The sequence below is a fragment of the Tauraco erythrolophus genome, chromosome 12 (genome assembly GCF_009769465.1).
Source record: "Tauraco erythrolophus isolate bTauEry1 chromosome 12, bTauEry1.pri, whole genome shotgun sequence".
NCBI lineage: Eukaryota > Metazoa > Chordata > Aves > Musophagiformes > Musophagidae > Tauraco > Tauraco erythrolophus.
In genome coordinates, this window is record NC_141476.1 from 21,850,794 (window position 1) to 21,972,689 (window position 121,896).

The 121,896-nt window shown below is 41.1% G+C and overlaps 3 protein-coding genes across 4 annotated transcripts; 1 reads left to right on the forward strand and 2 right to left on the reverse strand.

Moving 5' to 3' along the window:
* Window positions 1-3,730: 3,730 nt before the first annotated feature.
* GP9 (glycoprotein IX platelet) lies at window positions 3,731-7,264 on the reverse strand. Its single transcript, XM_009982833.2, has 2 exons — window positions 7,188-7,264; window positions 3,731-5,114 (listed from the first exon to the last, which is right to left on the reverse strand). The coding sequence occupies exon 2, from the start codon at window positions 5,105-5,107 to the stop codon at window positions 4,481-4,483; it is 627 nt and encodes a 208-aa protein (XP_009981135.2). The 5' UTR covers window positions 5,108-5,114; window positions 7,188-7,264; the 3' UTR covers window positions 3,731-4,480.
* A 25,536-nt stretch (window positions 7,265-32,800) lies between these two features.
* Window positions 32,801-86,232, reverse strand: EFCC1 (EF-hand and coiled-coil domain containing 1). 2 transcript variants are annotated; one of them, XM_086619165.1, is made up of 8 exons: window positions 85,474-86,232; window positions 83,695-84,101; window positions 47,182-47,327; window positions 43,899-44,031; window positions 43,450-43,615; window positions 36,864-37,022; window positions 34,528-34,597; window positions 32,801-32,934 (listed from the first exon to the last, which is right to left on the reverse strand). In XM_086619165.1, the coding sequence occupies exons 1-8, from the start codon at window positions 86,185-86,187 to the stop codon at window positions 32,801-32,803; spliced, it is 1,929 nt and encodes a 642-aa protein (XP_086475291.1). In that variant the 5' UTR covers window positions 86,188-86,232. The 2 variants fall into 2 exon arrangements, with proteins under 2 accessions (XP_086475291.1, XP_086475290.1); XM_086619164.1 differs by having other exon boundaries at window positions 43,899-44,034; window positions 47,182-47,294; window positions 85,474-86,187.
* A 4,836-nt stretch (window positions 86,233-91,068) lies between these two features.
* On the forward strand, window positions 91,069-121,583 carry CFAP92 (cilia and flagella associated protein 92 (putative)). The gene is made up of 16 exons (XM_086619289.1): window positions 91,069-91,177; window positions 93,682-93,981; window positions 94,791-94,987; window positions 96,108-96,315; window positions 97,290-97,421; window positions 100,239-100,323; window positions 105,916-106,061; window positions 108,182-108,280; window positions 109,143-109,327; window positions 110,902-111,791; window positions 112,720-112,914; window positions 116,027-116,324; window positions 117,928-118,092; window positions 118,840-119,052; window positions 120,923-121,061; window positions 121,294-121,583. Exons 1-16 carry the CDS (start codon window positions 91,069-91,071, stop codon window positions 121,581-121,583), a joined length of 3,651 nt encoding a protein of 1,216 aa, XP_086475415.1.
* The last annotated feature ends 313 nt before the right edge of the window (window positions 121,584-121,896 follow it).

The following is a 121,896-nucleotide window of genomic DNA, read 5'->3' on the forward strand; positions in this document are numbered from 1 at the left end:
GAACTGACTGCCAAAGGTGAAACACGACCCAGTGACAATGCTCGTTATGGAGGCAGGAAGCTGAAACTTGGAAGTCGGATGTGGTAAAACCTGTTGAAATAAAATGTCTGCATGTTTCAGCTGTGAATGGGCATTAGATGTTCCAAACCAGGAAGAGTCAACCACTGCCTTCGGTTCTGTTTGAAGTAGTTTGGTGTGGGGTGCAATTGTAAGGTCGGAACCAAGTGCCAAGTTTCTGAGCCTCCCTTTATTCACATAAGCATTGGTAGCTATTTTCTAAACAATGCTGGACATTTATTACAGTCAAATGGGGAAAAAACAAAACAGAAAAAAAAAACCCAAAACAGCAGCAAACCTCTCTGATGCATGAACTCGAACAATGGATCTGGAATAAACTCTTAGATCCCAGACAGAAAGAAAGCATTAAGCTAAATAGTTGTTCAGATGGAGCAACGCTTTTTGCTTCAATGTTAAGAAAATCTTGAGTGTTTCAAGAAAAAAGGTGATTCACCTGCCATTCTATTGGGTAAATGAAGCCCGGAAGTATTTTCCACATTAATTGAATTGCAGTTTACACAGAATTGCAGTTTACACAAATCTATTCCATGTAGTACAGTGAACTGTTTAAAAATAACTGTTTGCTCTTGCTCGGTAATTTGGAGTGTGATTACTTGTCTTGCTGGATATTGAACCAAAACTTGTAACTTATTAGTTGCAATTAATCCCAGCAGTTATACCTGTGTTACCAAAGAACAGATATATCTGCTAGTTTAACCTCTTGCAGGCATGATGTAGTAGCAGTTTCTGGGATCTTTATGAACTCCTTTGGGAACACTGTCTGCGTGTTTTATTTAGATAGCTGACGTGTTTTCCTGTCTTCGCATGTTGTTGGCAACTGCGGCAATTTGATGGGGTGTGCGGCTTAAGCCAGATAAACAGTTGAGCCTTCAGTTAGCAGTTCCAGCTTTCCCCTTTGTCAGAGTTTTTTTTTGCAGATGAAAGCCAAATGGATTAGAAATGATGAATACGGTGCCATTTTAGTGGAATGTGCAATACTGCCATGGAAGAGATTCCCTCTTCTGTCCTCTTATGAGGTCAGAAAACATATTCTCTCAAAAACTTTTTATTTTTTCTTTGCATTCTGTGCATCTTATTTATGTGTTGGTTGGTATAAGCAGAAATGTTTGCTAATTGCTTGTTTTCTTAATGTTCGTACAATCAAAGCTATACAGTAAAGCAGTTCACTATTTTATTGACATTAGCAAACTTTCAAGATGACTTTGTTCAACACAGCTACAACTTCATCCACTTCACCTGCATATTGGGTGTTGTTTTGCTATAGCTCATGGGTTATATCTATTCAAATTCATTGGGTTTCACAGCCTGTTTTTTTATGGCAGGATTGGAAATGCATTCCTAGCTTTATAGGCATGAAAGAGAGTGATAAGCTTTTAGTGTTAAGGATTTATTTTATTTTGGAGAAACAAGAAATATCATTTAGGAAACTCTCCATGAGAGACTGCAGAGTACATTTCTTCTGTAATATTCTGCATTAATTCAAAAATGGTAGTTGCCTTTTAAAAAATTGAAAAGCTCAGCGCAGAGAAAATATTCTAAAATGATTTAGGTGCGTACACCACTATGTTCTTATATGTTTTTTGAAATTCTCTCCTTCAGAGTTTATTTAGGTACAATAACATTTAATAAAGCCAGAGAAATTCTGACTGTTTGTGCTCACCTGATGGAAGCGTACACGTAAATCTGAAGACACAATTTTACTCCGGTCTGCACCAGAGCATAATAGAGCCTTACTAAGCCGTGCTGTTTCTAGCTTATATGGTTCACTTCCCGCAGCAGGGATGCAACACTGTGGAAAAAGCAAATTCTGTGCTGCACTTGGAGTACTCACGGTGAAGAGTGTGATGTGCAGTTAGAGAAGGCAGAGTGGAATATTGCTGCTGCTGTGCAGCGTGGGAGGGTGGCTCAGCACGGACTGAGATCCTGGGGGGTGTTGCCAGTGCTCGCTAAGGATGCCCCTGTGCCGCGCTGCCAGTGTGGTCTCTTTTCATGGCCTGTCCCACCATAAATTTTGCAGGTGACCCAAGCAATAAGAACAGCTGTAATGTTCTATATGTCGCATACGATTCTGTTAAAATAGTTCTCATTTCAGGTAGCATCTACCAGTTTGAAAAAACGCCTGATGTTGGTTAAGCTACAGCATTCACCATGACATTTGATGAGCTGTTTCAGCGTTTAGTTATTTTCACTGTTAGAATTTGAGACCTGTTTCGATGTTCTAATTTCTGCTCCCAGCCCTTTGTTAACAAATTTCTCTTCATGTGGATTCATACAAGCTGTGATCATCATTCCTTAAATTCCTGTTTGTTACATGAAATTGATTAAGCTCTTTTTAAGATATATTTTCTCGTCCTTTATTTGCGTTACGGTTGTTTTTCTGATTCTTCTGCAGCTGATTCTTCTTGATTTTTAGATATTGATACTGATATATTGTAGCTTATCCAAACATGGAAGTAAATAAATATTTCTATCCCTAAATTATATTCCCTATTTTAACACAAAAAGATCACATTAGCCCTTTGCTGCAATGTCATACACAGGAGATCATGATTACCAGACTATTTGCCTTCTCCGAGTTGAGCTCTCAACTCATCTTTTGTTTCTAGATGTGTGATCTTGCTTTCGATTGCTTGGCACTCTAGGTAATCCAGCACTCTTTGCAGTTATGATTTTCCTCTTCTTGTTCCTCATGTGTATCATTTGTAGACTTTAACATTGCAATGGGCATGTTGTGTCCCAGATCATTTATTATTTTACAGGGAAAACATCTGGCTCTATTCCTTTCCTCCTCTCAAATTAAAGCCCAGTGCTACACTTTGCTGCTAAATTGCATAACCCTCTACCCACAGCATGTGTCCTTTCCCCAAATCTATCTGCGCTTCAGAGGTTCTTGCAGCAGTTCCACCGGACTCAGTGGCTGTTGACAGGTGGTGATGTCTCAGGCTGGCCTTTCCCCGCTAGTGCAGGCGAGAGGACCAACAGTGAAGATGTGTTACAGACAGTGGTGTATCTCTTCTAAAACTGTCTGAGAACGTTGCCAGCTGTCAGCGTTGACAGTGTGACTCCGTATTGCCGAAATGCTTCGGAAGGGGCACAAAGGAGCTGGAAATAGCCCTGTGAGCTTCTACTGACTTTGATTTGGGTGTTTGTGGCTAATTCTCACAGAATTGACGGCACATGATAACTGCAAAGCCACCTATCAGAAGAAAGCTAACCACCAGTTTTGCGAGGGCTACTATGTGCTTTAACAAGGAACCCCGCTCACATGCCAAGGTGCAAGGTAAAGGGCCAAGCAGTTCTTAGCATCTTCAGCAGGTAACCTCTGAGACCTAGCTAAGGTTTGGGGCTAGGAGGAGCATTTGCAAAATGTGCCTTAAATTGAGCTGCTAACAGTGGTGTTAAGACCTTCAGAGACCACCCATCTAACCAGCCTGACTTCACCAGACCTGATGGGGTCACAGCATGAATTGCACTTCTTGGAGTCTTGTGAATAATCAGGTTAGAGAGAAAACAATCTGCTTGAGTCACCACGACGATTTTTCTATGAGGACGGGGGGCACAAGAAGCAAAGGGAAGAGAGTACATCCTCCTCAAAGCTGTTGCATAAAATCCAGTGTATCAAATGTTGGTAGTAAAACTGGAAGACAAGCTCTGGAAATTTCTTGGGATTTTAATCAGAAATGTGTAGAATTGTGAAAGAGATCAAACTTGGGTGAGTATGAATGTTCAATAAGCATCCATTATTTCAATTTCACATAGAATGCTTTTTTATTTTTCACTCTCTAGGAAATTAAACAATATTTAAGATTATTTTTACTGATTATATTCTCATTATCAGTCCATCTTTAAACTTATTCAATAAGGGATACATTCAGTGGCTGGCCGATATAATCACAGTGGTTTTCCTGGCAGGAAACTCCTGAACCTGAGGAAGAGGTGGTTGGTTTTGTTTGCACACAGAACGGTCCTACCAAGCCCATTGGGACACTGTGAGGAGGTAACAGGTTGCAAACTCACACAGCTTCCGAGTGAAAAAAGAATTGCTAAAATAGTACAATCAGTGTTCATTTCCATATATTAAAAAGTGTAGGATTTGAGGATGTAAATCTTCTTGCTGTAAAAGCTGAGAATTCAGAAATGCCAAGTTAAATGATTTTTAAAAAAATTAGAAACTGCTTTTCATATCAGTAGAAGGCAGCAGAATGAAGCTTGCCCATCAATACATCACCAAGCTTATTTTTGAAAGGAAATTAAGTCAAATTTGCCTATCTGAGGACCCAGACTTTGAGTCCTGGGATCTATTTGTAGCGTATTCACCATTAAAACCAGTGTGGCCAGTGCACGTGCTTTTTTGCGGTAGAATAGTTTGATGTTTCTGTTTAAGCTCGTGGTAGCAAACAGCTCATTGTATCTTGTGGTTGTTGGAGCTGCGCCTCCCCAACAGACAGCCCCTGGAGTCCTGTTGGCTTAGGCTAATTTGGCAGACCAGATTTTTTGAGCATTTCAGAGCCCATGCTACTAAAAGAAGTGTAATTATTACTCCAACAATTAAAACAAGGTCTCGCCAAAAGAACTCAAGACACTTGATTGGGAGAAGCCTCTTACAAATCCCCAGCTCATTCCCAGTCAGCTGCCTCAAGGGCTTCATCCTCACGGGAGCTGGGGTTGCGCATCTGATGTTTTCCAGAGAGGGTGCAGAGACGTCTTCTAACCAGAGTTTTAGGTACAGAATACGACAGTCACAGTTCCAAGGATTGTCAAATATTTTCACTTCCTCCAGGCTGCGCAAGCTGTCCAGAGCACCGGGGGGAACTGAGGTCAGGCTGTTGTTCTGTAGATAAAGCCTCTTGGTGCTAACGGGCAAGGCAGGCACTTCCACCAGCTTCCTTGAGCTGCAGTCTACACGCAAACCCTTCATTTCTCCCAGTGACTTACAACTGCAGGAGGGAGGACACACTTCGGTTTGGGTCACGTGGAACAGCAACGATACGGCGAATCCCACAGCAGTGATGAGTTCGGTCTTGTTCATGCTTCAACTACCCAGAGAATAAGAATAATAATTGGATAAGTATGATTCATTGGCACGTTTCTAAATGCAGAACTACGATAAAGCTATTCCTTTCTCAGGAGTACTCGTGAGGTTTAGGGTTTTGGAAGAAAATCTTTAGCTTTCTGTATTGCCTGCAGAGCCATTCTTCCTGACATTAAGCAGCATAAATGCAACCGGGATAGAGCACAATGCTTCCCTTTTGTCTGTAGTTCATTGCTTTTCCTTTGTAATTGTATAAGATGTATTGTTTTTCAGTTCCGGGACAGAATATAACCAGGAGATGATGGTAAAAACTGGGTTAGTTTTAGGCAAAGATTTTGATTCTGTTTCTACGTCTTCATAGATCTAGTGTTAAAACGATGTATTGAAGTCAGGTTTCAAAATTGATCTTAAGAGATTGAATAACTGTAAATGTCTAAAAATCTTTCTGAAAGTACAAAAACTGTAATGAGGAGGTACATGTTTTTATGTAGCAAAAAGTTCTTTTTTGCTGCCTTCATACGTCTCTGAGAACATACAGTTTAAGATATGGATGAACAGAGAATTGGAAATGTTACATATCTGGTACTACTTGTCTTTTAGGGATTAAATAACCATGCTTTGGGCTAGTGGGTAATTATCCCTTTTGCTATGTCATTCCCACTTCTGTAGAGGGGCTCCCACTAGACTTCCATCTCAGTCTCTTCTGTTTGGCAGTTTAAAACCTCTGAATCTATTCCCTTCCTGTATTTCCTTCTACTTGGCATTTAAAAATACATAGCTAGCCTTAGGATCGGATTGGAATTTGAAATACAAACTCCCTTGCACAGGTTGGGGAATTTCCAGTCTTGAAACGATCTTTATTTGATTTTAATACATCCAAGAATTAAAATGTATTTTCTCCTTTTTTTTTCCCCCTACCGATTCATTTGCAATAAGTAAATACTGAAGCAATATCTGACTGTATATTGCACTGGATACTAACTGGAGAATGGCAGATACTGTAAAAAGTATTGGGTTTTTATACAGTATACACTTAAAGAAAATTCCTTTTTAACTGAAGAAGGTGAAAACAGTGATATAACTTTGTTTGCAGGCAAGCATTAGGAGCACATGGAATACGATTTGAAAATTGGACTGGACAAAGCCTGAGAAATTTAAAAGACAAATAGACATGGCACTTAGGGACATGGTTTAGTGGTGGACTTGGCAGTGTTAGGTTTACTGTTGAACTTGATGGTCTTAAAGGTCTTTGCCAACCTAAATTATTCTAGGGTTCTGTGAAATAGCAAGCTGTAGAACAGGCCTATTAATGACAAAATATACAGAGGAAGAGAGGTTTATACGTACTAAGTTGTTCAGGAGCTAAATTATGCTAGTGTAGAATGGAATTTGGAAAAAAAATTCTTCAATATATTATTTTCAAGTGTAGAGATATTTTAGAACTCTAAAATATTCTAATTTCTTTAGAAATTTCTAATTTCTAATGTCTTTAGAAATTTTTTAGAAAAATTTTCCTGTTAAAAACTTAAAATAAGCTGAGACTATTTTTTTTTCTTTTCACTCTAGGAAGTTTCATTTAATAAAGACTAAAATCATAGGGAAAAGGGATTGATTTTTTTTTAAATGGGTTTGCTACAATTTACTTGCAAGGATTCTGTTATTAGCTTTTCAAAATAAAGTTAGACAGCTTTAGATTCCTGATCTAAATACTACATTCGTATATTTTAAATTGGATTAATGCTACATAAAATTATAAATGCTATCACAGAGAAGCTGAAATATTGATCTTAACAATCTCCTATGTCATTGTTAGCAAGTAGTCTGAATATCTTTAGTCTGAGTCTAGATACTCATCCGTTATTTTTCAAGAAATCTACTAGAGCTGTTTTTTTCAAAGACATCTTAAAAAGACGGAGTATTATAATCTGATTAAAAAAAAGTTAAGCAATATCTAGGAAAAGGATGATCTCTTCTGATTTAATATATACACAGTAAGAAATTCCAAATCAAATAGAAATAAGACCCGTGTCAAAAATGCGGAAGGGAATAGTTGGTGAGATGCCTGACTGACACTTACCTTAATTTATTGCCTCTTGATTCCTTTCCCTCTGCTTGGTAAAGTGTTGGAGTACGTACAGCAACTGGAGCTGACTTTCTGAAGAGTCAGTGAGGAAATGTGTTACAGAAGATGAGCCTTTTGCTGTGCAAAATAGGAAACCATTCCAATTGGAAGATGCTATATATGGTTGTCATCTGTCATGGCTTACAGTGCTTGGGGCATTTTTGTGTTTTCCACAGACAAGAGGAAATGCTTTTGAACTATTTTTTTTTTCTAATATTTTTTTTCCCATTACATCTGACAGTGTCTTGAATACCTAAAATGACTCGCCTGAAATCTAGTCTTTTTTTTCCTCAGCTGTAATAATCTGTAGGTATAAAGTTACCTTGAGCTTCAGCTACTGACACGTGCAAACCCAAGCAAGATAGAAGGGAGCTAAAGTTAGCCCATGGAATAGGGTTCTTCTGTTTTAGTTGAAGCCCGGTGTGTTTGATATCTGCCTTTCCACTGATCCAGTAAAATTTGTGAAAACACACTGTAGCATCAAAATCACTTTGAGATCAACTCATATTAGTCAGATGAGATCATTAAGGAACAGAGAAATATTAATGCCATTATGTTGGAATAGTGGTGAAAAGTCACCCGAAATACAGTATGGAATTCTGGTCATCCACGTTCAAACAAGATTAAGCCAACAAGTGAAAGGCAGGTTTCTGTGATGACCAGGGATTTGGAGAATTTAATCTTACGTGAAGAGGCTGAGAGTGAACCTGTCCCTGGAATGTGGAGCAATGCAGAAATACTGGAGCCAGAACGACTTGGGCAGGTAGGACACTGCCTCGGGTGTGGAGAGGGCTACGTATGGATCAATGGTTCGATTCCCATGTTGATGCTTGTGATACTTTGTGGAATATAATTTCTTTGTAATGTCCTAGCTTGGTTTGGAGTTTAGAAATGAATTCCAGAATAGTGGGGGAAGGCGCACTGGGAAAGGCTCACGGCCACGGTTAGCATGGCTCCCTTCAGCCAGCACAGCCTGCAGGACAGGGGCGGCCTGGGGCACACACACAGCCTTTCTTCCCACTCGCCAGGGCTGTGTGCCGCTCAAAAAGGCCTGTGATCCTGAAAATTTCTTCACGCTCAAGATGCTGAAGAATATCAACTGCTGAATAATAGCAATGTGACATCTTGGGGCATAACATGCTCTGTGTATGTTGGGCTGGAAAGCCAGTAATTCAGGATGATACACGTTTATAATATACATGTAAGTAAAGAATGCCATGTTTGTGTAAAAGAAAAACAAAAATTGGAGTTTGTTTTCACAGATTTTTTTTTTCATTTTTATTTTTTACATGAAATTTTGGAATAGAATTTAAGTAAGTTTTCCTTTGCCTTAGCTACCAGACATGAAGGTTCTAGAATTAAGATAGCAGCTGACATGTGGAAAGCCAGGGTGTTGTGGATCTGATGTTTAAGCCAGGCCAGTTCTTGTTTAGTGTGTTGTTCTGGGGGCAGGCTTTGAGCTGTGTTCTACTTTTGGAAGTGAAACCCAGGTGAGTTTCAGATGTTGCAGATGTGCAGTACAGCCCTGCTTCTGAGCTGTTGTTTCTTTATAACATGCTGTTGTTGGGGGCAAGGGAAATTTCTGACATTTAAAATTATTATGATAGCAATTCTTATTGTTTAATTCTTACTTAAAGTGCTTTTCCTCATGAAGTCTGATCGATGACCAGTAGCCTGAAGTTTGTTAGAAACTTCCTTAAGAAAATGACTTAATGTGTATCTCTGCTCTTTAGTATTTTAAAAGGTGATTTAGACAGTGGTGGAGTGAGAAGACAAAAATACTTCAAACCCCGTTTGAATTTCAGTCTTTTCTATAAGATGGCAGGGGGGTTGGAACTAGATGATCTTTGAGGTCCCTTCCAACTCTAACCATTCTATGATTCTATGTGGAAAGTGATTCCTCCCTTGTTGGAACGAATAGTCCATCTGCCTCTCAGACATTTGACAGCTGGACCTGTGAGTGGACTGCTCATAATGGGAAGATCCTTCTATATTAGGGATCATTTCCCTTTTTTTTGAAAGTACGTCACTAGACCATAGATTTCATAAATACCTGTCTTCCCTCATGCCTGTTTCCTGTATCGCACGATCTATGCCATGTATCTTAAGGCATGCTGCCACACAGAATAAAACTTTTCCTGTCGTATGGCGAACTCAAACGTTGCATCTTTCTGCGTTGAAACAGGTGCAAAGTATTTGGAATCCATACTCAAATTCTGTGCTATGGATACAAAAGTAGTCCTACGTTCCTCCGGCTGGTCACGCCGAGGCCCTGAATCTGTTAGTTGTGATGAGGACGTGGGCTCGTTCCTGCAGCTCCGTGTGGAGGTGGAGGTAATGCAGGGAGTAGCTGGCGGAAGCAACGCTTAAAGTACGAGGCATTTGCATTGATGATTTTAGGGCTATAGCTTTCTGTAGGCCAAATGAGGATTCTTCGTTTAAGAGGATTTATTAAGAGCCAATTTGGAAAAAAAACTTATAATCTGCTCTAATCTTGTTATAGTCTGAAAGTATATTTTCCACAGAGTGAATCCCTTTGAACGTCTCGTCAATGAGAGAGGCTCTGTCTGGCTCTTCAGCGGAGAGATATTTCTGAACGCCCTTGTTTCCCAAACAAAACCTCTCGCGATCTTACTTCCTGAAAGCACGCTCCTCTGGAGTAGTTTTCCTTTGAGGCCTTGGCTTTTCCAGTCAGCTAGGTGGGTGCTGCTTCTGATGGCTTATGTAGGGAGAAAAAAGAGGTGAAGGGGGGATTACTAGTTTCCTGCAGTTAAGAATAAAAGCTGCAAGTTAAACATATATGTGCAGATCAAAGACATGACCTGCTAAAAGCAAATTCAGGCAGAATATGCCATTATTTTTTATAGATAGCTTTTAGAAGTTATAGTCATTTATTGCTGTCAGTGACCTATTCTTGACCTAGAAAGACAGCAGTCTTTCTGAAACACCATTTCCATTTCCAATGCTGAAAAAACTTGCTGCATCACATTGTCAACAGAAGGCAAAAGTGCTTCTCATTGAAGTTCTATCATCTTGATTAAATCTGTTCTTTCCTATTTTTGAATAGGTTGGTGAGAACAGACTAACCAAAGTATTTCCTTATAATTGGATGTGAGTCACTGGTAATTCATGAATTATACAAATAAGCAAATCAGCAAAAAGAAGGGGGGGAAAAAAAAGATTCATCATGAAATTCATTCATACATCGAGGAATATTGCCTGCAGAAATGAATTAAAGAAAATCTGTGGTTTCTCTCATATCAGGAGTTATTGTTGCCCCACAGCCAAAATATTCCTATTATCTACTGCACCCTCGAGAACTAGCCTGATAAAGCATTTTTAGTATTTATACAGAGGAGGACTCTGAATTTCATCCTGTCCATATTCTGCTTGTCTTATTGTTTCCCGCTGCACGTTTATTGTGGTTTTACCTGATTTAATTTTGCCTCTGTCAAATCAAACATTCCATTTCCTCAGATTATTTCACAGGCAAATAAACTCTTGTCGTTTAGGAAATTCTTCTCCTAAATTGTACTCCACCCATTTTATTAAATAATTCTTTCTCCTCCCACCCGTTCTCATAAATAATCTCCCTCCTTGCTGTTTTCACAGTTCAAAACAATACGTAGTTGCTGCACAATCATCAGCTATTGCTTATCTTTCCACTAGGTGTCATTCGAGTTATTTTTTTGTTAAATGTTGAGCCTATACTGTCCGAATCAACCTTTAGCTGTAATTTATCAACTCAAAATAATTGTCTGAAAGACTGAAATATTATGTTCTTTTATGATATTACCATTTCCATAGCCTCCAAGGTAAACATGTAGCAGATGTACAAAATATGTGTATTATGTGATCTGTCTAAATCGGATAGCTAATCAAGAGTTTGTGTTTTACGGAACTCTTGGTGTCTTGAGCCTGTTAATGAAAATAAATATCCGCAGGCAATTTGGATTCCGACTGCCCTCAGGAAAACAGTAGTGCCCTTCATGCTAAGTTGTAACAATGATATAGAGTGCGCATGGGGAAGCTTCTAGAGAGAGAATCTTAAGAGCATTGTTAAAAGACCACCATCAAGGCAGCATTTCCCTCCCCAAGATAGGGCATAGGCGATTCCCTGCACTTCTGGTTCAGTCAGCTCCGAATGTGCACCAGGGAACCCCCACGTCCTGGCTGCTGTCTGTGCAGTCCGTGTTTCCATCTTGTGTTCCATGAGCTGCGTGCGATGCTGGCACCTTGATGGGAAGTGCTGGGCTTGGTAAAATGGAGTCAGCTATACCCACCTCTGCCCTGCCTGCTTTGCTGAATTAACTACCTTGCTCTAATGAAAAGTAATTAGTTTTCTAGCTCTTTACGCACAGTCACAGTTGTTCAAAACACAATACTGTCATCCTTGTTTAAGGAGTTAGGTGATAAACAAAATCAGTCTTCAGCCCCATCAGCTAAAGTCCAGCTATTTTCTGCTTGAAGAGTTGGAAATGTTGAAGGCAGGGCATTGAACTTTATGGTCCCACTAAACAGCTGTTCTTGGAAAGATTAATTAGAAATTAATTAGTGAGTGATGTAAAAGACTATATTGGAAAAGCCAAAGTGATGAGTTTACCATGGTAATTCATTGTAGAATTTAACTCACTGTTCATAATTGATGAGATGGTTAGTTTTTATATTGCCCTTTATAAAACTATGACTTCATAGTTTTTTGAAATGAAACAGTCAACTCTGGATGTGTTTTCAATGATGAATTCATTTTTCCAGATGCAAGCCGGTACAGTCACATTACTCCTTCAATACTAATGCTGTATTTACACACCGTTTGTGTTGCTAAAACTTGCCCATGTGCCCAGTTATGTTCTTTGTGCCACAGTGAACTGCAGCAGATTGCCCAGACTTCTGATTGCACAGGGAGAGCCACAGAAAGTCACTGCAGACAGATCTAATCCGGTTCTGCGGAATTTCTACTGCAAAGCAGATGGATTGTCAGGAACGCACACCCCAGCCAACCCCTTCAACCCAGTCAGAAGATGATGGCAAAACTGCAGAGTTTTCACGTGGTTGGGAGGATAGTCAGGAAGAAGGCTCTAAAAACTGTTACCACATAGTAATTGCTTTAGTGCGTGAGATAATATTATTGCAAATCACTATTTTCCATTTCTTGCATTGCATCCCCAGAGCCATGATGTTTGCATTTTAAAGTGATATATATTGATTAAAAAAAAAAAAACAAACCACAACTTTTTTTAGTGGGCTTAGTGTTTTGGTCATTAAAGTTCACATTTTCCAAGTTTTCCTCATAGTCTTTAAGGAAAACTGAGATTCACCTCTAATCATGTGCCTCCAAGCATTAAGTTCTGAAGGAAATCTTTTATATAGCGTGGCCAGTGATAAAATCACAAAAGCTGAAAATGCTGCTGTGCTAATCCTATTACATCCTATCGCTGAATCCTAATGTACCAACAGTTTGGAGAGTCAGTTTTATCAAGCTGGCAGATGAATTAATCACATGGTCACATATATCAGGAAATAAATAAGTAATGTTCCTCCGAGGAGGATTGTAAATTCATTTAAAGATGCTGCAAGTCTCTTCCCGCATAATCTAATTCTTTCTTTGCCCTCATTTGCTCCCTCTAGCTTGAAGAGAGTGTTGATGCCTGTACATTTAATGGAGCTCGTTGGAGGTTATTTATAATTTATTTCCACATCAGTTTTGATGAATCTTGGTGGTTTGATGTTGTCCTGCAATGACACTTGTGGTGTCATTCCCTCCACGCTGGCAGGCACAGGACACCCGCAGTACCTCAGCCTCCCAGAGGAAAGGCCGGAGCCTGGAATGAGAAGAAAGCTCTCCTTCTTTACTCAGTGCGCATCTGAATTCAGCCGGCATTTGCCTCAAAGCTTGGCTGACTGCTTTCTGCAGGTCTCGCTGCAGCACCTTGATTTACACAAGCTAAAGAGCATTGTTCAGGTTCTATGACTACAGAAAATCTGTCACTTTACTTTTTTTTTTTTTTTTTTAAATGAGGAATCTTCACGTGAAGTATTCTAAAATATTAGGTTCTTTCAGATAAAAGGACGAAGACAGAAAAATCCATGGGATTCCCTTTCCCATTTAGTCTTTGTCACTGGCTCCCTTCAGAAGTATTTTATACTTCTCACTGTTTTAAGGGAGACTTTTATTCTGATATAAGTGTGTTAGTGAGATCACAGTGCTTCGCCTGAGATTTCACTTCTCTGCTTTGCTTTTTTGCCTTTACTCATTGCCTACATTCTTTTGGATGTTTCAATTTGTTTCCTAGTGAACCCCATTATTTTTCCTTTTCTTCTTCTTCAAACCCTGTGGCGTTTCTGATAAATCTCTATGTCTAGACACAATTTATAGTAGTGAGGACCCCTTTTCAGAATATATTGCAAGTTAAACGTCTGTGTACTACCTCCAGTTTAATCACTATTGCTGAACAGAGCTTTATTACAAATCTTAGCTTTTACTCAGTTTGCACGTCTGGCATTTGGGAAAAACGTGTCAAAGTTCTATTAATTCTTTCTTAATCTTGCTCTGAAAGTCAATAGGATGAAAGAGAGTGTTTCACTTCTGTGAATAAAGCTATGCCTGAAGGGCTTAACCAGGTAGATACAGCAGAGACAGATCCTCACCTGTGGGTCTTGCAGGTGCTATTTGAGATTAGTTATATAGCCACGTGAAAGAGAAGGTGGGGAGGAGGTTATCCCTCCCCTCTACAGCTGGGAGTATGATTTAAGAAAAAAAAAAAGGAAGGAAGAAGAAACAATAAAAAGAGCTACTAAAGCTAGTGAACTCAGACCCCAAGGTTTGGTTGTAGGAAGCAGTGCTCATGAGAACCCTGTAACCTAAGCACTTGAGCTTAATGTCACGTGCCAACCTCTAGCTGAAAGAGGGATTTCTGGAAAGGAAAAATGAACTAACTGCTGGGGCTTGGACCTGGGCTTGATTGGCCAGGACTTTGCTGAATCACCTCCAGATTTATAGTCAGTAAACAGGCATATTATTTTTAGGGAATGGGTGAAAAAATGGTACGTTTCCTGTGGGTTGAGAAAAATGTGAATCCATTAATTTTCAGGGTTCCAAAATTACTTCTTTTTTTCCTGATGTTTCAAGCAGGGCCATCAAACCCTTGTGTTTGAAAATACTTTTTCAAGAAGCTTCTTATTTTGACTGTGATTAATAGTGGAATAAAAGAATATACAGAGCAGTCAGCAATTTTACTCAGGGCAAAGTTCCTAGTGGATATAAATTGAACATCTGAGGAAAGAAGCACAGACTAATTCTCAATTCAGTGAAGACTGAGACTTTCTCGGCCTTCAGGATATTGGGTGCAACTAATAAATAGTGCAGATGTCACCTTATTTTTAAGCGTTTATTGTTTCTAAGGAAGTCTGTAAACTGAAATTCAGTACCTGTCTTTTTTGTTCAGAGTCAGCACATAAAGTAGTGTCTTGAAGAGGGTGAAGACATCTGTGACTCTGAACAAATGTTCTTGAGATTCATCTTTGAAAGATTTTAAAGATCTTACTGGGGTGCTGGTATGATGTGAATTTTCGTGAGCACAGAGTTGCTAACAGCATTTTTCATTTACATGAAAAAGCCCCAAGGGCAGAATGCTTAAAATGCAATGAAAAGTCTGGGCACCACTTCATACAGTATAAAAATAACAGCAATGTCATTGCACAACCACTGCAGAAAATCAGCTGAGTGTGTAAAACAGCTGGCATGATCTGACCCCAGCTTTGGCAGTGTGGACCCACGCATAGCTAACACCACATTCCTCACAACTTTGACAGGCAGTTAGCCATGATGTTCATCACGTGCCAAAAGCCAAAGAATCACTCAAACTCCATTTAGAGCCTGAAGTGTGTGGCAGATATATTGATAGTAAACATAATTTCTTTTTCTGTAGCAAACTTGAGTGGACACGTAATACACAGGTCTTGTTTGCACTTGAACCTGCTGAGAAGCAGCTAGTCCTGACAAATTCCATATGTGGACACATGCTGCCATGAGTGTCTGTTTCCTTGACGTTAGGCCTAAAACATTCAGCAAAGCTGAACAAGAAAAAGGCACCTTATACCAAAAATAACAGCCACGTGCAGGAGTAGGTACACCATAGGAATCAGAGCAAGTTATCCTTGCTTAATAGAGGAGAAAGGGAAAGTTGGACAGCTTATGGCTCTAAAGTGTTTTTCTCCAGGTCTTCCTTTCAGCACTTTGCTGCTCCTAGAGATAGATGTATGCTCTTCGCCACTTGGTTTTTCTCTTTCATCCTGCCATCTGTTCCACCTATTACAACTCCCTTATTTCCAATGCAGACATAGGCAATATGCAAATGTATGCTGCAGGCGTTGTCCTGTTGGGGGGAGGAAGTGTCGTTTGTATTCATTAATAACTTGGTTTGGGCTTTATGTAGTTCCATTCCTTTAAGTGTTCATTTTGTGAGAGCGTGTGTATAAAAGTTGTCCAGAAAACTCAGCCATGGTTTGGAGCCCTGCTAAAGCCCGTTTCCAGGGCGATATTCTAAAGCACATCTAACTCAGAGTCAACAAAGATGCATTCTACCTATTGTTATGTGTGAACCCAAATATATCATATCACAGCTTGAGATTTGGTATTTCGTATGCGGTAGTTTTCCTCCAAAACTTCTACTCGGCCAGAGCATAAGCCAAAAAAGCCATCTGCTGTTACTGTCACGTTGTGGTTAAAAGAAACATGCCATTGAATGTAACTTCAACAGTACCAGCTATATTTGCATTTGCAAACTTTTTGAATAGAAGCTAAAGATTGACTCCTATCTTTGAAGTCTTCCGATTTTTGCCCAATTCAGCTAACCTAAACTGAGGCAGTTCACCTTGCAAAGTAAGGGAAAGGGACCAAAAGATAGCTGCGTGGGTGGCGAGTCTGCATCTGCTGCAATCTGTACTCTAAGTGTATTCAGCAAAAGTTGGCACTTGCTGGAAAATTGCTCAGTGAAGCAACTTTGGAGAGGACGTGGGAGCTAGTCTGTGGATTAGCTAATCACGATAGTAGTGACGGTAGCGATTCCAAAGCTTACAATTTACTTTAAGGAAAAAAGGCAGAAATGAAGGACCTTCTCTGTGGTGTTTCAAAGCCCACGTGCAGTTTCTCTCCTCGTGTGGACAGGGCTGATTGGCTTAGCCAGCACTGCAACCTGAATGCCACGGAAGCTGCGATGCCATGAAGGACTGATGAAATTTAATAGAGTATGTCCTAAGTGCTTCGTAGAGAAAAATAAAATCAGATAATAAAGGATTTTTGAGATAGTCTGTTAAGTGATGTTACTGGCACTAACTACTGAGTCCAGGTAGCACAGCGCGCTGAGTGGGCGTATGTTTTGAACTACAGTTCTGAAACAAGTATAAATCTTTTGGCTGTTGATATTTTGCCCGTCAGACTGTCTCAGATTGCTGAAATAAGTGCATGGAATACGAGCAGGAATAATATCACCTGTCTGAAAAGCAAACAAAATAAATTTCTCCCCACACCTTGTCTTTGGTAATACCTCTGACAAAAACCAACAGGAGTATATTACTCATCTCTTCAGGCAAAAAGTCTGACAAGGGCTCAATCCCTTTTACAGTTCTAAACCATTGATGCCAATGTTGCAAGTCTCAAGCAAGTTCCTTTCAACTCTTTAAATTCTTGATATACTATTGTTTTCAGGCTAGAGATGATTTTTTCTTTATGCATAAGGAGCCAGGTAAAAAGGACATAAGGACAAGAATAGTTTACAGATACCGGAGTAAAACTGGAGAAAGTTAAAAGAGAAGTTCTTTGTTGTTCCCACTGGAAGAGGATAATATCAAACTCAGTAACACAGTAACATAGTAGAATAGACCATATGTAAAAAGGAAATACTATGTTTGATCTGTTCAATCAGGAGCTGGCAGGTACAATGTAAGTATGTACCTACTACTGCAGTATAAAAGCTCTCAGGGATCTTTTTACTAATCTTTAGTTCTACATTATGTTTCTCATTCAAAAACACATTTTGTGAGTGAAGAAATACAAGCTCTTCCCCCTACACTTCTGTGTTTTGTTTTTGTTTTTTTTTTTATTTTCCATCAGCTGCATTAGTGATCAAAATTTTTTACTGTCTTAACTGTTTCTTGAAGCTTTACGTACTCTGTCTGGCTGAGTTTATTCACTTTTGAATTTTACTTTTAATTTACTGTATTTAAGAACTACATTCCCTAACAGCACCTTCTGAAACATTGCTACTTTCAAAGCTATTTTCAGTAAAGTAGCAAAGGAAAGGGGAGTGTTGACTCTCTTCTGACACTGTTTAGGTTAGTGAAATGCTTCAACATGGGCACGTTTGTATTGACAGTAATAGACTGATGTCCTCCTCAAAAAATAATTCAGAACGCTTTTTTTCGAAAGGAAATACTTTCATATCACGTTTTTCATATCTGAAATGAGAAATTACTGACAGCCCTAATTGTCAGGAACTGGTGACTGACCACTCTTTGAAATCAAGGCCACCTTAAGCTCTCTCTGGATAAGCAGATAATACAAACTGCAATAGAATTCTGATTGTGTTTCCTTTGGTTAGAAAGACAAACTGAAGATCTCAGCTCTTTTATTAAGCCCATGAAAAATTTCTTAGGTTGATTTTAAATTACAGCTTATCTGCTACTTTTTTTTTCTTTTTTTAATATAGTAGCACATAAGAAAACGTACAGCTTTCTTGGATCTTAAGTATTGAAGTTTTACATTTGTTAAATGTGATGATGGTAAACTTTCTTATAGGGAGACTGCATTTAAATTACAGTGATTTGCAAAAGGAGAACATTAAAAACAGAAGCCTTTTTTAAAAAATCATTTATTGTATTTCTACATGTAGTTGGTCCTTGAAGAGAAGGAAAATACTATCTAAGTAAATCACATTTCTATATGGCTAGCTATTTTTGTTAGTTTATTGTGGCTTAGCCCTGAAGCATACTGTGTAAGCCATAGGGAAGAGGAAATGTAAACCAGCCTGGCACTGAGTGAGTGGCAGGTAAAAGTATTTAAAATACAACAGAATGGAAATTTAAATATCTGAAACAAGAATCACCAGAAGAATTGAAAAATATGTGTGAGAGGAAAATGTATCTTTCTACAGAAAATATGCTTGAAAGTCTACGATAGTTTTTAGAGATTTAAAGAGCCATTCTATAGTCTTCAAAATCATAGAATCATTGAACAGTTTGGGTTGGAAGAGACCTCAAAGATCATCTAGTTCCAACCCCCTGCCATGGGCAGGGACACCCTCCACTACAGCAGGTTGCCCAAAGCCTCATCCAACCTGGCCTTGAAGTGCTGGACACTCTTGCACAATGTGGTTTTGGTAGATAGAAAGCTTTCCCTTACTTGAGTTATTTCTTTTCAGTATGTTATTAAAACACTTATTACAAATAAAACATCCTTCAGAACTCAGGAATGCCAGTAAATATAATTCCCAGTGTTGTATGGGTCAAACATGCTCAATTTTTTTCTGACCTAGCATGGCTGGATTTTCTAAAAGTGAGCGTGATGTTGATGAAGGAGCTGCGTACACAAAGCAGATAAAGTACAGGCCTCTGCAAAGCAGCTTTTCCCATTCTTCCTCTTCAGCTTTCCCAGCCCTGCCCTGAGAGAGCCCCAGGCTGTGGGATGAAAGGGTAACAGTCTTCCTCACCCTGCGACACCCAGCCTGCCCCGTACAACGGGCACTGGGACACAACAGTGACTAGCCGTGGGGCTTGTGATGGGGAGCAACTCATTTCAGACGAGGATTTTTCTGTGCTAGCAGTTTGCATTGTTCTTGTTCAAAGTCTTCTCTTAGACTGCTGTAATTAAACTGATGCGAAAGGCTGTGGGAATAGTGTTTCTTGTTCTGGGAAGAAGGGAAGACCGACTGTAAATCACTTATTTCAGATTTGTTTGTTTGATCTGATTTAGATAATTCTTCTATCTTATTCAAAAAGCAGATTTAAACTGGTTTAACCCAAGAAGTGCATGTAAAGTTGGAGTGGATACCCCATTGGTCAGGGCTTTCATCTAAGATATGGGAGAACTGGGTTTAATTCCTTGCTCTGCTAATGTGCAATTATTCAGGCAAAGTGGAGCAGCTCCAACAGGAAAGATTAAGGGAGAACCCAGCAGGTCAGTAGTGCAATGGTTAGAGAATTTGTGATGATATAGGAGACCAAAGTTCAGTCCCTACTCAATTCTATTCAATCTTCCACCTCCTGGCTGAGTACCATGTCCCTGGTTGGTTATACTGCAGAGCTCTTGATGCGATTTATATCAACAAAATAAGATTCAATTTAATGAAGTGCACTTTTTCTGACCAAAGTATTTCACTGGAAAATTCCTGGTCTGTTCTGCTTGCGAAGTCTGTCCTTCTTCCAACTGTGTGAAGGGGATGATATATCATCTTCCCTCTGCCACCCTGAGAACTTCCACCTGCTGGGTTCTCGCCACTCTATGGAAGAAAGAGCCATTAATGTAGATGTTCTGACCAAAGTCATCCATTTTATCTTAATATGTCGTGTGGTTTCCGTGGTGTATGGTAGTCTCTTCTTTCAAATTATTAGGTAGCATTACTGCTAAATAGCTGCCCACTTTACCTTAAATGTGAGTAAATAATCCTTACTATTATTCCTCTCCTCCCACGGAACCAGTGCCAGGCTGGATTGTTGGGGAACTCCCCAGCACTGCTGCCGCTGGCCAAGGGGCTCCAGCGTGGCCAAGTTCTCCTGCACTTGGCTTGTCCCCTTGAGCTTCTCTTCCCCTTGCTTACAGTCCATCAAGTCATTTAAAGGTCGCTCTGCTGGAATCCTTCTTTGCCACAGATTACCGGGCATTGATTTTCCACATTTCTAAGGCTCCCTGGGCCTGCTGCGAGCTCTCAATTTCCATAGCGATGTGCTTAGCAATGGTTGCCATGTGCGGGACTGATCTCACGTTCTAGGTAGGGCACGCTCACTTGCCAGGCTGGATTTTTTTATTGTGTCAGGTCTTATTTTCACTTCCATTGTCTGGTAACTTTGCTTTTTTTCCTCTCTCTGTTTTGTTGGAACTTTCTGAACAGAAATAGATCTTTCCTTTCCCTATTATTCAACACGGATTTTTTTTAAAACTGCAAGCAAATGATATCCTTTTCACTCAAGCTGAGACAACCCTTAGGGTGTCCTGACTTCCTGCTGCCCCCAAAGCGGGATGCCCCCGAAGCCCCTGCCCCAGGTACTCACGTGTACACTCACAACTCACTGCTTTTTGAGGTACCTGGGACTAACCCCTGTGCACCGAGGATGCCAGTTAGATCAGATGGGAACTGGTGATCCTGCAGTTCTTTCCCATTTCCCCCTGAGATATTTAGAGGAATAAACAAGCTCTGCAGCGCCTCAGCCAAAACAAGTCATGGAGGATTACTGTGGCCTAAAAAACTCCCTGCAGGAGCCCCCTCCAGGGATTTCTGATTAGTGCTGTAAACACCTGTGACACTAATAAGACTTTTCAGTGTGTCCAGCAGTGCTCTGGATAGGCCAAACCAGAAGTTTCAATCTGTGCACAGTAAAAACGTGCTCTGGATGAGTAGCGTGAAGAGTAGTTCTTCATTTCAGCATGTGTTCTGAGGCTACGAACAGCACCAGTTCACTTGGTACCTCTCACCAGTATCCTTAAAACTCCACTTGGCGTAGTGTGACTGACCTGATAACAGAGTTCACTGCATTTGAGTGTACGTATTAGTGCCACCGGTTTGCCAAGAAAGCATGTGCTTGCTGTTTTTGTCTTGCATTGACTTTTCAAATGCAAGTATCTTTGCTGTTACACTTTTCAAATGATGTTTCTGCACATGGTATGAGAATAAATGTTCTCTTGTTCTTGCATATCCAACATTTACTTTGTTCAGAATATGGACTGGTAAAACACAATTAGACATGGAGATTTTACTCGTGAGGAGCCAATTTCCCATGTAACTTATTGTGAAATGGTGGGAGTTTTATGAGTTGGTTCATAATAAATACCAGGTGCACTTTAGAGCACAAAGATAAGTGAGAGTTATGAGAAGAACGAAGGAGGGAATGGAAAGCAATGACAGGTAGGTGCCCTTGATCAGGCAGTGTAAAAGTTTTTTATTGGGAAACATGCCTTATCTGCCTTCTGCCAAGCAGAGAACCGTTTATTCTTCCAACGCAAAAGCTAAGGTCAAAGGAAATAGTGAATACTGCAGGACGTGGAACTGAGGAAGGGTAGAGTCCAGTGAATGACTAAGTGCTCTAGGTGTAGCTGAATAGGAATTTATGATTACATTGGCATAGATGGTTAAATAGAACAAATATGAACAGGCAAGGCTCAAATTTTTTGAGTAGAAAAATTACCTTGTGTTTAATTATGGGGGGGTGTGTGTGAACACAACATACTAATTGCTAAGGATGAATTCAGAAACGTTCTTATCCATTCATTACTATGAAAAATTAAACTTCAATCTGAATGACTTGTCTATTCTGATTCATTTTTCTTCTCATAATTGTGTAAAATGCTTCCAAAGACCTTTTTGAGGGTCAGTTTAGCACTCTTGCACTGTAACATGATTGTAGTAGGGCTGTGAAGTGACTTGTCAGCATTGCTATACCCATAATTGCTGTAACTTGTATGGCAATTTTTATGTGGCATTGGCTGGACAGGGAGGAAAGAAAGGAAAATGTGAATTACATTTACTATTTGCTTGTGTGACAATTCTTGAGCCAGTCAAAGGCTAAACTACAATTCCACTATCCTTCAAGGATCTCCAACTGTTTATTTTCAGCATAAGTTATGACCAGGTCTCCATAATGTTATCATTTAACAGCAGATGCAGCTGTTTAAAACTATTTACACGTTTTATTCATCTGTGCAGGAATGAATTAAATCTGGAGCCTGTAACAAGAAATTTCCAAAGGTTTCATACAAATTGCTGGAGTTCTTCCCATTTTTAGTAGCAATAGTATATGCTGATTTTTCTTATTAAAATGTCTCTGCTTATAAAGGGATGTCAAAGGACTTGTAAGATTTGAAATGGTTTTGAAAAGCCTTACTACTTTTTAGTTCTAAGCTCCCTTTTACTTAAAAATATAAACAAAGTAGTAAGCTTGGAGTTGCTGTTTTCTTGTATGAGCAAAGGAACAAAGAAAACCAAGGTTTTTGTATTGCCAAATCTTCTAGTTTATAAGGCCTCTAAATTCTAAAACTTAATGTCATGATCTAAAACTTAAGATCAAAACTAATCATGACATTGTGGTTTTCTCTATCACAAAATAAGATTCAACTGAAATGGAACAGTTCAAGTGAACACACACAGGTGCTTTGTCAAGGGTGGACTTTCTGGTAAGTGAGGGACACAGATTTCCCGTGTTGGTACAGTCAGTGGCAATTCTGCTGTCACCTTGTTTTCTTGCTGTGTATTTTGTGTAGTACTCTGTGTGTTCTTAATGTTACTGATAAACCACACAAACTGCAGGGACCTTCATCTGTATAGGTAAGAGACTCTGAGAGTCGCAGAATAGTTGATGCTGGAGCAGACCTGTGGAGATCACCTAGTCCAACTGCCATGCTCAAAGCAGAGTCAGCTGGAGCAGGTTGCTCCCATGTCCAGTTGTGCTTTGAGTATGTCCAAGGCTGGAGACTCCACAACCTCTCTGGGCAACCTGTTGCGATGTTTGACTACCCTCACAGTGAAAAAAAATAATCTGATGTTTAAATGGAATTTCTTGTATTTCAATTTGTGCCTATTGACTCTTGCCAGTGGGCATCTGAGAAAAGTCTGGCTCCATCTTCGTTAGTCCCCCCATCATGTATTAATGCATATTGATGAGATTCCCCCTAAGCCCTCTCTTCTCTGGGCTGAGAAGCTTTGGCTCTCTCAGCCGGTCATTGTATGTCAGATCCCCCAGTCTCTTAAACATCTTTGTGGCCCCATGCTGGACTCATTTCAGCAGTTCTGAGAGGATTCTCTTGTACTGGGAGCCCAGCACTGGACCCAGCGCTCCTGATGCCTCCCCAGCGCTGAGCGGGGAGGAAGGATCACTCCCCCAGCCCGCCAGCGATGCTCTGCCTTGCACAGCCCAGGATGCCGTTGGCTTTCATCTAGGTCGCATGAGATCTCGATTGCAGCCCCTCTTGATTCAAAGCACAAATGTGAATTTCAGCTCCACCTTTCCCAGATGAGTACCCTGACTACTGGGTTGTTCAGGCCGACTGTGTGAAGGTGGGTCTCTTCTCATTACAGTGCTGCAGTTTGAGTGCAAACCCCTGTGTCTTTGTGTTCCTCCGTGCTCCTCTCCGACGATGAGTCAGTCTCTCGTTGGCCTATTGTACACTCAGTTATTTATAATTAAATGGATTGTTCAAATACTTGATCTCGTAACCCTGGATGGTTTTAGAGCACAAAAAAGCATGCTCTTTAGATATTCCTCGTACAATTTATCCTCATACAATTTATCAGTAATCTATATTTAAATTTATATTTAATTATACTGCTGTATATTCTCCTTAACGAATTTTCACAGCCTTTTTCCAATACTAATCCAAGTTCTAGTGAAGTACCTTCAGAAACATTCCTCAGAAAAGGAGCAAGCAGATTTTTATCCTAACCTGTTATGAAATCCTTCACATTCTAGACTTTTAAAATAATAGAGATAATAATACAGTGCTGCATTTGCGTGCAGTATTGAAGTAGCTTGGACTTCTCAGTTGTTTGAAAAATTGTTCTTCAGCCTTTGTCAGTTCCACCTTGTTGACATGGTCTCAGTTCCGTGTTTGCTGACATCCTTGTCCATACAGGAGATAAAATAAAACCAAAGAAATTTTACCCTCTCCTACACATTCTAGACAGCTTTTTCTTGTACAATTCTTGTCAGCAGAATCTCCTTTTCCATAGTCTCAGCATTGTCAAGTATATTTTATTTCAGAGTCTTAGCCATATTTTTTTTTCCTCTCTTCCTGTACTTTTTAATCGCTTGGGATCTCTGTCATGCTCTAACTCTCAAGAGTTTTACAAAATGGTGGTTGCTAGATATGCTATTCTGCTTCTCCATTAGGGGAAAAAAAACACCAACAAACCCAACAGTTGCAAAAAAAGGAAACAAATGATAGCTATGAATATTAATGTCTTTCTTGAGGATTTGCGGCTGTTGGAATGGGTGCCCTGCACATAAGCTAGAAGTCCTACAGTGTAAGTTCAAATGTAAGTTCTTGAGAGCAACTCGTTATTGTTAAAATTACCACTATAGAAGTAAAATTTCCAGATTTGTCAATGAAAACTTTATCTTTTTTCTTAAGTTCCCTTCCCAAATGCTGTCTTGCTAAAGACACTTCCTTCACAGATCTGAACATCCTGATTCTGTACTTAACATAATTAGGTTAGAGTCTTCTCTAACAGTTGCTGTAAAAATTCAGTTTCTTCCTCCTGCATTGGTAACTCTTTGGTGTTCCCTGAGCAGAAAAGAATATGCTATGTAATTATTTCTTACTTTTTATGTCTTGTAATATTTCTGTATTTCAGAATGTAAAATGCTCCCCTTCTCTTTTCTGTCTCTACTCAATATTTTGTTGTTCAGTTCAATGGCTCCTTAAATCTGATTTTGTGACTCGAATTATTGGTTCTGTCAGTTTTATTTATAGGTGGCTCCAGCCAGATATGTAAAAGCAGCTCCAGCTGTGTTTTCCCTCTTGGTAGGTTCTCTCCAGTGTTAATGATGTTCTCTGCAGAATTAGTTCAACCCACACTGTTACACAGCTTGAGTTACGAAATGGACACACAGAATCAGACAATCATTTTGCTTCCCTCATTAAAAGACTGGAGATAAAACAGCAGAGTGAGCCAAGACCTCCTGTGTGGTATGGATGTTCCTATCTTTATACTGGAGAGAGTATATCTTTTTATTTGTGGTACATTATGTGTAATTACAGTAAATGTTAAGCTGGCTACTGCAATCTTCATGGAAAAGGAGTGTGCTTTAATGGTGGAGTTTGTGATAAGATGTTTTCTCTGCGCTGTTACGTAAAGGTGACCTAGAAATGGTTTCCATGGCAGTAGGATGTGCTACATGCTGTTGATGGCAGGGCTCAGAGGACGCCCCAGAAGGCTATTAGGTTTAAAATGTGAGCACATTCCAGAGCGACTTTCAAATGACTCTCAAAACCTGGTGACATTTTTGGGTGACTATCAATCCTTTGGTAGATGAGTCAGTGGTGTGTCTCAGCCCTGGGCATGACAGATGTTTGTTCATAAGCAATTAGCAGCCGTACTGACTTCTCCTGTCGTCCCCAGAGCTGATCTCTGCTGGTGAGAGCTGCAGTGCTTGACAAGAAAGAAAGCAGTACCGCTGCAGGTGCTGGACTAGCACTGTGAACGTGTAATGAATTGTATTTCCAAGATTAGTTTAAAAACAAAAAAAGAATCTCCCATGGGTATTGTATATTCTTTATTTATAAGTAACATTTTTTATCTAAATGGTGTGCTTAGGTCAAGTCATCTCACCCTCCACGTATTTTCTTTTTTTTTTTTCTATTTTTTGGCAACTTTCAGAAGTAGAAAATCCCTCACAAAATAGTGGACCTTGCCTTTATTAGAGAACATTTTTTCCACTTGACATTGTGAAAAAGATCAATGAGAAATAATCAGCAAAACCAAAACTATCAAACAATAAAACCTTCTTCAAGTAAAGAAATTATCCTTAAGTGTAATAAAACGAACACTCAGCAATTATGACCTCTTTGCTTTGCAGTGAGGGCGTGGGTTAAACCACTTGAATACTGATAATTTTTCAATGTCATCCTACAGTCCTTGTTTACTCCTTGACGGAGATAAGTTATCTCGTAGTTCTTTAAGGCAGAATCCTAAACCAGTCATTTCTAAAGTCCTATTCCTACAAAACACCGCAGTGGGGTTTTGGACCCTACAGACTCTCAGCTAAGTAAGGCTGCCTGGCACGCAGAGACGGTGCTGCTGATCACCCGAGTAAGTGTGGTGAGATACACCCTCCGTAGGGACAGTGCTCGTAGGCCTTATCTCATTAGTCTGTAAACGTGTGTTACTACATGGTGTGTTAAATTTTTATAAGCCTGACGTATGCGGAGGTCACTGACTAAGGTGTGAGTTCTGAAAAAATATGGTAGCCAGCTTTAGGTTACTTGGCACAGACTGTTTTTTGGAAGGACAAGCCCTGTACTGCTTTCAGCCTAGTTACATCCCCTGGGCTGCTTACCTTCTGCTGTTTCCTCAGAAACGTCCCTATTTCTGGGATCCACACGGAGCAGGACTTGTATGCCTCCCCTCCACCAGCACAGACAGGAGAACTGGCACCTGCCTCTTCCAGCAGGCACGGCGTTGTGGTGTGGGCTTGTGTTTGAGACAGGTCCTGTCATTCAGCTGGATTTTCCAAGCTGTAGTGGATGGAAAGAATGGACTTGGAGGATTGTGGATTTCCATTTCATGGCATCCACAGCACTCAGTCCATATAACACAGAAAAGCTAACACAAGAGCAGGCAACCTCCAGGGTACCTGTGCGTCGCTGCTGGGGGACCCTGTGGACGCTGGAGTGCATCTATGCTGTCTCTATGTTGGTGGCCTGATGAGAACCAAGGGTTTGTTTTGACCGAGTCAGACGTGCCACCCAGCTGCTGCAGCAGGCCCTCGCCAGCTCACAAACAGCTGATGTGTGGAAGCAGTTGAACTTTCATTAACAAAATTTTTCTAGTGAAGTCCGAACTAAGTAAGGGCTGTTTGCTGCACAGATTCGAATGGCAAAGATACAAGGTCTGTGTTCTCTGGGGCATGCATTAGTATCGTGCTGAGTCATTCTTTTCTATTTCCTAGAGTATTATTTGACTTAAAGATACATAGCTATGTGTATTCTGTGCTCCAAGTTTTGGCAAACATTGGGAAGTTTAAGCAGACCTTTGTCTACTTATGCCAACACTCTACTATCCTGTTGAGTTTCATTGGACAAAAATGTAATTGTACTGGTGGGAGAAAAACTGGTCGTGCATTGAATTTGATGTCTAACTAGCGACTTGTTCTGAAACACCAGCTGGGATTTCCAGAATTTCCTCTGAGCCGTTTCATTCTTTTCCTTTGTTCTGCTGTTAAATACAGTCTGGAAATGGATAAGGATTAAGTCTAGAAGCAGACAGTTCTTCAGACAGAGAGTCTGAAGTGGTTACAGTTCAGAAAAATATAAGCATTTTAGGAGATGATGTAATTTGAGGAGTGAATCTCAATTCAGGGAGGTTGCTGTAATACAGACACCCCTCCGAAGTGAAGGAGCATGATTTGGCCTTGTTAGGGGAGCTGTTGAGCAGACTGGCCTAGAGCAGTGAGTGACTGCCCGTGGGCAGCCCCCGGACGCTCCGCTGAGGATATATACACGTAGAGCTGAAACGGGCAGTGCTCGGGTGGCTTGAGGTAAAGATGGGGCATGCTGGTTCTGTCTCTCTGCTTTTCAGTGGGGAAGCTGGGCTCAGGAAGGTCTGGTGGCATCCCCGAAGAAATGAATATTCCGTCTGACCTGTTGCCTCCAACAGCCACAATTTAGGGCCACCAAACTATGGTAACAGACAGTCCCGTGGGAAATGGGTAAGGGTGTTTCTGCTGGTACATTACAGAAGAGCCAGAAAAGTGGGATAGAAACCAAATGGAACTCCAAAAATCCTGGCCTCTTGAAAGTAAAGTGTAATTCAGGAAATAAGGATGATTTTCAACTGAATTTCACACTAAGAAACACATTCTACAGCTTTCGTATTACGCAGAATTATACATAAAAATATTAAGCAAATAAGATAATGTAAATATTAAAGGATTCCGTGTCTTAAACTCCATGAAATTATAAATCTAAGAGAAACCTTTTGGCTAGCAATGCGATGTGTCTCACACATGCTGTGAATGTTTATTGTCATTCCCTCATACCAAGCAGTTCTGGTTTATGCAGCACTGCTGGAAAGTGTTCCCTTCTTCTTAACAGCGAGATGGAAACCAAGAACGAAAGCTAAACAGCCTTCATCATTGAAACGTACCATATAGTAGATTAATGGACAGTATCATGAAAGGGAGGAGATTTAATTCCAGCAAACTTGAACATACTGGTGCCGAGGATTTTTTTCTTCCAAAAGCGCGTACAAATGCCATCAGTCTCTTGGAGTAGCTCTGGCTGGAGACAGCCGCACTGATTTGGTGTGAAAGTTTTGTGAATCGGTGTAACATCTGTGATGAGTGGTCACTGCCAGATACTTCAGAGAGAGCTTCAATGAGAATAAACTGGGCAGTTACTGAATAACTTACATATAATCAAGTGGACTCTAATTTACTCATACCTCAGATAAAGTAAAAAATCATGGGAGGAGGAAACTCTTCTCGAAAAATATGACGTGTTAGAAGTGTGCAGACCCTCAGGTTATCTCAGTGAGAAATACACCAAACAAAAAGGGAGGAGGGCATGGGAAGGAGAAAGAAGTTTGAGAATGAAGTCAAATCAGAAAGTTTTTTTGTGGAAACACAGTGGAGGTCAGTGTTGGAAATGTCCTAGCTACCTTGTCGGGGCCAATTTGCAGTTTTAAATACAAAATTAATAAATTAAGATGGTGACTGCTAAGAAAAAGAGTTTGATCACAATGTGTGGAGATCGAATGTTGAACTGCTAAGGTTAAATTAATGCAAACACACTAGACCACCAGGTTTAGGGGACATGTGAGCAGGAGAAAGGGCACATTCCTTGAGTCTTCTGGGAGTGAGGGTTAGGAGTGCTTGGAACACCCCAGGCAGCTCATTTGAGGAAAGCCTGGACACCTGTCTTAGAGCACAAAATCTGGGAACCTGAGGGATTTATTGCTCTGCGATTAGCAATGAAAGAGGAAAGGACACATAGAAGAGGTGATGAATAACTTTTTTGCTGGGGTGAGTTACATTAGGAAGTCCCCAGCAGATACAACTGGGATGAAACAAACTGTCCTTTCTGCAAGAATGGAATTATTCTCGAGAGAAAAAAAAAAAATCCACTAGAATGATGAATGAGCATGCTGGAGAGGGGATAAAATCTCAAGGATGGTATAAAGCCGAGTTCAACCAGAGTGCCTCAAAGCCAGCATAATTAGGTTGCTTCAGGTGTTCTATAGATGCCCACTGGTTTTCTAACTGAAAATTGAAGTCATACAATCTGTCCCTTCTACAGATGAGACCTAAGTAACCCTTACCAGTTGGAAAGTACAGCAGGGCGCTGCTCTCACCCAGTAACATGTCAGGTGTGCTCCTCCAAACTGGCCTTCCTACTGAACACAGGAATGTGGGGAAGGAACACTCTATGGCCTTTGTCTGCTGCTGCAAAATTTAAGATGGGCAATTGCACTTAAGGTTTATAATGCTTATACATGCACTCCATGATTTTTTTTTCTTTATTGAGAAGTCAACATGCAAGGAAACAGCCATTTATTTCCATTTGGTAAATGTACAACAAAATAAAGTTTTTGCAGAGATTTGACATCTGGATTTGTGGTTGTACCTTTTAAATACAAGGCTTTTGAGCGTGCTTTCTTATCTTTTCAGGTTTTGTCACATAGGGGACTTTTTTTTTTACAAAGTCAGTTTAAACTTGGTATATGTTCTCTGTAGAAAAAAGGTAGCTGAAATCTGCAGTAACCATTTGAGCTAAGTTTTTAAGAAAACCTCGAGATTTGGGTTTGCTCCCCAGGATTACTGTGCAGACTGTTGTGAACATGTTCCATGTAGTAAATCAAACTGTGGAAGCCTCCTGGCTTTTCAGGCAGAGCTAGAAATGTCTCGATTACATTGATTTAAAATCACGTATTTCTACAGGTTTGTATGAAATATTTATCAGCTTCAGCAACACTACTGACACACTCAGTATAAAACATTAAGGCAGAAGTATTTAAGAAAAAAATCGATTTTAAGGTCACCAAAGAAGTTCTTTCAGAGTACAGTGCTTTGCTTTGCCTCTGATTTCCAGCAAGAATTTGACTGAGGACTGTTTCTTGATCCATCCTGAAGAACAGATTCTTCTTATGGAAATACTGCAAGTCTGACTTGCTCCATATTGATTGCTTTTGGGAGTTAAATAGCCAGCTTTTATTATTAAAAGGTTAATCAGCATATGCTGATGTACCAAAAATGATTCTAATATAGGCACTTCTTAAAGAAATAAAAATGTTTTTGCTGCTACGGTTTTGCTGCTTCTTATATCAGTTAAATGCTGTTTATTCACAAAGGCTTCCTTTAATCTCAACTATTTGCATCTTCCTTAACACCAGTTTAGGTTTCCAGTGACATTTTCTACTTCCTAATTACAGTTCAACCGTCGCTTGGATAAGCTGTGCAGTACTCACTCAGATTTTATTGCTCTTCCCCCATTTTGACATCAGTTTACTTAACAGTCTACATTTCTAGAAATATATTAGAAAGTGAAGTAGAAATGCAGTGGTGAAAAAGATACTAAATGTATACAATTAGCATAGCAATCTTAAGGTGTACATAAGTGTATATGTAACACAAATACAGATATATATGTATATATAGAGTGGATACACTAAGGAGTATTAATGTGAATGATAAAAGAATCCTGGAGTGCACAAGGGTATCCATAATGAGGCATGTGCTTGTGTTCTTATCGTATTCCTGAAGGCTCTCTTCTGCTAACTGTACATACAGATTATGCTTATTTAATGTTTTGCTGGCGTTTTGTCTCTTTTTACATATACAGTATTCGGGAAGTCTAAGAGAGCTGCACAAAACATAAGCTGATACTTGTTCTTGTGTTTGTTTGTTTTTTAAGAAAATGAACCTAAGCAGGAAACTAAATTATCTTAATTTTTATCTGTTGCACATTTAGCGTATAGTTTTTGTAGTATATAGTATTAGTATATTGTTTAGTATATACTAAGTAATAGTATATTATGCTTAGTTTTATGTTAGTATTATATTTAGTATTAGTATAGTTTCCTTTCTTACAGGGTGAATATTGCACTATATATATACATGCCCTGTCTCATTTATCTTTATGAAAAATCTACATTAAAAATATATATCTATTTTTATACACTTCCTCTGTTAAACCAGAAAAATATCCCAAGAAAACAGGTAAAAAACCACTGAACAGAGTTTGTTCTGTTGTTTGCAAAACACCTTTTTTTTCCTCCTCCAAAATGCAGTGAAAATACCTATTGCAAATTTTTGTTACCAACATGGCTCTAAAGGCTAAGTAATGTGTGGCAGTTTTAGATGGAAGCCTGTGTAACTTATAGAGTGTTTTAGGAATAGAAAGGAATAGAAATCCTCTTACTTCCCAGATGCATTGTGCTACAAACCTTTTTCCTGTATGAAAACCATTTTCATGGGAAAAATTAACATATGCACAGTTCTGAATGAAATGGTCTCATCTCATTTCATTGCTGGCATTATCTAAGGGAAATAATTTCACATTCTTAAAAGATCTACAGAACGTCTTTTTAATAACATAAATTCAGCTGGATCATTTAAGAACTTTGCTGCTTTAGTTTCTGTGTTTGATGGTTGAATGAAGCAGCAAAAGCATCTTGGAAGCAACCTATTTTTTTTGCTTTTGCCCCCAGGAATGATTTTATCGCTGGTTAAAATGTTATGTGGCACCACGCAAGTGGGGCCGAGCTTTGTGCCTCTGCAGTTGCATTGGGGGAAATCAAATGAGAGAACCAAGTCGTGTGCTGCACACGTCCTTCGCTAATGCCACAACGGCAGCTGTTGCAAAGTGAATTTTCTACTCCTTCCTTTCCCTGAGAGCCTGGGAACAAGATTGCCTTGCACCTTTTTCAGGCAGTTAAATGTAATTTTTAATATAAAACTATTTGCTGACTATCATCGGCAAAGACTGCTGCAGATTTCTAAGGCATCTCTGAAATTGCAAATATAAAATTCAGCAGAGCAATAACCGATGTAACTTCAGAGTTAAATAAGGTGAAACATTGAATCACAAATACACCCACAAACACATTTAATACATGAGCCCTTAAAATTTGCACTACTGGCACACACTCATGTCTGTGTTTATAACGTGTCATTTTGTCACGTGTATGTTAAGGAAGCGCTTGGCTTGCCAAGGATACCACAGGCTGCCTTTTGCTTTCGAATCCAGCTATCACAAAAGCTGGAAACTGTGCCCGGCCAGCGCGCAGCTGGGGCTGTAAATCTAAATAGATCAGATCAGTGTATTTGGAACAGTTTTTATTTGGTTAACCAGTACAGTTACAGGGCCATCGCATGAGGATGGTCAGCCTTCCATCGCAGGCAGACGTTGCTATGTAATCCTCACGTCACCTGAATGCTCATTCCCGTACGGGAGGGCTTTGACGTTAGCTGAGGACCTGGCGCTTTTCCCAGCAGCACCATACCTTTGATTTCCTGGCTGAATTATTGTGTCGCTCGTCTGTTACTGAGCTCTGTCGAATCGGACAAATCCTACTCATTCATCACGCGTTTGAGCGAACGGGGACTGTGGTTTGGCTGGTTGTGCGGGTGGTAGTTGGCACTGCTGCTCAGCACGAGATGACCAGTGGGTTAGACAAGGACTGGCGACTCTGCACCTTCTCCAGAGGCTGGCTTTGCAAGAGTTCACAGGCTGTCAGCTCGTGGTACAGAGTATCTAGGACTTCAAATAGGTGAGCTTTTCCTTTTAAAAGAAAATCGGAAACGTTATAATTTGAACAGAGACAGAAAGTTGCAGTTTAACAATCGTAACACAAGCTCTCTTCTTCATAGCTGCCATTTCAAGTAATTACCATAAAATGTCTAAATTTTGAGACTAAATAATGAATTCTTGCCCCTACAAAAATGAGAGTGGAATTGAGTTCAAGGACTGTTTTCTCTACTGATTCTCTTGCTTCATTCACTGCCTCTTCACTGAGTTCTTGCATACTTGTGTGAACAAAGAATTTCATATCACAATAAATAGTTGCTAATCCAACCATCCACTTAGTCTTGTCAAAGAGGAAGAAGATGTTTGATTACACAGACTTAGGACAGCTGCTTGAGTCTCATCAAGAGCACAGCCAGAAAATGGAAAGCAAAGAAGATGAGCAGTTTATGGCAGTGGTGACGCAGAATGGACAGAGAGCTTCACAAGGTTACTTCACTTGTTGAGGTCATTTTAGGAAGCTGAGCTGCGCCACAGTTACAGAGGGAGGTACTTGGTTTCAGCAGCATCACTTGGAGCCAGTGCTCCTGTGCAGCACAAGCAGTAGTGCATTCTGGACACTTGTGTGCTGTGGGTACTAACCGTCTCCTCTTGTTCTCACCAGGAAAGTGTCTGACCTATGGCTCAGATATGGTTTCTCTCTGAGTTGGTGTCCTGGAGCCAACAAAGCTCTGTCTTTGCCTTCTTTTCTCCGCTCCCTCTGCAGCCGTGCTGGAACAGCACAGCTTAGCTGGGCTGCCTGCACCCTGAATTGCTGGACACTGGTAACAACAAGGCGTTGAAACTGCAAATCCCAGAATGATTTGTATGTTATTCCCCCTAAATCATTGTTATTAATATTCTCCAAAACTAAACCCTCAGGCCACATCTAGTCTTTTATAAACTTCTCTTTGACTACTGTCTGCCTACTAAAAGCACCTCCAAGCCATGTTCTTGGGCTTGGTACAGGATGTTCATTTCTTGAAGGTAAGTACAAATGCTCTGCTCATAGGAACAGAGTAATTAAATATAAACCTCCAGGCTGTGATCCCTGTGTGGTTCCTACGAAGGCAGCTCTGGCACATCAAGCTATTGTCAAGGGAGAGGAGTTTGCAAGTTTAATTTTCGTAATAGGAACATGAAAGGCTATTATTAGAGTGCAGGTTGGATCCAGTTTCTTTGCAGAAATACTGTTTTGTGTATTTGTTTGTGTTGCAGCAGAGGAATACAACACGCAGTAGGATAGCAAACCTGATAAATAGGTGCCTTACATAGCTGGTCATGTTTTCCACTTTCTTGTATCAATGAAACCCTACAGACATTAGTGGGATACTGAATTGTTTCCCTAAGGCCAAATTCTAATTAAAATTGGGCTAAAATAGCCCTGGATGTATTCCTGTTTCTGATGCATCACAGACTAGAAAGCATCACTTTCTATAGGTAATCTTCTTGCACAGTACTTCTTTTTCCCTAACCTGTCACCCAGTATTGGAAATATTTTTTCCCTACTCATTTGTTCATTATCTAGTGTTTTTCCCCAAAGGACACTTTTCATGCTTCTTGGTCTTTATACGTGATTTATTTTCTTACCAGGTTGGGGGTCACGGCAGGATTCCAAAGTGCTCAGCAAGATTTTCCCCAAGGCTCGCTTAGATATGTTCTTTAAAAAACAAAATAATATTATGGCACAAATATGTCCTTCACCAGTTTAAATGTATGCAACAAAATCTACACGCAGTGTATTTGCATTTGAAAATTAAAACAAAATGGAACTGAATCCTGACAACACAAGACCTGATATTGGCTTTATTTTCAAGCGTTTTATCTTAGATACTGCTCAAATAGTAGCAGTTTCTGGAGGGCTCCAGTTCCTTAATATGGCTGTAGAAAGACAAATAGCAGTTATTCAGTGGAAAATAACAGAATTTTCCAAGTGCGTGCCTACCCAAATCTAGATGGCAAGGAAAGGAAGCAGGGCATGCACAACACAAGCTCCTTCAGTCCTCTGCAAGGCCTGGGTTGAAAGGGGAGCGGACAGAGTTTGTGGTGTGATCTCAGACCCATCTGTTCTAGGAGTCATGGGGAACCATTTCAGGTACAAACAAACCAGAAGAGATTACACGTGTCCTGCGGCAGGCCCGCTGCTAGTTACACTCTGAGATGTAATCAACCTTAGGCAAAGTGAAAGGATTGTAAAAACTGCCTAGGATTTGGATGGGCTCTATCAGTGGTAGTTTTAGATTAGAAATATATCGGGACATTACATAGCGTGTCTGGAAACACAGACTCTTAATTTGCTTGCTTTCTGGGAGACGGTCTTGCAATCAGTTTAATTAGCGCTCAGAGCGCCCGTATCTGCAGGGACAGGTTGCTCTTGTTAAAACTTCAAGAAGTAAAAGTAAATGGAAGCTCTTCTGGAAGAAGGACGACGTATCTGCCAGCAGCTCAGGCAATACTGGCCTTGCCTACTGACACTGCTCACCTGCCTTCTGCTTCTCCGACCCAGTGGGGACTGGGGGATAGCAGAGAGCAGTTTGCAGTGGGCTGGGATTACCCACGACCTCTGCAACACAGTGTGAGGTTTTAATAATCCTAACAGGATGTGCATTTGCCTTTGGAGTGTCATTGCTTGGTGGTAGATTCTGTTGCAAATGTGATGCTTGGGGTATTGAAAACATAAAGGTGAACATGCTGGGGAAGAGACACTTAAAATCATAGTTGCTGATGAATAAGCTTGTTTTGTCTGGAGTATGTCCCATCAGGGATTTAGGGGAGCCTTGCTAAACTCTACGGGGAATGCCGTAAATCATCTTGTTCATCAACAGCGTCGTTGCCTGTACTGGTGCCATGGGAGCTGGCAGCACGCGGCGGCGTGTTTCCAGCAGTGATTAGCATTAAGTGCTGTTACCACTGAGACACAGCACATGGTGTGACGGATTGTCTCCCAAGCAGAAACGAATGGCAATAACACAACTGACCACTGAACGACATGTTGAAGTCTTGACACAAAAGGTTATTACGCTTGTTGCTAGTCTTTACTAGTTTAATCCTTCACTGCATTGTTACTGATGCATGGGTCAGCCTTGCAACATGAAAGTGGAATTTCCATGTCAAGTGCTAAAAGAAGTTACCAAATTATGAGATATTGCACTTGTTCCCTGGAGTCATCAGTGGAACATGAGCGTACTTGAAGCAAAGTAAAGTGATCATCTGAGGAAGCATTCCCATCTCAGACAGATGAGGGCAGAGCTTTGCTGAAAATTGAGGAGAACCCTGAGTCATTATCAAAGAAATTAGCTCCAAACAGTCCAGCGTGGCTCCCAGTGTACTCTGTGTTCTGCACATTATCCAGTTTGCCCATCTTTTGGCCAGCCCTTACCATTATCATTCCCAAGCAGGAGATTTAAACTCATTTTCTAAAGGAGTGAACTGCCATCCCAGCCATGTACTTCTGGGATGTTATTGCATCAGCTTCTATTAGTCCATGTTGGGATTATTAATGAGGTAATAAAGTTCTTACAAAAAATATCTTATTGGTATATAGGAAGGGGGTTTATCCATTTAATACTGACTCAGTGTCACGTTAGGATGCAATTAAACAAGGGTCCTTTTCTAGAAGGAAGAACAATCTCCTAGAATCTTTCTGATTACTAGCATTTTTGTTTTCCTTCTTTCCTCTAAATTTTTGTTTAGAGGATAATGAGACCTGGGAGATCTAGATCCAAGGACATCTCTAGGCCTCTTTTAGAAAGTCAGTCATAGGGATCTAAAAGTTTTCTGCAATCACTGTGCAGCTCCCAGGGCAAACACGTACAAAAAACATGTCCTGGTGTAAAGGACTTTGTACTTAATAGAAGGTATGAACATCCTTTCTAGTTTGGAAAGCACACTACCAAAACCAGTTTTAAGTCTCTGGACTGCCATACCAAGTCTCGAAGTTGTTGAAGAAGCTGTAAAACGTCCATGAGCTTTTCTTCCACCAGTGACAGCCTAACTCTTTCAGTCTCCAACATCTGCAGCTCCATCTTCAACAATTCGGTCTCCTCCACCTTGTGCTGCAGCTCACCTAGCAATGGGCCTTTCATCTGGACAATGACACAGGAAATTAAAAGCACTGGAGCTTTTCCCTTTCACCACCAATAATTGCAAAGCTAAGTTTTCCCCCTTATCTGCTAAAGTTCAGTTCACTCCAGAAGATTATCTTGAAAGGAAGTACATTTCTTTAACGTACTACCTAAAGCGAAGAATCAGTGGTTGCTAGGAAATGCGTGCTTTGCTCTTGCACATGATGGCAGTTCATTCAACACTGGATGCAAGCAGATCATTCAGAAATTTTAAGTACTAGCACTACTATTTCAGTTTTCTAAACTTTTGCATTCCTGTTGTCCTAAAGCACAGTAGTTTGTGTGCCCTCACCCATGTAATCATATTTTTGTCTTGCAACTCCTACATATCAATCATCTGTGCATGGAGTGAAACAAGAAGGTAATTACCTAATTTCTTCTCAGTATTTTGGTAAAAAAAAAAAAAATAATAAAGATTTTTAGGAAAATTTTTCAAGATTGTGGTTCTGCAAAACACTGGCATGCTTGCTTGGTGAAACACTGGTTTGCAGCTAAGTACAGAGAAGTCCAGATTCAACCAGACTTGAACACTACAAAAATCCTGGGCAGGAGAGGTCTCCTCAGACCTGGACCTTCCGAAACTGAGCTGACCCGTCACTTGTCTCAGACTTCCCTGTGAAAAAAACGTTCAGGATTTGAAATGCCACTTTTGTTTCAAGGCAAAATCTAAGTGACATTTTTTAAGCTACAAAGCTGCCACACTATTTGCAAAAATAAATGTCTTTGCTTGTCACAGACCCAGGCTTGTTGCAGATACATGGCCAGGTTCCTAAAGAAAGCCTGAAAAGCATCCCCTGGAAAATAAATCACTTACATATTAATTTTGGACCTTTGAGAGAACTGACAGATTTCAGGTTCATTAATAAAAGTAAACTTATTTCTCAATCATTACTGTGCCCAGCATTCTGAAATTTTACCATTTTTTACAATTTCTTGTTGCAAACACAATCTACATATATTTATTAATATTACACTGAAAACCAAAATCACGTGGGGTAAGTGCCAAGTTTACTGGCTCTGTTAATCCCATCTTATTGTTATCTTCTATCTCTATTGCAGTTTTAGAAATAACTAAGAAGAGAGTTGAGCTCGAAAAGTTGAAGGCCTTAATATGCACACAATTTAATAGATGTTTTTTGGTGGAAATTTGTATCCTAATGAATTTTAACAGATGTGAAAGAACTTCAGTTCCCTAAAACACAAGTGTCATCAGAGGGAAAAAAGAAAACAACCCTTGATTCACATCGAGCCTTCTAGAAGGCCATTTTAGTTTCTGACAGCACTAAAAGTACGTATAAGCTGGTGCTTATTCCCCCATCAGATGGAAATCAACCTGTTCCATTAGGTCTCCGTGAGCTCTGCCCTCTGAGGTGCTCCAGCTCCCCTGAGCTATACAACAGGGATGGAACAAACAGCAGTTTGGATCATTTAATCTGGTCCAACTGCCAAACGATGATTTCAGCATCCCTGTCTGAACACCCCTTTTAGATGAATACACTAACATCTTCCTGTATGGAGAGCCAACTGCCTTACCACCAATGTGGCAGCAGTCTGACTGAGACAGAAGAAATACTCCAGAGGCTGTGGGAGGTCTTCAAGGAATTAAACATGTGGTTTCCGTTATTATATTGCAGATCACCTCCGCGTTGTAAATACCACCTGGCACAGATACGTACCAAATGCATGAAGCAGTTGTGTTCCCCTGTACAGCTGAAGCAGTGTCATATCAAATAACAGAGAGCTAAAAAAGCCATTATTTTTAAGTGTAAAATAGACTTTCCCAACATGCAATCAGACAGATGCTCACGGAAATTCATAACGGGTGCCCATCTATCCTGGTCCTGCACCCCTGACATCCCTTATCTGCTGCTTTTAGCCGCTGCTGCTGTCACGCTGGCAAAACTGCCGCTCTTGGAAAGCTGCACAGGGAGCCCTCTGTCCTCTGCCGGGTGCTCCGCTCTCACATACAGACATGAATACAAGTGCGAACTCTCCTCTTCAGTATGGATGCCACTGGAGCGCTCCGCAGTCGCCCAGTGTCGTGGCAGCTGCTCGGCGTTCACCGACAGCACAGGCAATATGCTCAGCTGAGAGTGCCACTGGTGGTATCTGGGCACAGCAGTGGCTGCTGCCTCCTTTGCCTCTTCATTTTCACTGCTCCTGCAAAGCCCTTTGTGTTCATATTGCCTCTGCTAGAGCTAGCAAGCTGCTCTCCACGGCAGCTACACCGTACCAGTCACCTGGCCATGTATCAGGATGCTAGTTTCCCTGATACCTGTGTTAAATTAAAACGTGTGGGTATGCAGGTTCTTTGTCTTATTGTGCTTGAAGACAGTGGCTCAGCGTAAGATTAGAACAGAACATTCTCCCAGATTGTTTTCCCTAGCATGGTCACATCTGCCATCTGTTCTTACCTTAACATTTGCACTAAGATAATGACGATAGTTAAGCATAACCTATTTTTAAAACTTAGATGCTGAGGAGGGGTGAGCAGTTGTTAAGTCACAGGGCTCAGAGGAGCAGGTTTTGGTTTTAGCTCTGTCAAAGTCCCTCAGCAGAGCTTGATTTTCAATCTGAGCCTTGTCTGTGAAATGGGAATACTACCTTGCCAAGTGCCACTTTTGAGAATAAGTCACCTGCTGATATTGAACCCACTTATAAAAGGGGATTAATGCCATAGGGAAAGTCTGAGCCTTGGAGTAGTGTGTACAAATACATCTAGGACAACGAATAATTAATACGCAAAAATCTCTTAAAGAATGTAACAGAAAATCATTCTATTGTGTTTTCTACAAAAATTAGCTCTCATATTAGCACCATTTTTATAAGCAAGGAACCTGAGAAATAATTTCTGAAAACGAGGAGAAAACAGTAACAGAACTGCAGAATGAAGTGCTGAAGTGTGCTGCGCAAGTTATCTTTTAAATCATTTCACCCCCAAAGGACTAGAATGTGGCAAATGTAGCACCAGTTTTCAAGAGAGGCTACAGAGATGATCTGAGAAGCAGCAAATGACCTCAAGAGTACGGGTAATTCTGCAAGGCAAATCGATAGGAACTTCAATGGATAAGCAACTTGGTGAATACAAAGACAAACATGGTGAAGAATCTATTAGATTTCTCTGAAGAGGTCTATGAATAGGTATGAATAATGTTTAATTCAGTTGACAGAGTGTATTTTGAATCTGCAAAAAGCTTTTGATAAGATTCATCACCAAAGACTCAAAAAAAAAAAGAAAAAAAAAAGTCAGTGCCCCAGGGCAGCAGCACAGAGCCTGCCACAGACTGTGAGTTAAAAGATGAGGGTAGAGCACAGAGGGGCACACTGGGATTGACTGGGACAGAGATAATCTTTAGGGTCTCACAAAGAGCTGGGTTAAGACCTGAGCTGTTCAGCGCATTCATAAATGATTTTTAAAAAAAGGTGAATGTCAAAGTGTTTAAGTTTGCTCTCAATACAATTTTTTGGGGTAATCAAAACTAAAGCTGCCTGTGAAGAATTACAGCAGGAGTTTGTGATATCGAATAGCTGTGGGCAATAAAAGATCAGACTGAATTCAGCGTCAATAATGCAAAGTAAGGCACGTAGGAAAGGTTCACCATGTTGTAGGCACGCAGTGATGAGGGCTGCCGCTCAAGGGGGAGCTCGAGAAGAGCTGTAATCTCCTGGAAACAGCTCAGCAGTCAGCAGAGATCAAAAGGATCCATGCTAGGAGCTAGTAGGAAAGGAACTAGCGACAACACAGAGACTATGATTATGCCATGAAGGGTTTGCATTTGAATACTAAGCACGTTTTCAGTTGTTCTCGTTCAGAAAGGGTAATAAAGCTTGAAAAATACACAGAAGAATAAAATAGAATAACAGAAGTAATGGTTTCTACACCAAGAGAGCTGAGGCAGACCAGGAATGGTGATAACTGAGGCAGTATTTCTGGTGGGAAAAGGCTGTAAAATTATAAGGGAAAGATCATTTGCTGATTCCCAAGCACAAACAGGAGGTGACGGTGGATGATCAGGCAGCAGATTTCAAGCTAATGAAAACAAATCCCCAACACCCGTTCCTTTCTAACTAGTGTGTGGGAGTCCTTGCCCTGGGATACCGAAAGCATCGCTAGCTTTAAAGAAAGGAAAGGTAAATTCATGGTAAATACCAATACCAGCCACCAAATGTGATACTCCGTGCAACATCCAGTCCGAGATGTGTCTGCCCCTAGCGTATGGGGAACCAGGTGAGCAACACCCAGAGGAAAATCCTCTGTGCTGTTTCTCATTGCCTGCCATCCGGCGTGTGATATTAGGATGAAATTTCATTTGACCCTGTACAGCAGGTCATAAACTAATTGTCTCTTTAATTAAGCTGACAGTTTGTATAGGAGCTTTTATAGAAAGTCATTGGCATTTCTTTGCAACACTACACTTGGCAGCCCATCACTTTATTTTTAGAATTCACTCACTTTTTTCCATCTATTATTCCCAGGTCCTGACACCTTCATCACCCTGTCTTCAGTAGAAACTATTTTTAAATGTTTGGTTGTTGGGAAGCAGAACTTTCTAGACATGACAAATTTCAGAACTCTTTTATCCCCTGGTTTTACAAGTCTTAGACTGAAGCAATTATTAATCAGTATTTGAGTGTCATTTTTCTTACTTGCCTGCTGAGTTTGTTACTTGTTAGCTTTGTTGTTATTTGTCTAATTTTTGGCATTGAACAAGTCCAAATAGAAATATACACAGCAATGTATAAGGTATTTTTGTCAGGTCACCAGAGAAAGTGTTCTTGGTGGTTTATTTATTAAACCAACATATTTATTTCCAAGTTAGATGAGAGAGAGTGTTTCTCAGTCTTACAATTTGCTTTGGGTTGATTACAGGAACAGTGACCTTTTTGAAAGCAATTACTTATTGCGTGTCTGTCTGTTTTGTAGCATCCAGGGAAAAAAACCAAACAACCAAAAACCTGTAGCTGCATGCAAGATATAAATGCTGGCTAAATAAAAGTTAAGAGGGTTTAAGAATAAATTTCTAATAGGCTCAAAATGATTCACCCTACTGATTTTAAATTCACAATCCAGTGAGCTGGCACTTCATCTTATTCACCTCCCTGCTTGTCTTTAATTCAAGAGCACCAGATTCCATTTTTGTCCTGGAATTTTGTATTGATCTATTGATAACAGCCCATTTCTGAACAAGGTGCACAGGACTAATATCCATGAGCAGAGATTAAAAAGAAGGCAATATGAAACTGCAGAAGTAGATGAGTACCTCTGGATGGAAAAAATGGAGAAGAAAACTGGCACTACCTACAGGAAGGTACTTCCTTCCTATAGGTAAAAGAATAAATGTAGTTTTTTATGTGGGCTGTATAGAAGGAAGCTTTGTGTTGCTCTAAGGAGTATTACAGGAATACTGCAAATGGTGTAAGATGCAATTATGATTTTATTCTGTTTTTAAATGTTTTTCCTCACAAATAAACTCTTTCATTTAATTTAGTCAAGGGGGAAAATGATATGAAATACTGATAAAAATCAATACAATGTAAAGAAGTTGGATATTTCACTCTTACTTTGAACAGCTTACTGATTAATACGGTCCTTCCGGAACTACTGAAATCTTTAAGGTCTTTTTAAAGAAGGAATATAAAACACTGAGCAAGCACTAACTGAACCTTAAGACAAAGCATATGATGCACTTTTTTTGTTTCACAGAAAGATTGCTAGCATTTAAATCTATGTCCATCAGTGGCTGAGGTTTGCAGTATTGAAATAGTAAGATCACATGAGACCACGAGGATACTGCACTAAGGCTTTTAACTACTGCTGCTGAAGGAAAGCTGAACATACTGCTAAGCCTAAGAACTAGTTTTCTTAAATATATCAGTCTAAGCCTGAGAACCAGCCAGAGTAACCTGGATGATTTCCTCTGAAGGATTCCCAGACCGTGAGCCCTTGCATCTCAGTCAGCTGGAGGGATTTCTTGAGAAGTTACTGTTTTCCTGGCAGAGCTGAATGCCTTAGGACATGCGGAGTGTTCCAGCCACAGCTCAGGAACCACTCAAAGCTGCCGATAGTAACCCTCTCAGTCCCAAACACAGCATCAGTGAACATCTTAAACCATTTCAATAAAGGATAGCAGCTGAGAAGCCTGTGTTTGGCTGTGACTGGTGTACATCTCATCCTCCAAATAAATGGAGGTTCAGGCAGGAACCAGACTGGAAATGCAGGCGTTAGGGGAAAGCATGAGATGCTTGAGCTGACAAACCAACGGCACAGTAAGAAATATCAGCAACAGAGAGCAGAATGGCCAGAAGAAAATATTAAATGCATATGGATATAAATGCAGCTACTTAAAGATACATAAGTAACTCTCACACTCTGTTTGGCACCTGTTACCTCTTCCATATTGGTTTCCAGTTTCTTCACTTCATGCCCTTTAAGCTCAAGCTGTTCAGTTAGCTGGGTGATTCTCTCTGCAAGCTCCGCAGGGGCCGTTTCATAGCCATCAGTATTGGTGCTCTCCAAGACAGACATTAGCCTTTTCCACGTTTTTTCATCGCATCTATATACACATTAAAAAAAAATAGATTAGTGAAACCTCACAATGAAGGTCCATGTTTGTAAGAGCCAGCTCTCCTGCAAAACTCTTGGCAGCAGAGATCACAAATTGGTGTGCTAGCTGACACTGGTTGGGGTTAGGTGGGAATATCCAGCATGCTGTTTCCCATGCGCTGTAGAGGTTGAGAAAGGGGCCTGCTGATTTTGCTATATTGTGTTACTGCTTCTTTTGGGTCATGAAATAATCTTTGCAAATGGCTCAAGTAGCATTAATCTCCGAAACATACCCGCTGCCACAGCAAGGGAGCTTGGCCAGTATTTTCTTCATCTGGTTCACCTGGGATGGCTGGTCTCCTGCCCACTTTTCCTCCTCCTCATCAGAGGCAGCCTGGCCCTCCACAGAACGGAACAGCTGGTCATCTGCTGGAGAAACGAACAAAACAATCACCCCAATGTGCTGCAGCTGTGGCTATTTAACTCCTGAGGCTCAGACAGAAGGAGGTGAGGTTTCAAAAAGCTCAGTGAAACACGGGGCAGGGTCTTTTGGCATCCCTGGAAAGGGGCTTCACAGCTAAGGCAGGGGAGACTCAGCAAAGATCCTCATTTTAAGAGTCTTGAATGCTTCAGCAGTCTTTTACAGGTGACTGGTAGCTGTTGCACTTCAATTCTCCTCTTTCCTTTAAGTAACTATAACGTAAGGTAAGTGTGAAGGACCCGTATGTTATTGGGGGGCAATTACTGTTCATGTATACAACTGAATATGCACTTTTCAAGAGGGAGGAGAAACTGTTGTACTGTGTAAGATGTACCAGATGAACATGCATTCAGAGTGCAGGAATTTGATATTCTAATAATTCTCTAATAGTTCTTTAATTCGTTCCCTTGCTGTGCTTTGCAGGGACAGTGATCGCAACATATGAATGTAATATTAGACCTATCCCTATCTAATGTTAATTACATCTTTTTTACCTAAACCTAATGTCTCCTCATGTGCCAAATAAATTATAAATGAACTGTCTATGATACATGTAAATATATGTACTCTTGCAGTAATATTTCAGTACTTTTTAGCTGTGTCTTGTAAAACTAGTGCCTTTAACTCCTTTTTATCACAAGAAGATATTTACTGGACCTTAGAGGATTACTATGAGGCTTGTAGCTTACAGGGAGTCTTTTGAAACAGTGAGTACATGGGAAGTACTGGTCCCATTTTTATTTTGAACACTTATTTTGAGCTGACATCAGGTTAAGCCAATGTCAACATGATTTTAAATTTTAAAATTATTTCCCTTAATCACTGTCAGTTAAACAAACAGGTTTAATGAATTCTAACAGAGTTATCAAGCCAGATGCTGTTATTTCTTCAAGTATTGAAACACTTTGGACCTTAGGTACCATTACAAGCGTGTGCGTATTTAGTCCTTTCAGCACAGGGAAGGGGGTTCAAGGGGATGAATCCTCTAGCAAAGCCTCTCAGCTAAATGACTTTCTGTCTCATTTCAAGGACACAAGCACCTGCAGTTCAAGCTAATATGCCATATTTAGTTGCTGTGATTAAAAGGGCTTCTAGGGGGTCTGTAGCCCTGGCCCACAGGCGGGGAGCAGGCACCTGCACCCGTGGTCTCTGGCAAGATCCCTGTGGGAGGGTGGCTGTGTTCCACCCTTGGGAGGGCCACCAGCCTACAGGGTGTTTCATCCCCTCTCAGGTCTATTTTCGGCTCCCAAGGAAAAATGGCCTGTTTTTTTTTTTTTTTGTTAACACTTGGCATATGTTTGTTAATGCAATTTTCATTTCAGTGGCACTCAATGTGCCTAATTTATCGGATATCATGTTCGATAATTTATTTTTCTAAGCAGGAACAAAGCCTAGTTGCATGCAGCATTGCTCTTTAATTAGACAATGAATGTCTGCGTTTTCATGGCAATCCTTCCACTGTACAAACTAATTTATTAGGAGCACTTTCTTTCCAATGAGGCTGTGCACGGCAGAAAAAAAAAAGACTCTATATTTTAAATCTGTGACATATTAATGGTGAACTTTTTATATCATCAGTTGTTTTCTTGCTGTAGGAGTTCCAAGTGATAACGATCAGAGTTTACAACTGTTGTGGCCGCTGTGAGAACCGATCGCCCAACACTCTGGATTCCTTGAAGAGCTTCAGACTGGTATGTTTAATCCAGTAAATTAATCGCAGGCTCTGGCATAGCAGACGCTCGGATTAGGTTTTTTAAAATGGAGGAAAAGGCATGAAGTTCTGAGTTTTTATTTACAAACCTCAAGCAACGTCCATGCTAAGGTATCTGAGACGTTTGTAATGCTGGTTTTCTTTTTTCTTTCCCTCCTCCCCATGGGAATGTCCTCTGCTCTGATTGAATGCATATGCAAAAGAAACTTTTACATCCCCCTTGTAGGTTATGATTAGCAGGACTGGAAACCAGAGAGGAAAAACAAAGCTTCTTATGTACCTCTCTTAACATAAAGCTAGTATTTTATTAGAACTCTTCTACTAAGCTGATATTTTAAAAAGTATTCTGTCAGTAGAATCATAGAGCGCTTTATTATCGTGATAATAAGGCATTAATTTATAAACCAGCTAATGTAGAATAACTTACTGAATGCCATTGATGCAAGTACTCTTCTGCTCTAAAAAAAATTAATATTTATTAAAGTAGATATAAAAATTATAAATAATTCTGCATCTAGATTTATTCATCTAGTATATCGGGGTTTATTCCAGATATTCACACAATTTTACAATTTTTTAATTTGTTCAACTTTCTGAGTTATTTTTCCTTTCTGCCTAATTAATCTTTAAAAAACAACAAAAAAAAACACCCACAAAAAATAATTGGTGAAGGTAGGTCCAACTTACCACACTTTGCATTTGCTGTCTCCTTGGCATGCAAACCTATCATAAATGTGTCTCATCATTACAGCAGCTAAAATGATGACCCACCCAAATTCTCTCTTTGAGAGCCCTTGTAGCTGCCTGCCCTACAAAAGCCCAGCTGAGGTTACTCACAAGGAGAGCCAGCCTTGCAAACCCAGGGATTTTAGAAAACTCTGAAAGAATGCTTCATGCGGTCACACGAGAAATCACAAGTGTGTGATGTTGTGGCAGTCATTAGTGCTACATGTGCTAAACAGGTTGGACCTTTTCAGAGTTACCCAAGCAGCCAGGATGTTTCCAAAAAGTGTGACTGTACAGAATATTAACGGCATATGGCTTCCTTGGAAATGATTTTAGCTGAAGTTCTGAGTTTTATTTACAAAGGAATGGAAACTTTGTACTTTTAAGCCAGGAAAAAGTTTTTGGTGAGGTGAATAATATGGAAAACGCACCTTTGAATCATAGCTTTAAGTGACTTGTTCAGTTCTTTACTAAACATAAAATTATGTGGAGAGTGGGAAGTAGAAAGCTGGGATATTACCTTTTATTTAGGTCTAGGATTTCAATATTCATTAGGATTTGTGTGTGGCTTTGGTGGTTTAATATCTATATTAGTTTTTCTGTTGAGGATCTTATAAATCAGTGAGGAAATAAACTGGTTGGGTACTGGGTTTGATACCGTTCTCAGAAATCCCAGCTCCGCCAGTGGGGGACCGTCGATCTTGCTGCACAACAGGCAGGCAGTATCTTCCATTTGGTAAGGCTGCTCTCTCCTTCTGCTCTGGGCTGCTTCTGGGGGGAAGCTGGAATTTCACCATTTCTGACCTGGAAAAGAAGGACAAAATAAAGGGGACTTGTAGGAAATCTGAAAAAGCAAGACGAATGCGCAGTGTTGTACATGAGTGGCTTTGGTTGAATGCAATTGTTCAGAGTTGCTGCAGTAGAACAGGGGTATCTTCAGAGCCTGTAAAATTGAACCCCCGAGGGCTGTGTTCAGTTGCTTCACTGAGAGTCAAAGGAAGGTGTATTTCAGCTGTTATTTAAGTAATAAGAACTAAATGTTACTTATAGCTTTGAGTTCAGGTCAAAGAATCTAGAAACTATATATGGGAACAGGCTACTCTGGCCTAAACTCTCCCTTCTCCTCTGACAGTGATGTAGCCATGCAGGCTTCATTTTTACCGTGGGCACCATAACACCACAGCTAGGGTAGCAGCAAGCCTTGCATCTGGTCACTTGGTCTGGTACTCAGAAATGTCAGGCAGTTTTGATCTGAGTCTGCTGAGAACTGGAGATGAAGCAGTGTCAGAGTCTCAAAAGACAAAAAGAATGATCCAATAGAATCACAGAATAGTTTGGGTTGAAAGGGTCCTCAAAGATCATCCAGTTCCAACCCTCCTGCCATGGGCAGGGACACCCTCCACTACACCAGGCTGCCCAAAGCCTCATCCAACCTGGCCTTGAACACTTCCAGGGATGGGGCAGCCACAGCTTCTCTGGGCAACCTGTGCCAGTGTTTCACTATGATACATAAACAGTGTGACAAATCTGAAAAAAGTTATAGGTAAGCATCTTGGTAATGGGCTTCTGAACTGCTGACAGTCTCATTTGAAATTGTGTGGTTTTGAGTGGAATGTAGAGGATACTACGTCTATGTGTTTTAAAGGAAACAGATCAAAACAGACCAAATAATGTAACTGATGAATATGAGTCCTTAAACTTGCCAACAAAATATATTTTGAAAAAGTAATTTAATTCAATAGAGGACAAAGATTGCTCAGACTGAGGAACTTAGTTACCTAAGTGGACAGTCTTGGGGGAGTACCCTCGAAGAAATCCAGGGTAGCACATGTTAGAGGAAAAATCCAGAATATATTTACATGTAGTTGAAAATGTTCTTATTAAATCAAGAAAAGACCCAGGCATGTTCGACGGTATAAGTTACTCTTGGTGGTAAAATGGAAACTTTTACTGTACATGAAGCAAAATCTAACAAATCTGATAACATAGATTTAGCTTCTAACAATCTAATAAGACGTTATGTTTTGGAAAGAACGGGAATGGAATGTGAAATGAGGCATGTTGAGTCCACTGGAGCTACAACTCTCTTTTTACTGGAATACATTTGGTTTGGTTCAGTCTGGGTCTCCTACCTGCCATTTCATAGGGATTACTGAAAGAAAGTATCGCTCTTTTAGAGAAAACACAATGGAAGTGTGCAATACAATTGACAAAGGAAATTAATTCAGGCACTGATATTTACATGCAAAATAGCAAATAGAGTCCATGAAATTGAAAGGCAACACATAATACTGAATTTACTTTAGGAGTCTTGTTTTTTCCCATAATATACATAGTATGTAACTTAATTCTGCAAAATGTTACTGAAATCAGACCTATGAAAAATTTAAGAAATTAGACTCTGGTAATACAGTAAGAAATTCATAGTTATATTGGATAAATGGAAAACTGGCATATCAGTGCACACATGTAAGGTTTATATCAAATGTTCTCTGAGGTACGAATAAGCCACCTCTCAGGTATGGAGCTAAACCAACACCAAGTCCAGTCCATTACAAGCCTGTGTACGTGTGTAATGTAATATTATGCATTTCCTATAGAGTACATTGCCATTGCTGCCTTTTGTACTATTTAGAAAACAGTTTACTTTCAGTGGTTACATCAGGATATCTTCCTATTTAGACCATATAATAAGGTGTTTTTGCCTTTCCCAGTAGGAGCTATCGTGTAGTTCACAAAGAGTCTCTATGCAGAAGAAAGCAAACCAAATTCAGGAGTTTTATACTAAATTAAGTTCCCTCCCAGTTCTTCCTAAGATTAGTTTTGGTCTGGTCAATATGGAATATTCCTTACACTTAACGCATTAAATATTCATCAACAAAAAGTGAGAGTTATAACTTTAGCAAATTGGTCCTGCTGAATTTACAATTTATGATATTATTTAGCTTAGAAACAATCGGATTTCCTGTAAAGTCAGGGGAAATAGCAGACTCCAGAGTGGAGCCTGGCTAGTCATTTAGCTTCATTAGTTCTGGAAAAAATAATTACGAAAGAGTGCACAAAGAACAAGCACTACCAAGCTTGGGCATTCAAAATGGGGGCTCCTGGAAGCATCACAGAGCTTCAGTGTTCTGGACGATTACTGTGGAATATGGTAGTATTTCCTTTCACAAGAATGTTACGTTTTGTTTTTCTGAAATATGCTAATTTCCTTCATTTTAAGACAAAAATATTTTGAGGTCTGGTACTCAATAAGAATCCTTTACAGTCCCCTGAGGACTGTAGCTGGTATTGTGCAGATAGTTCAGTTTTGAGCTGCAATATGATTTAGATCTGTTTGGATTTTGGAGGTTTCTAGAGTGAGTTCATGTAATACAGAGATGTTGACAGTGAACACTCATAGCCTTAAAGTTGGTTAAGATTTTAACCCATAAAGCATTGAGAATATTCAAGTATTATGAGAATCTTTTCTAGCAGAAGTGGGTAAATGCTGTGATGTTTAATGGGAGACCTGCTATTGGCATTACCTTCTCGCATCTGGCAGCCTGGCTTCAGTTTAGCTTGCAGTCCAAGGGACATCAAGAAGTTTGGAGAAAAACAATCCTTCCCATACAATCCCTTCCCTATTTAGAATAGCAGACTCCCTTCACTTAGATGAGATTGAAGATAGACATAAACAATAGCTTTCACTTTTCTGGAGTTCTTGTAAGGGAACTTATAATTAGTTAATGAAACACAAAGTACAAACTCTGATTTTTCTATAGTGATTTTCTTGAGAGGACTTCGTGAGCTCTCTCCTAATGTGGAGAAATTAAGGGAGCCATGCAGATGGCATGTTTTGTTAGGTCTTTCTGCCCAGTATATGGATTTGAGGTCCCTTCCAACCCTAACCATTCTATGATTAAAGACAGCCAGGTCTGCCTTCTCTGGAGGTGCTCATCTGGGAAACTAGAAAGGAATGTTAAGTTTTCAGCATGGGTTTTCAGATTCAGGTGGTCTAGAATGTAAATCTTGGTTCTGGCACAGGCTCTATCGTTTGCATCGAATCACATTGTGCCTTAGTTTCCCCAACAGGAGAAATACAGCAACGTCAGTGTACCTTACACCCTAAATAAAAAGGCAGCACAGATTAAGATACAGCCTTGCTTCCTAGAACCACGCATGGAAATTATTTCAAGGTGTTTAGGAAAGGGGCAGATTTTAAATGAGCATGAAGGATCCCATGGCCAGACAAGCTGGAATTTCAGAGCTTGTCTGTGCCAGATAAAAATGAAGAAAAAAAAAAAAAAGCAAGCAGCAGCATGACTAGATATGGAAATTTATAAAAACCTAAGAGATTTTATATTTGATCACCTAATATATAATGTCAAGGATCCATTGGAAATACCCAAATGACAAATTTCTGGTTTTGTTATGTCTTGCCAGGAGTCCAGTATAAGGTGATGCTGGGCACTGGTTTATCTGCAGTAGTGACCCGGGAAGGTGACAGGAAAAGACAGGACCAGCAGCCTAGAGGCAGAGGTAAAGGGAGGGGAAATATTCTGTGCAGTAGAGTTCCAAGGGAGGGATGTATAAATACGGTTGGTTTTCATTCATGTCATCCAAAACCAGTTTAAGGCAATAACCTGCCCAGTTTGGTGCCAAAGATCAGGAGGCAGAAATTTCTCATCAGAAATGTTGCACAGAACTACTGGTGTAACATTAGGGATACTAATGAATCTTTGCTGTCTGTTGGAAGAAAGGGATCGTTTCCTTCATTTAATTTTGTCATCGATGTAGGATCTACAGTCACTTTAGAGGATATTTCAAATTTCTGACCAGATTTTCTGTTTTTTGTACTTTAAAGCAGATGCAGCCCAACAGTACAGAAGGTTTAATTTCTCAGGGTTGCTTCATGCTCCTTAGTTCATTCTTGAAGCACGTAGCATTTCATCATCGTTCTCGAGTGAGGTGATAGGGGCACGAACGGAGCCATGGTGGTGCTCTTTGGTAGGAGAACAATGAAACACCGTGATCTCCTGATTTCCCATTCTGTGATTTAACCACTATGTCATTTTTTTCCTATCTGGGAGCTTTTTATCTTCTTTAATGCCAAATCTGCAGTCTTAATTTTCAAGTGGCAGAGGTTTCTGGATGTAAAGAAGAGTATAATGAAAGAGGCTAACCGGTATGCTTTTGCTGTCATGGTGAATGCGAAAAGGAGGAATCTTCACTCATTCTTAAACATAGGTTGAATTCTTTTCTCATTAGTATTCATACAGCATCCAAGGAGTCGTCATAAATTGAGAAGAGTGAATAAACAGCACATTTGTTTAGGCCAAGGATCAGAGGGGAAAGTAGCGCTGAAGATGCCTGGGAAGTGTTTGTGTACGGTGTGGTGTGTCGGGGCTTCCATGGAGACGGGCAAACAGCCCACATTCATTTCAAAGTCTTTGTGCTGAGGATAATGGGCAGCTCCAGAGAAGGAAAACTGAAGAGGGGAGAGTTTGCAAAGTACTGGACCTTAACGTAATGTCCATGACTAATTGGCTTTTAATTGGCTCTCCAGTTATTGTTATGGAAACTTCTAACTGCAGCAAAACCCACCTGCTTCTAGCACTAAACAAATCTTTAACTTAAATAATTCCTGACCCAGGATAAAATAACTCTGAGGAATTATTTAGCTTCGTGTTTGTATAACTAGTCTCTTTTAGAGACAAACTTGGAGCAGATCGAACAGCTGTGTGAATATGTACATTGCCCTAAGTTCAGTTATACACACTAAGCTAGAATTTATTTTAAAAGTGTATGACTTGTGGGTTTGTTGATCAAAATGAAGTGTGATTTTTATTTTTGTACTGTTTTACCCGAACTGTCAGAGTTCAGGGAACTCAGAATGGTTTCAGTTTTGGCTTATCCCCTACAGGGAATCACAGAGTTTAGAAGGTGTGCGTATTTTTGATTTATTTATGACTTTTCATTGAAGGTTCAGATTGAATATATTTCCACACTGGAGCTAAGTGTCTGTGTAGGTTTTCTGAGTACATCTATCTTTGGTGTAATCTGTGAACCTTCTCCAACAGAAATTGTATGAATGAACTTTCTATAATCAATTCAGATTTTAAATTGCTTCATCTCCAGGTTTTAAACTGCTTGATCTGTAAAGCATTAAACACACATTTTTAAAAGTATGGGGTTTTTTTAATAGCTATAATAAAGATGACTAAATATCCTGGATTTATACCGAAATAAGGAGAAGTTTGTCATTAAAGAGCCTCTATAATACTGATTAGAGTTCTGGGAGGTTTCCTGTTATTTGCTGATGATTTTAATCTTCTTGCCAAAATCGCCATGCTCTAGGAAAAAATAATTTTGCTGATGGCAATGTGTTTTCTTGCAGAATCTTTCCATCTTTCTGCACATTGGATATAAAGAGGCAAATCTTGCAATGCTACTGTCACAGTAGCAGAGTTATGCCTTGCTGTCATGCAGCACTCTTCCTGTGATCATTTCAAGCCTTTTTGAGACAACACAAACCTTTGGGCAGACACACAGAAATTACAGAATAGAAATGTGCCTTATATTATCTATGCTGTCCCATTCCAAAGAGCAACTTCTGTAAACTCAGACTGTTGGGGGGAAATTGTTTATCAGAAATCAGCTACTCTTAGCATAGGTCTTTATTGTTCGTTTGTCAACTGCTTTCTTGTTACTCTGCTTCTTAAAGTCTGAGATCAGATTAGAAAAATGTATTTCCTAGGTGGAACATTGGTGTTCTTGACATTTTTGATTCTCAAAGATTTAGATGTGAAGATCTTCAGTTGCATATTGCTTTCCCATGCCATTTGGGTTGAATTTCTCACAATCCAAATATTTCTTAGCCTGATCTTTTAGGCTTCAGGAAAGCAAGAATAACAGATGTAAATGCATTTCTAAAAGACCTTGTATCTCCTTGGTCTGGAGCACTGACTGTTTTTAAGAGCTTTGAAGTCTTGAATGTGCTCCAGCCCATGGCCTTGAAGAAATATATAAAATTTTGCCAACAATTGTGAAACTCTGTTTAGGCTAGGCAAGCTGGTGCTATACCAGCCAAGGATGGGGGCAGGAAGATTTTTCTCTTTCGCACTCTGGCAAGAACACTAGCACAGGGAGTGGTGGCTTTGACATAGAGGAAAGACCAGAGGAGCTTTTCAGGCCTGAAGGAGTAGTCCCAAATTCTGCATCTTCTTGTACCCGATCCTATATGGTCTGAGTTGTGCAAGTGCCTGTGCTGCTATGAATTGGATTTATGAAATGAAGTGTGTTTAAAATATCTCCTCCCTCTCATTTTTGGAGAGAAGTTTAACATTTGGATCAATGCATAGCCCGAAGAGTTGTGTCTTTCAGGGGATGGCAAAATGCAGGTCTGTGACAGAAGCCAGTGGTGGAGAGATCTTTCCATCGGGTTTTGCTGCTGATGGAAACGTGTGAGTGAATTACACCCTGAGTAGGTGCAGTGGTTAAAGTGAAAATGAGAATCGCAGCAACTGCAGAGTTGAACATGGAGAAACAAGACAGGATTGGAGTAGAGATAAAGGGACAGAAGATGAAATATGCAGAAAAAGGTGCTTAAGGGCCAAACACACTCCGTGATTAAAATTTGGGATGCTATCCAAGTTCTTGAAGTCTTGCCATTGCTCTCCTATCAGTGTCTGTTTGGGAAAACCATCCACAAATTAGTTTCTCCTCCCTCCCCCACCACAGGTCCACATGGAGGATGATAATTTACTGTGCCGCCTGTTACTCAGTTAACTCCAAGCAGAAATCTATGCAGAGAATGTAGAGAATCTGACCCCGTTGGTGGGAAACACACGTCAGGACGATGCTACATGATACGAATTCTTGTGTTTTATGTGTATTTGATTTTTTTAAGGTTCTCAACTTACCAGATGTCAGGAGGTTGCCTTAACCTCTGAAGCACATGCATTACAATATAGTTATTATTTGTAAAATCGCAGTCTGTTTTTCCTATGTGACCTTTGCCTCGTTCAAGGCGGGGGATGAATGATTTCTTTGGATGGACAACTTCAGAGAGAAGGAAACTTCTGCCAGGAGGTTCCTTTCTCATCTACTGTAGAAGCTACGAGCAGCAAGTCAGGTGAGACAGAGGAACAGAATGGATAGTGTCCTTGTTAAAGCAACTAAATGCTCCTTTGAAGAATTAGATTCTACTCCTGTCTCTGCCAGGGACTCTGCATACTGCTAGGCAAATCACTGTAGTTAGGCTTTCTACGCATAATTACCCTCTTACATGTGTACAGATTATAATTGGGTCCTGATTTTTTTTTTCATGGAATTTGAGCCTATGGGGCATGAGAACTGCAGCTGAAGCATGGGATCACGGAAGTTATGATTTCTGTGGTTTGCTCTGAAATAGTAGGTACTGTGAACATTTAGATCATTCAGAGCAGGCACCTAAAATTAGCAGAAAATGTTGATGATCATCTTTCCAGTCTGGTATGTTATATTGTGACGAAGAGTATAGTAAAAATCCAATAATTCATTTTCAGCGTAACAGTTAAGGCCACATTTCACAGTTAAGATAAATATCAGTGCATTAAGCAAAACCCACGTAAGTACAAAATAGGTGCTCTCATGCATGGATACACACACTCATACACACACAAATTTATTACAAATAAAGGCATCAGGAAGCGGAATTAAAACTGCATGGGCAGGTCTCATTCTGTGACTTACAGAATACATTCCTTTCAGCTCTGAAATGCTGCTCAGGAACTCCGAGTCTCACTGTTTGGTGTTTTCCTTAACCTTTTTTGGCCTTGAAACGTTAGTTTACCATTATTAATAAACTGTTAGTCATTTGGGCTGTGCCACTGAAGATAACATTTGATAATTAGGCTAAACAGATGAGGTAATTATAGTGCTTTTATAAATCCTGTACCTAGCAAGGGATTATATTCCATGACAGTAGTTCTTGAGTGTCTGATGAATTCATCAAGTCCTTGATGAATCAGACTTTTTGCTCTGTGTGGGGTATTTTATGGTTAATAGTCACTGCACTATCCAGGAGAAACATACATCACTTTGGAATTATGTCATTCAGATATTCCTGCCCCTTAATGAATTCTTTTGTGACAAAATGAAGGAAATGATTTCCAGATGTTGTTCCACTGGAATAAAGAACTCTATTGCCACACCCTGCTAGCTAGAAAGTCAGATATTTGCACTGGAAGTCTAAATTTGGATGCACACAGCAGAGACTTAAATAAAGCTAGAAAAATGTAAGTATCACTTGTTCTTGATCGAACTATTAGCACAAAAGCTATTTGCTAAAGCTTGCACAAAACTTCTTGGAAGTCTGAGTTTAACACTGGGATTCAGTTTTCCTCCTAGTCATGGAAATGGAGGTCATAGATCCATTACTCCCTTTTCTTATCTGTTACACAGCTCTGCTCTTGAGTTTCCCTTCCTCCCATATTGGAGCAATTATTTTAATTCAGTATAAGTGAAGTTTATGTTAAGCTGGCAATGTCAGAATTATTCCAAAAGCCCACAAGACTCAACAGAGTATAAGCGGACTTGGGAGCGGTGCCAGTTCTCACGATAATGCTGAGCAGCACAGCAGTCTGTCTTAGATGATACTGAGGGATAGCTGAAGGACCAGAAGGGCTTTATTCAGTGTCGTACTGACCCACTGCCAAACTGTTGGTTAAACACCAGGTTCTCCCTGGTACACCAATATGGCCAAACCTTTTCAGCCCCGAGAGCCAAATACCCCTTGGTGGAACATGTGGGTGTGGCAGTAATTCAGAGTACCTGGCTGTGTGCAGGTGAGTTCAGATGACTTCTGCTGTTGGTCCTCACACCATGCCACAACAGCCATTCCAGCTGTTTTCCACAACAGCTCTTTCCCAGCTACAACAGATGGTATTGCTGGTTGTGGATGGCTTGGATCCAGCCTGCTGACTGCCCATCAGTGCTGGGGTCTGAGCTAGGCTGCCTTCCATGACAGACTTTACATCTTGTGGGTGCCCTTCCTCAGGTCAACACCCTCTACCCCCACTCTAGGGCAGGATATAAATCTTTCTGCCTGGAGTTTGTTGAAGACACTGTGTTGGGAATACAAATTACAAGTCTGCTTCAGACAAGTAGTGCAAAAAATTTACTTTTCCAGCTTATGAGGAAATATGGCTCTGAAATGAGGCTGAAGCACATGCAAGAACAAATTCTCACTCAAGATTTCCAGCCCTCTTTGCTTCTAGTCAGGTGGACAGTCCTATTGGATATTTTTTGAGATCTCCTTTTAGCCCAGTCCATAAGAAACAGCAACAGAGGCATGTGAAAACAAAAAATCTCCTCACTGATCCCCAACTACATATGCATGAGTTGTGTGTATGTATTCTCCTAAGTCTATTTGTCCTTCCTCATCTCCAAACTTTTATTTTTAGCATTCTCTCTCTCTCTCCTCGTATCTTGACTTGTATTTTACAGCAAAATGCTTGAAAGCCTACAGCCAAACACTAATAACTAAAATACCATGAAATTCTAAACCACTGATAGCTATAACCAAGACACTCATATCAAGGCATATAAACCAGATAAAGAGCAGCAGAGCTGTGGTCCTGTAGAAAACTTCCTTCTGCCATTGTTTGTACTACAAACCAACCCCCTCGTGTGTTCCCTCACGTAGACGTGTGCTATTTAATCCCAAGGAATCCCTCCATTATCTCCTGTGTGCTAGGGTGTATGTCAGTAAAGATCAAACGTCCAGTGATCCCTTTAATGTCCCAGATAAAGAAAAGTGTTCTTCCTAAGCAGAGTCAGGGAGTAGTTATCAGCAGGGTGGAGATGCTACTGGATTCAACTCTTAGAGCTTAAAATGTCTGACAAAACACTGTTTCTCAGTTCTCTGTTTGATGGATGCAAAACTGCAGATCTTGCCGAACGTGGTATAAACTCTGGAAGTGCCTACTTACTGGCACGTAAATTCCTTTAGGACTTATCTCAGAATTTCATAGGTTTAGAGCATCATGGATTTGAAGTGACAGGAAAGGAAGATGGCTCACTTAACAGCAACACCGTGCCTTAGCTGGCTGCGTGTTACTGCTGACCAGCTCTTACTAAGCACTTGGGAAAATATGACATTAACGGAGGGGCTGCAACCATTGATTTCACATCTAAGTCAGGTATTTCCTAAGCTCTTCCAGGACAAATGGCACAGAAGCCTGTCTAGGTGTTTGGTCCCTGCAAGTTCCCAAGTGCTCCGCGCAGGAGAGCTGTCCTGCAGCTACTGCGGGGCCCAGAGCGCGACGGGAACGCGCAGTTACTGGGAGACCTGAGCCTGAAGTGTCAGTGCCAGCGACCATCTGCTGCGAACGTGGGGAAGTCACAACTTCCATCTTCCTCAGATCCTGTATCAGGAAATCAGAATAACAATGACCTCATACTGTTGTGTTTTCTGTTTCACTGATGTTTGTAAAAACATCCTTAGATCTTCAGAGGTTGCGGTTTCTCTATTAGATGCTGTATAATTCTGCAAGCTCCTTCGTATTTAAGCTCTGTGCCTGCTATTCTGATGCTTTTTTGAAATAGTTTCAAGTTTCCTGAAAGCAGCCTGTCCTTTGCTTTCTTGAGGCCTTTATTGTTCTGGTAGGTGACTTGTGAAAAACAACACTGCCTTTACAGTAATCTCAAATTAATTACTTTCCTTTCCAAATGTTCATATGTTATTTCCCAGTTCATAGAGATAGGAAAAGATTGCCTAGTTTGCATTGCATTTTATTGCAAATAAATATTGCATTGCATTTGCATTGCATTTTAGTTTCATTGTATCAGTTGCAATCCTTACAGAAATAAAGTTACACGCTTCCCTAAACTTTCTACTAAGTAAAAATTTCAGTATTACCATTTTCAAGTAATTGACTTGATCCAAGCTCAGATTATGTTTTTTATACAAGTTCGTTTAACAGCTTTCCTCAAGCTTTTGCTTTATAAGCCATTTTTCAGTTTCTATAGTAGGATTCTGCATTCATTTCCATGATTTTCAATAACATAAAATTGAGTTTCATACAGGGCTTAGGCAATCTTTAGTAGTCCCCTGGGAAAAACACCCTTTTGTGTCAGTTAGAATCACCTGGAATTTGTGGGATGGCCATATGCAATATCACTGAAGATTTGTAGAAAGTCAGCATAAATTAATACAAATGTTTACTGGAGGAAAAAAAAAAAAGTATGACCAACTTGTTTCACTCTCTTTCTGAAAAACTAGGTGCCATAAATGTAGGACATAGGTTAATGTATGAGTATATATAAAAACTCCAGGTTTTATGGCTGACTTCCAGTAAACAAAATGTTGTATTTCAAGGTACTATAAGTTAAAACAGTTAAGGAACTAGACCATGGGAATAAGCATACATCAGAATACATTGAAGAAGTGTAACTTGGCACACAGCAGGCCAGCAAAGACAGAGACTAAAAATGTAATCATGGTCATATTAGCATTAGCTGAGTCCCTGGCAGTGGGCAGGTTGCTTGATACTATTGGATTATTGGCGAGATCTCGATGGTTTCTCATTTCTTGAGATGTTATTGCTCTGTGCAGGCCACTCTTCACATGCCTGTATTTTTATAAAACGTGGCTGTGATTTTAGACCCCAGGACCATTGGCATGGGATGCAAATGATGTAACTTGCCATAAATGTATTTGTGTCAGTGTAAGGGAATCATGACCTAACCTGTTTGAAATTAGTAGGTATACCTGGGATAAAACCAAGGTCAGTAACGGTGTCTATTAGGAAGAGTAAAACCTAGTGGTGGTGTAATTTATCTGGCACTGATGTAGTATGGCTGGGATAATGTTAAAAAATTTCATGTACATAGACCCTTCAGAGCCACCCAGGGTGAGGTGTGTTCCCTGTTAATTAGGACACTGGTACAATGGAATCCTGACAAGACCCCTTGAAAAGAATTATAATGTAAGTGATAATGGGACTTCTTTTGCAGGACAAAGGAGCAGGTAGCTTTTATGAGCAACTTATAATAAATCTCATTCCATCCCTGGTGCTCCCCCACCCCTCCCTATTTTTTTAACTGAACAAGCAGAAAACTTGATTGAGCAAGTAGTTACTGCCCTGGAAATTGCATACAGATTATTTAACAAGGGTATGAAAAATTGAAACAAAACCACCTTCCGTCCTTTCCCAATGCCTACGGCTCAGTTTCTCTTTGAAATGCTCAGCCATCCGGCAGAACTGCAGTACTTACGGAGTAAATTTCATCCAGATTCTGTGGAGCCTAACAGGCTGTCAGAAACCAGAAACAGACACTAGGTTATGTTGAAATACATCAAGTACATTTTCTACTTTTGTTTTGGATTTTCTAGCTGCACAGTCTAGAAACTCAGATGTCTAAAGCAAATCAGAGTTACCTTAAAGGTAATTGAAGTGGTGCAAAAAGCACTTCTGAGAGTGATTCTGTTTTGGCTGCTGTGTATTTAGGTATTACCAAACTTACTAACATTTAGGTTATTAAAAAAGGTACATTATGTAGATAAGGTCTTTGATCATACATGGCTCAGTGCTACCGTATCTCGCTCCCTGAATAATGGCTGGTCCTACGTGGACATCACAGACCATAGTGCAGCCCTACGGTTCCTCTGAAGTAGGAGAGCTAATAAATGAGGTGAAGGAGAAGGGGGCAGATGGAAGTTGTTACTAGGGAAATTCCACATTGGAAGGTTGGGTAACCAGGATTCATGTTTTCCCAATCAACAGAAGTCTAAGCTATTCTAGCAAAGGACTCCCCTCCATCCATCTGAGCTGGATGCAGCCCGTTTGGGGGCTCACGGTGACCTGGGTGGGATGCAGTGCTACTCGCATCACGTGCAGCCCCAACCCTCAACGGGAGCCCCGCAGCGGGTAAAGACCATCCTCTTGGACCACCTTACAGGTATTTAGAAACAGATACTTCCTTTTGTTTTCATAGAGTTTCCTCAATAGATTTCCACAGGAAAAGAGGGAAATCTGTATGAAAAACAGGAAGCAGTTCTCAGAAGTGCTCTGTAACATAGCACTAGGAGGAAGACTTAAAATAAACGCAGTTGTTTGAAACGGTAGGTGATACCAGTTGTATTATCTTACTGTAAAAGCAATGATTAAATTTAACATCACAGGGCTACAGCAGAATTAAAAACCTCAAGTATTTATAAAAATATATTTAGCTTTTCATTTTAGTTCACAGTAGGTGACTAATATTTAAACTTCTGCAACCAGGTTTTTACACCATATTTTCTCTTTCCACTTTATTGCCCTGGGCAACTATTTTGGAAAACTTCTCATCTGCCTCAGCCTTGGATGAGATCCCAAACTTTCTCATGCTGATCCATTCCTCTTGCATCCAGTATGAGACCTAATCTTTTCCCTTGGCTTTTTGACATTCTACAACACAGTTTCAAATCCTGAGATTTATGTATTAGAAGGAAGACAGGTTAGGACGAAATTTGACAAAATTTGACATGCAGAAATACCTGTTAAAGAAAACATTCTAGAAATTTCACACTGAAGTTCCTTTCTGATCTATCTTCAAACTCTCATAAAGTTCCATGCATCATAGAGAAACTGTTCTAACTTTTGCTGCGAGTGCTGAAAAGGAGTGGGGAAGTCTGTAACCCTCCCCCTTAAAAGCAAGTATAATCTAACACAAGGAAAACACTCCAGTCGAGTGCTGGTCCATTAGCAAGCTTATTAGCCTATGTAGGCTTAGGGAGGTGGAGACAGCCCATTAGAAAATGGGGACAGAGCATGTGGGATGACAATTTTTGAGGGAGAAAACCTTTACGTTTTTAAATCCTTAAGAAGAAATTTGAGCCTAATTTTACTGTCACTTTCTATATTTACCAAAGCCAAACTTCAGGAAGAAGATGGATTCGGCCTTCACAGTCTGTTGTTTGTATTTGAGAATGTTAGGGATAATATATTCTGTACTCATTTCTAATACTGAAGTAGGTAAAAAATGAAAGCAGAGTATGTTCCTGAGTTTTACTGCTAGGTTTTTAGTAATTAGCAACATTATGTTTCAAGAGATATATGAAATAAATATTCAAAATCCTCACCATCCAAAAGCATCTGAAGTAAAAATTTTTTATCCATATTACTTGGCTGGCAATGCTGCTATTATAATTTTTAAAGTTATACTAGCTACCTACCAGAATTTCATGGAAACATTTCAGGCTTGGCATGTTATACTTTTTAAAGTTTCCATTAGAGTGAGTGAAAAAGGCTTCGTAGGTCTGAAATAGCCCCTCTGAAATGAGAGCAGACCAGGACTGATACGCTGCCGTGTTTCGGGGTTTCTTTCAGCTTCGTCCCACCATAAAGCCCCACGGTTTTTGTTTGTTGCTTGAGGTAAAACTATTGAACAGACTGGAGTTTGTCTATATATCTCACACAGAATCTAAAGATACTGTTGTATCTGAGATGATAGACTGAAAAAACAGTAGTAGGTCTTTGTAGAGAATGTAGATTTTTCTTGGGTTTGTTTTCTATAGATACGTTAAAGAACTAAATAGGGGGAAAAAATCAATATAGTCTCTGCAAAGTGCAACACTGTTGTATCGTTGAGCCTGACATCTATCAGCAGAGAGCCCTTCCCCCTCCAAACCATCAGTTACAGTTGTTAAAATGGTCTTGATTGTACTTCTGACTTGAAGGGACTCACCACAATCTTTCATTAAATGACCGTTTGCCGCTCTGTAGTGCATCATGTTGCTCAGCAACTGAGAAAGACCCTAATAATCCTCTACGAGTGTATTTTTATACACCAAAGTGATTAGGCTGGCAACAAGAGCTAAAGGGAGGATTTAACATGGTGTGCCTGTGTTTTTGGTTGTAAATTTCTTGAAACAAGGCTCGAGTACATTAAACATCATATATCTGGTGGGTCATTAAAAAAAAGATGCTGGCAGTAAACTAAGCCAGCTGTACATTTATGTCCTCGAAGGATTAATGACAGCATCCCATGAGCGTGCAGAAGTCTGGTTTGCATTAGCAAAGGCTCATTGAATTGCATTCGTCTTGGCCAGAACTGGGTAAATACTGCTTATTTTCAGGTCCCCATCTGACTGGGAATAGAAACGACCGTAGTTTCAGATGTAAGGGCCACTATTAATGCTTGTTTGAGAAGTGACAGGCTCCAGATTTGATGAAGGGTCTAAGGTGGTAAAAAAGCCCCCACAACTGGTGCATAAATTTCATTTTCTAGGAGAAGCATTTGTTTAAAATGCCAGATCGTTCCCAGATCTCTAGTTAAAACCCAAACACATCATTAGTAACAGAAAGAAAGGATACATCACATGCAGACCTATTTCAGATGACTTTACAACGATGTCATGCGTAGCTGCCTCAAGCAGCCTTCAGGTGTCTATACTGGTGATGACAGAGAGTATCTGGCGGTGAGATTTCTGGCACTAGCTTTAAAAATTGTTATTTAAATATACTTATCAGAATAATGGGAATTCAGACTCTTGGGTCCATAGCAGTGTAGGAGAGACACGATGGCATGCATACGAGTTCCCAGTATCCCTTAAGACCACTGTTTACTTCGGTTCTTAGAAAGGCTGTGCAGGATCAAAGGTTACTTCAGCGTGTATCATTACTGTTTAGGAAAGGGCTTAGCAAAATCTTCACCCACGGCAGAACTTCAATGCCTTCTTTTATTTCAAGAGTTTCTCGTGCTCAGCCTTTTAATCAGGTCCAGGCAATTGGATTCTGTGGAAATGTTTCAATTGCTGTATTTTCCAACCTAGACTGTGCAAGATTCTAGGAAGCAGTTTTTTTCTGGCCATGTGCAATTTGACATTGACAGTCTATTTTTATTCAGTTGAATGCATATCACAACTTTCCCGTTGCAAACGGTACCGAGCTGCAGGGCTCTGATAGCTGGGCTGTTAGAACAGCAGCTGCTTGTTTACTGTGTCTGCTTTGTGCACGTCGCACTGGTGATTGTGACTACCCCATGTTTATAGATGGAGACAACTGGAATATTGTTCGCTGTATCTTACCGTCCCAGTACGTATCTGTAACTCAGCAGAGCTGTACCCATCATAGTTGAAATTTTGGGATCTGTTACTTCTGCAACTAACTGTATTAGTTTTCAAAACCAGAGAAGGGAGTCCACAGTGACACTGTTGCACATGAAATAATGAAGTTGTGCCAGCACATCCCAGTCTGAGGGATATATGCTACTGGTGTGGACAGGATTTATGTGACTTACTCATGCTAACATCAGTGTGGCTTCCTTGATGACATCAAGGGAGAACTGATACCTCTATGCTTAGGAAATTGTAATTGAATTCTCCTGCTGTCATATTCTTTTGGCTCAAAACCTGGGAGATCAAAAAGGTTTTTATCTCCATTCTGCTAGTGCTACTACTTCAAAGAAATGTATTGTCTTCCTGTATTTCACATTGCCCATGTAAAAAAAAAAAAAAAGCCTAAGTTGCAGAAGGACTGAGGATTTCCCTGTACAAGCCTAAACCCAGAGATATGCCTGTAATGTGATGTAATCACTCCCTAAACTTGTACATTTAGAGTATTCGTGAACACATTCATAGCAAATGTCCTTGGTTGTCTGTCCACTGTCCTATCCATTAAGCAGATATAAGCTTGTATGAAAATTGAGTGATCAGATGTTTACAGAGAGCCCCAGAATGACGTGACATATTCACCTTGGTTTGGTTTTTATTGCATTCTAAAATAGCAAAGACAGTTTTCTGAAGGACTGATTTAAATTTTAGAAGTGACTTGAAGCAGAGGTGGTTTATAAAGTTGAATGAGGCCCCAATTATTACTGGGATTTTCAGTTGCTCCTGTAATATAAATGGTAATCAAGTTCCATACCTTCTTAAACAGAGATAAGCCCACAGGTTGGAGCTTCATCATGTAGAAGCCGAATCTGATATCATGAAAATTATATCAGTGGCTCGACTTGAGCCACCCAGAGCCTGATTTGAGTATGATTCATGATGTTGCATCATCAGGTTACAGAAATCGAAACAATTTTGTTGTAAGGCTTACAAGAATGTATTGATCTTTAAATGGATATAAGGAGATAAGAACTTAGGAACAAACACAGTATGCTTAGAGTTTCGTCGTGTCCACTGTCCTGTCTCTGACAGGGAGCTATAGTGGATGCTTCAGAAAAGAAATACAGGCACAGAAGAAGTCTAGAGCAACATTTTCCCAGGTTCCAATAATCAGCATTTTGAAATTTCCACGCACAGACTGTGCGTATGGACTTCTGTGGGGTTTAAATGGACACATAAAAGCTTATCCTTACCGACACGTAAAAGCTTATCTGAGTATTTAAACAGCTTCACAGGACCGTATCATTAATTTTGACAGTGTTATTCCTCCCTGTTGAGAACGACGTTGTGGCTAAACTCCGCAGAGTGCCCATTTTCTCTCAACACTGGCTCTCTGCGCACTGAAAAACGAGCCTGGCGTGCGTTGGAGCCTGTTCCTTGAAGGGACCCCACAGCAGGAGACAAACAGCTGACCGTAACTCCTGCCCAGCAGACAGACCACCACTTCCTGCAGCACAGTAAAACCAGACTGTGCTCCGCGCAGCGCAGCGGAAGGCCCCAAAGGTCTCGTAGAGGATTTAAGAAAGAAATCCCATTTACTATTTCCAAGCTCTGCCTGTTGCTGTGGTCCCACTGAATTGCATAGACTGCATCTGAGTAGACAAAATTTTGCTGGCAGAATAGCCTTTTTTTCCGAGGGTGGGATTAGCTGACAGGTTTTGTTGGCTTCTATGAGGAAAACTGGATTTTGCACTTTAGTTATGGTGCTGCCCTGTTTAGTGCTGCTCTTGTTATTGACTTCTCGTGTCACTACGTTATTACAGAAGAAAACGTAAGCTGAAAAATCTGAACACATTCATGAGACGTCAGCTTGAAAGATACTCACTTTCTACTCCTTAAAACACTCCTAAAGATTCAATGTCTGGAATTCTTTACAATTTTTAAGTTTGGTTTGTTCATTTTGAAATAATTAGGCATAATGATCGGATTGCCTCTAGCAACTGCACCTTCCGTGGAACTACGTGGATTGCCTCGCTTCCTATAACTGCCAGAGGCACGATTTACTCGTTCCTTCTGCTGTCAGTGAGTTCTCCGCAAGTATCAGCAGGACCTGGGGATGATTAGCACCTCTCCAAACTGCATCTGATGTTCTCCAAGAGATTCTCTAACCCTATATAAGAAATGCTGAAGTCAAAGTAATGTCATTTTGAGGCAACATATTTGACTTCTTCTCTACAAGAGGCATAAAAACAAAATAAAAACTTAGAAGCTTCAAGTGTAATGCCAGTAGAGATCTCGGACTGCCACCAAACCCATCGCATCTAGTGCATGGGTTCATTTCCTGAGCAGGGACTCTGGAATCCAAATTTAGGTTATTTTAATTAAATGCTTTTTCGTTCCCTGTGGGTCCATGGCCAACTGAAAAGTGCTCTAGACATCAATTTTCAGCACTATATATAAAACCTACCAAAAAAAAACCTTTTAGTAGAGCAGCATACGCTGTTAGGTATTTATACTTACTTGCCTGCACAGCACCTATAACAATGGAAAAAGAAGTTCCCTAAGTTAAAAGCACAAAACAATCTGTAAAAGAAAACTTTGTGGGGATTAGACTGCAACTTTGTAATCTGATAAAAGAGGGTTTATTTTTTAAAACTAAATTTCCTGAAGGGGAAAACTACAATGCAGTGTTTACAAACCTGATGAATTCTTGTAGAACAGAATAGAATAGTTCAGTTGGAAAGAACCCACAGTGATCATCTAGTCCAAGTGTAACTCTTCTAAATTATTGTTTGCTTTTTAAGTTGTCTGTAGTTGTTATTCATGATGGAGTTCTCTAGAACTCATAGCATGCAGTCTTCTCCAAGACATACATTGACATGAATAGATTTTAAATGAGATTTTTCTTAATAAACTAACTAGGTAATTTCATCATGTTCCTTTCTCACATATACATTTATCTAGGACTAAAATACTCAGAATACAGCCTGTATTTTACATCTTTGGTTCTGGCAAGTACACAGTAACCTCCATAATAATAGATTTCTGAAATAACAAACATTAATGTTAGAGTTCAAAATATACATAAGTCCTTGGCTGCATTTGCACAGAACAAAGAAATATGATCTATTATGCAAAGTTACTTTCTCAACTTACCATTTAAAACAGAATAGTTGTTATTCTGGTGACATGATTTATTACAATGGTTGACATAAGTCTAATAGTACAGTTTGAGTGGTCGTAGTATATTTACTAATAAAAGCCTACTGCTATGGGAGCAGCAGTACTATTTAAAATCAAATTAATTGTATTCCTAAGCAATGCTCTTGGTCTGTTTGGAATGGCTGCTTTGCTCATGAATGTGAAGTGAATACTGGAAGTGGTCTGAATGTGTGCCATATAGTTAATAATTTGTATCACGTAATCTACTTGCGCTTTCTGTTTTATGGGACAGCTATCTCAGTCTGATTCTCTTCCGTTTGTATAGTCAGGCTATTCTTATGCCCTTGTAGGCATTTTAGAGGAAAAGAGGATTCCCTGTTAACATGTTTTAGAACCTCTTAATTCCTTTTTTCAATGAGATATAATGTTGTATTTCTATCTCAGGACTGCCAGGACTAGAAATGAGAAAAATCCCTCTTTCCAGGGTTATGAGCACTATTTTCTCTCCCTGACAGCCCCTTGTGAGAATTCAAGTTAGACATGCATTCACGGGCACGTACAGGTGAGGCACTTCCATATGCATGGTGAATGTAAGGTATCACACAACCCTCAAAATTATTGAACAGAATCTTTAATATTGCATATATATGCACATACCAAGCAACTTGGTGTGAAGTGAGAAAATGTGAACAGTGAAATACCAGCATGTGTCCATGACAGAGAGCTGCAAGCTTCATGAAGGCCAAATAAATGTAAATGTTAAAGTACGTATTTTATTTCTGATAAACATACAATATTTTGAAAATGTTTTGCTTGTCCCCAGATCTCAGCCTGTGTTGGTAACCACTGGGGGCCAACACTCTTACAAATGATCTTTTTCAATTAAGTAGGAAAATATTTGCTGTGCCAGCATGTCAGAGGCTCTAAGCCTGGCTTTTCAGATTCAATTTTGCTGTAGGCATGAAGGGATAAAAAGGATCTTTGCAATATTGGTATGGCTGTCTCTTACACAAAACCTGACATCTACATTGAACAGCGTGTGCTGGTTCCCAGCTCAGCGGGGAACTTCTCTGATTTGAATGGAAATGAATGAAGTGATTTGAGACCGGACAATAGGCATCCGTCAAGCAAAGTCTAGAATGTGAAAGTGTGACCTCAAGGCAGGGACTTGTGCGGGGTTTTGTCATCCTAGATTTTGGTTGGACTCTTCAGCTATCACATCCCGTGTCCTGCTCATTATGTCCCCCAAGCAGATGCTCATGAGGAGTGTGCTAGAGATGCTGGTTGCTAACAGGGGAAGGTTTTGTCTAAAGCTGACAGTCAGGGTTTGCCGCTCACACTGAAATAGAGAGTTCAGAGATTTTCCAGAATTCTAGCTAATATTTATCACTGCAACTCAGAAATTCTTCTTACCAGAGTTCATCCATTTTAAATCCTGCAAATCTCCAGGTATTAGCAATATTTTGTAGCAACCACCTCTCATTTAGATGCACAAAGAATTAAACAGCATCTGTAAGCTTGTAGTTCATCTTTCGCTATCTCAAAGGTATTGTAGAACCATTAACTAATGCAGGTAATAGCTGCCACCTTCTGCATCATTATAATCTTAACTTTTTAGATAGGGAAACTGATGTGAAGGAAAAAACATCAATGATTCTTCCAGAGCTATGGTCTTAAGTCTGAGTCAGGGCTAAGCTTAGAGCATGGGTCCTCTTAAATTGTAGGGGTGTGAGATAAGCTTGATTCTCAGAGTGATAACCTGGGACTCCTGCTGATGAAGACAAGGTGATGTTAGAGACACTCCTAAAATCAGACTATGTTTTGTCATTTCATGTATATTAAAAGTTCAAAGAGAACACTTCTGCATACGTTTCCCCTGATGCTCACATACCCTGTTAGTCCTTCCCTGGCCTTTCACTCTGCAGCATGTCTGTAGATTTGCTTGGTGACTCAGGTAGAGATGTCATCTTTCTACTTAATACCTGCTAAGGGGGTTGTTTTGTGTTTTTTTTTTTTTTTTAAATCAGTATTTATTATTATTGCTTTCTTAATCCAAGTAACCTTTCATCAAGCTAAGCCTCTTGCAGGAAGGTGCTCCGCAGCTTGCTTTATCCGCTGTGTAAGAACCATTTTTTTGTCTGCTTTGAACCTGCCTCCAGCTTTCATCTGATGACTCAGAGTTCTTGCATTAAAGAGACTGAACAGTTCTTCCCGATTCGTCTTCTTGATCTCAATGAAAATTTTATAGACCTTTTTCGCATCTTTCCTCAGCTATCTCTTTTCCACATCTGAAAGTGGCTAAAATAGTTTCCATGCCTTTTTTTCCATGCTCATTGCCTTTTCTATGCCTTTTCCAGTTTTATTCTGTTTCAGATGGAAGGATCATAATTCCCTTTTTCTGATACAGGAGTTCTATGAATGTGCATAATTGTTTTCTTTGTATTGTTCTCTATTCCTTTCCTAATAAATTTTAATATTACATTTGCTTTCCTCACTGCAACTCAGCAACTGCGAACAGATACATTCCTAGAGTTATAAAGCTCAAAGATATAATTCCTGAGCAGTTACGATAAGCTCAGACTCCACCACTATATCTGTTCCACTGAAGCTGGAATTGTTGTTTTGGGGTGTTTGTTTTGATTTGTTGGGTTTTTCCCTCAAAGTACACCAATTTTCATTAACATGGTAAGTGGATCACCTGCCATCATCCAGTCACTCAATATCCCAAGACCATTCTGCAGTTCTTCAGTTGACCCTGGTTTTTAACATCTTGACTAACTGAGGATATTTTTATTTTCATTATTTTCTCTAAAAATCAAACGATAATCACATTATCGTAGCTTTCCTTATCCATGTGATATAAAGCATATTTCTCCAACAAAAATACAGACCAAGCAAAACATGTTTTCAAGTACTAACCACGGCAGAGTACCAAGCATGGGTAGAATTAGGATAAAACTGAAGTTATGTATCCAGCTCCCCCTCAGACAGTAAATATTCCAATCTGAATCCAAGCTTGGGATTCAAATGCACTTTTAGTTGAGACATGAATCAAATTACTGAGATGGAACTTTACTGCTTTAAATTCCAGAGATTAATTCAGACTCACCTCTGAACTATGGTATCTTCTGCAGTGGTTTTTATGAGAGAAACATCTTGGTATATCATGGGTTTTAATGTATGGCAGGGTACCCTTTCTTTTAACACAAATTAATCTTTTAAAACTATGAAATCTACGGTGCGTATCACCCACTAAGTCCCTTAACAATGCATGCAGCATGCATTTGTTTAATCAAGGGGGAAAAAAGCCCTTTAAACTTAAGGATACCCCATCTAAGCCACATTTTAGGCCTGTTTTACAGCACTCACCTCTGACCTGGCACTTCGTAGGTTATATGCTGGCCAGGTCACGGATTTACAGGTTCATTTATAAAGCGATGGAAAAAACGTAGCATTTTCGTAAGCGTGGCAAAGAAGCATATGTCCTCGGGAGGATTTTTGTCTTGGAAAAGTTGCTTTATTTGAAGCTTGGTTAGAACACAAAACAAGCATTTGAAAGCATTGGTTTGCTGAACTTCACCAAAAATAATCAACACCTGACAGTGAACTCAGACCTCTGCATGTTGAATTATGGAATCATAGAGTCATTTGGTTGGAAGAGACTCTCAAGACCATCAAGTCCAACCATTCACCCTGCATTGTCAGGGTTCCTAAACCACGTTCCTCAACACCGAATTGATGGATAATTCCTAAGCCTGCTTTTAAAACCAGTACAGTGCATGGTCTTCTTTCTGTATTCCACCAGCTCTCCCCGATCCCATTCATCTCGCCTATTGTGAGCCGTTACACCATTCTCCCTCCAGCACAGAGCCTAATTAAAATCAGCCATTCTTGTTGCCGAGACTTTATTTTGAACTGGTACTCTGACCCTTTCTGCAGCCTGACTGAGGAGGGTTCAGATCTTTGTTCCGCTGGCCGTCCTGCTAATCCTCCTCCCTTTGACCCCGGAATACCCCGGCACCGCGGTCCATTCGGTGCGCGCAGGGACCTCGCGGGCTGCTTAGAGACGCGGAAGGAAGGGGGTCTGTGTTCCCACCACACTGGTCAAGCCCCGGCCTCTGCCGCAATAAAATCCAGGCAGAGCCTTGCCGGCTGCCTCCGGCTGGGCCCCTCCTCCCCGCGCTCAACAGCCTCTTGTTTGGTTTTGTTTTGCACAGGCTCTGCGGCTCCATCATTCATTCTGACTGTTTGATTTAAGCTTCCATTCCCTGGCTCGAAAAAAGGCAGGCAAGGGAGGAAGGATGAAAGAAGGTGACACTTTGACAGCTCCTTTTTCACGATAATGAGCAGAACTGCTCTTTCTTTCCCGGCTCCTGTTCACTGTGGCCTTTTCTTTCTTTATAGAGCCACATGAAGGGAAGAAATTGCCGGTTCAGCTCTGCCTTCCAGGGCCTGACTAGATAAACTGGGGGCTCAGGGTGTCTTTTGTGAGCCCTGCCTACGCAGCCGTTGCTTTGTTTAGGGGTCATTTTCTGTTTTGTTTTTTTTTTCCTCTTTATATAATGACAGGTAAATGCAGATTAATAGAATTAAAATTTCGACTTGAGGACATGAGGCACCAAAGCACCAATTACGTCCTGGTGACTTCTGTGCCGTGCGGCATGCTTGCTCACAAAAGAGAGCTCCCTTAATTTAGCTAGTCCATGGGACCCTGCCCAGAAAAGCTCACTTGGCTTGCAAGAGGAAGACATAATTGCCACCTTTCCAGCATTAATAATCTTCTGTTCTAAAAAGAACATCGTTTAATAAAGAGGTAATTTAGATTATAAGTAACCTGGATCCTAACTGGAAGACTTGTTTGAAGCAAGACAGTGCTGTTTGCAGAAGCAGAGCCTTAACTGATATGGTTGGAGAACTGCGATTTAAAATGAGTCTTGGTACTTTACAACAAGTGCCAAGCCTTAGGGATCGACAGTTTCTCTGATTAATATAAAGTACAGGTCTAAACAACTCAAAACTCTCAGGATTTTGGATCTTTAACCGTAATTATTTGATGTGAATTCAGAGCTTAGATCATTCATATACTGCATAGTATTTACCTAAAAAGCTTTAAACTTATTTACTTTTTAAAGTTTCCTATTTTTAAATGCATTTGAAGCACCATTAAACCGTGATGAACAAAAGAAACCCAAATGAAAGAGAGCAGAGCAGGCAGGTAACAAGAAGAGGGAGAAAAGCAGCAAGCCTAAGATTGACAGCACAAGAATAGACCCAGTATATAATTCTGCTGTGTAGAGATTAATCATAACTTTTCCAAAAGACACCAACCCCCTGGCTACACTGAAAGGTCTTTCATTCACCGTCAGCGCGTTCACCCGGTAATATCCTGCCAGTGGTGTTCATATTTCACAGCCAGAAGACTTTTCCTTCTGCAAACCCGGTCACACCACAGCCAGGGCTCCAGCAGTACCTTTACAAGAGAGAGAGCCTTTCTGACAATACAAGCTAAGAGCATTCTTATTTTCTTACTCTTTTTCCTCTGCTAAAGAAATTGTCCCAGGGACTGTGGATAGTACTGGAAATTAAGCAAAGCTATGTATGTTCATTACTGGAAACACAGATCTTTCAGGCTAAAGACCAGCTTCTCTCCTAGCTTTTGCTTATAGCAATTCAAATTTTTTTTTTTTTTGGTTGAATTAGGAACCTGAGGAAAAAATATTTTGCATCTAATGAAACTGCCTCTTCAACATGAAATGAAAGATTTCCTTTTGGTATAATTTGTTCTTGTATGTCTTAAAATAGTAATTCAAAATTTGATTTAATGTCACTCAGATAGGAAAAATCAAGAAAACATCCAAATAAAAGACCACAATTTTTCTGCTTTTATTTTAGTCTCTGTGAAATCTTGCCTGATGTAACCTAAACATAAAGCTAGTCTAAACTGTTTCCAAACTATATTTTTGGAGGACGAACTATTCAGCCTGAGTACTTTGCCTGGGTCTAAATTAAACCAGAGCAGCTGCTGTAAGTGAGAGTGGTCCATCTGTTTGCCTCGTTCATGCCAGACCCGTCGGGCCACTATAGACAGCCCCCTTGATGTCCCGTCCTTCTGCAGTAGAGAACCCCTATGAGATCAAGTGTGTGTGCCTGGGTCGCATGGTGTAAAACCAGGTGAATTAATTCCGCAGAGCCGGTGTTTGCGCTGCGCAGCTCTGCGGAACTCAGAGGTGTGGGGTGCTCAGATGTCATGGTGATGCAGTGATGCTGCCCTCAGCTCCAGAGTGGGATTGCTGGGAGTCAACGCAGTGATGCACCACAAAATACAGCTGTACCCCAGCTGCTATATACCATTGGAAATTCTGCCTTTGGATGGTTGCTGACACAGAAATGGGTAGCATAACCTGCTTTTCTGCAATTTTCATAAACATTGGCTTTGCTTTGGTTGCTTATATTTCTGTCTTGTGTAATTTTCTGCTAAGCTGGGTGCTACTTAGACCTACCAGCTCCAGGAGTGTGAAAATACTGTACTGGGAGCTCGGCTTAAACCTGACAAACCTTTTCTGCTGCAATCTTGGCTGACCTCACCGTATGCAGTTCCAGATACTTTTATGTTACGTGAACTGATGCCAAGGACATGCGATGGGGTCAAGTGCAGAGAATAAAAGCAGAGCAGATGTGCAGTGAATACCAGATTTTTCAGTGTTATGATTAATGTGACATCATGAACCTTCCCTGAAACGTTCCGCTGTGAAGAGAGGCTCTTCACAAAACAAAGCACAGGGCCTGATTTTATTCTGTAGATGTACTGAAAGGTTTGGGGTCTTTCCACTGTAATCCGATTCCTAACACTTGGCGCCTCTTTTCCTGAAATGGATGACGTGTGATGTGATGGCAATTAGCACTTGAAGCTCAGGCACCCTTCAGAGAACAATTTTTTTTCCCCAAACAAGGAGGGACTGCAACACGCAGTCAATCACAGCCTCTACACCATATTTTTCAAGTGGTTTTAAGGACGATGCCATGAAGGCTGAAGTTACTTGTTCTCCAGAAGTAAATTTCTAAAGATACATCATGCTCAGAGCTTATATTTGACATTTATTGTCCAACCCTTGTTTTTTTTAATGAAGTGCATTGCTATGTGAAATGGCATTAGTGAACAGAATAGAGTCAGCATCCTGTGACACAGACACCTGCAAACAGATCAAGTTTTGTTCCATGCTTTACATTTCTGGTCTTTGAAGCTGAGCTGCAACTTTGTGATCCTTTAAGGACACATATATCTATTCATTTTTATCAGAATTGGTCAGGTTTTCAGATGAGCATTATGAAAAGCCTTTATGAAAAGCCATAAAAATGTATTAAAATTCCTTTTTTTCATAGATAAAGAATAACAACTAAAGGCAGCCTCTTGATATATCTTACGACTTTCAGGTTGACTTGAGCACACAGATAGCTTCCACATCTGGAATTGTGGGAATATCTCTTGTCTATAACGGACTGAAGCAAACACTTTGACCAGCCGATCCTCCTGCCCTCCTCCTTCCCATCTTCCCTCCACTCAAAATCTCAGTTTGTGTTTGGGATTATCTCAGAACATGAAGCTTTAAGATCAGATGCATTTAATCAAAGTTTTACTTACAGAGCAGGGCATTCTTTTCTAGCTTTTTTCCAAGTCTGAGGGCAGCATTTTTCTTAGGTTGTGACTGCAGTATTGCTTAGGCTGTTTCAGCAACTAGAGTTCCGAATAGCTGAGGTTCAGATGGCCAGGCAAATTCAGCAAATAGAGGAAAATACGCTGAGCATCACAAAGAGAATACCCTAAGCCAAGCACTAGAGACGCAAATATCAGTCTGGATTTTAATCATTCTGCTAAGCAGGCAGACGAGATGCTGATCGAGTTGAAAAAATGTAGTGGAGAAAGAAGGGAAGAGAACAGTCCAGTAAACACGGCCAGTGATTCAACGGGAATTCTGGCTGCGCTGAGAAAACAGAACAAACTCCAGCACATGTTTGCAGTACTGCCAAATAACTGTCTTGTTTCATTGAAAATACAGAAATTGCCTACATTGTATTTCCTAACATCAGTGACATTTATTAGGTTATTCCCCAACGTGCTTAGGGTCTGGGCAGTTTTAAATACAGGTTAACTATCTTGTCTCTGAGTGAGTGTCCCTGGCAGTGTCCTAAGTAACATGAAAAAAAAAATTAAATTAATTTAAAAAAAATTAAATTAATTTAAAATCTTTTGGTCTTGCCTGTGCCATCCTAAGGATGGGATTTAAGAACTAAGTTTGGCTGGGGGGTTGCATTATGGCAAGTTCCCAGTGAAGTTGTGGAGTCAGGCTAATTTTACTTTCTAGGTATTTTCCCAGGTCTCCAGATAATTTAGTGTTTGTATTACGTAGAGGAGCTTTTTGAGAATTCAAGTTGATGATTGCAGCCTTCCAGTACTTAAAGGGGGCCTACAGGAAAGCTGGAGAGGGACTTTTTACAAGGGCATGTAGTGACAGGACAAGGGGCAATGGCTTTAAACTGAAAGAGGGCAGATTTCGATTGGATATAAGGAAGAAGTTCTTCCCTCTGAGGGTGGTGAGGCACTGGAACAGGTTGCCCAGAGAAGTCATAGATGCCCCATCCCTGGAAGTGTTCAAGGCCAGGTTGGATGAGGCTTTGGGCGACCTGATGTAGTGAAGGGTGTCCCTGCCCATGGCAGGGGGGTTGGAACTAGATGATCTTTGAGGTCCCTTCCAACTCAAACCATTCTATGATTCTATGAAATAGAATGATTGCCTGAGCATCTATTGAAAGGCAAGATTAATTTCTTTGGATGGCTAACTCTAATAGACAACTGGTTGAAGGAAGCTGCTGAAACAGAACGTATTTCTTGCAAATCAAAGGACAGGTTTGAGCGGGCTGGTCCCTCTAGCATTTCCAGATATCATGATTCCGTGCTTTTTTCTGGTGCATAAAATTAAAGAGGCTTTTTGTTGAGTTTTGCTTTGGTTTTTAAGCATAACATACACAAATTTCCCTTGAACTGTTCTAGGGTGACTTCACTCGTCATATCATTGTCGGTTTTGGGATGTATTCAAGAGATAAGGCCTCCTCCTCTGCACATCATTAATCCTTCCATATTCTGAGAGCAGACTATTTTAGCAGAACAAATTAGTTTAATCTGTTTGAAAACTTGGGTTGTCAGCATCTATTTTACAAACTACCTTGTCTATTTTGTATCCTGAAGGAAAGTGAGATGAGGAGCAAAGAGTAAACAATCACTTCTTACTGCTTTAGTAGAACTCCTCTCCTCATTTTCATGAAGTTAATTTTAAGCTTTATGAAAAAAAGAAAAAAAACAGAATTTGTTTCCTTTTTACTTTTCCAGCAGAATAAAAAGCAAGAAGAAAGAATTGTCTGCTTCTGCCTGGGTGTAGATGATCAGAAGTGTTTGATTTGCAAAGTAACTTCTGTGAATTGACAGTCAAAATGACATGGGCACTTGAGATATAATTGGTTGATTTGTTTTAATTTTATCTCTGGAGGGGCTCAGTGGAGCCCTCAAGTACTTCATATTAAACATGGGTTTGAGTGCCTGACTGAAGCACTTGTCAGTGCTCTGGTCCTCTCGGCATCTCGCCCCTGGTGTTTTTACTTCAGATTTTTCTCAATATCTTTGACATCCAAGGAGGTAAACGTAGAAGCCCTGAGTTTAAGCCACAAGTTACATTTTGAGGTTATATATTACTACTTTGCCTTCCAAAGCTGACCTGAAGAAAAAGTAAATTTTTGAATACTGTTGGCTCTTCAAAGCATCTGTTAGGGAGGTTTGGCAGACTTCCATTCAGTAAAAGATTCATTGCTCAGTTATGGACTTGTTACTCCTCTAAGCAAAGGAATGTTCCTAATGAGTTCAACAGGTCTGATGGCATGAGTGTAGGAGCAGCGAGCAGCGCGGTGGGACCTGGTCGTGCTGAGACCTTTTAGCGAGATGGGGAAAAGCTGGAAGGTTTTGGCAAGCATCCTTCCCTGCAGGTGCTCCTTTGCAGAGAAGCAGCTACAAACTGGTCAAGTTTGCTTAAAAGACAAACGGGAGGCCAAGTGCGTGTCCGGGTAGGCAACACGGAACGGTCCTGCGTGGCTCCTCAGCAGGGTTCGTAATGAGCTGTAACACTGCGGCAGGAGGCTGCGAACGCTGGGCTTACAGATGTGCTTTCCTTGGTAATAAATAATGGTTCTTTTTATGCAGCTCTTCTACACTGATGTTAGTTGGCTTTTAGGTCAAAAGAGATGCACAGATCCCAGACTTGTCAAGCTGCTAACTCCATTCCCAGAAAAACCCCAATGCACCGAGTTTGCTGTGCTCGTATCTGCATGCAGCGGGACCTGAAGTGTCAGGATCTGTCAGATGGATGATATAAAGGTTAATGCAACACTAAGGTCTATAAATTGAGCCTGACAGCAGTACGTGGCAGTGATGTCCCATCACTGGCGAGCTAGCCCCAGCAGGCAGAAGGTACCTCAGAAGCCTTTATGGCAGAAAGTGCTAATGACATGCTGCTAATGTTCGATATAGAAAGGTGCTGTATGGGAGCTCACCCAAGCAATCCAGAGGGTTGCAACTGGAGGTATTTATGAGTTAGGACCATTTCTGACTGATTGTGGTTCTTGCAACGACAGCGAGAAAGTGACTTTATTCCGGGAGGTGTGCTTTCAAAGTGGTGTAGCCCCTGATAGGGAGTCCAGTCTTATGAAATGATTTGAAAGGGGCGGGGAGAATAGGTTTTTTCCTTACAGTTATCTTTGTGTATGAAATTAATCTTTTATTTTTGCTGGCATAAGACAAGATAAGATAATACGTTGCATCACCTGCAAAGTTTGGGTAGCAAAAGGTGTCCATTTTTGGGGGAAAAGACTGTAAAGGCAGAGAGGTGTGATGCAGCTTGCCAGGGCAGCCAGGTGAAGGAGGGAGAGGCACAGCTGTCGCTGTCGGGGTCCACCAAGCTCCTGGCTGAATTTCCAGGCACTAATTCAAGGGAGAGTAGCTGCAGAAACCCTCACTGAACACCTTCTGGGGAAAAAATCATCTCTCCCATATAGGAAAAGTTATTGCTGACTACAGCAGGGCTGGTAGCATGCCTTAACCTCTCCATCCCCAGGAAGGGACGTGCGATGGGGCTGCTGAGCAATGCCCACAGCGGGGTCGGCGAACGGTGCCACCCAGAGCTGCGGGAGGAAGCCCAGGACCCGGCGACAGCACGTCCAGCCCTGTCCGTGGGCAGCAGCCCTGTGTGTGGCATGGCCATTGTGCGCGCGGTGATTCACTCCCGACACAGCAAATAAGGCCAGCCAGGGGAAAAGGAGGATTTAGTGAGGAACCGGGGAAAGTCTCCCAAGATTAAACACCAGAGAGCTGTCTACGTTTCCAACATCAGAATTGGCGCCTAAGTCACATTAAACGGATTTGAAGTAAAGGTTTTGGTATTAGTATGGGAAGCAGGCAGCAATGTTAAAGCAAAATTGCAAGACACTTCTTGCATTTGAAATAAAACTAGTCCTTCCACGGAAAGAGATGCTATATGTTTTCTTCAATGCCAAGTTAATGTGTTTAAATTGCTCTGTACAGTTCTCTCTTAATAACTTCCATTATCTCTTTTTGTGAAATCAAAATATTCCTTTAAAATGTTTCAAATGAGGAGTAATCTGATTTGCTTGTTTAGCTTATGATTATTCTATGACTAGAGACACACAAGTAGTCTAAGCTTCATACGGTGGGAACATATTCGCCTGCTACTGTTAACTTACTGAAAAACTTAAAGTTCTGGGGTTTGGGGTAGATTTCTACGTAATATGTAACTTCTTACAGTCTCAAGTAGAAGAAAATGTTAGGTATAAGCAGAATCAGAAAACCTAATGACATCAGTTCATCTAGAACAATCTGCTTGAGTGCCCTGGCAGATGAGGCTCTGCAAAGTAACATTTTATTTTACCCTCCACGAGCTCAGTTCCCCGACTGTCATCGTTCTTACTGACTGCCCTCAGTCACTGCCCCCCGCTTGTCGTCGTCTTCTCCGAGGACAAACTTACCCTCTGCTGCTCTATCCAACCTTTTGTGTACTCCAGCACATACACACCCACGGTCTCCAGGCAAATTTTGTACCATCTGAAATAAATTGCCGAGATGCACTTCACCTACAACCAGCAAGTGGTTGATACTGATGACACTAGTCAAGTAGCAAGTTGTCCAGATTTTCTTTATTTAATGTCTAATTTTTTTTAAATAGAAGGACAGTTCTAGCATGCCTAAATACAAAATGTGCATATTGTTCAGATTGGCAATAATCTACTATATACACCTTTTGTGGATTAGTGTTTCCTCCCTAGGGCTTTTTTTTTCTTCACCTAACAGAGCCGACTGTATCAGTCAGGAATATTTCTGTATTCTTTTCCTCTTCTTCGATTATTGATTTGGATCTGTTTGATCCATTTGTTATATTTTACAGGCTAAATGATGACCTGAGAAATTATTGAAAAGATCTGGGTGCTGTCTCCTAAAAGAAAAGAAAAACTGCACTACTTCTGATATAGGATAACCTAAAGCATAACTTTTTAGAAAAATTAACACTGGTGACTTTTTGAAAGAAATAAATGGAGGAAATTATGCTAGAGGCCTCCACCTTCGTATTTATAAGAGAATATGAGGGGATGAAACAAGCCTGTCTGCATTCCATGTAAAAAGGATTCCTACTCATTAACACATATAAATGCTGATGGATAATTAAGTAATTTGGGAGACAGACCATGCATATAGGAAGCATTTTTGTTATTTTTTGACCCCTTTCACTGACCTGCGTAATTACTGTGCTGCTGGCTAGCACAGCAACATAAAAACTCTGTGAACATCTCCATTATGAAGTCTATTTCAATTCTGAATGACCTTCCTTTTTATTTTTTACACTGGCATCAAAAAAAGGTTATTAAATTCTGTTACTCCCTCCAATGCTATTAAAGAGGAAAAAATCTGTAAACTTTATTAAGTAATCAATTTCGAAGCCACCTACAATGTAGTATAGAAAACAGAGCCAACTTATATTTGGCAAGAACAATTCACGTCAAACAGATCTAATTTCCTTCTCTGACAGGGAAAATGGCTGAATGGATAAAGAGAAGCAGCAGATGTGACATTTTTATTGTAGTAGCATTTTTATATGCGGCATTCTTAAAAACAATACTTATAAATCATAGGACTATATTAGAATCCATGGATGGTGTCACCTTGAGCTAGAGCAAAACTTACTGAAAAAAAATGAGTTTAGGGAATAGCTCTTAATGATGCGCTCTTGGATAGAGTATATCAAGTGGAGGTCGCCAGACTCTGTCCTGGGACCTAGCCAGTATGTTCATTTAGGCTTCCAACTTTTGTAAGAGACATTACAAACGCACGATTTGACACCAAGCTGGGAGGGAATGACAGCAGTTTGGGGGCTAGTCCCAGCATCATGCCGAGAAACTGGAAGAGTAGTTCAAAATCGAGAAGTTGAGCTTCAGTAATAACAAATGAGAAGTCCTATACCTGGGAAAACACCTGGAGGTGTTCAAGGCCAGGTTGGACAGAGCCTTGAGTAGCCTGAACTAGTTGAGAGGCGTCCCTGGCCATGACAGGGAGGTTGGATTAGATGATCTCTGAGGTCCCTTCCAGCCTGTGCCATTCTGTGATTCTATGAAAATGAAATCAAGTGCAGCAGTACCAAATGAGAAGAACTCTCTGGCAGCACTGCATAAAAAATGAGACTTGTGTAACTTCCTAAACTCTTCTGTATACGTACGTTGTGAATTATGCATTTTTGATATCATACCAATGATAAACATACAACTTCTTGTGACGCTTTTTTCCTCTGAAAGGAATTTAACTCATGCTTTTCAGTAAGGAATTTCTTGAAATTTACCTTTAGAGTATCTGAGCTGACTCATTAAATTGTCAGGGATTAAAAAATAAACCAGAGACAGTACAAATTTCTAATGATGGAGAAAGGGACGTGCACCCAGTGAAGGAAGAAACGGGTGTGCACCTTAAGACAAGAAGGTCTTAACTATTTTGTCAACTAGGTTGGCTTAGGAAGCTCATAACGTGATAGGGACACTTCAAACCCTGACACAAGAACCTGTGCTCAGAAAAAGTTTCTATTGAAGTCACACAACCTTCAGTTAGCAAATGTTTACCAGAGATGTTGATAGCCGCATTTTGCATTAAATCTGCAGGGATATGAATTTGTGGGCAGAAAAGGCAATTGTAATTAGGCACGTCGGTCTAGGAAAACATTTAATCCCTTACAGGTACTTAAACGCTTTCCTGAATAGATGCAAACTATGTTGTTTCCCGAGTTAGGGATTATAATTTAGGGTCATTGTTGTGATTCCAGGTCTAAATGATAGGAAGTTGGTATAAGATGAAAGTCTTATATGAAGCGGGATTTAGATGCTTAAAGAGCTTGGGAAATCTGAACCTTAAAGAAGAAATAATTTTCTTTACTTTATAAATATGAAAGTATAAATAGGTGCAGCATGTAAAGCTCATAGACCGGTCTCATTCTTGAATATGATCCTCTCTGGAAGAAATTAGACTTTGGCTGGAGTAAAATAGTGGCATACCAAGTCAGTTAAGGTGAATTCTCAGGAGACTTATCTGCAGTCTCAAATGCTTTCTGCAGGATACTCAAATCCCCGCTCCTTTCTCTCTGCTGCTACTGTGCAGCATTAGTTCTTGCCAAACCTAGATCCTGCTTACGCGCTCACAAACTTTTCATTGTACTTGGAAATGGAGCAAACGGCTCACTGGAGTACTAACTTAAATACACAGTGACTTAAATAACATTACAAGTAACACGCTTGCCAAATGGCAGTCTGAGAAATCTGCAGGATATAGCAGCTGTCCCTCCATGTCTACGCTTTGGCCAACTCATTGGCTTCTCCTCAACGTGCACTTCCTAGCACCTCATCCAAACTACACCCACAGGTTCTGGACTTCTGCACGACACAAGACGACAATTTTCTATGAGCAGAAGCAGCTTCTCCCATCTGTAGCACAAGTGTGAGGAAGGGAGCGGGACAGGCTCTGATGCCAATGGCTGCGCAGGGTAGAGATAGCCATGCTAGTGTAAAGCTCTTCCATCCCAGTGACACATTGCTCTGCTCTGCTTAACTTACCCATTTTCTGCCAGTCTGGGCACCTCTGTGCCACACTGTGGAATATGTGGAATATACTGTGGTACTGTGGAACACGACCACAGGCATGTAAGAGATAATCATCATTAAGCAGCTCTGCTTTAAAACTGTTCAAGCCAAGAGCCGTATTACATGGACAGTGCTGATGGCTAACGTAAGATCAAGACCCATTGAAGGGTCTTGCATCTGGAAGCTGGCCTGATCCTGTGCTAAATGTGCCATGTGGCTAAAAAAGGGGTGCAGTTTCCAAATGGTCAGTCTGGCACCATTCCTGATCATTACACTCACTTTAAATTAGCATGCAATTTTAAAAGAAGTATTACAGATTAAGATTATTTTACCAAGAACATGTAATTTACAATTTAAAACACTCCCGCTATTTGTTCCTGCTCTGCAAGGCCCAGCTGACATTTCTTATTGTCTTTAAATAGTTCAGCTCTACCTGTTAAAGACAATTTTTTTATGCTTCATCATACTTTGGAAAAGCAATTCTGCAGGACAGGAACTCATGTGAAGTCTTTGGTGCTCACGCCAGGGAGAACTTAATAGACTAGACAAGTTGAGTCATCTCTCTCAGCACTGAGAGTTGTATCATTCATCCAAATACCCCTGTAAATGACAATCATCTTGGACATTATGTGCCCTCAGAGTGTTTTTTAAATCCTATAGATGTTTAAATAAGTGCTTTTATCTCTGCAACCACACAGGTACTAACATACACAATGCTTACAGAAAGACACCAGAGAAAATGATTATTTTTAGAATTTCCTTACTTCATAAAACAGTACAATAGCTCTGATGCTACAAATAACTCACTACGAATTCTTCTTATAAGCAAACAGAGGAAGTATAAGTTTAGGAAGAGACAAGGAGTTCAGAATAGACAATACACTAAACCACAGTTTTAGTCCAGTTAGGAAAAGAACATTAAATATTAACTTTACTTTGGATCAGTAGAAATATAAACATTTTATTCCATAGGTCAATGTGAAACCTGGGTGGAATTGCCTAGCACTTAATAACCATCAGTGAGTCCAAGTTTTGTCTACGATAAAAAGCAACAAAAGCAGTGAACTATTAAATTTGTGACCAACTTTCTGAGTTTTGGAAACATTTTTATTTACGCTATTACCAAAGTGGGTTTTAGTTGGAGAATGTATTTTTTTGTTTGAGACTCCCACTATATTATTGTGTAGTTTAGGAAAGTTAAGTTTTCTTTTCTGGAGCATGACATATTCTGTCAGGGAAGCTGTGATAAAGTCACAGCAGAGTTTAAAACTGCTGGCCAGAAGCTGGCCTTGTGTGTTTTTCTCCGATTCATATGAGAAGTTGAACACCTTTCATAAGAAACAGAGTATGAGCCATCTGATTACAGCTGGCTTTGTATGTGTGACTTAACTAGCAGGAAATGTCTGAACTGGCACTAGTTAAGGTGAAAAAATAACTGTGTTGGAAAGAGAATTCCAAAGGACTGTCAGCAATTTCTTTTGAGGCTTTCATGAAGTATTACTATGTTGAGTCCTGTTGCTGTGTGTTTGAGGAGTAACGCCAGCTCTCTGTAGATCAGCGGCTTTGTTTTCACCTACCTTCCACTGAACGGGCCCAGTTCTGCTATGGACCCTACCAAGAAAATTGGTAGCAGCTTCTGATTTCCCTCTGGCTGGATTTTAGAAGGTGTATTTGGAGACATTTAGTAAGCTACAACCCGTGATTCGCAAGCTAACTCAAACTTACCTATAGTGCTGCAGTTCCGATTCCAGCTGCTGAATGTATATTTGCAGATGTGGCACTTGGTTAGCTTTCACTTCTAGCTCCTTCACTTTGCCAAGACTGTTAAGGACGGCGTGTCTCGCCTCTTCAACCTTCTTCCTCATTTCTGCTTGTTCCCTCTTGAGGTTACGGTTGCAGTCTTCCAGATTGACCAGAGCCTCCTGAGAGCTCTTCAGCTCTCTTTCCAGCTCTTGATTGAATCTAATTGCTTCTTCAATTTGCCCATCCCTGGAGCTCCGGATGAGTTCCACTTCCTTCAGGACACTTTGAAGGCACTTGGTCTGGGAGTGGTTCTGCGTTAACTGTCTCTTGCTCCCTATAAAACAGGTCCCCTCTTCCTTATGGTTAGCATGGCTTTTCCGCAGTCCTACCTACAATGAACAGGAGCAGAAAGCGGGCAGAAATTAATGTGTTTTAATGCAAATGACATTTTAGTCACACTGAAAATGGCTGGATTTTTGTTTGTTTGTTTGCATGGTTGACGAGCAACTAATAAGCTACTTACCTTTGTGAAATACAGAGACAAGGAAAAATATCTGGAAAGTAGTTTTTAAATATGTATCTATAAATCTAATTTTAAAAATACTCACTAAAGTGGAAAATTAGGTTATTGCACAAGTTTCTGTATAGCTTTAATTCATTACTTTAGACTGTCCTCAAAAGGCGAGTAGTATTCTGAAAAAAATATTTCCAGTTATGTTTTTAAATGGTATTCAGCAGACATGAACAGAGAGCAGCTGGTGGTGTTCTGGACCTCTGATCTTTGTCCTCCTGATTCTTTCTGGGGTCTCTGACTGATGGCTTTGTGTTTGTTTCTGACTTTATTTCACTTTTCAAATGAAAACGGTAGAAGTGGCTTCCACCTGCCATGCTGGTTGTGCCAAGGGGGACAGCCAGCTCATGCCAAAGGCAAGTGTCACACGTGGAGCAGAGCTCTGCAAGTGCTGAGTTAGTGTTAAATCCAACCTGATGAGACCCTCCAGAACAACCAGTGAACTCAGCCCTTCAGTGCTTTGCCTGCTCCATGCTATTTCATGCCAGAGTAATTTAACTGCTGTTAAGCATGTATGTGTTTCGCTTGAGCCAATGCAGCAGGAACAGAAACCAGCCCTGGAATTAATGGGGCTCTGCACAGGAGCCAGAGACTGTTCATCAGCCCGTTTGCAGAACTGGCTCCAACTCTCATAACCGCTGTCTGAAGAAAACACACTCCTAATGCTTCAGAGGCAAAGCACTCGGGCATTTATGACTGAGTCATTGGATGTGCCTGTGCAGGTAAGAATCCAAAAGTTCTTTCTTACTTTGGAAAAAAACCACAACGGTACGTAACTGGTCTATAACTGACTGAGCAATACAGAAGCAGCGTTATGCACTTGGGTTTGTTAAACTCATGCCTTCTACGACGTTAGCAGGGTGGTTTTCAGCGCATCTCTTCTAGATCTATAATGTCACACTGGCGAAAATACAACATTTCTCCTTAAAGGCTCTACGTAACCAAACTTTGCTAAAAAGTTAACGCCAAAGATGAGAGAGGAACCTAGGTGTGTGCCACGCTCCTTTTACAAACCGGTCTGGGGCCGGAGGGGTTATTACGGCCGGATTTACCGAGAGCAGCATCTTTCCTGCACCGCATCGCTCAAGGGTACCCCCAGCCGCGGGCAGCAGGGAGGCTCTGCAGACCCGAACCGCGGCCGGGGGGCGATACCGGCCGGGCGAACCGGCCGTGCGGGGCAGCGGGCTCACCTGCAGCGCCAGGCACCGGGCGTCGCTGCTCTGCAGGGCGGCCCGCATGTCCTCCACCAGCTCCCGCAGGCTGCCGTTCTCCTCCTCCAGCTTGGCGATGCGGTCCTCGGCCTGCTCCAGCGCCACGATCTCCTCGTAGCACTCCCGCGAGCACGGCCCCGCCGCCCGCCGCTCCGCCGCCTCCCCGCCGCCGCCGGGCCGCCCCGCCGCGCCGGGGCCGGGTCCCGCTGCCCCGAGGCCGGGGCCGACGGGCTCCCTGCGGCGGCGGCGCGGGCTGCGCAGGCGGATCTGCGTCTCGATGTGCTCGCTCTCCCGGCCCAGCGGCAGGCGCGGCACGGCGCGGCGCGGCGCGCAGCCCGCCTTGGTGCTGAAGTAGCCGCAGAGGCGGGCGTGGAACTGGCGGAAGGTGAGCTCGGCCGAGAGGCCGTCCCACAGCCCCGCGCACTCCTCGGGGTCGGCCGCCGCCTCCGCCGCCTCCTCCAGCCCCAGCACCTGGCACAGCGTCCGGAAGTCCTCGCCGGGGATCCTGCCCGCCCCGGCGCAGTCCAGGTGGTGGAAGATCTCCTGCAGGTACTGGTCCAGGCCGGTGGCCAGCACGACGATCTCGTTCTCCACGCCGCGGTCCAGCCCGTAGTGGTAGGCCAGGGCGCTCACCAGCCACTGCGTGCGCCGCGCCGGCCGCCCGTACGGGTCCCAGCCCTCAGGCGGCTCCATCGCGCCCGCCTGCCCCGCCGCGCCGCCCGCGCTCCCCGAGCATCCTGCCCCCGGCGCGGCCGCCCCGCCGCCCGCGCCCCCGCCCCGCCTCGCAGCCCGGCCCCCTCGGCGGCCGCGCCCACGGGCGGGACGGGGCGGTGGCCCAGGGGCTCCGGTGCCCCCGGGGGCGGGGTCTCTTTTGCCACCGGCCGCTTCCCCACGCGGAGTTTCAGGCTTGCTCCAGAACGGCGGCCGCTTTTGGCGGCGTCCCGCGGGGGGTCCCCGGGCAGAGCGGGCCGGTGCCGCCCCGCTCCGATTGTCGGTCGGGAAGAGGGTTCCAGCCGAGCCTGAGCTCCAGGTTTGTTTCGAACTCCTTAACCAGTTTCTTGCTGCTGCCTTTCTAACGTGAGCGAAACGGTAGCACCGCAGAATCCCGTTCGACCAGTAACGCTTGTGAACGAGCGAGCGGTGCCACTAAATTAATGAAACTGATGTGATTAAAAGTGCATCATCTTTCCGTTCGCTCAGGCTTTTTTGTCTGTTGATGGGGTATCCCTATGGTGCCAGCATGTATTTTTTAAGTTGTTGTCTGTGACAGAGACGAAGAAATGCTAAACTGGTTCAAATGACTGAGCTTTCCAAAGCAGTGGTTTTTGTCACTTTTTGGCTCTGGAGTAGGACCTGCATTGTTGAATGCAGCTACAGTCAGGGAGCAGCACGAGTGGGGCTGTTCCCTTGACAGGGACACACCATGATCCAGAGGTGACCGTGGCACCACCAGCTGTGCCCGAGGTCTGAGCAGGGTGGCAAAGTTGGGCTCTTGGTAACAGGCTCCACTAACAGCCCCAGACAAGGCAAAGTAGTGGACCATCCAAGAAGTCCCGTCAAGAGCAGCAGCAGGGCCAGAGGCAGGGCTGGTAGAAAGACTGCAGTGCAGGTCCAAGGACCGTCCAGTAGACTGGATGATGACCAGAGACACCTTCAGTGTCCCTCAGGGAAGGACAGGGGGCTCAGCACTGGGTACAAATGGAGCTCTTAGGCAGGGGGAGTGAGTGGGGGCCCCATCTGAGGTTGTTCAGGGCACGTAAAGTCTGCGGGTGCACTCAGGGACCAGATGTTTCTTTTACTTCCCACAGTTGCATGGGAATGTCGAGCGACTTCTGTGTATTGTGCATCATCAAGAAAAAGCATCCTTTGGAAGGCTGATGACCTTTCTCTTTCCTAAAAAACAGATTTCTGGTTGTTTCTGTGGTAGGCTGGCAACACACAAGGGGGCCTGGCTGAAGACCTCCTTTTGGTTTTGACCTTACAAGACGTGGGTTCCCCCAGGGTCCTCAATGCTCCACAGGATCAGCCTTCCCCTTCTCAAGGGCCGAGTTCTATCCACCAGTGATATTCTGTGTATTTATTATCCAAAATGGTAGTGCGTTTTGTAATTGGGCAGTCGTTAGGAATCTTCTGTCCAGCTCATGGGTTTATTTCAGGTTTTTTTGGTTGTTTTTTTTTTTTCTTTGTGTATTCTTGTACTTTAAAGAGTGTTTCTCCCATTTGCTTCTTGTTTGAAGTGATAGACAACTTGTAACTTCTATTTTTGCTTGACTTGAGGAGTGACTGGATGAACCGGATGTGTATATATTCCTCATCCATTCTCATAGCCATGTATACCTATAAAACTTCAGATTTTCTTAGTCTGGTAACATCAAATGAAATTGGCTTAGGGTCGAAATGTCCCTGTAATGCAGCACCAGAGAGAGACAGGGAAGACAAAAACGTAAAACTTGAATGTTTTTAGCAGATACTGTAAATCCGCATCTGTTACCCACACACATCAAACCAACTGACCCCAAACACCAGCTGAAGCATCAAGGCCCTGGAGTTAGACAAAGCAGCACTCTAAACTTGGTTGGTCTAGCTAGTTTCAATTGTGAAAATATTTATCAAGTGGAAATAATTGATTTAAAGGCTGCCAGAATCTTTACCAGGCTACAAACCTGTCAGCGTAAATTGTACTTTAGCACCTACGGTTTCCAGTTGGGTTTCTTGGTGGTGGCTCTGGCTAGAAGAGAGGCGTCCTTAACAGCACTGGGGAGCATTTGGGCCTCAGAATTCCTCGTTGCCCATCTGCTGGGCTTCTGGTTTGAAAGAGCGAAGGACATAAATGGCATGAGAAATCTTTGGCTTTCTGTACTGTCACTGTAACAGGGAAACGAGAATGTCAGAATGATGTCAATTCACGTTCACCGAAGTTTCATCTCGAAAGAATGCAGATACTCCATACCAGAAAAATATCCTGAACTTTAGCTGTTTAATTTTGTTGGTTTTTTTTTTTTTCAGGAAAAGTTCTGGCTGCTGGGCAGTTGGGGTTTGCATCATGTTTTCTTAAAAAACAACCACCTGACCCAAGACTTTTAAGGACTAGACAACTGTGAAAACAGTTGGACTGGAGAAAACTTAAATGTCCTTTCAGCCTCTTTGTGACAAGGGGGGTGCGTTTGCTAGCAGTGAACTTTCCTTTTGCAGCCTGCTTTTCTTTAAAACTAAACCCCGAGTTGCTCCACACTGAACCTTTTTCCCAGTGCAGTGCTTCTGAAATTAGAGGTACAGGAAAGCCTGTCATGGCGTAATTGCAATGACTCTTGTATTTACTCCCAACTATAGCAAGATGAACATTTTACTCCTGAACCAGGCAAGGTTCGCCTGGTCCTCGACTTATTCTCTAAACCTGCTCAGAGAGATGGCAGCAGTTTATTAAGTATTCAAGGACTTTTTCTTCACTGAGTTGTTTGCGGTTCTGGTAGTGCACTCCAGCATGGAAGTGTCTTGAAGGAGTCCCAGCTGTAGAAAGAGCTACTGGGAAAGCAGGAGCTGAATGGAACGGCTTTTTCTGCAGTGTTGTAATAGTTGGAAATCCGAATTATATTACTGCTTTTTAAATTACTTAACTGGGTATTTTTATTTTAAGAGGTTAAGAGGTGCCACGACCAGACTTAAGCTTGCTTGCCAACGTCAGTGATGGAAAAATGTTTTAAATGGTGTTAGGTAACTGTGGGGTTAGTTAAGACCTGTAATAGTAATACATTTATAGATAAAAAAAATGGCTTGAGCTTAAGTCAACTATACTTATATTTCATGGTTCATATGTGTTGCAGGATGGAGGATCAGCACAGTTTGTGTTTATGTCTGACGTTCCAGGATATCAGTAGTCTGGTCTCCTTTGCGTGGCGGGTTGTCGTTCAGTATGCAGAGCCAGCCAGAACTGCGGGGCTGGGAAGGTGCTCATCTTGCCAGAAAGATCACTTCATTACAGTAAAAAACCATATTTTATTTCTTCAAGACTTTCTGCTACCAAGGAGAAAAATCTTGTGCTAAGTAGTGTAGAAACACGTTGTAGAAACATAGTGCTACGTACCTAAAATTTGTTTTCCAAACCCTTTGCAACAAAGTCATACTGTGATGTTATTGATCCTTCTAAAATCGTTGTTTCTGAAACAGTTGCTTTCACAAGGAACTTTGGGGATGAGTTAAAATAATATTAGTGGTGCAGTGTTGTTCCTGGCGTGTTCTTGAGGTTACTTGCAACTTCAAAAATGTTGGGTGTTGCCTTTTTGTTTGTTAGGTCCAGCACACTGGGACAGCGCACAGCTCCGTGTACACAGTAAGACAAAGAAGGAAAAACGTAATTAAACGTCCCTGTCAGGTAGTTCTGCCCCTGCCTGCGGCGTGTTTTCATTTAATACCAACACAATTATTCATTTAATACCTACAAGATTTTAGATGTGCACATCCAGTGAGTGCGTAGGTAATTCTGATGAACTGTGCAAAAAGCTGTAAAGATGTTCTATGTGTTTAGCGACATGAAGAGCACATTGGGTGGACACAGGAAAGTTTCAGTAACTGATTTAGAGAACCTTAATATGCTTCTGAACGTCAGAAAAGCGTCTGTGTTAAAAATGGACAAGAACTCGTGCGTGTCTGGAGCCTCTCTTGCCATGGAGCTGATGGGAAACCACTGGGGTTAACAAAAGACTTCACCTAACTGCAGCTTGGTTTTCATCCTGAGTGATGTTACTAATTAGATTGTGGTCTTTCTCTTGGCATGAACTATTTAGAGGGAAGAAACGACGTGTTATGCAGCCTGCAGAGGAAACAGCTGCGGCTCTCTGAATAACCAGGTGTTGTATTTGACATTTCGTAGCTGTTCAGCACCTGAAACACTTTTAAGGCTCTTCTGCAGTAATTAGAAAAGAGAAATCTACTGCTTTCCACTTTTATTTAGTGGTGCTCATGGGGTAAATGTTTTGGTTTTATGAACAAAGTTTGGAGTAAATGAAGGGGAAAGATTGGGAATTCACAGTAGGGTAAGCGAGACCAGAATTTGGCTCGTAGTGCTTCAGTCAATGTTCCTTTCTGTTTCTCTAGCTGCTAAGTTTGCCAGCAGTTCCCGTGCAGGCTGTGGGGAGCAGACGTGCTCTGAGCCTCTGCTGCGAAGGTTTGACTCCTGTTAAGAGTATGTATCTAAATTACTTCAGAAAAGCATTTTCTTTCAAAAACATTGATGGCATCTGAATTTCTGCTGTAAATTAGACTTCAGAGGCTCAGGATAAATGTGTATTATTTAGATTCAGCCTTTTTAGAGCCCACTTTCTCCTGGATATTCCTAAATATCAGAGATTACTAAGCCTGTGTGCGCAGGTGAGGGAATGGAGGTACAGCGATGGTACGGAACAGGAGCAAGGAGGGCAATGGAAACTTCAGCCTTAGCATCGAGACCCATTTTGTGTCCGTTTGGCCATTCCGGTGTCATCTAGAACCTGGAATCCCTGGAAATTCAGAATCAGTTTCCTTATGGGTAAGTTAGACATCTTAATGTACAGTCTCCTAAAATGGCACGCTGGACGCCGCATGGAGTTAGACAATACAAAGAATGTGGGGTCCCCTCTTCCTCGTTATTCTGAGGTTTTAGACACTTTGCTGAGGATTCACAGCCCCGATCCTTTGCCTGAGAGGAGTCGTGAGTATGAATGAGTTTCTGGCCTGTTGGTTTGAGCTCTGCCAGCAAGGGGGGAGTGTGTGTCCCGTTCACTGCTTGCCGAGACTCTGCATGCACGCTCAATAAACCTCGAGAGATCTTTTCCTATTGAGCTCAGCAAATCTTGAACTCCTTTCACAGTGATGCAGCTTTAGCAGAAATAGCAGAAAACATCTCTGTGCTCTGCCCAGTGCACAGCCCTGATGGTCAGCTGGGTCTCACTCTCGGTGGCCAAAGCTGCGGGTGCAGCAAGGCCTCAGGGAAGGGAAGGAGTAGACATGGGTCTCCTGCCTGCAGGTCTTGAGCTGGTGTAGGTGGGAAAGGAGCACCAAACTGTTGAATCATTGTAAGATTTGGATCCTTCTGGGCTTCATCTGCTTTTCAGTCTTGTATGAAAAATTCAGGTGCTGCCATTGGGTTTGCTGGAAGGAGATTTACCAAACCCCATGCGTGAAGGCAGTGGCAGAGACAGGAATGGTGCACAGGAGTCTGTGTGGTTTTGCTTTCATAGAATACTCCCTGAAATGTCCAAGTTTTGATCCATCAGGAAAGTGTTTCACAGCAATCATGTTTCATTCCATTGGCATTTTAATTCCCACTCAGCTGCTTTTTCTCAGACAATTGAGATGTCAGCCTGAGTTCCTAATGATGGGTTGTGAGACATAATCATGTGGGAAAACAAAGACAAGGAAAATCTGTGAAAGGAATCGCTCCCACCCTTTTTCACCCCCCTTGAGTGAAATATTGTCAAACTGAACGGACTAGAGTGGGCTTAAACACTGACCTGTTCATATGGCGTGTGCTTTGTGCAAGAAGACAAAATATTTATTTTTTGGTTTAGAATTGTCGAACTAATCCTGTAATGGTTTTGCTGCTAAGGAAGAGGAAAGTGGAAATGTAAGTTGTGCACATATGGAATGTTAGTGATAGCTCAGGCAATCTGCATCTCTGGAAAGGGAGGTGGTGAAGAATAACTAACGTGCCCGAATTCACACTGTGGTTTACTGCTCAGTGGTTCGGGGTGTGTCACTGTCTCCGAAAAACTGATCTCTGTTTCTGTCTGGTTTATTATTGTTTCTGCTGAGTCGTGTGAATGGTCACGCTCTTCAAATTACTGAAAAGTGAGCACGCTTAGACGTTTCCTTGATTAGTTAGTGGCATGCATAATTAGTTATAGACTGCCGATTGTGGAAAATCCTTGTCTCATTCCTTTGCCCCTCTACCATAAATACCATCCGTGTTCGAGACAACAAATTTATCCAGTGGGGGAAAAAATTCCAAATGTTTGAAAGGGAACGCGATTGCATTTGGAGGGGGGGGGAGGGGTTAATTCTAGGTTCATGTCTGTGGCAGCGCTTACTGCTAAATTTTCCGATTCTTAGAAGTGCGGGTGCAGTTTGGGCAGGTGTTGCCCAGGCTGCAGACAGACCGCCGTGCAGCTGTCGGTGCCGGTGCCAGCGGTCACCGTCCCGGGGCGGGCGGTGCGGCAGCCTTCCCGCTCCGTGCGCGGCCCCTTCCCGCTCCGTGCGCGGCCCCTTCCCGCTCCGTGCGCGGCCCCTTCTCGCTCCGTGCGCGGCTCCGTCCCGCCGCGGGGAGCCGGGAAGGGTGTGCGAGACGCGGGGGAGCTTAGTTACTCCTCCGTGGGTTCGGTTCGGGTGGGCGGCTCCCCCCGTTCGGTACGGCACACGGCCTCTTCAGAAATGACAGAAACGGAGAAAAACTTTTTAAAACGAACGTGAGGCGCGAGGAACGGCTGCGCGTTCTGAGGCGCGTGGAGCCGGCGCTCCGGCGGGGCGTTCGCACCCCAGAGCTCCGCAGGCGCGGTGCCGCCGGAGTCGGCAGCCACGCACCGGCGTTCGGAACGCGCGGTACGAACAAACCGGCTGCCCGCGCGAAGGCGGCGATCGGCGCCAGCGCCCGCGGCGCAGGGGCCCGGGCGGGCGCAGCCGCAGCGCCCGTCCCCGCGGGAGGCGGCGGGGGGAGCCGCGCCGGGCCCGAGCGGCTGCCGGCGGCGCAGGGGAGCGAGGTGTTAAGGCGGCTTCGGTCTCCGGTACCGGTGGGTAGCCGAGCCCCCGGTCCTTCCGCGGGCGAGGCCAGTGCCGAGGGCGGCCGTTGGCGCCGGCAGGCGGGAAGGGGGGGGGTCCGTCCCGGGGCTGCGGGGGCTGCCCTGCTTCCCAAAACCCTTCGGAACTCCGCTCTCCCCCGCGGGCGGGCAGGAAGCCTCAGCGGCAGCCCCGCTTCTGCTTGTCTGAGCGTTGCGCGGCTGCTCGCGTCGATGCACCGTTACCCCGGCACCTTGCTGGGAGAGTTTCGTGGGGGGTGTCCCTGCGCCCGAAAATTCATCCTTTGGGTATACGTGTTACATGCTTCGAAAGCAAGTTTCCCTTTGAAATGGGAACTTTTGGGCCTCCTTCCTTGCTCCTGCTTTGGTTCTAGTAAGGATTTTTATTTCAGCACAAAATAAAGGTGTTCGTCGTGTTCCGTAGCCTTTGAGCCTGTTGTCGGAGTGCACGTCAAGATGGCAAAGCAAAACCATAATAATTCAAAGGCCCTGGAAGAAGAGGAGGTGGAGAAAGGTGATGAAGAAGAGATGACAGACTTGAACACAATCTGCTCTGCAAGCGCTGTTGAAACTGAAAACCCAGAGGTGCTTGGGGGTGGTGGACACCTGACCTCAGAGGGGGAAAGCAGTGGGCTCCTCCCGTCTGAAGGCAGTTCGGTGGAACAGGATGGCTCCCATGCTGTGACCTGCACGTTCACAGTCTCACTCGCCGTCCCTGTCCTGGGTACGTACCTGACACAGGTTTTCCTAAGAACCCTTCTTTTATTACTTCATCACTTTGTGTGGCAGAGTCCTGGATGGTTGAAGGAGATAATGTCAGAAGAGATGTTAGGTGATTTGAATTTTCCTGGGTAGATTGCTCAAGAGAATGGAAAGTGGGACATGGGAGCCCTTTGTCATTGGGAGATTGTTACTAGGGGCTGAAAACCTCTCCTGGCTGCTGACTCCTCAGCAGTCACAGTTGTTCAAGCTGATGATCCCAGCTGGTGCTTGTTAATCAGTTGCTGCCTAATAATGAAAATAAAGGTAGGTTTTTACCATATATACTCAACTGGGCTAATTATGATTTTGGGTAGTTTAAAGGTGGTATTGCCATTTTAGGAGAAAGTAGCAGCTGCTCAACAGATGAGGTATGATTCTCCTGTGGTGTAGGGGTGTTTGGGTGTAGCAGGAGCAGGTACATTCAGCCCTCCCCTGAGCAGTGTGGAACTCCACTTTATGGAAGTTATCAGGGTAACAGGACATGTGTGCCTTGGAAATTGCAATCACTGGACGTCCTGCTGGAGGAAGAGGGGTCGAAGGGGGGAGTTACAGGAACTTTATGGACTGTTACTGTCGTTAAACCTGGGTGAGAATTGCAGGGTTGGGCGCTGGGATGAGTTTCATGTTCAGCAGTCATCTGTCTTCAGTCATTTTTCTGTTGTACTGGAATGCCTGTTATCATTTGGTCATTGCAGAGAACATGAATTCCCCCTGCAAGTGTCATCTTTGATAACATTTGATGCTTTCAGATAATTCTTATATTCTCTCTAGGACAAAAGTGGAATAAATCCAATATCCCTAATACGCGAGGAGAGAGAATTCGAGTTAATGAATCGGGAGCTATTCCAAGAAGGCAACATTGCTATCACATTGAGTACTTCCTCCTACCAGATGACCTTGTACCTAGAAAACTGGATTTGGTGGTGTTTGGGGTGGTTGCCAAGCTGTTTACAGAATCTGATTCCAAGGTAAAAGATGTAACAAACCCAAGTAATGCAAAATATCGTATCTAGAAGGTGGAAGAATGTTTTCAGATACGGAGTGAGGTAGTTGTGTATTGTTTTAACAGCTGCTTAGGCCTTATCTGCACACACAGATATAGAACAAATAACAAGGACAGAACTTGACTCTGCTAGTCCACGTCAGCAGTAACTTCTTACATTTGTAGAAGGCTGGTGGATTTCAGAGTATTTTACTTTTATTTTCCTCAGGATTATCAGTTTGCTTGGGATTATGGCTTTTATCTTTCAAGTACCAAGATATTATAATAATTTGAAGGCAACTATCAATTTTATTAACAATGAAGAAAAAAATAAGAAATTTATGCCTCTGATCTTTGTTGAGGAGAAAAAGATTTTTAAGGTACTTGAAGAATTTTGCAAATTTTGTTTTGTTTAGACGTGTGTCTAACTGAATCCTGCGCGTTCAAGTTCAGGAACCTGAAAACTTGATACATTGTTTTGAATGCACCTTGGTTTGTTAAGAAATTATTTCTAAAAAGTCGGTGCTAAAACAATTAAATGTTTTGAAAGCGAGAGACTGTTGGTTTTAAAGCAACCTGTATACTCTCAGGTGTTGTCTTTGCAAAACAGTCTTTCTAACAGCCCTCTCTGATTGCTTTGCACTTCTTCTATTTGATGTTTTTGTTTAACAAAATGCACTTGCCAAGGTGCTGATTAAAATGTGTTATATTGGCAGCTCTGCTGAGTGCTTTGTTCTTGCAATTTACTGGTGTATACATATATGTGAAGTTTAGTGCTGGTACTTTAATTTTATCAATTCCAATTCAGCATTTTAAAGTGTATGTATTTGCTTTTACAGTCTTCAGTCCATGATCTCACGCTGAGCAACAGCTTAATTGCTGTTCGTCCTTACCTCAGGTCTTCGTATAAGACTCTTTTGTCTGAATCCTACAAAATGTGCTGCTCTGACGCAGTAAGGTGGGGGGGGGTCATGTAAGACCCAGCACAAGCTGGAGAAACAAGCAACATATGGTTTGAGAGCAGTGTTGATAGTGGTCAGCATGAGACTACAAGTTCTTCAATACTGGTCAGCTCCTGTAAAGATTTTCGTCTTTTGTTTTAATAGGCTATTACACCGTGGTTTGAAAATGACAAGATGTGGATATCATGGAACCATAGTGTTGATATCAGTGTCACTAATGAATATCTTATAAAACTAAGAGATCACAAAATAATTTTTAAAATCTGGGATGCCAAGGACAAAGTTTCCTTAAGAGCAAAGCTTAGTAAACCAAGCATCATTTCTTCACTAGAAGGGGATGCAGAGGCTGTTGGTAAGTCTGTTGTGAACAGGCACATTGTAAAACATACCTTGAAATTGTGACTACACCTATTGGTAAGTTATCGTTGAGATTATTTGACATTCATATGTCATTTCCACTAAAATAGTTCCTACTTGTTTGTGGTTTAATGAACGCGTGAGTCAGTTTCTGAAAATTTTGATGACAGGAAAGTATAATTAAGCCTATAATCTGAACCTTGAAAACTAGTGAGTTGTTTGAGGCTGTTAGGTAGTAATGAATGTGTTTGCTTTTCAAAGGTGGATTTTCTTTTTTGTTGTTCTGGGAAGAAGTAAAACTTATACAGCCACATTGTTATGCTGTGCATCTTTCCGTTTCATCTTCTCCCCCTTGTTGTCTCCCACAACCCCATAGCTTCAATCTATGCCTAAATTTTGGCCACACTAGCTTGAAGGTTAGTGGTTTCAAAGACAATTACTTTATAATTTATAGTTAATTTTTACCAGCTGAGGTAATTTAATTAGAGGAAATAGACCTTGTTAGGACTCTTATAGACATGTATGAAATGAGATCTCAGTCCTTAATAAATACCAGAGAAATATGCACGAGAAGAAACCTATAGGAAATGGTGGGGTATCCTTTGTTCTGATGGACTGAAACTACTGTTAAAATTAATCTTAGTATTAAAATATACATAATTTGTTAGTAAAACACTGTAATTATCCTCTCTTTCCAATGTGTGTTTTCTTCTAAATATACATTATTGTGCAGTACGCAGAATGTTTTATGCTAGATTCTTCTGCGGGCTTCGAGGTAAGTCTCAGTAACTCTGGTGATTCTCATCTGCACGTGAACAGAATTGAAGTCCAAGAGTGGATTCTTATAAATAGTAGGAAATGGGGAAGAGGTGCCATGGGAAAATCATTGCTTAAAATTTGAGTGTCCCAACCAGACTGAGCAAAGAAGTCTAAACCAGGGAATTTATTTTATTTTATTTTTGCTGATAGGTGAGGTAAAACACACAGTGCTATTGCAAAGAAAATTATTTGAAGAGAGTCAGCCAGCACCCAGCTGTACAAAAATCAAAGCAGCAAAGGAATCCAAGGCACAAGAAGAGTCTTCATCCCTTCCTGTTGAAGGTACGACAACATGAAAACTGGAACTGGCTTATGGGTGAAAAGAGAGGGGGGTGCAATGGCACCTTGAGTAATGGGTGAGCAGAAACAGGACTGAGGGATCTACTGGGGGAATAAGGTGTTGCAGGAAGACAAGGTCTTATAGTTAGAACAAGTTTTTAATAGCTTTCGTATAGAATTGGGGCAGAAAAGAGGTTTAGCTGGCTCACAGAAGGTTTCTGAAGGGATGCTAGAAAGAAGCATCGGGGTTTGCTGCTGCTTCATGTTTGTAAGTGATTGCATTAACAACTAGATCCATGAAAAGAACAGAAGTTCCCAGATTCCTGCTGTTTCTCTGCTGTTGGCAGATGTCTGGAATCCAGTAGCAGAATGTTGTGTTTCCTCTGAATTGCTAGTTCATGGAGAAGCAGGAAGGTTTGTTCCGGACACTGATGGGATCCCGGTTGCATGCAGTTTTGTGCTGGTTGAGAACCTGCTGCAATACTGCCACAGATGGCAAGTTGGCCTGGTGTCAAGTTCTCTGTCTAGCAGCAGCATGTTTCTTAAACCCTGCTGTTAGCTTTCCTTGACCCTTTTGGAGCCCTTTTCCAGTCTGTTCACTGGAAAGCAGGGATTTCTCTGCACCTGGGCGCCGGTGGACTGAGCAGATGTGCAGAGTGCTCTGCTGTGAGCTCAGAAAGCGAATGGTACCGAGTTATGGTGCCCGACTGGGGATCGTGGGGGTGGAGAGCCTGCAGAAGCAACTGAGGTCCATAGCAAATGAATGAAAATTAAAATAAATTTATAATGCTGGGAATTCTGAAAAGATTAGGTCCTTGGCTCTCCAGCTGGGCCACCAAGCTTAATGAAAACCTTTTGCCTCGTTTTTTTGTACTTCAATTTTCAGTCTCCACAATGGAGATAATATTTGGCATGTTACAGAAAGCATTAAAGTTGAGAAAGCAAAAAAGATGCTTTAGAAATGAGTGTTACAGAACTCTCTAGGAGGTCTTCAGTAACCCTTTTGCTGCACCGGGGTTACTGCTCGGATACTTTGTAAGAAATGGCCCAAGACCTGCACTGTGCAGTAAGAAAAAAAACTAACTTTTGAAATATTCTTTCACTGAGCAGCACAATGAGCAATAGCATGCTGCCTGGGGCAGAGGACGTGGCAAAAGGTGTTTAATCAACATCTGAGGTCTCAGATACATACATGTACCAAATTCAACAGCACAGATGTTTTATTTCGAAAATTTCTGCTTTTAGGCAGTTGGCCTTGTAATTTATCTTCAGAGAATGTTTTTATGAACAAAAAATGTCCAAAAAGTACTGGAAAGCAGTTATTATGAAACTCTGTATTTTGACTTCAGTAATCTTGTCAAAATCAAACAAAATCTTTACTTGTTTGTTTTTCTTTCTGTGTATTTTCTTTAATTTTAGATTTTTATGATGAAAACGAAACTAAGGGCTTGGTTCCTCACTCTGTGTTATGTCTGTGATTTTGTTAGATCTACAAACCAAAATAGACTTGCCAAATAGAATAGAATTATCCAAAAAATTTAGATAGAATTATGCAAACAGAAACCTTGTTGCTGCAGTAAGGTACTGGGGATTCAGCAGGTAATGTGATTTCCTCCTGTGTTAGCATCTGATGCAGGGCTGCTTACCCTGTGTTGGGGAGCTTCACTTGCTAATCTCGTTAATTTTTTTTTTTGTTTTTACTAATGATGAATGACGCGCACCATGGAAGTAGGAGTAGATGAATTCCTGGTATAATTAAGCTGGTGGAATGCATCTGTATTTTGGTGGTAGTGACATCTAGTGATGGGCCCAGCGAGGGCTGATGGGCCCAGCGAGGGCTGATGGACCAAATACTGGAGCCTGCAAAGGTAGTTGTGCTCTGTAAAACAGGTTAAGTTGTTACAGTTTCTCAGTATCCTGCTTATAGCCAGGTAAAAACTTGATATTGCAGTGCTTCATCTCTGCTGACCTCCAGATAATGACAAATTTTGTTCTTTGTGAGGAACATACTCAGGTATTCAAGTGCCAGTTCTCCCTGCCATTCATACCAAGTTGATTTGCTCTATTCTCACTGCAATTAAGACCTACATCTCGCTGTAATTAAGGCTGGTACATTGTGAGGCCAAGTGTTGAGTAATTAACGCTGAAATCTGTGACCGTAGAGTGTTTTTCTGTAATTAAATGACATTTGAAGACAGTTAAGTGTAGTATACCATTCTTATGGCATTTATAAAACATTGGCTGAGTATCTACGCGTTGTGTCAGAGATCTGGACACTGCTAACGTTTCTGGTTTTTGATGAATATTCACTAGAGTAGCAATTGGAACACTTTATTAAAATAAATAAGCAAAAGTAATGTATTACTACTTATGTATGCAGTCTTTCATGCATTAAGGTATGTTATTGACATCAGTATCTACTTAAGTACAGATAGGGCCTTCAGTGCTAACGAAATATTATGAGTATTCTTAACCTCATTTTAATTACTTGTTAATTCCTAGTCTTGTTTTAAATTGCGTCATGATAATTACCATGGAACTTGTTTTTCTGGGAAGTAAAGCATGACTTCATAATATTTTAGTTTCTCTGCACGACCTCTCAAAAAATATGTTATTTTATATATTTTAGGCTTATTGAAACTCATCCTTCACATGGAGAAAAAATTAAAAGCATTGTGATTTCGAGTTACCAATACAGTTTGCATAAGACTTCTCACCGCGTTTTCTTAGAGCTTTACAGGTGCATTTTGTTAGTCTCATGGGAGTTACCAAAACGTAGAAATTCTTAATAACAAATGTAAAACCTTTTTTTTATATCAGCAGAAGAAACTGATCTGAACAGACCAGCAACATCAAATTGTGGTTTGTCACATCCATCAAGGCCAAATGACTTATGTACAGTGAGGTAAGAATGTTGCGCTTGCATTGGGAAATGTTTGTGTTAAAAATGTAACTGAAGATAAGTAATTGTTTTTCAGTATCTATGTTGTGGTGCTTTTAAAAATATTTTATAACTATACTGTTGTTGCAGAATTATACCGAAATGTTTTATAATTATACTGTGGTTAACTACTGCTTTTTGCACCCATGCCTGCTGATTGTAGGAGAGGAACAAAACCATTAAGATCCCCTTTGATACATCAGGCTTGTTATAGTATTTTTGGGGTGAAGAAGCTGTTTATGAAAAAATACATAAAATAACAAACTTTGTTCAACTTGTTTGCGCGTGCTTTTTCTTCTGTGCACTTGTATCCTGTGACTTCAGGTTTGTGGGATAAGATAGCGCTGTTAAGACCAGGTGGAGGAGGAACTAGGAGTTATTCTACTGCTGGTTGCTCAGCTGGAAGGGTTAGGAAGTGACAGAAGTGTCGTTGCTCGGGGCACCCCATTCTTTTTGAAAGGTTGGAGGTAGTGTCAACAATTACAGTTGCTGGCAGAGCAGGTTTTGCTGGCTGGTGAGCTCAGGGAATCAGCTCTATAGCTATGAATTTGTCTTGGGTCAAATTGCCATGGGGTGATTTTCTAAAGCGATTAAGGTAATCCTGAGTTTGCAGTGCTGTAGTAGCACCATTCCTTATTTGTTCTGTTCCAGTTTTAGGAACAGTTATTTTTCTTTTGTTTTACTAAGTAATTTGATTTAATAGTTTTCAGTGGTAAATGTCTAGCAATCAGCATGTAACTCTCTAAAACTGTAGAAAAGGTTAGAGGGTTCAAGACTTGAGAAACTGTAACATTTAAAAAAAAAATATTTTCTTGGGTGTTGTTCATAATGGAAAACTTTGCACTTGAAATAGAAATGAATCATGAATAGGGTGTATCTTAAATATGTCATCCAGAACGTCATCTAAAAAAATATAAACTGTTGAATAACTTTCTCAAGTTGTGTGGTTTCTAAAAAATTAATTGGTGATAGCACAAGACAACAAATCCACTCCTGTATTCTACGATGTGCTTTCTCATTTTATGCTGTTATGCAAGGTTAAGAATTTCTCCTGAAGAAGGTTTAGTCAGATTGTTCCTCTGCTCTAAAGATAACAAAGTTGATGAAAAGACTCTTAATGCCTTCAGCAGAAATTGATCAACTCAGCTTTACAGATGGATGTTTCTGAGTGTTTTGGACGTGGTGAGAACACTGCTATTTCTGATGAGTGAATCTTGCTGTTCAAATGGAACAGGTTTTGTGTGGCGGAAGGAAAACATGCCTTTGGAGAGATGAAGAGAAGCAGCAAGAGTATCAAACTGCACATGGAAGCAAAATCTTTAGTTTATTTCAGATAGTTTTCGTTTAAGTGCAAAATCATCTTTAAAAAAGCATTCTCCCAGCATTTAGAAAATCCAGGCACCTTGCTTTAGGTTCCTAGCCTTGAGCTGCTACAGACTGGATGCTCAAGGTGCTGTATTGTAAGATTTGAGAGAATCTTGATTTTTAATCAACGTCTTGTTGGATCATGCATAGTTCTTGTTTTGCTGCCTGGTCTGTTTTTAGCAGTGCTCAGTTCCAGGTTTGTAGGCTAAACAGGCGCTTCCTGTTCGTGTCCACGGCGTTACAGCTTTTGCTAATTGGGCTATTTCTGTCTGCATTGTATTTTTTAATATGAAAGTAAATACCGCGTGGTTGCGTGGTGATATGGCTTTAAATTGAAAGAGGGCAGATTTAGATTAGATCTAAGGAAGAAATTTTTCACTCAGAGGGTGGTGAGGCACTGGAACAGGTTGCCCAGAGAAGCTGTGGCTGCCCCATCCCTGGAAGTGTTCCAGGCCAGGTTGGATGAGGCTTTGGGCAACCTGGTGTAGTGGAGGGTGTCCCTGCCCATGGCAGGGGGGTTGGAACTAGACGATCTTTGAGGTCCCTTCCAACCCAAACCATTCTGTCATTCTATGATTCTATATAAAATGGAATGGAATGGAATTTTATTAGTTAATGGCTTATTGTGGGAGATAATCAGCACAAATGTGAGTTGGTGTGAAACTAAGTAAGGTTTTTACTCCAAAAATAGCACCAGGGAAATCTTGCTCTGTAATTCAGGGTGTGAATTGTTGCTACTCTCTGTCACATGAGCATGTCCTTTCTGCTCCCTCTTGTGTAAGATTTAACGTAGAACTTCAGGGCATTACCTTACTGTGGACTCGCTCTGCCTTTTTTAAGCATCTTTATTGCTGAAGTATAAGGATATTTGAAGGCAATTTCTCCAGTTTAAGTCCGAAAATGTAGCTCCTCATGCTGTTGCTGTTCCCTTGCATGCATTTGTACTATCTGTCATGCCAGGAACAAAATTCTGGTGAAACATGAATAAATGAGATCAATATTTTGCAAAATTAGGAGCATGTGTTTAATCTTCATGCAAACATAACTTTCAGTACAGATTAATTGGAATAGAAATCCTTTTTAGGTAGAAATATTGTAATAGCTTTCTAAAAACCCCCAAAATCATTGCTGGAAATGTATTTAGAGGTATTAAAGTCTAATTACATAAGAACTATGTAAGAATATTTATTAGGATATTAGTTCTTCTGGAAAAATTTGCCTCTTCAAAGTGAAGGTCAAACAGGATAAAACGAATTAATATTATATCCATACATACCTCACTGCTGCTCTTTCATGTACCCAAACATTCTCGTTCCACCTGTACGGTGACTGTGGTGATGGTTTTTCCCAGCTCATGTTCAAGGAACTGTTATTATCGTAGTGTCCATTCCTTGTGGAAGACTAGTGAGTTACCTGCCAAGCAGCCTACATGTTTACTCTAAAAGCAAATCTGAGATTCAGGAAGTTATATTTTACCAATTTTATTATTGGGAAAGTCTTGCTGCTCCTTTGTGCACCTGGAAAACAATCTTTTTTTCTGAAGAATCAGCTTCCTTCTTCCCTCATTTTAGGTGACAAGTCTACAGCCAGGAAGTATGACGGTCACAATAATTGTACACCACATTTCTTCCCTCAGATTGGTTCCAGAAAAATTCTTAATACTGCTGCAAATATGGTCTGATATCCTCTATGCCTTTTCAGTCTGCACTGGGGAGGTTTCCAACAAATCCACCAATAAATTCCATGTTACCTCGGTGAACTCCACAGTACGGTTTCCTTCGTTTATTCCCAACACCTGGAGGTTGCTATATATAGTGATGGTCTCTAGAGCCTTGACTCTTTGCAGTGATTTTTCTGTTTTTATTGAGGCAAATGAAACAGCCTTGTTGTTTTTAGATTTGGCAGGTCTGTTTTCTGTCTTAGAAGAATGCTTTACTTCTAAAACAGCATGTAGACTTTTTTTAGATTTTTTTTGTTCCCCAAGAAATTATTTTGGCAGCCTGTTGTTCACTACTTAGCTAACCATATATTAACAATTTTGACTGTATGTTTTTACAGGATTAGAAAGATGTTGGAAAGCTGTATTTTTAATGTCGCTCACTCTTAGTACTGCAAAACCGTGCAACCAGCCTTCTCCCTCCTCACTCTCACCTACTACTACGATCATTTTTGAAACATCTCTGAGGATAGAATCACAGAATGGTTTGGGTTGGAAGGGACCTCAAAGATCATCCAGTTCCAACCCCCCTGCCATGGGCAGGGACACCCTCCACTACACCAGGTTGCCCAAAGCCTCATCCAGCCTGGCCTTGAACACTGCCAGGGATGGGGCAGCCACAGCTCCTCTGGGCAACCTGTTCCAGTGCCTCACCACACTCAATGTAAAAAATTTCTTCCTTCTATCTAATCTAATTTTCCCCTCTTTCAGTTTAAATCCATTGCTCCTTGTCCTATCACTACATGCCCTTGTAAAAAGCCCCTCTCCAGCTTTCTTGTAGGCCTCCTTTGGGTACTGGAAGGCTGCAATAAGATCACTCAGGATCGGTAGAGTTATTTGAGAAATGCTTGGCTTAATCTGTGCAATGCATTATTATTTTCAGTGCTGTAAAAATACATTTCTTCAAGCTTCACAGCCACCATCTTGATTCATTGCTCACTGCATGGATGCCTGTCTGAATTAAAATAAAGCTTGTGAAGCAGCTGAAGAATTTGGACTCTGAGATTAAAATTCCTGGGAGGAGGAGGAAGAAAGGATATTTGAAAGATTTAATGCCAAGGATAAAGGGAAGATGTTGCACATATTAATAAATCTGAGAGAAAATGCTGTAGATTGAATATGATAATCTGGAGACAATATTCAGCATCAGAAATCCCTAAAGTAATCATTGAGAGTAGCTGTGGGGACAGCAGTCAGGGAGAGTTGTACTTTGTGTCCCAAACACGTAACACTGGTTGCACTCAGAGGTGACTAGGTGACATGGAGTTCTTGTAGTCCATGTTATTAGCAACAAAATGTTTTTTAGATCAAAGTCTTAAAAAATAACGTGATAATATGTGTGTACAAGAGTAGACTGCATGCATCTGTCTACATGTATTGAACTACAGTTATGTCATTATTATAGAATCATAGAATGGTTTGGTTTGGAAGGGACCTCAAAGATCATCTAGTTCCAACCCCCCTGCCATGGGCAGGGAAATCCTCCACTACACCATTGTGTCTCTCAAAACATCATCAAATGCCCATATTTTCAAAGTGCAATTATTATAAATGATGCCTATAAAGCTAAGCAGAACAGTGACCGGTTTTTGTGACTACTGGTGTAAAAATTTCTTGGACAGACATTGTATTTCCTTGAACTGCATGTAAGACTCTACCACCAACTCTGTCAGCACATTGTAAGGAATCTTTAGGGCTGAATGTGTTCTTCATGGATAAAACAATTTTGCTATGGTATGTCTTGTACCGCTGCCCTCTGGGTACAATATATAACAGGGACCTGAAGACAGGGACAACAAAGTCATTTATTCAGGAGATTTAAAATGCAATGAGATTCGTCTGAGTTGAACAACCTTTTCTATTGTTTCTGATTTTTCAACAGCAATAATATCTCAGATTTGTAAGGCATGTGTGTGCTTTAAGGAACAAAACGTGTGATGTCTTGTGAAGAACCATTTACAGCCGTGGCTGATATTACGAAGTTTGAGAAGTTTGTTAATGCTGAAACTAAGCCACAGCATTCCTAGCGGCGTTTTCCCCCTAAGAGGACAGTTGCTCCTGTAATAGAGAAAAACTGTATTTATTCTAGATTTCTGGTCTATCTGTAATTGTGTTCCAGTGTACACAAATGTGAACAGTAATGGAACAGGCATATTTCTCTTAGCTCAAAAAGCAATGCGGATATACAGAAAAATCTGTAAATAAGGTATTGTAGTATGTACTACAGGATGACTTTATGCATCTCTTCAGGTGTGTACTTGGTCTGTTACTCAAAAGGAAGGACCATGTATCCTGTTGATATTCTTTTTTGATCTCCTTTACCTTTATATTCTGGCAGTTGAGCTCTTTTAGACTTGAAATTATTTTTGGGAAAAAAACCCACAAACTTTGGATGGAATCATTAGCATGGCAGGGATTAATTTTTTTATTTTCCATATTTCTTAAATAACTTCAAATCTTTTTAATGTTTTCAGAGATGTGATATTTGCAAAAAACAGATTTCACAAGCAGAAAGCAGTAGCTGGTCCCCCAGTTAATTATACTTCAAAAGAAACTGAGAAAACAAATGATAATGTGGGAATTCTGACACATAAAGCAGACAAAACAGCCACCACAAATGGTGAGTTCTGGATGGAATTATGGACTAGATTTGAATAGGTAGCTATGGAATTCAAGTTACCTTCTTTGTAAATTTTATTTTAATATTGTTTTAAAGAATTCAAGGTTAAAACAAAAAAAGTAAGACTTATAGGATCTGTGATTAACATTTCAGTCCTGGCTCTTCCATGAGCTTTCTATGTTTCTTCAGCAGCTAATAAAACTTTTGGGTTCCTTAGCTAGTAGTGTGAAGCAGGGATGATAATGGTCCTGTTCTACCACTTGGAGTCTTCCAGGGTGAAGTGATGGATATTTGCAAGGGACTTGGATGAACAATGATGACATTTGTAAAACCAAGAGTAACGTTGGAGCTAAAACAGCTATTCCAACTGCAAAATTATCGAGCTGTTGTTCTGTATCACTTGCATCACTTTTTCCCCCAGAGGCCGGGTTTTGATCTGTGGTTTACAGTCCGTTTTTGTTTCCAGTGCTGCTTCAACTTCATTATGTTAAACAAAAAACCACAGCCCCGCTGAGTGATGTTTTGCTCTCTCATCTGCAGCTTTCAATTGACTATGAAAGATGGGAGGAGATGATAACCACTGCAACAATGGATGCTAGAGCATATATTAGCTCACCCATGCTAAGTAGCACGCTTCTCTGACCAAAAACGGGCACAGCATCACAGGCTGCAGTGCACACTGCTCCCAGTGCAGGCTGTGAGAAGTACATTTGCTTATCAATAAGCATCACCGGGCATGAACGATACCGTTCCGTTGTAGTATCGGTCTATCAATAGTGTCAGCCAAACCTTTCCTTGACAGCTGCTTCCTGTTGCTGTCCGCTGTGGCAACGTTTGATGCTCCTGCTCTTATGGACAGACCGTTTGAAGAGTAGTAACTCTGGGCCTGCAGAGAAAGAGACCGGCATCTGGAGCCCTCCTGTGTGCATGCAGATGCTGGTAGGCAGCTCGGGGTGCAGCACGGGGGTATGTCTGAGGAGCTTAGTCCTGAACCATGTCTGCTCCATTTACCTTGTGGCTCTGGTTTGGTCTTTCTTCCCCATGGCTCTGGAGACTCGTGACTTATGTCATCGGTTCTACACACTTGTCTTTCAAACTCACACATGTTATTTCTTTCACAATTAAGGCGGTTGGAACTTTCCATTTACAAGCTTTTGATGAAAAGTTGTGCACTTTGTAGGGAGTTCTCTATGTGGGTTATTGTTTTGCTTAATTTCAGAGTGGACTGTTTTTCCCCCAGTGTCATTTTGGTACTGATAATGTTTCTTGTCACATTACTATTGTTGTTAAAAGATAAAACTTTAGTAATACGTTGCATGCCTCTCTTTCCTTCCATTTGAGTGTTAAATTTGTCCTTAAAACATTCTGCCATTCCTTTTATTATAGGAGTAATATGAAACCGGGACCAGCAGCAGTGTTATTTCTACAATTCTTCTTCTAAGTTGCTGTATTCACTTGCTACGTTTTTTTTTTTCAAACTTAAACTACTTGTGCTGAAATTCTCTATTTGCTTAATTAACTGATGGACAAAACATCTGAAGCTAGGATTTAAATACTTGAGGCTGGGTCTGACTGTGCTTTTACTGGTTGGGTAAAGACTGGGTCTGGGCGAAAGAAATTTTGGGCGTAATTACTCAGGCTCTAAGAAAATGACCAATATTAATGAGTTTATCTTCATGGTATCCTTGTGAGGTAAAGGAATGACAATGTTACTGTTATGTAGATGTGAAGTTATAAAATACAGGTTTCTGAAACAATAGAATACATATCACAGAGTACCATATATGTCTCATAATGCATATGTGCAAGGAAAGACTAGTAAGGTGGCAAAGATAAATTTTATTTTGGTAATTCCATGAACTTCTAACGCTTGCTGTTGCAAATTTGTCTTTCTTGTAAACTAGGGATTCTATACATTGTATAGTGGTCTGTGCAATGGAAATTTGAGCATATTGAAATACTAGCCTAAGTTGGTGTTAAGGTGTATAATTGACATCTTATTCTAAGGACAACACTGAATTATGCCACCTACTGCAGTAAATTTAAAATTATTTCTTTGATTAATTGCAGCAAAGTATTTCTTCCTTCCTACTCAGTCCAACTCTGCCTTCCACCAACAGGTGGAAGAGGTTCTGGTCCTAAAAGAAACGTTCGTGCTACTGTGGCAAAGAAACATGGCATTGCTTCCCTGAAGTTAGATCTCATGCCTCTCCTCGCAGGTATTATTCTGTTAGGAAGGGGCAGGGTAAGAGTGAGATGCTGGATGTGCTCCGTGTTTCCTCCTCTGAAACACCTGGGCTGGTGGGTTCACCTGGTGGAAACTGTCTTAAAAAATCTCTGGGGAATTTCATGTTCTGGATAAAAACTGGCTGGTAAAGAAAGATTTGGGATTTGGTTTTGATCTGAGGGAGGTGACATATATTCAGAAGCCTGAGTGCTCTGAAGGGCACGATGTCAAAAATAACTCTGCGTTGTAGTTCCCCATCAGCGTGTACATCGATTTTCTTTGATCCAGAATGTGTTGAAAGTGGGATATTGGTCAGCATAGAGTGGGGTATTTCTGTGGCTTTCTGACTGTAACTAGGTTAGCATTCATTATTAATATATTTTATCCTGGTTTTGTGTGTAGGAAGTTGAATCTCCCCTTTGTTCTGAGCACGCAAACACAAGTAGCAATATGCAGTGCAGTGTAGAACTCAGCTGCCACTTATGGATGTGACAAAGCTGCTTGCAAAGAAGGCAGTTTGTGTAAAGGTGCTTGTTTACCTTTAATGAAGAGTTTAATTATGATGAAAAGTCTCTGAACTGCCTTAATTTTTGTGTTATGCGAACTGTATATTTGCAGCTTCAGACAGAAGCTGTGTGCTTTCAGCAGTTAGCCCAAGTAGGAGTTCTGACACTGCTTTGGGGGGGCTATTTTCTTCCTTACCATAAAAGATAAATAATATTTGAAGCAGTTAAAACATACTTTTATTTTATTTTAATACAAATTCAGTGGAGATTTGTAATTAATTGCATCAAATATGGGTGCCTTGATGGGATTGCTTCTATAACAGTATTTAATCTTGTATGTTTAAAAAGGAGAAAAATCAGTGATCAGTCGTCTGGCAAAAAACAATCCTAAAGTTTTAGATGCTTATGTGACTTTCACTGCGGAAACGCTTCTTCTGTCTGAAAGACAAAGACGTGAATTGAATCCACTGGTTATAAGGATTAATTCTGCTACCTGCCTCCCAAACACACCGGTACCGATGGAAGTGCTGCAGGTAACACACACCGCTGCTCCTTCCTGAAGGAATTCCCTTGTTACCCTCGAGTAGCTTTGCTTAAACTGTGGGCATGGTTTTAAAGGTAACTGTCCTTATTAGTAGCAAAATTGGAGAATATGACTAACAGATTTCCTGAAAAACATACGGCCAGATTAGTGGCACATGGCAGCAAACCAGCAATCCTCGTGTTTTCCGAGGGCAGTAATTTCTATGTCGTCATCCCTTTTGATTTCCGAGCAGTGGATCTTGAGTAGCCAGAGAAGATCTAGTCACGGCACTATATTGTTTGCAACAATCTGCTGACGAGTCAGTACGTGTTGACTTACTCATTAGAACAACTTCTATTCCTGTGTTACAAATATTATTTAACTTTTTAAAAAACTGAGTCTTTCATGTCTTAAAAAAAATGCTGTGCACAAAAAGTTCCATATTGCTGAAAATACAGTTTAGAGGTTTCGGTCTTATATTTGAAAAATTTTGAGAGATGAGTTAGAAACTATGTTCTCTTACCAAATGGTTGCATCTTTAGGCTTAAAGAAATGCCATTTAAAAAAAAAAGCTCTTTTCTGAGTATGGTTGATGTGAAAATGGAATTAAGGTCAAAGATCTTTGATTTCAGGAGCTATTTTCTTGATGCTCTGTTGAGGTGGAATTATAAGGGAATAGTATGTGAGAGGTCTGGTCCAAGTTACATCAGCCTGATCCTTAACATTGGTAGGGTGTTTTGTTGTGGTGAAAATAGCTTAATGGTTTTATGTCAGGAACTTTATAATGGCGCACACAGTTCTGTGGTGGTTTTACACTGCAGTTCATGACAGACTAGGCAAGTTGGCTTAGCATTTATGAAGAGAAACAGGGGAAAAAACTGTGCAACATAATAAATAATGGAGACGAGCCACTCCGTAGTTTCTAATACAATCTGCAGAGTGGCCACAGAAGTTTGGGCTTTGTTTCCCTTGCCAAGTGGGGTACTGTATGAAATAATGAACTGTTTCAAATTTGGAATCATCAGGATAGTCCTTGACAGGTAGCTTCCACTCCGTGCAGGCTGCCGTGATGCTGATGAGCCCTTACATGGAGGAACTGCAACAAGTATTGTGGAATGAATCCCTCTGTTTGCTTCCCAGATCTGCAAACAAATGGCTAGTAATGGAGATCATACACTATCTCTGGATACTTGCTGAATTTCCTAACTTCTAGCTATAGGCGTCTATTTTAGGCCTCAAATCCTACAGATGAATGCATAGGGAGAAACAAAAAAGGTCTGGGAGCCATTGCAGTCCCCAGCATGCTCCTTTAACGACCTAGAAACAATGAGAGTTTTTCTGACGTATTGGCAAAGTCAACAAAGTTGAGGACAGACAAAGGAAGGGGACAGTATATTCCCCAAACCCAGGATCTGGGCATGTAGAATGGCTTCTCTTCAGCCTTGGAAGACCATAATTTGTGCTATGAAGTACATCCTCCATACTTTATCCACTAGAAAAGCTGATTGTTCTGTGAGGTTAAAAATAAAAAGGAAGAAGATGAATGCTACAAATATCTGTTTCTCCCTGGTTTTTGTTCTTTAGAGATTGTGTGTTCCCACCTACTGCAAATACAAATTTCACAACTTCCCACCTCATCGAACTCATGGACAAATCCATGGAACTCATGTCTACTTTAAGGATGTTAATGTACTTCTAACAGGGACAATGAAACCTGGGGAATTACAGAGGTACCTTAGAGGTCCACCTTTGGAGATTGAAGTTCATGACCGGGATAAGAACATGGAAAACAACAGAAAAAAACCACGTTTGTTTGGGGAGGATGAAGCTGATGAAAAAGTGGCCAAAGTGCAAATCCTTGCGTGCAAATCCATAGTTCAGAATTCTTTAACGAAGAACAAAGTGTGGCATCCACATGGGGTAGCTAAAGTCAATCTAACTGATTTATTGTTGGGTAAAAAGTACTTGAATATCAGTGCTCCCATCCGTAACTGTTCAGCTCCAAATACAGCTGCTTTCGATGAGGAGGATGAAAATGAGAAAAGAGGAGAATTGGTGAGTAGTTCTTCCCTGCTACCTATGGGACATTATCTAGAATCAGACTCACTTTTGAAAGTAAGAGTGGAAATAGCTGTGCCGTTGGGGCTGCATGGAGAAACTGCTGATGCTCAAGTCACAAATTGCCCGTATGGTTGTATAATCTACATTTTTGACTACAATAATTCGTCGTTATTACATGATTTGATGGAAGAGATCACAGAAATCAATGCTCAGGCCCTTCAGCTGGACTGCTATCCTGTACACTTAATGGGAATGGCTCTTGCTGCGTTAAAACTGGAAACCACACTTGAGAAAGTTTCCGAGTTGGATATTGTTACTGGTTTTCACCTATTGGATGGAGCAACTCATCTCTTTGTGTTAGAGGGATTAAAAGACAAAGCAATCAAGAAACTATGGGATAAACACTTCGAAAGGTAAGAAAGAGGTTTTTCGTCAGTTATTTCCTTAAATTCAGAGATTTAAATTTGTTTTATACCTCCCTCATCCCTTTCTATACAAAGATATATGGGCAAGTACATAACGGGTGCTTTCAGTGCAGTTTTAGTGGATATGAGTCCCGCTGACTGCTTCACTTGAGGAATAATCTTCTTGTCTGTATCATCTTACACCCATAGATCACCCACGTAAAGTTAAAATGAGGATGGCAATATGTACTTTTTTTGTTAAGCTGCTACTTGGTTTGTGGAAACAACACTATTTCTTCCTTTGAGTTTAAGGGAAAATGTGGCAAATTCAAAGTGAATGTCTCCCCCAAATTTCATGCTTAAGAAATAATTGATATTTTTTCCAGCACTGTAGCATGTTGTTAAGGCTTTCCTGTAGTGGTTTGTTGTTTTTTTTTTTTTGATTAAAATATTTTTATTTATTTATTTTTTAATGCAAGTCACTTCATTGCAGTTACTGAAATTATTTATGGTATGAAAAGTTGTCCTTGTCTGTGCTCACGTGTAACCTAAACTGAAGCTTCGTTTTACTACTGCAGTCTGAATTTTGGTATTTGTAGTAGAAATATTTATGTAATACTTTTGAGCTATAATAAGGCTGGTCAGGGCCACAACACTGATGAAACTGGGATGAGCCTCCTTTCCACTGTTTGCCATGAGACTTAGTAAGAAAACATATACAACTCGGTTATGTCATGAGAGTTTTTTGATATTTTCTTTGTAATTTTGTCCAAAAGAATTTTTTGGAGCAGTTCATGTGCAGTGAAGGCTGTAGAGTAAGGGGTTCCATCTAAAGGACAAGAGAAAAGTAGTTTCATTAGAGAAATCGTACTGCAGGACTGCAGAAACCTGAGATACAGGATTGTTTTAACCTTGTCCTTGGGGTGCTTTGTTGCAGGACTCGCAGACGTGCAGGTGGGCAACTGGAAATACTGTATAACTCAGAGCTGTCCTTCCATCAGCGCCAGTATACGGACCTGGAAGCTCTCTGTTACCATTTCCGCCTCCGTAAGCCTCTCTCCACTATAACAAAACAGCCTCTGCTTTATGTCAGGGGCACGGTTCCTCGGGCGTGTGTCCAGGCCTTGTCCAGGTACGACTCGCTCAGATTCATAGTTGAGAAATTAAGAAATGACCTGTTAGCAGCGTAGAGTGAATATTTGATACGAAAAAATAATGCTCTTGGATATCTTTTCTGTGATGAAAGCAGTCTGTGGGCCTGATGGGTAATTCAGGTTTAGATCAGGTGCGGTAAGACAGAAGAACTTGGTTTTCCAATGGCTGATGTAGTGGTAACTGGATATTGGTGAGCCCACTTTTAGTTTGGGCAGGAATTGATTCTTTGTGGAGATGAGAAGAGAGGTGGTGTGGTTTAACCTGGCAGGCAGCTAAACACCACACAGCCCTTCGCTCGCTCTCCCCTCCTTGAGTGGGACTGGGAGAGAATCGGGGGGGGAGGGAGTAAAATTCATGGAGTGAAATAGAGACAGTTTAATAGTACAGAAAATGAAGGGAAAAGAATAATAAAATTGATAAAAGAATATACAAAACAAGTAATGCACAATGCAGTTGCTCACCACCCGCCGACCAATGCCCAGCCAGTTCCCACGCAGCAGCCCCAGGCTAACTTTCCCTCTAGTTCATACACTGAGCATGACGTCATATGGTATGGAATAACCCTTTGGCCAGTTGGGATCAGCTGTCCTGGCTGTGTGCACCCAGCTTCGTGTGCACCCCGGCCCCTCGCTGGCAGAGCGCGGGAAGCTGAGAGTCCGTGACTGAGTGCGAGCGCTGCCCAGCAACAACGGAAACAGCCGTGTGTTATCCACGTAATTCTCATCCTAAATCCAGACCACAGCACTGTACCAGCTACTAGGAGGAAAATTTAACTCTATGCCAGCCAAAACCAGGACAGTAGGATAGTATATCAGAAAATATCTGAATATCATACAAATCAAAGAGAAAACTTGGTGTTGGAAGCATCAGCTGGGAAGGATTGACTTCTCTGCTCTGTTCTTGTAGAGAGGGAGGAAAGGAGGGGGCCAAATAGCCACTTGAACTAAGTGGGGAATTCTAAATACGGTTTTCCTAAGGTAACTTGAGAAAGGAAGAGTTTTGAGAGAGTTGGGAGTGTATGTTTCCTGGCTTTTTGCTTGGGGCTTTTGTGGCATGATTTATTGCTGGATGTGTGCCGGTCGCTCCCGTTGTCAGCACGCAGGTATTCACAGCTGTTTGCCTCAAAGCATCTCTGACGTCACGTCTCATGAGATGGATTAAAGGAAAAGAAAGTGGGCCAAGTCTCACGTGCATGCCCCTCTCTCTATCCATATATTTTACTAATCTATGACACAATTTCTGTGTATGTTTTTCTTGTTGGTGTGTTTGTAAATTAAGACATATCTATTGAGAGGTGGAAAAAGGTACTGTCCATCTTTGATATGAGCCACTTGGGTTTAGAAAGCAGAGAAGAGCTGTGATTGCTAGAAATAGACTGGCTTGTTTAGAGTAACTCCAGAACTGAAATCCTGCAAAGCTGGCCTGAAATGGATGGGGACGTTTAGTCCTGAGACAAGAAAGGGTGAATGTCTCTTAGACATCAATCTAATTTCATAAAAAAAATCTTGTTAATGTGCAATAAAACATACACTATCTCGTAGCAGCCTTCTCCCTTGCCCTCCCACATGCTTGTTTTTTGGTAAAACATATCCAATAATATGTATTACATACAGATTACCTGAATACATCAAGGCAGTTGCTGGAAAATGAGTGCGGTATGCCTCGACGTAACAGACTGGTTTTGTATTCTGTCCGTTTCCCCTTGTTGGCTGATCCATTCAAGTTCAAGAACTGTTTATTTGCTGATGACTGATGAAACTTAACTTCATTAAGCTAATGAAGAGCCAGGCCTTCACACTTGAAGTATATTTAATCTAATGGTCTGCATGTAACTTGGATATCTCTTCACGTATCTGTAATTTATTTCATGTTTATTCCGTAAGATGGTGAGGAAAAGAATACAATATGAAAGTGACTGGTGGCCATCACTATGATGTCCTTAAAAGTATTTTTTTTCTTTTTATTTTTTTTTCTTCAACAATGGTTGGTTTCTTTCTTTCTTTAGCTATGTGCTGGCAATATTTCAGGTAGAAGATAACATAATAGTGCATATTTTAGACTCTCGTAGTGTGACAATTGTAGTGCCTCCTTTCTAAAAAAAAAAAAAAAAAAGAGAATTAAATCAGCAGTTTGGCTGCTGTGCACATCTTAGTAGGTAGATGTAGCTCAGGTTCCTGCAGTGAAAGTGAAGGGTTTGGGATGACCGAGATAATTTTAAATGCAGGAGGTTATTTTTCCACTAGAGAGCAGGGAAGCTGCAGGAACGATTACTACAATTTGTAGTAGTCATTGCTTGACTACTACAAAATTAGAAAGAACCTCAGTAAAAGCATCTTTAGTCGCTGAGACAATGTCCTTCTAGAGACCAGCTCTTAGCCCACCATCACAGAGGAGGGAATCCTGTCTGCTGGGTGTTGGGTGTCCTTTTTGCCATACTTCATTCTGCCGTGCCTGTAATTACTCAGAGAAATAAACATAAATTCTTCTCTGGACTATACTGACTGTGAACTGTGTCCAAGATCAGTCTCTGACTTGTACAACTCCTGTTTTACTGGTTTTTCGGTTTGCTCTAGTCAGTCACTGGTGCACAACAGAAACTGCTGCTTCTTGATAGGTTTCCTTCTGCTAGAATTAGCCAGAAGAGTAATTTTGACTGTAGGAAAACTAATGCACATGATCCATATGTACAATTTTATTTTCATCATACCGATATAAACTCATTTCATTTACAGAATGAAAGTCGATCAGGATGAGGCGTAAACCAGAGGTGAGGAAGGGCAGATTTTAGTGGGTGTTCATCATGAACCAGTGTGCACAAAGGGAGTTTGCTTTATTGCCTTCCCAGCCAGAGGCTAGAGAAGTTCTGCAACTAATCACTAACTTGCAGCTAAATCTAGTGCCAGCACCATTCCTAGAATATTCCCAGGTTTATTAAACTGCCAACCTTCTTTATTGCTGCTAAACGACCTGACCTGAGCTTCTTAACGAGTAGATGTTTCAAGAAGGCTGTACAGTTTTCCCACAGTAATATTAACTGCAATCATTTGATTGCAGTACCGTTTTTGTAAACAAATTGATGTCTGTTGTAGGCTCAGTTACCTCTGTCGCAGTAAGAGGTTGAGGGACGTAATTCATGGGGATCTGCTGCCCTCAGCAGAGATGATCACAGCCTTGAGTCGCGAGTACGGAGTTCCCTTAACTGAGGAGGATCTCTTCACTCAGAAACCTTCTTTACTCTTGGTGTCCTCGGATGATCGTACAGTCCCAGGAAAAGTTAGCAGAGCGAAGCAGGCAGTAAGTTCTTCGTTGGATAACGACAGTGATACGTGTGTGCAGCGGAGGAAAGAAACGGCAGACAAAGTGTCTTTTGGGAGGAACCACATTCGGGTGAGTAGTGTGCGAAATGCAAGAGGCAAGACTGAGAGTTGCTGAACTTCGTATCCTTAATCAGCACTTCCTTCTTCTCCTGAAACAGTGACTCATCAGACTTGAAAACTTCGGGTGTTTGTAGTTCTTGTAGAAACATTATAAAACAAGTGCAGGTTAGTTTTATTTTGCAAAATTTGAATTGCAAATGCAATGACTTCTCAAAGGGGAAGACAGCTCCAGTGCTTACAGGTAAACAGGAAAGAAAGACACTGTGGTAAGGAAACTGATTTTTTTAAAGGACTTGTGACTTTTTTTGAGGGGGGGTTTGGTTCCTATTTTTCTTCCGTTTCTTCTCCATAGCTCCCCTATTGTGCATGTCATCCGGGCTCAGATGCTTGCAGGGGCCATGCCAATGCAGCTCATGTAAAAATTGTGCTTTCTTCTCTTGCCTTCTGAGAGACCTGCTTGCCTTTGGGCAGCCAGAATGGCATTTATTCTGAACTAAAAAAAATCAGCAGTTGCAGACAGAGCCAAGCTTTAAGGAAATGGTGAAGAATTTTAGAACCTCGTCTGGCTTTGTTACCAGCAGCCATCCGACCCCGTCTGTTGCCTCAGGGAAAACACGTTGAAACCAAACCCTTTCCTGTTAATACAGACATCAAAGAAAGGGGTATCTGCATGTTTCCTGGGAATTGGAATTGGTTTTTTGAGTGTGTTGCTTACCTGGAGACTCTAGCCATCCTGTGGTTGTGAAGAATAGTTCTGAATGTAATTGTTCCTGCTACTTGTGCTCATAACATCATAGGAGGATGAGAGCAGTAGAACTCTTAGACCTAATCATTAATATAGATTAAGTATAGAGTAACTTTGATGTTTGTATAAAGTTAGCAGTCTTCCCAGTGCATGTGTTTTAACCAGTTTTTGGTTTATAATATGAAAAATGAGTATTATGAATATATATGATATAAAATTCTTTTTTATTGGGAGCTAAGGTAACCTTTCAGGCTTTTTGACTGAAAAAAAATAAAGGAGGTGAGTGTCACATCCAAAATGCAATTTTACTCTGTTACTGTAATTACCTATTATGGCAGACTCTGAATTCAAAGCCATAATTACCATAAACACAGCAGAATGACGTTCTTCAGTCAATGAAAGGATATGAAGGTTTAATTATAATGTCAGGAGAGAAATCTGTAGAGTTCTAGTGAATGGTGTTTCCCATGTCGCTATATTTGCTGGGCTGTTAATGGAATCCTAGAAGTGAAAGAACTAATCTCATTTCATTTGAAGACATTCAGCATCTGCTCTCCAGAACAACTGGTTTGGTCTGTAGAAGTCATTCTCTGGTGAGTCCTTTCCTCCAGTCTGTGGCCATGAGTCTTGCAGAATGTCATTTGCAAGGGTGACATGATGCTCTTTTTTTTTAAAGTGTCTTCTGTGGAGTATTTTATTAACAAAGAACTGTTGTGTAATAAATCAATATATGGATTTTTTAAGTTGTTTTGTTATGTTTTTTTAAAGTTGCTTTTTTTAACATTTACAGGATCGCTTGTTTATAATTTTTTCATAACGCTCTGAAGGCCCAGTTCAGAGAGAACTCACATGTGACCTCACTTTGCAGGCTAACATTGATGCTGTATGCCAACTCAAAGGAAAGATGGAAAAACCAAAGTTTGAAGTTTTCAGGATTTCTCCTGTTGATGGCAAATCTGTCTTTAACTACAGCTCTCAGACCCTGAATTCTGCAGAACTTGCAAAGAGGCATCTTCGCCAGGAAATGGCAAAGGTAAAATGAGACACGTAACTGGAAGATCTTGGCTTGCTGCTTGTAGGGCTCAAAAAGAGAGATGAATTAAGTAGTTTTACAACAGGAACTGTCACGTTAGCGCATAGGAAGGGAATTTGGGATCCAAAAAGATCTCATTCTGAGAGGTATTCTTTGTTGCTGTGTAAAATTCTGCTCTTAATGCTGTTCAATAGAGTCAAGTTGTCTCGTCTTTGATAGCCTTGGTGGTCACATCCAGTTCAAGGTCCGACACGTTTGTAAGTGGGAGAATTTGTGTAATTGCGGTGTCGATGTGTATAGCATTGAGTGGCTCGAAGAACACATTGCTAGAATGATGTTTCTCTGCTTTTGTCTGAATCGCTGGCTTGAATCTTAATAACAGGTGCTGTTTTCCTGTCAAGTGGTGGAAATTACTGTAGCTCTGTGAAAACTGTTCATCATGTACCACGAACACAGTACGAGCTATAGTTCTCTTTTTGCACACATAATACAAAGATATCTCTTTCTGTAATTGTTTCACAGAGATCTCATTATACCAATGTCATTCAATCCACCATTGGATCGTAACAGAATGAAATTAAAAAACTTTTTTTAATATTTAATGATATATATTTTGAATAATTTTCATCTATGATTACTTGCAGTCTTAAGGAAAGAAATAATACTGGTCCTATACCTTAAGGTCTCCTTTACCAGTCAAGGAGAATTCACATTAACAAAAAATTAATAAAAATCATCTTTTTGTAGAAACCAAAGAAAAGATTCACTTATTGTCATGAGTATCTGTCAGCCGCGTTTGACCCAGTGGATGTGGTTGCTGCCTGTAAGGAAGTGTTGGCAAAATCCAAGGGTATGTGGCTGACACGGGAAGGACTTGTATTTCCTGGATTTAAGAGCAGCACTGAAAGCAACCTGCACCCTCAGATGCCTGACGAGGCACCTCTGGAGGAGTTAAGTGAGGTAACGGAAAACTTAACTGAACGGTCCCAAATGAACTCAGACATTTTAGGAGACTTGGAAGAGGCAGAGTGCTTTAGCATATGGAAGTAGGCAGCTGTTTTGAGAGTGATGCCTTTATTTGCAGTTTGGGTACATCAGCACCTAGCTCACCTAGGTGATAATTTCTTTGGATACACAAATTCTGCCCTGAACACATACAGAAAAGCTATTTGCCAATATTAATTGGATATTAATAGGTATTAATGGACTACAGAGTGCTTGGTTTTACTGGTGGGGTCTAGTGTCAGAAAAATAACTAATATTGAATTCTGGATGGGTTCCCTGACCAAGAGTATGAGAAGCCAGGCAGTTCAGTATGATTGCTGAATTTTTTGTTTGCCAAAGAGATGAGAAGGGGGGAACCGGGCAGCGGAGGATTGAAGACTGACAAGCTGGAGAAGGGGTAGCAGGCTTACAGTGCAGCAGCCGATGGCTGACACCAGTTACTGAACGGGAGGGCTGTGATATTTGGTGGGAGTAGCAGCTGGTTAGTGTGTTGTGTTGGCCGTTGGGACCTGCTGATGAGATGTGAGAGGGGAAGAGAGCTGACATCTTGCCCCCAACGACACCAAGCGTGACCTGGCAGTACTGATAGCTCTGTAGCATCAGTGCTGGCCACGGAGCTGCGAGGGAAGAGGAAGGAGGCTCCTTCTGCTCATGCAGGGACCTCATGGGCATGACCAGTGTTATACTGGATAATGGAGATTGATTCTGAACTTACCATTCATGTTACCTGAAAGGCGGAACAAAAGCTGAAAACTATTAGTAGCCCATTCTGAAGCAGTCTGGTTTTAATACTTTGCTTCTTTAACCATTTCTGGTTTTCTTCTCAAACACAGAATTTGGCTGTTTCTTGTAGCACCATTCCTTGGGAGGCAAAAAAGCTCTTGGAGTTCTTATGGCTTCCTAAAATACCTTCATACAGTTTCTGCACTCTCTCAGCTATCCTTTAACTGCACAGTTTTAGGTGAAACAGAGAAAGTACAGGGCTAGCAACTGACAGTGGGAGTTAATTTGTAGCTTAGGAAAGATGGTTTTGTCTGGAAAATCAAACTGGTATTTCAGCAGTAGCTTTTCACAAAAAGTTGAGCTGTATTTCAAAGTTGTGATGATGAATATTCCTGCCATGATTCCAGCACACATGCTTCTTCTCTCACCTCTTTCCATTGGGACACCTGAGAGCTTGGCCCCAAGAATTAAATGGTCATATTTTTAGAAGCAGTAGGACAGCTTCTGCTTTCTAAAAGCACTCTGCTTTAAGATTGTCCTTGAGATGATATATAGCTCTCACTGTCTGGCAATTCTGTACACCCAGTCTACTTCTTACCGTTGGGAGAAGATAAATAACTAGTAAGGTTTTGGACTGGGTCTGTCCTCTCAGCCTCATTGTGTGGAGGAGGGTATTGACACGGAGTTGCATGGATGAGAAGGATGGTCCAGGTTTGCCTGTGAGTTTAGCAGCTGTGTATGGAATACAGGAAAGTGCATCACACCCTTTATATCGCTGAAGAGAAACGTGACATAAATATGTAATTGAATCCTCTGCCAGGTATTTGTTCTGTAAGTGCCTGCGTGTTAGAAAACAGCTCAGTACTAGAGTATCAGCAGCTTGTTCACGAAATGGATTTTTGTTCTTATTCGTGTGTACCAAACATACACCAATAACAAATTGAAAAGCTGCTTAGAGAAATAGCCTTGTGTAGTGACCTCTGGACTTTGGTAAAATTGTATTATGGTAGCTTGCTACCCAAAAATCTGGCTAACTTATTTTTTGTGACTCCTTCCTGTTGAATTTGGCCTGGCTTCTTAAAGGGATTCAATTTTCATTTAGAAATGGCAGGAGAATGCTCTGCATGCTAACTTGGAGGCGGTGCTGTCACGAGACAGATGGAGCTGGGACAAACGACACATTGATTTTGATCTTTACGAGAAACCACCTGAGCTCTTCATGACAAGGGCCCCACAGACTGGTAATGGATCTGTTAAAATTAGCTAATCACAAAGCTTTTAACTCGAAGCTCTGACATATGGTCCCGAAGCTTGTTCAGCTCTGCCATCGAGGGAGGGAGTTTGAATGCAAAGAGGTTTAGCAAGGAGATCCATGTACAGCAAAACCATTTGTACTCTGGCAGGTGAAGCATCTCAGGATGCAAGACCTTGGCCTTTCTCCAATTTTACCCCTCCATTTACCCAACCTCTTAGCCTTTGTTCCTTTGTCTACAGTAGAATATGACAAGGAGATACAGATCCTTCTTGACATGTTCTTCTGTGAAGCCACCTCTGTTGGCTGCCTGGTCCTCCTTCGTCCAGATTGCCGACAGTCAGCTGTAGTGACCGAGGTCAGACACGAAGCCACCTCGCAGGCTGTGGATGTGGTCAGTGTGCAGGGTGTGCCAGCAGCCCCCGGCGTGCCTGGTGGGGCGAGCGGCGTGTCCTGTGCTCCCACAGACAGTGACCGACAAAGTTGTGCCTCGTTATGTGTCGTGGTTTAGCCCGCCGGCACCTTCAACGTCGTGTGGCCGCTGGCTCACCCTACCCCACCCCTGGGGAATGGGGAAGAGAATTAAAGGGGAAAAGGGACGGAGACTTGTGCATTAAGAACAGTTTAATAATTACAAGAATATAAAATAAAATATAATAATAATTATGAATAGACATATATAAAATATGATAATAATATATACAAACAAGTGATGCACAGTATAATTGCTCACCACCGGGTGACAAACCCTGTCACCCTTCCTGTCCTGGCAAGCGATCCCCAAACAGATAAGTCCCAACATTGCAACCCTGGACGAGTGTGAG

Coding starts and splice junctions, on each gene's coding strand:
- EFCC1 (XM_086619165.1), bottom strand. CDS start 86,187: ATGGAGCCGCCTGAGGGCTGGGACCCGTACGGGCGGCCGGCGCGGCGC. Junction 47,328..83,694: donor TCGGAACTGCAGCACTATAG/GTAAGTTTGAGT, acceptor CTTCTTTTCCAG/GTCAGAAATGGTGAAATTCC. Junction 43,616..43,898: donor CTCCCTTGCTGTGGCAGCGG/GTATGTTTCGGA, acceptor ATGTGTATATAG/ATGCGATGAAAAAACGTGGA.
- GP9 (XM_009982833.2), bottom strand. CDS start 5,107: ATGAACAAGACCGAACTCATCACTGCTGTGGGATTCGCCGTATCGTTG.
- CFAP92 (XM_086619289.1), top strand. CDS start 91,069: ATGGAGTTAGACAATACAAAGAATGTGGGGTCCCCTCTTCCTCGTTAT. Junction 108,281..109,142: donor TCTCATGCCTCTCCTCGCAG/GTATTATTCTGT, acceptor ATGTTTAAAAAG/GAGAAAAATCAGTGATCAGT. Junction 121,062..121,293: donor GACAAGGGCCCCACAGACTG/GTAATGGATCTG, acceptor CCAACCTCTTAG/CCTTTGTTCCTTTGTCTACA.